The 136,595-nt window shown below is 51.2% G+C and overlaps 8 protein-coding genes and 1 long non-coding RNA gene across 22 annotated transcripts; 5 read left to right on the top strand and 4 right to left on the bottom strand.

Moving 5' to 3' along the window:
• Nucleotides 1–20,152: 20,152 nt before the first annotated feature.
• On the bottom strand, nt 20,153–39,146 carry TAFA3 (TAFA chemokine like family member 3). Of its 3 annotated transcripts, none has more exons than XM_064733274.1 (6): nt 38,835–39,146; nt 29,326–29,410; nt 28,958–29,076; nt 23,830–23,979; nt 22,749–22,873; nt 20,153–21,411 (listed from the first exon to the last, which is right to left on the bottom strand). In XM_064733274.1, exons 3-6 carry the CDS (start codon nt 29,073–29,075, stop codon nt 21,400–21,402), a joined length of 405 nt encoding a protein of 134 aa, XP_064589344.1. In that variant the 5' UTR covers nt 29,076; nt 29,326–29,410; nt 38,835–39,146; the 3' UTR covers nt 20,153–21,399. The 3 variants fall into 3 exon arrangements, with proteins under 3 accessions (XP_064589344.1, XP_064589345.1, XP_064589342.1); XM_064733275.1 differs by lacking the exon at nt 38,835–39,146 and adding an exon at nt 33,492–33,627 and having other exon boundaries at nt 22,764–22,873; XM_064733272.1 differs by lacking the exon at nt 38,835–39,146 and adding an exon at nt 33,492–33,627.
• On the top strand, nt 34,349–38,122 carry LOC135458242 (uncharacterized). The gene is made up of 3 exons (XR_010442879.1): nt 34,349–34,961; nt 35,495–35,840; nt 36,456–38,122. It is a non-coding gene; the product is annotated as an uncharacterized LOC135458242 (long non-coding RNA).
• A 72-nt stretch (nt 39,147–39,218) lies between the features above and the next one.
• PPM1J (protein phosphatase, Mg2+/Mn2+ dependent 1J) lies at nt 39,219–48,029 on the top strand. 2 transcript variants are annotated; one of them, XM_064733271.1, is made up of 10 exons: nt 39,219–39,532; nt 40,799–40,925; nt 41,369–41,692; nt 42,125–42,237; nt 43,808–43,892; nt 45,256–45,374; nt 45,549–45,612; nt 45,780–45,887; nt 46,041–46,192; nt 46,391–48,029. In XM_064733271.1, exons 1-10 carry the CDS (start codon nt 39,273–39,275, stop codon nt 46,515–46,517), a joined length of 1,479 nt encoding a protein of 492 aa, XP_064589341.1. In that variant the 5' UTR covers nt 39,219–39,272; the 3' UTR covers nt 46,518–48,029. The 2 variants fall into 2 exon arrangements, with proteins under 2 accessions (XP_064589341.1, XP_064589340.1); XM_064733270.1 differs by having other exon boundaries at nt 39,254–39,532; nt 46,440–48,029.
• Nucleotides 48,030–49,342: 1,313 nt separating this feature from the next.
• RHOC (ras homolog family member C) lies at nt 49,343–57,795 on the top strand. Its single transcript, XM_064733014.1, has 6 exons — nt 49,343–49,454; nt 50,705–50,969; nt 55,919–56,076; nt 56,329–56,449; nt 56,739–56,869; nt 57,009–57,795. The coding sequence occupies exons 2-6, from the start codon at nt 50,948–50,950 to the stop codon at nt 57,180–57,182; spliced, it is 606 nt and encodes a 201-aa protein (XP_064589084.1). The 5' UTR covers nt 49,343–49,454; nt 50,705–50,947; the 3' UTR covers nt 57,183–57,795.
• A 369-nt stretch (nt 57,796–58,164) lies between these two features.
• Nucleotides 58,165–64,974, bottom strand: MOV10 (Mov10 RNA helicase). 3 transcript variants are annotated; one of them, XM_064733030.1, is made up of 22 exons: nt 64,565–64,974; nt 63,746–63,839; nt 63,517–63,650; nt 63,196–63,434; nt 62,876–63,116; nt 62,567–62,689; nt 62,325–62,478; nt 62,083–62,237; nt 61,786–61,962; nt 61,551–61,698; nt 61,299–61,460; nt 61,101–61,204; nt 60,772–60,869; nt 60,557–60,676; nt 60,366–60,468; nt 60,042–60,165; nt 59,772–59,963; nt 59,553–59,627; nt 59,316–59,441; nt 59,048–59,136; nt 58,801–58,922; nt 58,165–58,644 (listed from the first exon to the last, which is right to left on the bottom strand). In XM_064733030.1, the coding sequence occupies exons 1-21, from the start codon at nt 64,696–64,698 to the stop codon at nt 58,808–58,810; spliced, it is 2,907 nt and encodes a 968-aa protein (XP_064589100.1). In that variant the 5' UTR covers nt 64,699–64,974; the 3' UTR covers nt 58,165–58,644; nt 58,801–58,807. The 3 variants fall into 3 exon arrangements, with proteins under 3 accessions (XP_064589100.1, XP_064589101.1, XP_064589098.1); XM_064733031.1 differs by having other exon boundaries at nt 58,165–58,679; XM_064733028.1 differs by having other exon boundaries at nt 58,165–58,922.
• Nucleotides 64,975–66,251: 1,277 nt separating this feature from the next.
• On the bottom strand, nt 66,252–76,173 carry CAPZA1 (capping actin protein of muscle Z-line subunit alpha 1). Its single transcript, XM_064733305.1, has 10 exons — nt 76,070–76,173; nt 72,717–72,780; nt 72,413–72,464; nt 71,540–71,603; nt 70,004–70,210; nt 69,535–69,614; nt 69,031–69,109; nt 68,479–68,550; nt 67,829–67,891; nt 66,252–67,237 (listed from the first exon to the last, which is right to left on the bottom strand). The coding sequence occupies exons 1-10, from the start codon at nt 76,106–76,108 to the stop codon at nt 67,097–67,099; spliced, it is 861 nt and encodes a 286-aa protein (XP_064589375.1). The 5' UTR covers nt 76,109–76,173; the 3' UTR covers nt 66,252–67,096.
• Nucleotides 76,174–76,198: 25 nt separating this feature from the next.
• On the top strand, nt 76,199–97,789 carry ST7L (suppression of tumorigenicity 7 like). 9 transcript variants are annotated; one of them, XM_064733302.1, is made up of 17 exons: nt 76,215–76,231; nt 78,188–78,270; nt 79,198–79,357; nt 79,848–79,902; nt 80,429–80,544; nt 82,396–82,474; nt 82,927–83,081; nt 83,204–83,301; nt 83,718–83,832; nt 85,576–85,648; nt 86,275–86,377; nt 89,483–89,633; nt 89,773–89,865; nt 92,444–92,583; nt 93,165–93,267; nt 96,904–96,973; nt 97,204–97,462. In XM_064733302.1, exons 3-17 carry the CDS (start codon nt 79,351–79,353, stop codon nt 97,322–97,324), a joined length of 1,479 nt encoding a protein of 492 aa, XP_064589372.1. In that variant the 5' UTR covers nt 76,215–76,231; nt 78,188–78,270; nt 79,198–79,350; the 3' UTR covers nt 97,325–97,462. The 9 variants fall into 9 exon arrangements, with proteins under 9 accessions (XP_064589373.1, XP_064589372.1, XP_064589374.1 ...); XM_064733304.1 differs by lacking the exon at nt 76,215–76,231 and adding an exon at nt 76,466–76,556; XM_064733297.1 differs by lacking the exon at nt 76,215–76,231 and adding an exon at nt 76,589–76,605.
• Nucleotides 97,790–104,409: 6,620 nt separating this feature from the next.
• On the bottom strand, nt 104,410–119,845 carry WNT2B (Wnt family member 2B). The gene is made up of 5 exons (XM_064733172.1): nt 119,371–119,845; nt 108,454–108,674; nt 106,589–106,866; nt 105,964–106,228; nt 104,410–105,433 (listed from the first exon to the last, which is right to left on the bottom strand). The coding sequence occupies exons 1-5, from the start codon at nt 119,532–119,534 to the stop codon at nt 105,204–105,206; spliced, it is 1,158 nt and encodes a 385-aa protein (XP_064589242.1). The 5' UTR covers nt 119,535–119,845; the 3' UTR covers nt 104,410–105,203.
• A 7,103-nt stretch (nt 119,846–126,948) lies between these two features.
• Nucleotides 126,949–127,311, top strand: LOC135457955 (uncharacterized). Its single transcript, XM_064732808.1, has one exon. The coding sequence runs from the start codon at nt 126,949–126,951 to the stop codon at nt 127,309–127,311; it is 363 nt and encodes a 120-aa protein (XP_064588878.1).
• The last annotated feature ends 9,284 nt before the right edge of the window (nt 127,312–136,595 follow it).

Raw genomic sequence — 136,595 nt, forward strand, 5'->3', positions numbered from 1 at the left:
ATTGTGCCACAGTGAAATGAAGCCAGGAATGCGACATCAATTTTTCACTTTCATCTGCACTGGAGTGTCACCATGTTCATTTACAGAACCTATCTGCAGGACCATGCACTGTATGTAAAACAACTGATTGAGGTTGAGGGAGGGGTAAGAATTTGGTAACAAATTACAGCAGGAGATGGAAACAGAATGAGAAATGGTGTACCCAAGATATGGTTTGCCAAAGGCCAGGTCTAGAGCATCTGATGGAAAGGAGAAAGTTCAGTGCTGCTTCCTGAAGCTGGTGGCTCTGAACTTCTACCTGATCTTCTGTTGTCACCCCAGGAAGAGGCTTAATCAGCCCAGCTCCCTGGTGCTTCAAAAGCATCACCAGCAGAGAGACCTGAGCTGAGAGCAGGAACCTGAGCAGGGACCAAGGGCAGAGGGGGGAGCACCATCCTCTGGTCCCTCAGAGCTCTGGCTGCGCTCGGAGAAGGCTCTGCTCAAACTGCCTCCCACGGAGTGCCCATATTTGCCCTGAAGCCTGGCTTTTATAACGACATTTTTGTAAATTGATAAAGAAGACAGCTTTATCAGCATCCTATTCCAGCTCCTGCCAGGCTGGTTTTATCACCCAGCCAACTGCTCCTATTCATTCCTACCTGGATGCTGTAGCTGGTGTTTTGCGATTCATACTTTTGGTTTCCCTAAATTGGATTATTTCAATCTGAGGTCCTTTGGGCTGCTGCAGACTGTTTTGGCATAGTGCTGGGCTGCAGCTCAGTGTAACACAGAATTTTTGGCTGTGATCCCTGTTATGGGAAGTCTTCATCCACTTCCTTGCAGAGCAGATTGAGCTACAGCTGTACAGGGTGCTCTGCCCTCTTCACCCCACAGGAATTTCCCTCTTTCCTCTTATAATTCATGTGGTTTTGAGCCAGCCATGGGGCTGCAGACCTGGGGCATGTCCAAGTCATGTTCTTAACCCACCTTTAATCTTACTTGCAAAGAGGATGTCAGCAGGTTAAAACTAATTTTACCTTTCTGAGTGGAGTTGCTCTTAGTTCTGCTGTGTCAGTTCACCTCCCATTTTCCACACTGACAATGACCCCGTCCTGGGGCTGATTCTGGTGGGACTATGTCAACATCCCAGCCTTCATCCTGCCACTGTGTCACTCAGTAGATAGTATCCAAAAGGTTATTTTGTTGGCATATACTGCATTTACTGTACACAGTAAATAGACTTAAGTATTTGATTGAGAGAATCAAAATGTTTTTCCTTTGCATACTCCTTTAGAGGAGTTGATTTTTAGTTTGTCATTGGTAATTAAGGGGGAAATTACTGCTTCTAATTCCTCATTTTATTGTCCTATGGTGCAGATAAGTTTCTGTGGTATCAGGGAATTTGCTGTCTGTGCCAGGCACACACATGGGTGAGAGATGGTGTGGAGTTTGCTGGATAAAGAACCATTAAAAGTGACTCCAGGAGTCAATAAGCTCCCAGCTTCAGTTGTGTTATCAGTATTGATTCAGTTAAAAATTATTTATCTTAATTCCAGGCCTGCGGCTGCTGTTGGTTTAACCCTTTGGAGAAGGCATGTTATGAATGAAGGCATCTGCCCGGCTTCCAGGCTGTGAGAGGTTTTCTTATGACGGAATTTCTTAGGGATTTTCTGCTGTGCTGACCCAGGTGCTCTGCCTTGCTAACTGGCTGGAGGCTGAGGCGAGTGGCAGAGTGGCTGGCACTCGCTGGGATGCGAGCATTGATCCCTCTCTGTGGGGCTGGCAGGGACCAGAGCACCCTCATCCCCTTCCAGGGGGTGTCCATGACTGCACTGGTTTCTCCTAAGACATTCATGCCATTTCTTGGCTTGACTGTGCCCCTTCAGTCCCCTTAACCTCCCCTACACCTTCCTCCTTCTTTGACTCTTCAGTATTAAACACTAGTTTCCTGTTTATTCTCAAGGAAAAACATTCTTTAACTCCTAATAGCTTTCCTAAAGCCATAACCTGCCTTGTCTGCTGTTTAATAGGGAATCAATATTGTTGTAATACAATGAAATTTACATTGATTTGTCTCATTTTAACTGGCAGCTAAACCAATAAGGTATTAGTCCATGCGCTCCTGCCAGGAGGCCCAGCTGGCTTCTTCAAGACCAATGTCTTTGCTAATAATTAATTACAAAAATCTGGCATAAAGTTTGCAAAGCCGGTTAGGCACAATTACTACTTGCAGCACTTTTTAAAATTAATGCAAAAGTGGAACCTGTCAGATTGAGATGTCTTTTAGATGTGCTCACGCTGGCAGGTGCAGGCTGGACAAGGACACCCACCTTGCCAAATCATCATAGAATCCCGAATAGTTTGGGTTGGAAACAACATTAAGGCTCATCTCCTTCCAGTTCCCCTATTACGGGCAGGGACAACTTCCACTATCCCAGCTTGCTCCAAGGCCTGTCCTCCAACCTGGCCTTGGAAACTTCTGGGGATCCAGGGGCAGCCACAGCTGCTCTGGGCACCCTGGGCCAAGGCCTCACACTCAGAGCTGTGTGGAGCCATCAGCGGGTTCCCAGCATCCTGATGATCTTACACTTACACTGACTTTCACTGCAACCGTCTAATTGCCTAATTTCAGCTCTCTGGTGCACACCCTGTTCTTTCACTAAAAATGTGGTTTTAGGATGGACTGCCTGCTCTGGGCACGGGGAGGCCTGTGTGAGCAGTGGCGCTCCTCTGCCAGTCTCAGCCCCGCTCTGTCCCTGCCACAGCACAGGCAGCAAAGTGTGGGCTGGAGATCTGAGCCTGAGGTGTCCGTGCCATGCTCTGAATACCTAATTAGCCAAACAGCTTCTGTAATTACAGCAGCACAGCCTGCTGCAGGAGCATTCCCTAACTGGCAGCTTCGGGGAGCCCAGTGCACATCCCTGGTGCAGGAGGGACCTGAGATCAGCCCTGGAGTGACACAGGCAGGGGGAAAGGGCAGGGCTCCTGTTGCTTTTGTTTCAAGAGCCAGTGTGGATCAGTCAACAAGAAATCAGAAGGTAAAATGGATTTCAGGCCAAGGGAAAAGGATGTTTGTCTCTGACTCAGGGGACGGGGAGAGCCATTTCTCATTCTAGCAAAGCAGTGATTAACTCAGAGACAGGAGGGACTACTCCTCTGAGGCAGGAATGCTCCCAGCTGCAGTTTACATGGGATCTACGGTAATTCTGTTGTATTAATATAATTACCAGACAATCCATTTCAATAACATAATCACAACCCATATTTCATTCCTCAATTAGAATTCTGATGAGAACAATTTCCAAGCCATAACCTCCTCACAAACCCGCCACTAAAAAGAGAACAATCCAGTAATTTGTCTCTCTGTGTTAAGCCAATTAGTCAGTGGCCACAGAGCAGAAGGGATTTTTTCTTACTGGGTACTCATCAGCAGTGAAACAGAAGTTTCAGGGGAAGAACATGTCTCTTCAGAGGCCTATTTTTAAGACTGAACCATTTCTGCGGTCTCTCAATTCTGTCTTGGCTATCCTTTTCAATTTAGCTGTGAGGTTTTCCACTGTTTTTCCTGCTTCACCTTCCTGCCCTTCAGCAATGTTTTCATGCTGATGATGGCACCAGGCTTGGCCAGCTCCTGCTTCTGCACCCAGTGGAGGGAAGGGTAAGGGTGAGAGACAGCTGAGCTCAGAAAGGACTGAGACACCTGAACTCAAAACGTTTGGACTCTCCCTGTCTCAGAGCTTGATCTGTTCCCAGCTATAATGCAACAGCCTCCAGAGCCTGCACTACCTCCTGCTCCAGATCTGCTTCAGACGTCAGCTCTCTATGTCCTAAATTTAAACAAATTACATTTCCACCTGTCCAGGAGATCACAACAACATGCATGGGATGAATCCTGCTTACCTCAGCACTGGAATTAAGGAGCAGAAATGTGATTGTTTGCCACAGGAAAGCAGTTCAGAAAGCTACATATTACATATTGTCATGTTATACATGATGGCTTTGCATTGCAGTCCTTGGAGATTGTAATGAATAAAATCTTGACAACATTTTCTCCTGCATTAATCATTTTAAGCTGATCCTACAGGATACAAGGGCAAATTAAATTCTATTTGCAATTTCATGCATGATGCCCGGCACGGCCGGTGCCTGAGCCAGCAGTTTTTCAGTAAGACAAGCGTGTAAGCTGCAATTATGCAGTTACTTTCTCCCATGTGCCAACTTTCTTATTACTGACAAATTTATAAATGAAAATGTATGAATGGTATTAAACTCACCTTCAAGGAAGGAGCAAATGAAAATGAATGGTTTATAAGACTATATTTGAAGAAAAACACTACTTTTAATGGTTAAAATGATAAAGGGAACATGTGTGCCTTCACAGACTGCAGGGACCAGGAGGTTCTGATTCCCACCTGGTGGCACCAGCAGCCAGTCTCACACCTGGGAGTAAGCAGAGGCACAGCTGGCTCCATGGGATGGTTGTACCCTGCCCTGAGGTGCTCCCACCAGAAGTGCAGGGTGAGACACCCTGTTCCCAAGCAGGGCTGCACAGGCAGCTCTGAGGCAGCACAGGGATGGCTCTTCAGCCAGGTGGGATTTTCCAGACAATTCTGGCCCCTTGTAGTGATTCCAGCATGCTGCCTTCTTCCTTTTTAAACTTCCTTTTGGTCCCTTCCCCAAAGGACTGATCCTGTACCGTGAGCCCATGGCTGCTTCCAAAACAAGAATGCCCTGTTCCAGGGAGAAAGGCCCCAGGGGTGCAGGAGGCTCCCGAGGGGTGGGATCATCCCTCAGTGTCCAAGAACCAGGGCTCATGCCTACCGTAGCAATGGGTGAACCTTCCCAACACACACAACCTGCTGGGGCCTCAAAATGAGCCAAATGATTACTGAGAAAAAGCTCTTGCTCATCCCCTTCTTGTTTTGGTAGCATTATGAGGCAGAGATGAGACAGCCCAAACAGTTTCCTTTTAATTCCAATAGGTTCATTCTCCTCTCGTCTCGTGGGGCAGTCACACATCCACCAGAACCAGGGGTAGAGGTGTGACTCCATTTGGAGGCTTTTAGGATACTTTTTTCTGATTTTTGGATATTCTTCCTGTCAAGAAAGCTGCAGCAGTAAGCCCAGAGCTGCTGTTGAGCAGAGGAGGAAGGTCTTTCGTCTAAACAGAAAATAAGCAGGGAAAGAGCTTGGCTTAACAACTCTGAGCAAACTGCAAATTATTCTGTTTAAAATAAATCAGTCTGTTGGAAATTTCCAATTGGACAGTTTGGTTTTGAGCATTGGTGAATCAAAAGCTGCTTGTCCTTGGTGGCTGGAGGCAGTGGAGTGTCAGAAGCAATTCCCAGGCTCTGTGGGGTCCCCGGGCTGGGCTGGTTATTTGCCTGGTGGCTTTAACAAGAGCTCACTCAGGCTTATCTGTGATTATTGGGTCTTTAGGCTAGTCATGGTGAAAATGAAATAACAGCACAGCAGAGGCAGACTGAGCTCCCTTTGCTCAGCAGACCCAGAGCCCCCTCCCTGCTGGGCCACCAGGGCACTGAATGGTCCATTTAACACTGGAACCGAAGCCAAACAGGAAGAAATTTATTCATGGCATTTTTGCAGCTTTTGTTCGGGATCTGCAGGGGGGGCGTTCAGTGTAAATGTGCCTGGCTAGGCTTTTCCTAACCCTTGGTTTTCCTTGAATGAGGGAAAAGGAAAAACAGCTGCAGACAGACTGTGTGGCTTCTGGCGTCCTGTAAAAACCAGGAGTAAATTCCTGGAAAAAATTTCCCTTGAAATGTGACACAAGAGCAGACAGTGGAACAAACATTCTCCTCCTTGGCTCATGGGCTGTAGCACAGCACTATTAGTGGCACAGGGTTCACACCTCCCCTGACCTGGCAGGGCTTTGGGAACTGATCCTGCAGGTTAGTGTGTGCTCCATTCAGAGAGAGTTCCCTTAGAGTCTCCTGTCCTCCCAGCTCTTGTTCTCACTACACCACTGAGGATTATTTTCCTCATTTTTCCCCCTTTTTGTTAATTTTCTCCTGAATTCTCCAATGTGTTTAGAGCACAATTGCATTTGCAGCATTTCTGCCCCATCCCTGGAAGGGTTCAAGGCCAGGCTGGATGGAGTTTGGGGCAACCTGGTCTAGTGGGAGGTGTCCCTGACCATGGCAGGGATGGGACAAGATGAGCTTTAAGGTCCCTTCCAACCCAATCCACTTTGTGATTCTGTGACTGCTCTTCCCTTGCTCTTCCACGTCTGACCAGGCTGCCCGAGGCTTGCCTGAAGGCTCCTCAGAAAATCCCAGGAAAGAGCTTTTGTACCAATTTATTTCACTGCTGATTTAGGCTTAGGAATGTGTATTGTCACCTCGGTTGTTACACATCCTTTATGGCTTGGCAATGCAGCTGCCTCCCCTGGCAACACAGAGCAGCAAAGGTGAAGAGCCTGGGAGGGTGAGGCAGCTAAAGGCTTAGAAAGTGACATTCTTCAGAAGAGGTCTAGAATTAGCATTTCCTCCAGGGAAAGGGGCAGCATCCCTGCTCCAACCAGCACAGCAGGGAAATAGGAATGGTCATAATGCACTGGTGGTTAAAAGTATCCTGATGGACCAAATTTTTGCCCTTATGTAAACAAGTCAATTTCAGAACAAGGTTAGGGTGTTCAGCCCTGCGGAGTGGCAGCCAGCTGGTGTTTGAAGCTCTGTACATTTGCATTATAAAGGATCAGATTCAGATGCAAATTATATACCTTGTTTCAACAGAAGTTTTAAGCAAGTGAAAATTTTCCTTTGAAGAGCTGATTCCTGTGATAACAGACCTGTACCACCCTTGTGAGGGGCTCACTCCCTTGGCAGAGCAGGGGCAGCAGAGCTGGTGGGGTGTGAACAAAACCAAAATCTCTTGCCAAGAGCCACAGCAAGGTAGGAACTGGCACTTTGCTGCATGGAGTTCACCTGGCACTGCTGGGCGCAGACTGTGTGAAAGCCTCCAGTTTTTGACAGCCTTTTTGAAAACCTGTAAAAGTCCAGTGCTGCCCTCATCTGCTTGAGGGACAGAGAAAACTCACTGTCATCATCCCAGGACTTGCACGGTGATTCCCAGCTACATAATTTTACTGGGCCTGTCCATGCCCATCACCTGTTGGGGTGGCTCACAGGTGTGCTCAGGAGGAGGCTGAGGGCAGGGGGACCGCAGCCCTGCAGTCACCCCTCATCCCTCCCCCTGGGCAGCATGCAATGGAGCAGACTCTCCCCAGGTGGAAGAGAGGGAAAAAATGAATGTGCATGCTGTGGAGCTGGGAATAAATGCCTTTGCTGCCAAGCAGTTCTCTGGATCTGGGGGCGCACAGAGCTGTAACCCCGGCTGGGCTCTGCGGTGCCCCCGTGCCCCTGGGCTGCTCCCCTGCGCTGTGCCCTCGCGCTCAGCCCTGCTCTCAGCCCAGAGCCCTGGGCAGCCCTGCCAGCTTGCCCGGGGCAGCTGCTGGCACAGGACAGGTGCGGGCGCTCCCACAGGTGTGCCTGTGTCTGTGGAGGTCCAGAGCTGCTCCTGTGCCACCCCTGCAACAAGAGCCTTTTCTGTGTCTATGGGGAGATGAAGAGGTGGTTTCCACCCTGGGAGCCACAATCTGTCACGTTCGTATTTTTGTTGTCTCCTCGGAACATATTTAGAGGATTAGAGAAAACCCACATCATACTAGGGCTTTAAAGGTTATTAAGGGAGAAATGCATTTTTCAGCACCTGCTGCCTGAAAAGTGTGCAGCCAAGTGTTTTAAATACCCTAGTGCTATTATTCATAGAAAACACTTTTCTTTCCCTTTTTTTTTTTTTACAGTACAGCTGTAGTCATCATTCAGCCTTATAACTATAATGGATGGTTGCTAGAAGCTTTCCAAACAAGGCAGCACAATAAGATACAGACAGTTAACCCACATCAATTCTCTAAGGAAATTTCATGTTGGGCCCTTTAATTCGCTCCTTTTGAAATTATTCTGATCAGTCAGTGCATAGGGCACTGCCGTAGGGAAAATATTGAACATGGAACAAAGTGGAATGAGGTTTGAAATAATAAAAATAAAGAAAAAGCACAGAGAAGAGATTCAGGTACACTTCCAAAATTCTAATGAACTCATTTGCAGAGCTAAAAATTTCTCTGAGACTCCAGCTGATTCAAAGAGAAATGTACTTAATTTAAAACAACTCACTTCAGGGAGCTCTGTACTGGGATGAAATGTATTGAATAATTGATCAGCCAGGGAATAAGAAATAGGGGGGGGGGGAGGGAAAGAAAGAAAAAGGCAAGAAAGGTGCCTGGGTGGTGTGTGACCTGGAAATGAAAGACACCTCTACCTGGGGCTTGGGTGACACACTGAAGGGGTGACAGGGTTCCCAGAGCCACCACACTGTCCCCAAGGCTTGGTGGCACCAGCCAAACCAGGGACACACCCCTGCACCACTCCAGCTCTTTACCTCATCCCAAAACTGGAATAACACAAGTTTTATTACATTTCTTTCCAGTTCCAAAGTCACATAGAGACCCTTCATCCTGTGTGGCCTCTGCTGTGGGATTGGTTTCCTTTCTGCTTCATTGGGTGTTTTACAAATAGTTCAAAATAAAAAAAATATACTTCATCCTTTCTCCTCAGCAGCTCTAAGGGCAAATTACGATGGAGCTGATATGAAAACACACACATTGATAATTTTTGTGCAGTGGCTTGGATTTGGATGTAAAATGGAAATACACATTTAGTGCTTGGCCATGGCACTGCTGTGCATGCAAACAGCAATTAAAACCTGCAGCCAAATGCCATAAATCCACCAGTGACAGAATAAATGCTGTTAAAGATGGAAAATTAAAAGGAACTGCAGTTCATTTGCATTTTGTAAGAGTAATTTTGTTCAGGCTACAGTTGTTCTGAATGAAATGCAACTTCTAAGTAAAGTTTCACTGCACTGAGGCCAGTGTGTGAGTGCAAGAGGCTTCAAACACTGATGGGCTGCTCTGGAGACAATTCCTGAAACACCAATTATTTTTTGTCCAACAATATGTGGCATCATTCAACAAGTGAGCTAAACCCTTGGGGTGTAAAGCACACATTAAAATACAGGACTGAAGTCAAAGTGACGAATTAAAAGAGATTATTTCAGTAAGTATGAATGTGAATTTTTGGTCCTTTTCCTTTCCTTTGGCTTTTGCACTGTGCTCCCTCCCAGCGCCAAAGGCATCCCTTGGAAAAATTACTGATTATATGGAAGTGGATTAACAGGAGGCAGGCAGCACAAATGAAAGCAGTTAACTGCTTATTGCACTTCCCTTTGCCTGGTCCCTGGTGATTTTCTCACCAATGAATAATTCAACAGCCACTGACACATGAGTAACAGCTCCTGATTTGCATTGAGCATCATTCATTAGGAAGAGGGTGAAAACCTCATCTATCTGCCAGCTAACTCCTCATCTCTGGGAGTGTCCAAGGCCAGGCTGGACAGGGCTTGGAGAAACCTGGGCTGTGGGAATTGTCTCTGCCCATGGCAGGGAGGTACAACTGGGTGAGCTTTACAAGAAAGCCCTTCTATTGCAAGCCATTCCATGATTTGATGATAATGCTGGTTCAGGTTTTTGTCCAGGACCTGGCGGCACAACGTGAACTTCAGTGGGCAGGAGGGGAGCACCATGCCCTGATCCCAGGCACTCCCCACCCCACAGAGAGAATTCTGGGACTGTCACCCCATTCAGTGCTGGCCACATGTGGCCTCCAGCCTCCATCACCATGGCAGGGATGGGAGCCTGCCTCTCCAAATCCGCCTTATTTCCAGCATCAGCCTTTTGGTGTATTAAATCGCTGAGTGCTATGCAGAGCTGATAATCAGATTTACTGATGGAGCTTCTCTGTCTCAGAGGCTCAACTAATCCCTTTTAATCCTTTTCTTAAACTCTTTCTTACAAGTGCTTACAACAGACTTCATCTTTCAGCTTTGCATCTAATTTTCGTTTCCAAATGTGTTTTTTTTTCAAGCAAGCATGTAGCTCTACTTGTTATTTCTAAATGGCTGAAGTGGAACATATTATACTTGCTCTACAATTATTCCACTGCTCTCCCAGCTCATGAACCATCCTGAAAAATGCATCCAAACATACCAAAGGGGCTCTGAGAGTTGTGGACGTGGAGTCTGGCAGCAGCTTTGCCGTCCTAAAGGGTATGCGCCAGCATCTGCCCAACATGGGGCTGAGGCATGTCCAAGCTCCAGGCTGACAGAAGAGAGGTTTTTAAGTCAGGGATCATTTTTTGGAGAGATTGGTGGTTTGTGGTGTGTGATATGCTGTCAGGATTGAAGCTTGGCAATCCTGTGGCTTCTTTTGTTCCTTTCCATAGCTGGCAATAATCTCTCAAATGGAAAAACTTGCATTTTTAACCTGTGAATATTGGTGAGATCAAGTCGAGCAAAGGCAAGGGAAGGAACAGCCTCCTGCCTTCCCACCAGCAGCAGGTGCTCCTCAGGCCTGAGCAATGACCTTTATGAGTAAGGTTTAGATTGGCTATAAGGGAAAATTTATTTGCTGGAAGGGTGGTCAAGCCTTGAAACAGGCTGACCAGGGAAGTGGTGGAACAACCATTCCTGAAAATGTTCAAATACCATGTGGATGTGATGTTGAGGGACACGGTTTAGTGGTGTACCTGGCAGAGCTGGGTTAATGCTGTACTCAATGACCCTAGAGGACTTTTCCAACCTTAATGATTCCATGATTCTAAGTTAAAGGTGATTTAGAAACTAGTGGACAAAAAGAAATCACTCATTTCCTTTTTTTTTTTTTTCTTCTTTTTTTGAGTAGATGCTACAATCATTTCAACAAGCAATGAGATTGTTCTCCTGTGAACACCTCCTCACTGCATTCCAGCTCCAGTGCCCAGGCACCTTTTGGGATGCTGCAAATTATATAAAAGCCCAGCCTGAGTCACACCAATTAATCTCTGCATCCGCAGCCCCACTCACTCCTTCTCTTGCCTCTCCTACATGTGGGCTTCCAATCAACCAGCTGAGCCTGTTCCCATAGAAACTGAGTAGCACATCACCACAGAGTCAGGCTGCTGGGCTTTTTAAGTTCTCATCAGAGCTTTATTCCCCCTTCAGAAGCCCAAGCTGTTCACTGTGACCAGGGACAGCCACTCTGCCTCGGCTGCCAGCAGAAAATGGGACTCAGCAGCAATGACCCCATGCCAGCACCCAGCAAACTCAGGAGATGAAGTTTGCTGCCAATATTTGCATCACAACAATCAATTCCAGCTGCAGATGAGGCAAGAAAGAGAGGATAGAGGAGAGGGTAAAACTAGGGATGTCTTTTGGCCTATTGGCACTAATACTGGTTTATTTACCAGTAGGTTAAAAACTGTTATAATCATCTGCTATGAAGATCTTTAAGTCCTTTCCAAGCCATGGTTCTAAAACTGGCAAAATTGCACATGCTCTTCCATCTCTGCCTGTTCCATAACTGTGTCCAATGGCTGTGCAGGCATGGGCTGCATGCCAGCTCCTGGATCAGCAGGAAGATTGGGGCAGTCAAGTCTTTCTGCATCCCACCACTTCCAGAGCATCCCCCAAGGGCTTGAACCAGGCAGGCTTGGGCAGCAGCAGCAGCAGCAGCTTCCTAGTGTTTCTCAGCTGGGGCTTTGGAAAGGGGAGGCAATGACCACTCACCAAGCCCTTTACACAGGGAAATTGAGTTCAGGCCCGCAGTTAGGGTGACAAGTTCTTGTGGGTATAAAGGTCTTTGAGAAATGCTTCTGAAAAAGTGCTGTCCCTGGGTTCCAGGGGATGCCTCCACATAAAGCCAGGCAGAGTCACCCAAAAAAATCCCACTCCACTGGGGAGAGGAGCAAGAAACCAGCAAGTCTCAGAGCTGCATCTGATAGGAAACCTTAGATCTTCTGCCTGGAGTTTTGGTTTTCTATCTAAAGCTGCTAATATAAATATTTACTGGCAATTTTCCCCATTCTATTAGCAGCAGCACTTTGTGCAGGCTGAGTTTCTTAAGGAAATACTTTAAAAATCTACATATTCAAATAATCTCCAATTTTTTTTCCCTCAGGAGTAGAACTCTTGCACATATGGCTTTGCTTATACAACTAGTTTGATTAGATTTTATATTTCCATCTGTAATTTATGGTAAATTGCCTACAGATTCATTAAAAAAACCCATCCTTTAAATATGTTCTGAATAATCTCTTCCATGTATTTTATATATAGAACAAAAGTGAGGTGATTCTGTATTCTAAAGGGACACCTACTGATAAGAACATGTTGCATTTGTAGCAGTTTAAATGCAGGATATGGAAAATGTCTATCTTGTTGGGATTTTAAATCCCCACTAAAATGCACTTCAAAGAATCAATCAGTACTGAGTCAATGTACAAGAATTGCTTTAATAAATCTAGAGGTGTCAGACTCTAAGTGAATTGCACATTAAATAAAATCTGATTCTTCATTGAATGTATTGATTATTATCATTAAGAGCAGATCTGCTACTGTTGGCAAGCAGGAGGCTGACAGGATGACAGCAGCACTGCTGAGCTCCAGAGAAAGGATGTTTTGTGTGCAACCTGGGAAGCACCACAGAATCTCAGAATAGTTCAGGTTGGAAGGGGCCTGAAAACTCAGCTGGTTCCATCCCCTGCCCTGGGCAGGGACACCTTCCTCTAGACCACGTTGCTCCAAGCCCCAGCCAACCTGATCTGGTCTGAAGTCAACTCCATGCACATCTTGCCAGCTCAGGGAGAGCCCAGGGGCAGAGCAGGAGCTCACCCTGGGATGGGGACTCTGGGGATAGAGGGGATGGCTCACACCTCTGCTCCTGACACGGCACCATGCCCTGCACTGACCCAAACCACTGACACATCACTGTGTCAAGTTCTTAGTTCATTGCTTGCACACAGGTAATGATTGTAAAATAAAATGTTCAATCCACTGCCCCTGCATTTTCTATAACTCCTTTAACCAGTTCAGGACCAATATTCCATAAATATATATTCTCCCCAAAAGGCCATTTTCCAAGTATGGGTTTGATGTAAAACAAACTATTACAATATCTGATTTACAAGGCATGTGAAGTTTCTAACTGAAAAAAAAGAAGGATGATGTATTTCTCAGGTGTCTTGCTGATTTATTTGCCATGTGGCAATTGATTAGTCATGTCAGCAACTTCATAAGTAACACAATTAATTCTGAAGTTATCCTCAAGTTATCCAAGTCCTGTGTCACTGATGAATGTGTGATGAGTCTATGTTGCCTCTGAACTTGACTGACTCGAAATAAGTCACCAAGCTGAGTTGTAAATCACAAGAGATGGATCTGAGTACATTGCTGAGTCACAAGCAGGTTTTAGATCACACACATCCCGATTTACGGGCTGGTGAGGTGGCCTCTGCTCTGTCTCATGGTTTGGGAGTAAATGCCACGGTGTAAATCTGGGATGCCAGTATCAAACAGCATCTTCCTTGGGGACTCCCAAGGTGGAACAGCACCCAGGCACAGCTGCGCTGCTCCTGTCACACCCAGCAGGACTCTGGAACCAGCACTGATGCTCCTGTCACACCCAGCAGCACTCTGGAACCAGCACTGATGCTCCTGTCACACCCAGCAGTACTCTGGAACCAGCACCATGCTCCTGTCACACCCAACAGCACTGGGAACCAGCACCATGCTCCTGTCACACCCAGCAGCACTCTGGAACCAGCACTGATGCTCCTGTCACGCCCAGCAGTACTCTGGAACCAGCACTGATGCTCCTGTTACGCCCAGCAGTACTCTGGAACCAGCACCATGCTCCTGTCACACCCAGCAGCACTCTGGAACCAGCACTGATGCTCCTGTCACACCCAGCAGCACTCTGGAACCAGCACTGATGCTCCTGTTACGCCCAACAGCACTCTGGAACCAGCACTGATGCTCCTGTCACACCCAGCAGCACTCTGGAACCAGCACCATGCTCCTGTCACGCCCAGCAGTACTCTGGAACCAGCACCATGCTCCTGTCACACCCAGCAGCACTCTGGAACCAGCACTGATGCTCCTGTCACACCCAGCAGCACTCTGGAACCAGCACCATGCTCCTGTCACACCCAACAGCACTGGGAACCAGCACTGATGCTCCTGTCACACCCAGCAGCACTCTGGAACCAGCACTGATGCTCCTGTCACGCCCAGCAGTACTCTGGAACCAGCACCATGCTCCTGTCACACCCAGCAGCACTCTGGAACCAGCACCATGCTCCTGTCACACCCAGCAGCACTCTGGAACCAGCAGTGACCTCTTCCTGCAGAGGGAGAGCTCCAGATGTGCCTCATGTTCCCCTTCTCCCTCTCCCCCCGAGGTACCCACAGTAAGCCTGACTGGTGCTGGCAGATATTGCAGGCTATTAATTAAGATGTCATTTATAGGCCCACTGGGTGACCTTAATTAAACTATAAAATGGCAAACACTAATAAGGAAGATCATATTGCTGTGGGGGGTGAATCAAACACATTAACCTCCTGGCGAGGAATTCTTTCTTCATCTGACAGGCATAAGAGACCTCGCAGCTTAATGCAAGGTGTCCTCAGGGTCACTGCTGGGCCGTGCATGGCACAGCTCCTCCTCACAGCTGTGGTTCCTCCTGTGGAGCACAGCTTGGTGCATAACCCCTGCAGACTCCACACTGGCACAGGGACCTTTCCTCAGAGCGTCAGACACTGCTCTCCAGGAGCATCAAGATGGGGCTCCTTTCTCCTTGCCCTTCTCTTTTTGGGGCTCTTCTCCCTTTTCTATTTATTACCACAGACTGAGGTGGAGATCACCAGAAACTCTGAGGCTGCACATGAAGCTCTTCTGTTTGTTTTCCTTCCTGTGCATCGCTCCAATGCTGCCACACTAAACACTCATTTCATATTCCCAGGAGGTGAGGGAGATGCCATGAGAGACACATTTACATCTGTAAACTGCAATCAAAGCTAATTAAACCAAACACAAATACTGATTAATAGAAGAGGGAACCTGATGTCAAGTCCCGTGGCTCCATCCCAAATAACAGAGGCTTCTCTTTTAAGACACAGATTTGCTTGTTCCCTTTAATTCCCAACATCTGGTGGCACATCTCCAGCTCCTGGCTCCATGGCAGCTGTACTGCATTTGGAAGTGATACAGGGAAAACCATCTGACAGCCAGAGCTCAGCCTGAAATGCAGCTTCCCTTTAAAAACTCACCACTGGGACACTATAATATGACATAAGCTCCATCCTTGTGCTCATTTTGCACCAGGCCACTAGTTTAATTTTATTTCATTAAAGCTGAATTTATTCCAGCAAAGCAGTTAAAATATTAATTAATAGCCTTGCTGCATTTAAGAGTCCTGGATTCTTTGCTCCAGGCATCAGCTTTCCAGATGAGGTCTCAAATGGAAGTAGGTGCTAGCAGGAGAGATGAAGGTGCAGAAACAGCTCACACTGGAGTGAGTGGCCACAGCAGCTCCTGCACAGTTTTCACAACTCAGAGAAAAAAGCCCTTACAGAACTGAGTATCCACAATATTTATTTTGCTGTTAATGAACATGGTCTCAGCCCCTGTAATAATCACAGGATTCCCAGTGTATTTAAGTATTATTGTATTTAAATAATTGATTGACTTAGAGCTCACTAATATGAATACATCCAGGAGTGTTTAATCGGATCATTACTTAATCCTGTCTCCGTGCACTCTATCATGTTACCAATAAATCAATTTTGCTTCTCTCTGCCTGTAAGATCTCACTCCTGAAGACTCAGAGGCCCAGGCTGGGCTGGGAGCACTGCAGAGAAGGTGACACAAGGGAGGTGGCCAGTCCTGCTCCACAGGACTCCAGGGGCAGCTGGCTCCTGGCACACACGGGGAAGCTGAGAGCAGAGAAAAGCACACCATTAGAAGGAAACGGAGCATGTGCTAATTTGTCTGTGTTTCCAGTTAGCACGCATTTATTAGGATGTCTGACTTGCTCATATCCAGGTCAGCCTGGTAATATATTAACCTCTGGTGCCACAGACGTGCACAGGAAAAAATCAAACCACAATTCACAGGGATTTTACACGCTGCCCAAGGCACTTCCTGACCATGCCCAGCACTGGCAGCTGGAGGTACTGCTGGTTGCCACCACAGCATCCATCACCCTGACGAGGAAGAGATGCTGAGGCTCCTGACTGTGGGGCTCTGGGCCAAACAGCAGAGGATTGGACCCCTGTGAGCCTGGGGACAGGGGACTGAGATGCCCATGAGTCAGAGAAGAGGGGATTGAAACTGTCCTGTCATGGGGAGGAGGGGATTGGGACCCCTGTGAGACAGGGACCAGGGCACTGGGAGCGCTGTGAAAGGGGAAGCAAGACGATCAGGAAGCAGGGGATGCTGAATGGGTCAGGAGAGCCAGTGCTAGATCACAGACCGAATGCTCCTGCAAATGTCAACAAAACCATACACATATTTTCATTTCTACCTATTTGACCTATGAACTAACTGCAAAATTTCTCTCTAATCCCTAGTAGATGAGCATCAGAGCAGACCTAGGGTCCAGGCTAATCCCTTTATTATGAAGCAATGCTACGGAAATCAAATACCAGCAGTAAGTCAGGAGATTAACAAGCTGGGAAATGCACAAATTAAATTGCATCCTCCCTCTCTGCTCTGGCCCAGCCAATGGCTCTTTTTCTGCTGTGGCCACTGCAGCTGCCCCAGCAGGAAAATAAGGCCAGAAATCCCTTTATAAAAATGAGCCTCTATTTAATCCCTCATCCAGGTAGCAAGCAGAGTCTGCCCAGGATGAACCCATGTCCGTGCAGCCCCTCATGGTGGGGTTCTAGGGGATGTCCTGTGCAGGGCCAGCAGCTGGACACAATGACCCTTGTGGTTCCCTTCCAGCTCAGGATATTCTGTGATCCCAGGGATCCTCCTGGGGCGTGGCAGGAGTCAGGCTGCCAGCTCTGCCCTGACCCAGCAGCTCGGAGCATCTGCCTTTATTGCACAGGACCATCTAAATGAATATTTTATTCATTCCCTTAAGAACATCTTCACAAATGCACAGTTGAATAAAACATGAGGATGCATTTTTGGAAGAGCCATCTAATGCTTCCAATGGCCCCATCACAGTGTATTAACCAGAGAAAAGACTGTGCTGTTGTATTTTTATTTTAGTGATTCTGATGGAGTCCCATGGCATGCAAGGCAGTGGGGAAGGTGGCCACGGCCCCATCTCCCAATGGCCACATGTCCCCACGTCCTGGTGGTGGGGCTATGACTGCTGTTGGCTTCTGTCCTGAGCATGGGAGGGATGGGGCAGCATGTCTGGGTGCTGAAGCCACTTGGTTCACATCCCCAAAACAGGGATATATCTACTTGCAAACAAGCCAGACCGGGGAAAAAATAAAGCAGTGTTCTTAGTGAAAGGTATTGGCAAAGTAGAAAAAAAACCTGACCCTTGTGCTCACGTTCAAATACACTAATGCCAGAACAGCCACAGGCACCTGCCACCTCTGAATCCTGTAAGCTGGATGAGACAGGTTCTGCTTCTCATCTGATAAACCAGTTCCAGGTTTCTCCATTCCTGAGCAGAGCACAGGAGATGCACAGGGATGTTTTTGCATGGCTGAGGTGATTCTAACAAAAATCTTTCTACTTCTGGAAAAGACTATTCTTTTCTTGTTTGAATTCATTGAAAAGCAGCAATTAAGCCAATGGGCAGAGAGGAGCAAGCAGAGCCATGGCAGGAGAGTGGAGGGGCCAGGGGTTATAGGGAATGGGAGCCAAGGCCGAGAGGAGGAAATTTAGCACAGTTAAAGAAAACGTTCCTCCAGCCCTAAATTGGACTTGCACTCACCAGTGCAAGGGGCCACTGATGGTAGGTTCCCTGTGGGATGCCACAGGAGCAGCACTTGCAAAAGTCACAAGGGTGGCACTGGTTAGAGCAGCAAAGCATCAGGGAAAGGGAAACAGCTTTGGGGGAAGAACACAGACCAGGTGTGGCCTGAATGCACCACGGCTGGGTGAAGGAAAGGGCACCAAAGATGTGACCCTTGGAGGCATCCCCTGCTCCCACAGTGACACAGAGTTCACCGTCCAGGAAAGTACAGCAACCTCAACGTGGACAAGGTGAGGTCCCTGTGAACGTCCTCCCTTGGAAAGCTCCTGTTCTGGAATAGCTTAGCATCACTGCTGACAGGTAGCGCTGATTTATAAAGCAGAAATAAATGAGCCTGCTCTGCAATTTCACCTAATTTTGTCTCCCATTTCAATTTGCCATCTTTCAGCATAATGCTGGGTGGTTAATTATGTTTCCATCTTATTTCTTTGATAATACTGCACCTTGTACTGCTCAAAGGGTTTCATTTTACCTTTCATTTTACCTCCTAGCACAGCTCTACATTTAGTCAGCTTGTAATTTGGGGGTATTTTATGCATTATGCTTTTAGTATTTGTAGGTAAAATGGAATCCTTGTTTTTTAATTCACTCTCTAATAATTCTCCACCAAATCTTAATACAAAAGACTTTTTTTTCCCCTGAAGACTAATTGAATGGGGTGTAATTATAATACCCAGGGAGATGATATTGAAAGTACGTTAACTGTGACAGTTTCCTCTGACTAATCACCCCTTGGGCAACTTCAAATCTTGTCTGTGCAAGCTCCCAGTCAGATACTGCACAGATGTGCCAAGACAGAACTCGGTACAAGACCTTCCCACCAAGATGGGGACTTGGGCAGGGTGGATCTGGGACCCTGGCACGAGAGCTTGGGGTGTCCAAGCTGCTGATACAGCTGCAGGGGTTGATTTGTGTTATCTTATTGCAGGGGTTCTATAGAGTTGTCTCCTTACCACAAAAGTTTCATACCTTCTTGGTGTTTTCTTGTGGGCATCTCCTCAGAGCACTGACTCTCTCTCCTTCACAAAGCAGCCAACTGACTCCAGCTCCCTTCTTAACCAGCCACCCCAATCTTTTATAGCACTCTTCTTCTCACTGGTTAGAGCTGTGGCCTCTGTTAAAGTCAGGCCTGTTCCTAATCTTTGATAATGGGTCCAGCTGCAACTGCTTAGGGGTAAGAGCACTTTCTATACTATCTTTATTTTCTTATATTCCGTCCCCCTGCAGATTTGTCCTTCAGGGACCAGCAGTGTGGTCACATGGAGAGAGAAGGGATCAGGGTGTCTGCTGGGGACCATGCAGGTGGCATTGTCCCACTGAGGCGGTGAAGAGACAGGGCACAAAGTCCTTGTCTCAGCCCAGAGATGTTCCCATCACTACCACCCTCCTCCTTGGTTTATTGCTCCTGCTAGGATGTTTGTCTGCTTGGCCAGAGGAAAGCACTGAAAATACAGTGAGTGGAAGGAGGGCAGAGGGCCAGAAGCTGTGGCAGCAGCATCCTTCCCTGGCTGCTCAGGAGTCAGAGGTAACAGCAGCAGTCCTGCAGGCTGCAGTGTTCTCCTTGGAAACACATTTACCTGCCAGGAGAGGAGCAGTAATTTGCAGTATTTGTGTACTCTGATGGTGTGATAGCAGCGAGGTCAGCACTCAGCAGAGACACCAAGGGGCTATTTCCTCACTAAACTGTGGGCTGCAGTAAGTGAAAAATAAGCTTCAAGGGTGCCTATTATGCAGACAATAAAATGTTTTTATATCAGTGTAGGTGTCAAGCTCAACACTTGCGCAGAGTGGATCCTTCACATTATGAGCCAGCTATGAAAATGCTCAGCCAAGCAGGGAAGTTCCCATCTACAGCCTGGTGTTTCCTACTGGAAATAACAGATTCTCACTCTGCATCCAACAGCCTAGGTTCTCAGACGGCACAGGACTCCAGCAGGGAACCTTTGAAATCCCAATCTGGCCTTTGGCAGGGGGAGCATCTTCGGGGGCACGGCGCTGCAGCAGTGGGAGCTGCCACACAAAGGGGAAGCAACAGGATAAGAGGAGCTCTCAGCAAAGCATCCTGTAGAAATTAATGCACTTTTCCTTAGGATCACTATGAGCTACTCAACCTTTGCTGGCCACAACAGGCTTTCAGCTCTCCTCCAAAGCCATCATTGAACAAGCTGGTTGGGACTGGAATGGCTGGGGCAGAGTCCCCAGCCCCTTCACCTCAGATTCAGCAGCATGAGAAGCACTCCCAGAGATTCCCTTTGGTGAAAAGTGAAAAGATCATCTGCAGAGATTAAAATGATTTTATTATTTCACAGTCTGGTATTTACATCACATCTGGAGAGAGTATTACATACCCCATTACAAAAATGTCTCAATAACAAGTCCTGCGGTGGCAGCCAGGGCAGGAGGCAGCAAAGACAGCAGGGACCCCCTCACTGCCATGGTCCACACCATCTCCAGCCCCTCCTGCACCAGCACATCCCCTGCAGGGTCCCAGAGCAGGGCTGGGGGTGCTGGTCCCACAGCCCCAGGGTCCCCAGCACCTCTGACACCGGGGGCACAGAGCTCACGTTGTCCCCCACCTTGAGTTGCCACACCACAGGAAATGGTGTGTCCTGGAGAAGGTCATGAGCTCAGGGCCAGAAGGTGGTACATTTTTCTTTATTTTGGATTACTACAACAAAATCTAGCTTGGTCAGAGGCCCTTTCTGATGCACCAGACACCCCAGAGCTGCAGACAGAGAGGTCGCCTCACACAAATCTGAAATTCAATTGCAAACACAAGCAGAAACTCAGTGCCTGGGATTTGCATGGTGGAAAACACTAAATTTGCAACCCGAATAATGCAATTACTGAGGAAGGAGAAACCAGCAGCATGCACCATGGAGACATCTCACCATCCCTGGGAGCCAACAGGGTGTCAGACACCCTCTGACTACGCTGCCACGTCTGCTGCCTGTGGTCATGGTGGTGGGGCAGGGAAAGGCCAGACTCTCAGTGACCCAGGATCAGGCTGGAGCTCAGCAGCTGCTCCGAGGAACCCCAGGGCTAGGAGCCACACGGGGAAGGGTTTCACATAACCACTGATTTCCTGATTCCAATGCAACCTGGATTCAGCATCTTGGGGGGAAAGGCGACTCACAGCAATGATTTCAGCTATTCAGATTAAAGCCCACTTTGGGGGCCTGCTGCCTGTCTGTCTCTGCATTGCCAACAGCTCTTACATAGTGGGAGTATTTTATTTAGGAGGGTTAGAAAACGAGCCCATTTCTTGGAAGATTAACGTGTCCCCAGAAAAGGAGGAAACCGTGGAGTGACGGGATGCTGGCACTGCGCTGGGACCCCTCCTGCAGCCTCCAGGGAAGCTGGGGCGCAGAGGATGCTCTGATCCAGCAGCTGCCACAGTCCTGCTGGCGGGTGCAGCCTGGCAGCCCTGCAGCATCCCCCATCTGCAGGGCCACATCCTGCTGCCCACGGGAGCACCAGACCCACGGCAAGGCTGCTCAGCCCGTGCCACACTGCACAGGGGCTATCGAGTGACCTGTGGAGGAGAGGAGAAATCATCCAGTGCATCCAGCTGATTCCCCATCCATGAATTATCAGCAAACAGCCTCAAGAGGTGCAAATAAGATTGGCCCTTTACTTTCATTTAATGGAGTGGCCATTCCAAATGTCACCTTAAGGATGGTTTGTGATTTTTGTGCTCTGACTGCAGCTCCCACTGAGGTGTGCCTGCACAGGGGACTGAGATGCAAATCCAGCCCTTTGGCACCATTCCAAAGTCACTAAAGTCATCCAAAGTTACCAGAAGTCCTTTTGAAAACACAGGTCTGTGTTCCCAAACTGCTGCCTCCCTAAGGAGGGGCACAGCACCCAAAAGGAGGTTGGCCATGGAGGGGTCTGCTGGATGAGGCAGGAGAGCACAAGCTCCCAAGTCCTGCTCCCATTCCAGATGGGAATGGTCCCAGTGAGAATTCAAGACAGCAAAGTCAGAGCAGAGGCTTTGTGCTACGTCAGTTGCTGGGGGAAACCAACCAAACAACACTAAGAGGGGAAAAAGACAACCAGCTAAATGTAATGCTGTAGGTACTGGTCAGTGATGGATGCTCAGGACTGGAGAACCTTTTTGGGTGTCCATAAAAACACTTCAGCATGAAAGTGCTTTCTGTGCACAAAAATAATAGCAGCAATGAAAAAAATCCTGACATTGCTTAATACGATAATTTTGTGGTGGGGGATGTGGGGTGAGGAAAACGAAAGCATAAGGAATAATTACACTCAATAGTATGAACAATGATTACAAAATTATGCAACTGATTAACCATGGCATATATGTAATTACTAATGAGTTTGATAAAATTTTAATTACACCTTGTTCTTTGGGGTATTCAGCAAGCCATGAAAATAATAATCGTGTAGTGCTCTGTCACAAATGATTGCCTCAGACAGGGAATAGGGACAGATTCAGGGCTGTGCCACCGGGTTGGGAAGGGCAACCTGTGGCCCCGGAGCAGTGGGTAGTGCTGGGGAGCAACCTGGACACCCTGGGAGCCCTGGGATGTTACACAGACACACCTAGGATGTCTGTTCAGGGGCTGAGCCATCTAACACCAAGCCTTCCAGCAAGAATGATCAACTGGAAAAGCTCTGTGATGCACGCAGGGTTGTGGCATGCCTGCCAGCCCCTCCAGCACCAGTGACAAGTGCACAGCCCAGACCCTCTGCTCTGCCCCACTGAGTCCTTATCAGTGTGTGCCCTGAAGAAGCTGGAGCTCTCTCCTTCCCCCAGAGCTATGGGTGCTCTCCTGGGTGTTGCTTGCTTGCCCCAGGCTGGGGAAGGCACACCTGGGTACCCCCCATCACCTGGCAGGGATGTACCTTGGTCGTCTTCACCTTGTTGCCACTGCTGCAGCTCCATCCCGACAGGTCAGGCAGCACTTTGCATTCCTCCCCGTCCAGACACGGCTCCATCTGGCACCACCACTTCTGCAGCACGATGGAGGCTGGGGAGAGGAGGGGATCAGCAGCCAGGCTGCAGCACAGGGCATGGAGGACCAGCTCTGCCCACCTTTGGGTGACACCAGCCCCTCTCTCCAGCACAGCGCACATTGAGGAGCCCTGGGCAAGGAGCTGCTCCTCACCTGCCTGGCCTCACCTGGCCCAGCTGCTCCACCTGCCTCCAGAACACCCTCTTTTCTCTCACTACCCAAGGAAAAAAAAGCCCAGTGTCCTCACTCCCAGGGAGAGCAGTGCTGTTCAAGAACCCGTTTCAGGCTCCACTTACAGAGCAAAGGGATTGTCTCCTACCACTCTGCTCTATTAGGGTCTTGTGATTCATGGCTCCAGTCTGGGCAACCAGAGTGGGCTCTCTTATATTTGGGAACAATATGACCTGAGCAGCTGGGGACAACAAGAGCCTTCCCTAACAATTCATTCTGGCATTACTTGTTGTTGCACAGAACTGCAGTCACAGGCCACTGGTTGTCATGCAAATCAATACCATGCTGGCAGGGGCTGGTGGTGCTCCTGATGGCTCCTTGGTCATGGCACATAATGGCATTCAATAAAACATACAGGTTGTATGCCTGGTGCTCCTCACAGGCAAAGGTGTTGCATGGCTGGAATCATATCCCTGCTTCCAACAGTGGCAGCAGGGTGAGGAGATGTGCAGGGCTCAGTGCTGCAGACCTGACCCCAGCACAGTGATGCTGGAACCCCCGTCACTCCCCCACAGCACATAGCCCAGGGCTGCACTGAGTGGAGTATCACAGCCACACCAGCCCAGTGAGTGTCCAATGAGAGAGTGCCCCAAAATGTGCCCCCTTCCCCATTGCTCTGCTGCAGGATCCCAGGGAAGGTCTCCTCTGCTAATGCGAGGGACATGGAGACCCCGCACCTGTTTAACCCATGAAGATGAGGTCAGGGATTGAAAAGGAAGGGTTGCACCGTGGGTACTCACCGTCCACGCAGGAGGGAGCTGCCCGTGTTGTCCCTGCCACCTGCCCTGGGAAGCAGGAGCACTTCACCGTCTGGGAGCGCTCCTCGATCTTGTTCTTGTTGCAGCACCGGTGAGCTGCAATCACCTCGCACGTGCCGGGCTCCACGTGCACTGCAGGAGAAACAGCCCGTGGGACCCAGGGAGCTCAGGCCATCCCCTGCCCGCTGCCCTGGGCAGCACCCAGAGAGCTCAGAGAGCTCAGGCCATCCCCTGCCCGCTGCCCTGGGCAGCGCTGCTGCTGTGAGCTGTGACCAAGGCACAGGAGAGCCCGGTATGTGCAGCGACGTCCCGGCTCTGGAATCACCCCTGGGCCTGCTGGTGACGTACAGCTGGTGTCTGGGCACAGCATCTTACCAGCCCTCGGGTAAGGAAAAGTGCTGGTACCTGCTCCACACCTCTCGTATCTCAGCTCTTGCTCCTAATAGCCCTCACACCCATCGTACCCTCCAAAATGCATCCCCTCTTGCCACGGCTGAGCCAAGAGCTTTATTGAAACTAACGAGCACATTAGCTAATTGCAGCTGATAATGAGATGCACTTTGCTACAAGAGGGGATGGTGCATTGTGGTGCTTTTGGCTTCAAGCAGAGCACCATCCCTTCCGACCACAGCTACAGTCAGTGCCTCCACCTTGCCATCACCCACCCTCTCCCTGGAGGAGGATCAGGTTTCCACCCTGCAGCGGCAGAGAAATGTCATGGTGTTCATCAGCAATTCAAGCTGCTCTGCTGCTCCCCCTCCCAGTGCCATTAAAATATTAAGGAAAATAGAAAAGTACCGTGTTGGCTGATCACCTCTGGGATCAGAGTTTAGAGCTGGTCAGCATCTCAAATCAGTGCTCCAGCTGGGTAATGGCCCACACAAGCACAATACAAATCAGCCAAAAACGGCTGATAGATTTCATTCCCACGACCCCAGAGATGACTGCAGGTCCTGCTTAATGAGCACTGGGGCAGTAGTGCAGAGCCACACATGGGCACGTCCTGCGTCCTGTGGGTCACTGGGGACAATCTTTTATTCCCTAGCAAACAGGAGCCAAGCTGGGTAGAGGACAGGGAAGCTGTATTCCTGCAGTGTGGCATCCCAAAATGTATGCAGGTAAGCAGGCATCATTCCTGGTTGCTCCATGCCCTCGGCTCAGAACACTTCCCACCTCACACAGGCAGGACGGGCTACACAATCACCATGACTCCAGTTTACTCCATTTAGTGCTATTTCATGGTCATTTTCTTTTAATGAACCCTTACTTTCATTTCTGTCCATAATAATTACACCATTATTATATGGAATATTTTGTAATAATATCTCTGGCCACAAATTTTATCTTCTCTTTGAAATGCCATAGTAATTTAGCTTTCATAATAAATTCTATTCTTTTTGTATACAGAAATGGTAGACTTCGGTGAAAGTGAAAAGGAAAGCAACTCTTTGCAGAATGAACATGACTGTTTTGCCCTTCTTTATGCTTCATGGTATTTTTCAAATAATCTGAGGAGGAAGTAGAGATCCTTGGCTTGGGCTGCCTATGAGCCCACATTCCTCTCACACTGTGGTCCAAGACCACAAGGAGTCACTCTTTCACCCCGTGCACCTCACCAGGGAATTTTACACCCTCAAGTCTCAGTGTTCCCACGTAGTTAGGGGTTTGACTCATTTTCAGAAAAGCTTCATTAGCAGAGCTCCTCCCGGGAGGGCTGCCCAGGCAACCCCTCTGCTCCCTTGCAGTCCTGCTCTCCGGCTGCTCATTTCCAGCTAATTTTAAAAGGTTCAGCCGAGGGAGAGCCAGGCAGAACTGAGAAATCGGTCATTACAACCATGCAATAGCAGTTTGCTAACGTGTCAAAGCCCTTTTAATTTGCTCGGAAAGGTGCAGCTCAGAGATAAAGAGAAATTTGACTCCCTCTGCCTTAACGGCAGCTGAGTGTGGGGTTTGCAGTGCCCAGAGTCCTTGCCCAGGCAGAGCTGCCTGTGTGGGGCAGGTACCCCATTGCCCTGGCACAGCCCCCTTGGGACACACCCGGCTCCACAGCCCCTGGCACAGCCCCACTGCTTGGCACAGCCCCCCAGCCTCTGGCACAGCCCACTTGGGGCACACACAGCCCCACAGCAAGGGCCCTACTGATGGCAGAGCTGAAGAAGCAGCACGCAGCATCGGGACTCATCCCGCTCTCAGGGATTTGCCTGAAGGTCTTAGAACTGTAGAATCAGAGCCTGGCTAGGGTTGGAAAGGACCTTAACAATCATCTTATTCCACGCCCTGCCATGGGCAGAGACACCTTCCACCAGGCTAGGTTACTGCAAGCCCCATCCAGCCCAGCCTTGAACACTTCCAGGAATGTGTTCAAGGGCAGTCTGAGCCAGGGCCTCACCACCCTCACAGGGAAGAATTTCTTCTGAACGTCTAACCAAAACCTGTCTCCTTCCAGTTTAAACCATTCCCCATTGCATTTTCTTCTGACCATCTGGCACCCTGCCCTGCCCTAGGACATGATGCCATTGGAAATTTGTCCCCTCCAGGAGTCAACCCCAGCCCTGGCAGCAGGACACTGCATCTCCTTCCCAGGCCATGCATTTGAACCCATGGGGAGTCAGGTAGGGGCCATCCCAGCTGCCAAAATGCACCTCAGCTCCTACACACCACCTGTTTTCCCAGCCCTGCCACTCGGGGTTTTCATGTCCCATGCCTGGGAAGTGAGAGCAGAGAGGCTGAGCCCACGTGCAGTGTGAGCAGCGGGCCTCAGAGGTCCTGCAGCTGCTTCTCCTTTTGCTGAGCAGCAGGAAACTTGGAACAAAATGCGTATCAGATGGATGGTGTGTTTAACACAGACAGCAGGAAACCCCCCGAGAGCCTGGGATAAGTTCCAGAGCTTCTGGCATGCTTCTCCCTCCCATTTAACTGGTATTTCCCCACTGGAATCCGTTTTTAAAAGACACAGCTTATCTCATGGAACCATGAAGAATTGTAAGAGCAAACAGCTTTTGAATCCTGCATGCAAAAATAAAATGAAAATGCTGTCCTACTCTGATTGACCTTTAAATGAGCAGCAGAACATGGGGTTTTTATGGCATAACCCAAAATGACACATTTTGAGTATCTCAGGGAGCGTGGGCACAACCCCACATGTTCAGTGTAAAATACTGCTTGCTGGTGGAGAGCTACAAAATGAAGAGAAGCTGGATGCATGTAAGTGTCAGGCAATGCCAAGAGAACCTCATTTCCCAAAAGAAAAAATCCCAGCTGACTTAAACACCTTTTTCCTTCTGCTTCAGGTTGAGTGATGAGCACAAAGGCAAAGACAGCTCTTTGATTATCAGCTTTAGAAGGTGCTGGGGCCGCCTTTGTGGGAGTTGGATCCAGACATTCCAGCCTTGCTCATCATGAAGCCTCACCATGTTACACAGGGGATTAAACTGCTGGTGAATCATTCTTCACCAAGGAGTCTCTTATTCTGTTCCCAAACGACGTGCTTGATTCATGTGGCTCCTTAAATCCAACCACATTCTGCAGGAAGCAGCACTTTGCTTGGACAAAGCAGCATCTCCATGCGCTGGGTGGGCACAAGGGATCTCAGGCACGTGGTATGATTTGTGTGCAGGGCTAGGAGTTGGACTTAATGATCCTTGTGGATCTCTTCCAACTTGAGATATTCTGTAATTCTATTATCAGACCTGGTTGCCACAGTCAGACGTGTCCCTGGACAGCAAACAAAGGGTTTGTATGTGGACTCTCTCTTCAAGAAATTTTTAAGTTTGAGGTCACAATTCCTCTGCTACTGATAATTTTTGGGTGGTTTTATCTGTAAATAAACACAATTCAAAGAAGCAGCTCCCTACAAAGTAATACCATGGAGGAGCAGGGCTCTCTGGCACTGGGAGTGGGCAGGTTGAGTGAGCATTTAAGCTGCCAGCAGTGCCCATATCCCTGGCAGACCTGATTCAGTGCCAAAAAAGTCATCCCAGAAAAAAAGTGAAGAGTTTTCTCCCAGTTAGAATCACAGAATAGTTTAGGTTGGAAAGAAGCATAAAGCTCATCTTGCTCCACTGCCTGCCACCACCAGAGCCACCTTCCACTAGCCCAGGCTGCTCAGAGCCCTGTCCATCCTGAACTTGGGCACTTCCAAGGATGGGGCATCCAGGGTTAGGAGGAGGGAAGGGCAGGTAGCTGCTGCCTGACTGGGTGAGGGAGGCACTCTGGAAGATGTGTTTTGGTTTTAAGCAATGCGGGTGGGGATTACAGGATTAGAACTGCTTTAACTGTCAGGCAAAAATGACAGAAATAGGACAGGGTTAGGTGTGGGGTCAATCAAGAGCGTGAATGGTTTCAAATTAACCCCTAAATGCCCTTTCCAAGCAGAGGCATATCAAGCAGACAGCAGGTGCCCTGGGATCTGAGTGTTTGCCTGTGCTGCCAGGTGCACAGCTCCACCAGTAACACCAGTAACACCAGTATCCACCTCCTCATACTTCCTCCCAGTGTGCTCCAAGGAGCTGTACAGATGTACAAATGGGTCATTATATGTGTCTCAGATTTTGCTACAGACACGAAGAAATTCCTTCTTTAGCTCCTTAGACCATCCCAGCTCACCAAGCCACTGGTTTTAAATGCCCCACAATGAGTATTCACAACTTCTAGCTCCAAGCAGCAGCTGCTATGGCTGCAGGTTCCCACCCATCTTGAAGAAGCAGTCCTGGCAGTTTCCTGCACATGTGGACACTCCAAACACCAATCCAACAGCTGTCACAGTGGCACTGTGTTGTGCCTCTTGGTGTCCATTTGCTGGATGCTGCCCCACACATTTGGCATGCTCATCCTTGCTGCCCAGACCCCAGGAAAAGGGATGGAAACTGAGCTCCTTGAGGCTGTCAGCATTTGGTCCCCAGAGATGCCCACCTGCTCCAGGTGTGCACCACAGCCTGGAACTCCTCCTTCCCCACCAAGAAATGGGAGACAGAACTTCACCAAGCAGCTCATCCCCACGTAACCCCCACCTCAGGCATCCCATGAAGACCCCAAAGTACTGCCATTGTCATGGGGACCCAGATGACAGCACGAGCATGTGGCACATGCAGCAAGGGTCTCACTCCCCTACCTGAATGGCTTCTGTGCTGATGCGTGGAGGCCAGCGTCAGTCGTCCCCACAGCGTGGTGAGGCAGAGGCTGAGCACGAAAACCCATTTGCTCAGGCTCTGTATATCTCTCTCACTCATCCTACCGAAAACAAGAAGAGATTTGTGGAGGAAGAGGGCCTGAGGAGGGCTGGGAGGTGCAGATCCACTCACCGGTATGACTCCTGAACGTTGTGAGCACTGGGGTATCTGGCTGTGGGGACATGGCCCTGGGAGATGAAGGGATTCACCCACCACCCTCAGATGACCTTAGACTTCATCTGCAGCATAGGCCATCTCAGCAGGACAGAAAGAGATCCCACCAGCAGTAGTACAGGTGAGGGATGGTTACCTTTTACTGGTGATTCACGGTCACATCTGTGCATCTGCCAACCTCAGGTGGGTGAGGTCTTTGCAAGGAGCAGACATCAGCACATCTGAAAGGAGAAAGAAGGACCTGGGCAGTGATACCTGCCATCAGCATGAGCCACTGTGTCCCTGGGAGTGGCTGGGGACACCTGGGAATTTCACCAGCCCCACTTCAGGACACACACTCTCAGGTGCATGAGCACGTGTCCATCACACCACTGAAACTTCTCCAGGGGCTCAGCCCATAGCCCTGCTCACCCATTTGAACAGCACGACCTGCAGAGCTGCTCCTGATTTTTACTGCTGAGAGCACAAAATCAGGTCCTTTATAGTAGGTCATTAAAGCAGATGACAAACACTAAATGCACAGGCAGTGTGTGTGGGAAGAGCCAGAGCAGATCAGCAGCGAGTCATTTCAGGTTCTGCCTTGTCTGTGCGTGGGTACGTGCTGTGACTGTCCTTGTGTCGCTGAGGTCCCTTGCAGCGATGCCCAAGGCTTGGCACTTGTAAAGCACTTGCTGACAAACAGGAGGATGGGCTGATCCCGCTGGATGTCCTGGGGCCAGCACCCACAGGAGGCAGGAATTGCAGCAGACTACCAGTCGGATACACAGAGCCTATGGCAGTGCCAGGACCTGCAGTCTGTTCTCCCAGGCATCACCTTCCTCTGGGGCTGCTACTCCTGCCAGCACAGACACCAAATTCCTGCAACCACACATTCAAAACTGCATCAGCTACCCCTGGACACACTGAGAATCTCTCTTGGCATCACACTGGCACCACTCCCACTCCATGCAGCACATGCTGGGAAGAAGCCAAGTCTTACACCATCTGAAGCCCCTAGAGAAAAATGTAAATCCCAAAAGGTTTTGTATTTTACTGCTGGGTTCTTTATATATGTTCTCTTCCCTATTTACAGCCACTCAGATGGGAACAGCTCTGGCACTCCGCAGGCAGCAGCACCAACAGCCATGTCACTGCTTGGCAGCTGCCAGGTGGCATGGTGACCTCCTAGCCTCCACTGTCACCTGCTGGGGTCTCACCATGTCCAGCAAACAACTATGTCCCCCATAAAATTTTAGTGCTGGATCATAACTTACTAACAAGACACCACAAAGACAAGTGGCGATGACACTGAGGCTGGGCAGTGCTGCCAGGACCAGCAGCAGGTGCCAGGGGTGCCCCTGCCCTGTGCCAACCTTGCACTCACAGTCCCCTCCATGGGCAGTGCACTGGACAAACCCACACCTCTCTGAGAAGAAATCTTCAATTTTCAACCATGTTTGAAATTTCTATCTGCTCCGGACCATGAGACAGTGAAACCACTGACTCCTCTAATGAAGAGGTGATGCTTCTTCACACACAATATGCTGACATTTTTAATCAAAATGAAGTGATTTGAAGTGGTAAAAAGGACATTTCTTGTTTGGAAGCATTTAAAAATGAATTTTCCTGTTTTAAACTGGCATTTCAAAATGAAAAATGCTTCATTCCGAATTGGTGATTTAAAGTGATATTTTGCACTTTGATTCTCCCATCTGGAAAACAAAAATCAGAAAATGTCATCAAAAGTGTTGACATTTGCGCAGGAAGAAACCAAAGGTAGATTGACAAAACCACATATTTTATGCTAAAAGATAATTTAGAGGTAAGGAAATGCTTATAATTAATGCTGTGGGATGGTCAGCTGGACCAGGAACAGATTGAAGAGTGTCTGGCAGCATCCCACATGCTGTCCTGACTCCATCCCTGCCCACTGCTCCAGCCCCTCCATTGCCAGGAAGAATCCAGTGTGGCTCAATGTGCAAGAAAACCATTGCTCCTCAAGGTGATGTGGTGGGACTCTAGACTCTCTCCTGTAAACCCATATTTAGGTGATGTCTGATGTTCTGGCACAATATGCTCTGCATGAAGCTTCTCAGAGGGAGATCATACAACAGCTGGTGCTGCTGGAGTCCCTTTGGAGACATGACAGCCCACTGCGTAAATATGGATGTCAGCTCAAAGCATGCACTATTTGCTCAATGGCAAAGCAAACAGCTCTCTCAGAGCTGCTCAGTCCTTCACCTGAATCCAGAGGCAGTGAGTGCCACAGCACTGCACCCAGCAGGGAGTGGGGCACACACAGCAGGAGCTGTGTCCCAGCTGTCTTGGCCCATGATGGGGCACAGCTGGCAGCCCAGATGTGAGGACAGCAGACACAATGCTACTGCAATTTTTGCAACAGCGAGTTCCCAGTGCCAACACACGTCCCATGCACCTTCCAGCAGAGCAGCCAGGTCCCCATCAGGAGACCCTGGTTTCCTGGCTGCTGCTGCAGCTCCTGCTCCATGCAGGGAGCACAGCCCAGTGCCTGGGCACCAGGCCTGAGCCCCACAGCACACACCAGAGTCCTTCTGGAGGAGCCCATCCCCAGCTCATGCCCATGGGACCCTCCAGGCTATGTGAGTTTCCAGGAGACATTCCTAAACCTCTCAGCTGGACCAAAATCCAAGCACTCCACTGGCCACTCCACCCCACAGGGGACAGCAACACGTTCCCAGTGCAAAGTATATTCAGCTCAGAAAGGCTGAGCTGTTTGCTATAGCCAAGGAAGCATAAATAAATTACAGTGTTATCAATAATGCAATCCACACTGTCCATGCCACACTCCGAAGAGAAACCACTGAGCTGAGCAGGAGCCACGCTGGGGGCCAGGAGAGTACAAGGGGAGCAGGAGGACATGGTGCATCCCAGTGCTCCATGCTGGCACAGGCACTCAGAGCTCCCACTCATGCCCAAACTCCCATTAGAAAACACAGCTCTGCAGAAACTGCTGTTTTGACAGTTATCAACCTCCAATGTCGTGAGATTACAACTACAAATGTTTGGTCTGACTTGAGATTTTTCAGCCTGGAATGTCAGTGAAATGAAGAGTGGTGTTCTGGCATGTCAAAACATTTAATTTTGATTGAAGATCTTGGTATTCTCTATTCTGTTATGTGCTGTTTGGAAATTTGTGGATTTTTTCACCAACATTTTTTAGCTGCTTTTGCCTTTTGGGTCTGAGCTGGGACCTGAAAGAACTATCAAATTCCCCAGCCTCTTGGACTGTCAATCTCAGTTGCAACCAGAGTGTCAAGAGTTGATGGCTCCTCTGTGAGGGCCACGTCCCTCCCTGTAGGCACATGTGGGCATGGGCCATCATCCATGGGAGCTTCATCGAGGTTCTCCAGCACAGACACAACACAGGACCAGCTCCCTGCTGCCCTCGCAGACAACGACCACTCTGCCTGTAACAGGAGCTATGGACGTTTTCCTCCTGCTCCATTAAAGCCCCATGTGGAACTGTGCCCCTCCAGCCAGGGTCCAGTGCCCCACGGTGCTAGTGAGGCGAATGAGCAGCCCCCCAAGCCCTCTGCAGCAAAAGGGATGGCTGATGAGCAGGAGGAGGAGATTGCTGCTTCCCTGCCTTGGCACCCACAGCATGGACAAATTCACGACTCCAGAATGGGACTGGTGCAGCTCATGCTCTCCTGCGAGCCCCTGAGCCTCTGCTCGTGGTGATGGGGCCATCTGACCCATCCTGTGCCCCTCGAGCCACCCCACGAGGCAGCTGGCTCTCAGTGCCACTGCCCTTCCGGAGCAACGGAGCATCCTTGGCTGCAGAATCTGGGATCTCTCCGGCAGCGCTTTGGCTCCCAGAAAGGCGGGTAGCTTCACAGCTCGGGCAAAACAGCATCCGTGACGAGCCCACTCCCCGAGCTGGGGCCGGACCGGGCCCCGCCGGCTCCGAATCCCCCCTCAGCCCGCAGGGACGGCGGCCGCCGCTGCTGTCGGAGCCACTGGTAACGGGGCGCAGGGCAGAGCCGGTCCCGTTAAACTCACTGCAGGGGCCCTCCCGAACCCCGCTCCGGCCCCGGGGAGCCCCGGCGGGGGATCGGGACACGCGGGGACCGGGCAGCGACGCACGGCGGCCGGGCGGAGCCGGGAGGGCCGGACCCCACGGCGGAGCCCTGGACCGGCATCCCGGTGCCAGCGGCACGCCGATCCCGGCGGCTCCCCGGCCCCGACGGGACTCAGCGTCCCCTCGGAGCGGCGCTCGGCACCGCGGCGGGAGCGGCCCCGGGGCCGCTGTCTCGTTCCCCCCGCCAAACTTTCCGCACGTACCTGCCGGTGGCCTCGGGGCGGGCGGGGGCCGACGCTGCCCATGGCCGGGGGCCGCTCCGCTCCGCTCTGCCCGGTCAGCGCCGCCTCCGCGGGCCGCAGCCGCCGGGGGCCGCGGGCATCGCCGGGCGGCGGCGGCGGCGGCGCGGGGCTGGGCGGGGGCGGCGGGCGCGGAGCCGAGCGGAGCCCGGCGGAGCCGGTGCCGGCGGGAAGGGGCGCAGCGCCGCCTGCTGCTGCTGCTGCTGCTGCTGCTGCCGCCCGGGGACCGGCCCGCGATCCCGGGCTGGCACCGGCACCGGCTGCGCACCGAGCCGCTCGCCGCCGCCCCCGCCCGCCAGGGCGCTGCCCCGCCCCGGTCAGCCCCGGCGCCCGTCAAGGCTGTCAGGGAGAACAGAGAGAATTAACGGGAAAAATTATTTACACACACAACCACTTTCCATCCCCCCCGCCCCCCAAAAAACAAAGAGGGGGGTGATGGCCCCCGTGAGCTCCGAGGGATATGGAACGGTCCAGGGATGGACAGATGGAGAGACAGCCTGATAACTGGCCCTGGCATTCTCCTTCTCAAAAGATGAGCCTGGTCAGAGCTAATTTACCCAAAACCTAATTTTCCCTGCCAAAAAAGGTGTGATGGATCCGCGAGCACAGAGGGGTGCTAGATGGTGTGGGGATAGACAGACAGACAGATGGACTCACTCCTGCAGCCCTCTTCTCCTCAAAATGTGAGCCTGTCTTTTGTGTCAAACCATCAGAACTCAGCTTTCCTGGAACAGCCTGGATCGGGCTCTGCAGGAGACAGTCCCTGACACAGGGGATTCCAACACCTGGGACCACAACACCAGCCTGGGCCAGTTCTTTCCCCAAGGCAGCTCCATGTTTGTCCAGAAACTCTCTCCTGGCGCCCCCAGGGCACAGCTTGCATGGCTCCGCCCGCAACGGGCGGCAACAGGCTTTAAAGCACCAACAAACAGCAAGGGCAAAGGTTGAATTTTCACAGTTCCTGCCAAGAGTTAGACCTGCAACCTCAGCACAGCTGAGATGAGAGGCTGAAGTTCCAGGCACTCATTTTTGGTGCTTTGCTCAAAGCTATTTGCACATCGATGAAAGCCTTTGGTTTCTGAAGACAGCTCACTGCTTACACCTGGACCTTCCACCCCACACTCAGCTGGAAGCGTGGAATCATTTCCAAAGCCAAGCTGAGTTACAGGTGCGCAGCAGCTCTTCAGACAACTCACACGTGGGCAGTTTGCAAATCCCCCAGCCATTTGCTTTCCATGGGATCCCAAAGCCTTTGTGCATGCCCCCTCCCTTGGCCAGAAGCCAGCCCTTGGAAAGGGCACTGCGGCGGGTCCCTGCCCAGCGCCCCGTGGGCACCACTGGCAGCTCCTCAGGGCACCAGACAGAGGGCAAGGCAGAGGTCCTGAGGGGACTCACCAGCTCCTGGGGCACCCACGACCCCCAAAGTGCACACAGGTATCCAGGGGAGAGTACCCCAGCCCCTGACAAGATTAGGTTGCTTTGCTATTTTGCCCTAGGAAACTGAGTTCCTTTTCCCCCTTTATAGAGTCAATATTGCCATATGTTAAATTCCAATTAGTTAGACTTGGTTACTCAAAAGAAAAAGGAAAAGCTCTACAAGATTAACCTGAACCCCAGTAATAAGATATTAAGGAAATACAAGCATCTCATTCTTCAGATCAGAGGGTTTTCATAATAATGACAAAAATCAATATGAAACTAAATTAAATCTGCTGTTTATATTCATCAGGTAATTTGATCGAGAGCCTGCCAATGCAGGTCTCTAGTGCTGCGATAAGTAAATACAAACACGCTACTTTCAGATCACAAAGTTTTAGTGGAACAATCAAGAGCAAATTAAATCAGAGTTATTTTCCACACCAGCCAAATTCCAATTAAATTAGGCCAGATTATTTAATAAGGAAGTGTACAAAACTCTAGCTCTTTATTGATGTATGATACAGAAATATAAACTTGTTGCTTTCCAGATCACAGCATTTAAATGCAGGGGAGGAATTAAGACTTCAGTAAAACTGGTTTAATTTCAATTCAGCTGGAAGTGAACACAGAAATTCCTTCTCACCATCATCCTGACTTCTTATTGAGTGTCCAGCCCAGCCTTCAGCCTGCTCTCTTCCCTGGCTGTGACTCCTCAAGGAGCCCAGCACTTTACTGGGTGAGGGCACCCAAGTTTCCAGTATCCATAACAAGCCAAGTTTGGAAAGGAACTGCCCAAGAAAACCCTAGCAACACTTCCTGATGTATCCTTAGTGATAAATCCTGCTCCCATGTAAGAAATTTGCTACATGCCTGGAATCCTTCTGTACCTTCCAGGTGAGCAATCAGCTTTTTTTTCTTTTTCAGGATGAAACCACATGGATTGGGGCTTGGGCTACAAGAAGGGTTAGGGGCAAATGGTCATGCAAAGGCAGATGCACATGTTAGAAGGCTTCTAATGCTCAGTGCAATCACCTTATCTGCAGCTGATAATAGGCAGAAGGGTACAAATTATTTTATTAAAGCTGGAAAAAGCAGAACTCCTGACATTTTATTCCTGGGGAAGATTTATCACACCCTGTTTTCAGTGGATCACTGAATTATGATCTTAATTCAGTTTAAGTTTATTTATTTCCTTCATCTGACGAGGCCCCCGTGCCTCCAGGCTGTCTCAGCACCGAGTACCAGCATCTGAGGATTTTGTTCCCTTTTCAAAAGGTTTTGCTGACAACAGGGGATTTCAGTGCAGATTCCCAGCCTGCCAAAACAGCAGTCCAGGGATAGGATCTCTGGGCACTGCTGCAAAAGCAGGGAGAGGTCCTGCTCCCTGCATCCTCTGGAATGTGGGTCTGAGCATCCAAATTAAAAAGTAAGTTCCCCAAAGGCTCCATAAATTCCAGCGAGTGTTACTGTAATACATCTATTCTTCTCCTTCTGTATTTCTACTGTCAGGTAATATTAAATGAGACCAGGAGGCTCCTGAAGACTTTGAGAGCAGAATTGTGAATGAAGATCCCTTGAGAGATATGAAAATTGTATGGAAGATTTTGAAGCTGCAGAGGGGGAAAAGCCAAGTGACCCAAGGAGGTTAATGTGCCCCCTTCCTCCCTCCCCTTTGCAGCAGGGAATGGGTAAAACCCTCTGAGAATCTGCACCAAATCCAGGTCATCTGCTCTGCAAAACAATGATGTGCTCACCTGCAGAGAGGTCACAGAGATACCCAGAGCAGCAATGCTCCAAAGGCTTCTCTGCACTCCAGCAGAAACAGACAGGGAATAAAGATGTGTGCTTGCAATCAAATTATCCCTTCAAAGAAATAACAATAAATGCTGAACTTCCCAATTACAGGGGACATACAAACCTTGGAAACCATTAAGAACCACTTCTTCTGTTGATGAATTATCCAGAGTGCACAGAGTTATTTGCTGAGCTTCACTGTACTATGCTAATTATAAATTAATATATTACTCATTACACAGTCAGGCTCTACAGTCAACTAATGCAGTGCTGCAAAGAACCTGTTTTAAAACATCCTCTGGTACTTTTATGATCTAGATGTTTAATTTAGTTCTGTTCTGGCTTAAATGCAACCAACATGTCATTCTTTCACAAAGAAATATCTCTGGCTCCATCCTACCTCCTCTGGGGCTCAGCAGCATAGATGAAAGAGGAAACTTAGAAAGGCTTTTTTGATGCTAAGCAGTTACATGAGAAATTAACTAAAATAGCATAATTTAAGACCAATTCCTGTGTTACTGATTTTAAAATCACTGTTTATCATGGCAGCATGCTGGAGTGCTCCACATGAAGCTGTGTCCAGGGAAGGTGAGGACCTGACACCCCCATGCTCAGGGGTAACTTTGGGTGAGATGGGGAGACAGGAAAGCATGAATATCCCAGGCAGGACCCCCAGAGGGATGGGGAGAGCGAAGGGCAGAGCTGCTGGCACCTGAAGTGGCTGTTTATTGGCATTAGTCTGACTCAGCCTACAACATCTGCATCCCCAGGCCTTGTGCCAGGCAACCTTGTGAAGAGGAACATCAGCCTGCAGATAAGGAGAAAACTTTACATGAATCTGTCTGGCAGGATGAATAGGGGGAAATGGAGCCCTCTTCCTTGGAAAACAGTCTTTAACATGGCATTGTTTCAGGGAGCATTCCTGCAGAAATGTGTTTATTTGTCAGACCATTCTTTCCATGCTGTGCTCAACATAACGGAAACAACAAATACCGAGCAGGGTCACAGAAGTCAGTCTGGAAACTGCCAATTCATTCTTTCCAAGGAAAGCATCTTGGTGACTCAGCAGTACGGGGCAGATTGGCAGTCCCACAGCAGAGAGACACATTCCCTGGAGAATCCAGTGATTTTCAGCCTTAATAACACCGTGATTTTGCACTCAGAATATCTAAGAGCACCCCATGCATGACCAGCAGCTGGACAGGGATGCTGTGAGGGGAAGGCATCAGGAGCTGAGGAGAGGACCCATGAATGCTGGAGAGGAGCTAGAAGGGTGTTGGCCTCAGGCTGGAAGGGTTGGTTTGGAAGGAACCTTAAAGATCCAGAAGGGTGCTTAACGCCCCCAGAAGGGACCTTAAAGATAACCTAGTTCCTATCCCCACTGTGGGCAGGGATGCTGCCCACTAGACCAGGTCCTGAAGGGTACTGAAAAAGCTTTAAAGAGTACTGAAGACCTTAAATCTTGGGATTAGAAGGTGGAAATGCAGGTACCACTGAGTCACTTCTGTGCTGTGATCCTAATAATCTGGTACAGTTTGAAGATCTCTGGTTGAAGATGACTAAAGCCTGGAGGGCTTCTCAGTGCTGCTTCTGTTTGTAACTTACAATGCAAAAACCCCGTGCTGACAGGAATCAGTGGTTCTTCTGTGAAACTGAGGCACTGGGGCGCACGAATTTTAAGAAACAGCCTCAATTTTCCTTTACAGTAGGCAAGCATTTTTTTTAATGGGTTTTTTTGCTGTCACAGGAGGCAGGGAGGTGCTAAGGTCAGGCTGGGCGAGCGATGGTGTTTAAGCTGGCGACTCTTCCCCTCCCAGCCAGGGAGGGTGTGTTGTTCTGCATCAGCTAAATCCGCATCCTGCTCACGCTGGAGCGCAGCATCCTGGGTGAAAGGGAGGGAGAGGTTCAGCTCTCAGCGCTCTCACGGTGCGTCCCTGCTGCTCCGCAGGCTGCGGGTTATTAATAGCTCGGGACGGCCGCGCGTGGGCTGAGGAGCGCGACACGGGGGACAGAGCGCCTGGTGCTGGACGGGAATGTTGTCCCGGAATAGGTGGCTCCGCTGGAATCTCGAGACGATCCAGTTAGGAAACTCACCTGTGGGCAGAACGCGTGGCCATGGCCAGCCCGTCTCCGCGCAGCCCCACCTCCAGCCGGGAAAAGACTTTCCCAGAGCATTTCCTGGCCGGGATGGCTCGTGTCCCCGGGGCTCCCGGCTGGGTGCCGGTCCCTCGCCGGGAAAGCTCGACTTCCATCTCCACCGGGCTGCGGGATAACGGCGGGGGGTTCATTACCCGGGAGGGCTCATTCCCCGCCGGCAGCGGGATAACGGCGGGGAGTTCTTTACCCAGGAGGGCTCGTTCCCCGCCGGCTGCGGGAGATGCGCGTACCCGCTGCGGCTGAGCTGCCGCGCCTGCTTCCCCCCCCGTGCCGCGGCGGGGGGGAGGCGGGGCGGGGCGGCGGGCTCGGCTCGGCTCGGCTCGGCCCGGCTCCACTCGGCTCGGCTCGGCTCCGCTCGGCTCGGCCCGGCGCGGGATGCTGCTGCGGGTGCGCGCTGCCGTGGCGCAGCTGGCGGCGGGGCTGGGCGCGGGGCCGGGCGCGCAGCCCCCCGCAGAAGGCCGGGGCGGCGGGGCCGGGGCCGGGCGCGGATCGCCGCCGCCAGCCGCGTTCTGCCGGCCGGCCTTCCTGCAGCTGACTCCCGAGGAGCTGCGCCGCGCCGACGACCACACGGGGCGGGCGGTGCAGAGCCCCCGCGACGGGCGCCGCCGGCTGCCCTGGAGCACGGGATACGCAGAGTGAGCGGGGCCGGGAGCGGCGTGCGCGGCCCGGGAGGGCGGGAGGGATGGCACCGCTCGGCACGGAAGCCCGGGCGCGAAAGTGGGTCGCGGCGGGCGGTGAGCTGCGGCTGTCCCTCTTCAGCAGCAGCAGCGGCAGCAGCGAGGAGCGGGCGCTGTGGGTGCCCGTGATGGCAGCGCGTCAGCCCGGAGCTGCGCTCTCACCGATCCCCGAGGGGTTTGGGTTCTTCTGTTCGTTTTGTTTTCTGCGCTTTGTGCACAACACCCGCTGTCACCGATGGGTACCGAGGGCGAGGAAGCTGCGGCGCCTCTGGCAGGACTCGTGGGGAGCAGGGAGCTGGGGATTTCTTGGGAGTCAGGCTCCTTGAGACTTTCCCTTCAAGGACCTGACTGTCGTCTTCTTTCACCTGTCTGTCACTTCTTTCACTCACTAAAAACTGCGAGTTTCAGCCCTAACTGGGGGGGAAGGTCAGACTTTGAAGGCTTTTGCTGCTTATTGCTGTCAGCCCACTCCCGCAATTCCATCCTCAAGCTGATCTTCCCGAAATCCTAGAGAGCTTTATGGGATATTGATTTTCCCTTGGAGATAGTGGGGTAGGAGCACCCAGAGTGAAAAGGTCTCTTTTTTGGTGTCCCAAGAGTTCTTTCTGCAAACCACTAGGGAAGTCTGCCTGAAGAAAAATCACCCTGCTGTGTTTACATCTTCTTCCTGTGAGCAGGTTCTGCAATCTAGACCTGAAATCTGCTGTGTCAACTCAGGCTGGGAAAAGTCACTGTGAATCTTTTTGCAAAATTTCTGCCGGTTTTATCACCATCACCTTCTCCCCTCCTTCCCTGAGCCCCCTGCTCCCCCTAAGAGGTGATGGGATGTGGGCGAGGCTGTGATTCTCTCTCTGTGTCCCAGGGGTGTATATCTGAGGCTGGTACAGGCTTTGGGGCAGTTATTCTGCCTGGGGCAGTCCAGGGACCTTCAGCAAACCCAGTTTGTTTCTGGTCACCTCCCCTGGTAGGTGTGTGGACAACTGCTCCCCCCTGGACCCAGCTGTGGGTGAGACTCAGTGCTGCTCCTGGCCCCAGATCAGCCCACACAACTGGTCTGAGGCACCTGGGACAGGACAGGAGCACCTGTGCAGGGCATCCCTGCATCTCTGGGGGCACGGGGACATGAGTGGAGGGTTGGGGTGGGGAGAAGAGGTGCTGGGGGATGGCATTTGCTGGAGCAGGATGTGAAAGAAAGGGTCTTTACACCTTTTTTCCTCCTGGCAGGGTGATAAACGCAGGGAAGAGCCAGCACAATGAGGACCAGGCGTGCTGTGAGGTGGTGTTTGTGGAGCAGAGGCCCAGCCCGAGGGGCTGCCTGTCATCCAGGGAAGGCAGCCGGGAGCTGGATGGGGTGAGAGCCTGGTGCTTCACAAGCAGGGCCACGACCGGGAAGGTGCCCAGCAGCAGGGCATGAGATGGGGCACGTGGCCATGTGTGCACACTGGGGACTCCCTTGGTTCGTGGCCCTTCTCCTCCCATGCTCCATCCCTGTGTGACTACACCAGGGCTGGCCCAGGCAGAGCCGTGGCCCCCGTGCCCCAGTGGGCTGCAGAGGTGGCTGCTGTGCTGGAACCGTGCTGCCTCCGAGGGCACAAGGCGTCTGACACAGGGCTGGGCTCCAGCCAGGGCTTAGCTGTGTCCAGGCACCCTTGGTCAGCTGCCCACACTGCTCCTGCCTGCACTGAGACCTGTGAGACTCGTCTCACTGTCCTCAGCTGCTGGCCAGCTGCTCTCAATTCCCCATGCCATCTCCTTCCTTGCAGGCTCATTTAGCTTTCCGTCCTCTCCCGGCAGGGCAGGAAAGGTTTTTATTTCCACTACTGGGCGTTGTTTGATGGCCATGCAGGCAGCGGTGCTGCTGTCATGGCATCGGAGAGGCTCCACCTGCACATCTGTGAGCAGCTCCGGGAGCTCGTGGAGATCCTGCAGGACCCCTCCCCACCTCCCATCTGCCTCCCACATGACACACAGAGCGGTTCTGCAGACACAAACCAGATGTCCAATGCAGAGGACTGTGGGGAGGTCCCCAGCGATGCTGTGCCACGGTTTCACCTGGAGAAAGCAGTGTCCCATGAGAGCCTGGTGATCGGTGCCATCGAGAATGCCTTCAAGCACATGGTGAGGATCCTCTGCCTGTAGCATCATCTAGAGCACCCCCTGAGAGCCCCTCTTTGCTGTCTGTGTCTGCATCAACTTGACCCCACTGGTAAAAGGCAGCTCTGGGGACTGCAGGGAGGGCTCCAAGCATGGTGGTGTCAGAGAGGGCTCTGTGCTGCTCTGCATTTTGAGCTTTCAGAATGCAGAGGCTTTGGGCTCGGGGCCTGTGTGGTGCAGAAGGCTCCCCTACACTTTGTCCCAGGAGGCCCAGCTGCTCCCCTCCTGTCTGGCTCTTCCCTGCCCCAGTGAAGCCACATCCCTGGCTGCCCCACAAGCCCCACAAGCCCCACAAGCCCTGCAGCCTCTCCGTGGCAGTGTGGGGAAAGGTGCCCTGGCTGGAGCTGTGCTATCAGGTGCTCTCTGGGGCTGCCCTCACCCTCTGTGTCTCCCCAGGACGAGCAGATCGAGCGGGAGCGCGCGTCCCAGCACCTGCCTGGGGGCTGCTGTGCCCTGGCTGCCATCTACCTCATGGGCAAGTTCTACGTGGCCAACGCTGGTGACAGCAGGTACAGCCCCGCAGGGCAGCCCCCAGCTCTGCCCAGGAGAGTGGGGTGGTGCCGGAGGGATGCTGGTGAGGAGCACCCCGCTCCATCCCTGTCCAGGGGAGGGTGGAGGTGGCAGAACTGGGCAGAGTCATCCCCCGCCTGCTCCATGCCCTGGGGACAGTGTGCTCTGCTGTGATCTCTGTGCTTGCCAGGTACATGGACAGGGCTGTAGAATTGCCTCCCAAAATCTGGGATGTGCTCCCTTCTTTCCATCTTCTCTGCTACCTGGATGGCTCTGGGCACCCTGGCCCCTGCTGCTGGCACTGGCCTGGGCTGCAGCTTGGAGAGTGAAAATTGCACTCAGCAAAGCTTTCAAAAATGTGCAAGAAGTCATTTTAGAGTACACTTCATACCAATGACCTGTTTCAGGAGCAGGACACAAATCTGTGTGCAGTGGGAGCTTGGAGCACAAGCACTTTAATTGCTGTGTGTATTTCCAGGGTGGGCTACTCTAACTGCCCCTGAGTGTGCCCACAGCCCCAAGGAATGGCAAAAGGTCCACCTGACACTAAAGGTGACACTGCAGGTGAAGCTGGTTTGAACTGCCCTGTATTTATCATTGGATCAGAGAATGGTTTGGGTAGGAAAAGACCTTAAAGCTCATCTTGTTGCACCCCCTGCCATTTCAGACATCTCCCACTAGAGCAGCTTGTCCCAAGCCCTGTCTGACCTGGCCTTGAACGTTTCCAAGAATGGGGCAGCTACAGTTGCTCTGGGTATTTACTACAGGTTACCTTGTCCTCAGCAATGTCAGACCAGCAAATACAGGCTCTGGTCAATTTTCTGAGGCTGGGTGTGCTTCCAGCTCTGGGACAGAGAAGGAGGAGAGCCCTCGTTCTGGGTGCAGGCCCCCCTCCGTGGCAGCAGCAGCCAGGCACCAGCCATGCAGGATGTCAGCATGCACAGGGTGCTGAGGCTGTGGCTGTGCCTCTGGGGAACAGCCTGTGCTGCCTTCCCAGGTGTCAGACACTGCCAGAGCTGAGCCCAGCCTGGCCCTGCATCATTGCAGGAGACTCACAGCCACCAGATCAGTGTTGGGGATCCTTGGGCCTACCATGACATCCAGAGACATCTCATAATCAGACCTTTATGTTTTCTTGAGACATCAAACTGTAAGAGCAGACCCAGCAGCAAGTGGCAGTGCTGGTGTGGGGTGAGCACGTGTAGCTCTCCTGCTGCAGGCAGTTTCTGCCCCTGCTGTGTGCAGCTCCCCTCTGAAGGCAGCCTTCGTGCTGCTCCTTTTCTAACCATATTCTGTCCTTGGATTTGGTCTGTTTCATTCCTCTCTGCCCCATGTTTCTCTCCCATTTCCCCTTCCTCCCTGCCCCTCTCCTGCACAGGAGGGGGAGATGCCATGCCCTGCCCAGGGGCAGCAGTGAATCCAGGAAGCAGCCCCCACCTCAGGCTGGGAAAGGGGGGCAGCAGAGGGGAAGGGGTTGCACCATCCTGGGAATCAGCCCTGGAGAGCCAGGCTCAGCTCCTCAGCCAAGTCTCCTTCTGTCTAATCTCATCCTTCCATGTTTCATTGCAGGGCCATTATCATCCGTAATGGGGAAATCATTCCAATGTCCAGGGAGTTTACTCCAGAGACAGAGAGGCAGAGGCTGCAGTTTTTAGTAAGAAAGACCTTTCTTCTAACCTCATTCCTGCTGAAACACCTCCTGGCCTCTTCCCAGTCCCTTGTGCTGCCTGCTGGACTGCTGCCATGGTGGGGTCTGCACCCGAGGGCAGCCCCATGGCGGGGACCTGCTGCTGGTACTTGTCCATCCCAGGCTGCTTCCTGGGATGGGAAGAGGCCCTGGGATGCAGGGAGCTGGCATGGGGGCATCTTGTGGCTGGCAGAGCCCTGGTTTGCTGTGTCAGAGGAGCTGCAGTGCTCCTGCCCAGTCCTACTTTCTTCCCTGGCTGCTCCCTGGAGAGTCACAGCTGATGTGCGCCAAGGTTTCTGTCTTTGGCCCTGACAGCTCCCCGTCCTTCTCCTGGATGAACCCGCTGGTGCCACCCAGGGAGACTCTTTAAGGTTATAAAGACCTCTCTGAGGGCAGCACAGGGGAGGAGCAGTTTGTGTTGGAGAAGGTCTTGCTGGATGAAATTTCCTGGCTTGCAATGTACTTGGAAAAACATTGAGGCATTTTTTTCTGGAATCTATTTTTGAATGACCGAGAGGAGGGAACTGCTGTGATCAGAATCCTCCCCAGCTGGCTGCGAGGGACAGGGCACAGCCTGGGGACAGGCACAGGCTGCTCTGCCACGTGATGCTGAGGCTGCGGTCAGGGCTCCCCCAGAATGGGCTGGAGTCTCCATGCCTCTGCCCCCACCCCCTGCCATCCCATCTTCCCAAGGGATCTCCTCTTCTCGTCCTGCTTTTCTTTCCCCTTCAGCATTTTCCAGCACTCCCTGTTCCTGGTCCCCTCCACACTGTGCTCCATGAGCTGCCCTGGGTAGGGCTCTGTGCTGCTGCTTGTCCCTTGTCATGGTCACAGCTGGGACTCTGTTTCAGAAAAGACCCATCACTCTTTTCCTGGGGTGAGTGCCATGCCCTGCACTGAGCTTGGGATCCTGGGAGCTTTGCAGCTATGACGACTTCTGGGCAAATTCCAGCTTCTCCTGGAATTTGCTGGGGTTTGATTGTTTGATCACTTTTTTTTCCCCAAACTCTCTATGCAAAAGCTTCACCTTCTTGCTGAGTGCTGGCATGGCTGTCCTCAGCTCCAGTTTTCCCTCTGGCTTAGCACAGGTGGGTGGTTTGAAGCTGCTTTACCAGCACCCATTCAAGTGGCTCCAGAGCAGCTGAGATTATCCCACCACGGGATGTTGTAGCCAAAGTCCCGGCGGATGGTGGATCCTGCTCTGGGCAGGGCTGGATCCGCAGACCCTGCTCTGGGCAGGGCTGGATCCACAGACCCTGATCTGGGCAGGGCTGGATCCACAGCTCCTGCTCTCCCAGCCCTGTGGCTGAGCCAACACTCCTTCCTGCAGGCACTGCTGAGGCCCGAGCTGCTGGGGAAGGAGTTCACCCACCTGGAGTTCCCTCGCAGGATCCAGCCCAAGGAGCTGGGGAAGAAGATGCTCTACAGGGACCAGAACATGAATGGCTGGTAAGCCCCAAGCCACCAGTGGCACTGGGGTCCTGCTGTGGTGGCTGCTCATCTCTGGCATCCCATCCCATGGGCTGGGGGCTCTGCTACACTGGGCACCCAGGAGCCAGGTGGTCAGAGGAGGTGCTGGAAGCTTCACCTGCTGACACCTCGTCTCTGGCTTATTTTAACCAGGGCTTACAAAAAGATAGAAGAGGATGACCTGAAGTTTCCACTTATCTTTGGGGAAGGCAAAAAGGTAAAGTACTGTGGCAGAAGCTTGGCAGGGGTTGTTTGCTGCCTGCTCTCACTGTTTTGGGGGATTTCAGCCCATTTTTGGTAGTGCTGTCATCATCAATTCTCCGCTGGGAATGTAACTGGAAATAAAGCTGCCTAAAGTTCTCTTTTGATTCCACCCTTCTGCAGGCTCGGATGATGGCCACGATTGGGGTCACGAGAGGCCTGGGAGACCACGACCTCAAGGTGTTCAGCTCCAACATCCACATCAAGCCTTTCCTGTCCTGCTTCCCAGAGGTAAGCCTGGCTGCCAGCAGCTTCCCACCCAGGGGCCCCTGCAATGGCCAGAGCCCTGTGGCAGGCCCAGATCCACGAGATCTGGCCCAGGGCAGCAGGAGCCCCCTCTGCCCCTCTGCCTCTCACCCTCGTGCCTTGCCCTGTTCCTGCCAGGTCAGAGTTTATGACCTCACGCAGTACGAGCACTGCCCTGACGATGTCCTGGTGCTGGGCACCGACGGGCTCTGGGATGTCACCAACGACGAGGAGGTGGCGGGTGTGGTGATGGAGGTGCTGACCAGCTATGAGCCCAACGACCCGTGCAGGTGAGCTGCATGTGGGCCGGGGGCCGGGCATGCCGTGCACTCCACCACCTCCCCTTGGCCTGGCTCCTTGGAGCAGTGCTGTGGCCACGCATCCCTCTGGGCTCCACGGAGTGCATTGCTCCCCTGCATGTGCATATCTGAGCCTGCATCTCTCCATGGCACCCCTTCCTTCACCTCTGGCTTGTCCCTCCTTGCCAGGGTGCTGCGTCAGGGGTCAGTGCTGAGCCGTGCTCTGCTGTGCCTCCAGGTACACCATGGTGGCCCAGGAGCTGGTGGTGCGCTCACGGGGGGTGCTGAAGGAGCGTGGCTGGCGCCTGGCCAATGACAAGCTGGGCTCTGGTGATGACATCTCTGTTTTTGTGATCCCCCTGGGTGGCCCCGGCAACTACACGTGATGCTGAGTGAGCCTGGGGCAGCTCACCTTGCCTGCATGGAGACACCGTGCAGTGGGACACTGAGGCTGCCTCAGGGCCACATCTCCTCTGAGCACTTGTTTTTGAGCCAGCTGCAAGAAGAGCAAGAAACCTGGAGCGTCAATCTGTGCTCCTGTCGAGAGCATCCCCCTCCCCGGCTTGCATCCCAGTCCCAGGCGGAGACGGAGAGGCCTTGGATAGAGTGTGAACACTGGGGTTGAGGGGTGTTTTTATGCTGCTACTTTCTCAATGCTGTGAAAAGCCTGAAGGCTCCTTGGCTCCTCAGCATGTCCTTTGCCTCTTGCCATGGCTGTGCTGGCTGCAGCCCTGTGTGAGAGCCATGGGGCTGCTGGGGCACTCATACCTGCTGCAGTCACCCCCTGTCTCCTGCCCTGGGATGCTCTGGCCAGTGACACTGAAGCTGCTGCTGCAGGTGGGAGCTGGGGCTCAGGTGGGATGTGACTGGGAGTAAAGCCCCACAGGCAGCTGGGCAGTGCTAAGCCTGGCACAAGTCCAGTTGTGGCCCCACAATGGCCATCCCAACCTTGTATTCTCAATTTTTAGCCCCTCACACCTTCACTCTGTCGTGGACTTTGCCTCAGTATCCAGACAGGGAGACTGGAGCAGGGACCAAGCTCTGCTGTGCACCCAGAGCCCTGAGCAGGGACAAGCAATTGCACCAGCACTGGCTGTGCCACAGGTTCTACCCCTGTCCTCTCTTGGCTTGGGTCACTGCAGTGCTTCTGGAGCCAATTATTTATTAACTGCAGAGCTGAGCTGGAAAATGTCTGAATCCTTTCGTGGTGTGGGGAGCCTGTGAATGCATGTGTATATTTTGGAGTGGTTCTGAGTTAGCAGCCTCACACAGAGCAGCCCTATTCAGGTGAGCTTAACAGCTTAACTGCACTGGATCTGCTTTGCCCTGGGCTGGGAACCCACAGTAAAAGCAGCTTGGTGTGACCAGGGCAGGAAAGACAGCTCCCATGTTTTCCTTAATGGTCTCAGAACTGGTGCAGAGGGGAGCTGAGCAGTTGGTGTCTGCACTGGATTTTTGCATCACACACATCTCTAACCTGGAGCATCCATTTCCCAGACCTCTGCAGAGTCCTGAACTGTGAGGGATTGTCCCATCCTGGCCCTGTGGGGATGGGGAGAGCTGGGCCATGGTCCCTTGTTTGGGAAAGGCTCTGTGGCACCATCCTGTCACTGGGTGCAGCCAGCTCTTGTCAAGTGTCACCTCTAGTGAATGTTGTGTGTGTCCTGTAACCAGCGAGATGTAAATAAACTGGGTGCACACAATGGAAAGTGAAAGTTACACACGAGATATGGACCTGTTGGCACCCATGCTGCAGGGAGTGGTGCTCGGGCCGGGAGCCTGTCCTTGTGTAGCACTGTGTGTTTAAATAAAGATTTTGCCACTCGCAGTCCTACTTCAAAGTCTTTCTTTGCAGAGCTCCTGCAAAGACGACTTACCGAAAAGCCAATTAGCTCTGATTAATGTATGTAGGCAGGCAAACAGGCAGAGCCATGTGTGCGCTGTCCATCTGCCCCTGGCGCTGCTCAGAGCCCATGCAGCGTCCATCCAGTGGGCAGCGGGAGGCACTGGTGCGCTGCCAGTGTCAGCACAGAGCTCAGGGGACCCGGAGCCCTGGGTCTGCTGGGAGGCAGCAGAATGGCCAGTCCTGCAGGAACAGGAGCACCACACGCGGAATAGGAGGGAGAAAAGGGCCGATGGCTGTCCTGGCTGCGGGGGAGGCAGTGGGGCAGGCTGAGGAATGTCACTGTCCCTCCCCGGCAGTTCAAGCAGCAGCTGCTTCTGCCCCGAGGGCGGGCTGCCTGCTGGAAACATCCCCACGTCCCCCCGACGGGCACCCCTGATGCTCCCTTCACACTGCTTGCCCAGCCCTGTTCCCCCGGCACATTCCTTTTCATGCTGGTGGCTGAGAACTGGCTCTGCTTTTCCAGGTCACTGCCCGGCTGTTGGATAAGACTGGGAGGCAGTGGCTGCTGCATTTAAAGCTTCCTCTGTGGTTCCCTTTTTTACTAAGGAAACATTTCCTTTGGAACCAACTCCTGGCCTGGGGCTTGATAAATATAGAAAAATAGTCTGCAAGCCCTTAAAATAGCAGTGGTTTATGAGCCTGGGTCCGGGCCAGGCTCCTGGGGCTGCCTTTCCCTGGCGGAGGGACGGGAGCCGTGCCCTGCAGCTGGATGTCGGGGGGAGCAGCCGCCTGGGGTCCCGCGGTGGGCACGGGGAGCCGGGGCACACCGGGGTCACCCTCGTGCGGGCACAGCCGGGCACAGCCCCGCTCTGCCGGCGCCCCGGGAGGGGACCCTGGGGACAAGGCGTGTCCCTCGCCACCTGTGTCTGTCGCGGTGGGCAGCGGGCTCTGCTGCCGGCATTACCTGGCACGGGGGGTTGAGGGCAGCAGCTCAGCCCCCCCGGCAGCTGGGGCCGCCCCCTCCCCGCTCGGCCTGGGGAACCTGAACCGGTAAAACGCGCTCGGGGCGGGGGGAACACCGGGGGGCTCCGGGTCCCGGAGCCGGGCAGGGGCAGTGCTGGAAAGGGCTCGGCTCGGCTAGGCTCGGCTCAGCACCGCAGGGCTCGGCACAGCCCATCATGGCACGGTCCATCACGGCACGGCCCCGCTCGGCTCGGCACATCCCATCACGGCACGGCCCATCACGGCAGGGCCCATCACGGCTCGGCACAGCCCATCAAGGGACGGGACGGCCCCGCTCGGCTCGGCACGGCCCCGCTCCGCCCTCGGCGGGCGGCCCCGGCCGGGGCGGTGCCCGGAGCCGCGCGGGGACGGAGCCGGAGCGGGACGGGGCAGCGGCGGAGAGAGGTGCGGTTCTGGGGGAGCCGAGCGGGGAGGGGGCGGCTGGGGAGGGGGACACTGGTGCCGTGGGGGGTGCTGGTAAGGAGTGGGGCCGGAGCGGGGGTCTGGCGGAACGGAGGTCTGGGTTACCGGTTGTGATGGGGTCTGAGTTACTGGCGGAGTCTGGAGAAACAGGGCTTTGTGCTGACCGGCGGGCTTGGGGGAGCTGGGATCAGGGTGTACTCGTGGGGTTTGGAGGGATTGAGATCTGGAGTTACCGGTGGGATGTGGGGTTACCGATTCTGGTGAGGTGTGGGCTCAGAGGGGGGGCCGGTGCAGGGGTGGGGGGCCCGGCAAGGCGCTGGGTGGGGGTGCGGCGGGACCGGGTGGGGCGGGGGTCCCTCGGCGTGGCGAGGGATGGGTCAGCTGTGCCTCAGTCAGGGCGCGTTGTCATTCCTTGAGGGTGGCCTTGGGCTGTGGGTCCCAACTTGCAGTTGTCTCCCAGGCAGTGTCTGACCTGGGGTGAGAGCCTGGGGGCTGCTGCCCCATCCCACATCCCTCTCCACAATCCCACTCCAGCAGTGTCCCCATGTACAGCCTTGCCCATGCATGGGCCATTCTGTGTTTTCTTCAGAAAGAGGGAAAAAGTTCCCTTTCCCTACTGCTGAGCTCATTCTTAAACATTTATATTAGGGGGGTTTGTGGGGAGGGGAAATAATTGTGTAATGTCTTAGGAGCAGGGGAGCATTCCAAAAGCATGACTGCGTGGCCTTTTCCAGTGCTAGCAGTCTGGCAGCCAAGCCTCTCAGTGGCCGCCAGCCTCCCTAAACCCAGCCCAGCCTCTCACAGCCCCGGGAGAACAGAACGGGATCCCTGGGCTGCATCTGCATGAGGGGCTGGGACCCAAACCCAGCCCAGGAGAGTGGGAGTGGGATCCCTGTGTGATGCCTGGGCTGCATCCTCCTGGGGCAGTGGCAGCAGGGGCCTGGCTGAGCCCCCAGGCTGACATCCCTGGGAAAGGGTTCCAGGGGAAGCTGGAGACTGGAGCTGGACGGTTGCCTGGCTGTGTGTCATGGGGACCAGTTGCATTTTGTCTCTATTTTGCCAAGTGCTTTTGGTGTCCAAACAGTTTCCGTTTATGTCCAGCTCCTCCTCAGCTCAGGTAGAGGCTGCAAAGGATTTTGTAGATTTTCCCTTGCATCCAGGCTCCTGACAGCTACAGCTTCTCTGGGTAAATGTATAAGTGGAAAATAAGCCAAGTCCCTGTCTTCCAACAGGTTCTCAGGAGCGTTTACCCAGGCTCAGCTCCCACCTTGCCGTTTGCACGGGAGAGGTGTGCTGACATGAAAAGAAGGAGTTGTGTTAGCAAATGCTGATCGGCGCTGGGGCAGGCAGGTGTTGCCCAGGCACAGGCATCTGCTGAGATTGTGCCGTGTCATTTGGAGCTTTCAGCAAGACACTCGGCTACCGTGAGGCTGGGAAGGCTGTCACTGCTGCAGGAGGTAAAATAAGAACATGGCATGATGTCCTTTGGAAAAGGAGGTAAGGGCAGGCAGCTTTTTTCTCAGTGTTCAAACACTTGTGGTTTGAGTTTTGTTTAGGCTTTCAAATTCTGCTGTTCCAAGTTCCTTTCTCTGTTTTGCTTGTGGATGTTTTTTGTGGGATTTAGCAATGAAAACGAGCCAGCCTGGTCACTCTGCTCCGGGTCTGAGTCTGGACAGTTGCCCTTTATCACTGGAGTGTGTGTTAAGCCCAGCCTGCCTGGCTGTGCCCAAAGAATATGTCCAAAAAAATGGGTGAGGTCAAAACTTGAGCACTGGGCTGAGCTCCTATTTTGACAATCACTTGTTTGGATATAGCAGGTCTATATCTACAGCAGGTCTATATCCAGGAGCTCACGCTCTGCCCTGCCCATTGCACTTCTCCTTAGCATCTCTGTTTGCTTCCAGCCCTTTTTGGAAATTTTTTCTGCCTTTCAACCTTAATGATTGCATGATTCTGTTGTAGGAGTCCCTCTGGTGCTTGCAGTGGCTGGGACACTTGTCCTGTACTACCTTGGCCATGGCTTAGGTGTCTCAGCAAATGAAATTCCCCACAGTGGGCATTCCCGTGGGGCTTTAATTTGGAAGTTTACTTGTTTTATCATTGTACCAGTGAGTCCAAGCTGCTAAAAGCATTTCTGCAGTGGAGCTGCCCCGCAGCCCTGGGGGTATCCTGTGGGGTGTCCCTGCCAAGGGGCTGCTCCCAACACAGCTCTCTCCCCCCAGCCCTGCCCAGAATTCAGAGCCGTGCCTCTGGCCAGGGCTGTGATCCCTGGTGTGACCGGTCTGACCAGGGCGGGGCCCTCAGCACTGCTTGGCAATTTCTGCTTTAGAACAAAACCCCTCTCTTACCTCTAGGAAGTCGAGTCTGGCCAAGGAGGTTCATTGAAAGATTTCTGTCCCTGGTAGGAGCCCTTCAAAGCATTCACATCTTTCTCTGCTATTCCTGGTTCCCCTTAGCAGACACTGGGTGATGGACACATCCTGCTGCCAGAGGAATTCCCTATATCCTGCTCAGCAGGAACTGCACATTTTGAGGCACAAAGCTAGGAGAGACCAGCAACACAAGGACTGCCCTGCAGCCTGGCTGATTTTATGGCGATGCCTTTAGAGCAGTTGCTTGGAAAGCAGAGCAGAGCAATCTGGGGTCGTGTTGCAGCTTTTTGGTGAGCTGAAGGAGATGCCTGCTCAGGATTTGGCTGGTGCTGGCAGTGGTGGCACAGATTAAACCCACTGCTGTCCCTGTGGGGGCCCAGCGTGAGTGCACAGCAGGTGCAGGGGTGGGCATGGGAGCCCTGTGGGCTTGGCAGTGGAAAATGCTGGCACACAGCTGCTGCTCCCTTTTGTTTTCTCCATGGATGAGCAGGAGGCATCTCCAGCGGGGCCCTGCGGGTGCTGCTCACACCCAGGAGCTGCCAGTGTGGGTTGCCAGCGTGCTTGGGCAGTGCTGGCTGTGTTTTGGGGTGCTTGGCTCCCCCCTGCCTTGCTGCCCACGCTGGGGGATCAGTCCTGCACACGGGGGCCTTGCTGTGTCAGGTTGAGCTTCTCATCCACCAGCACTCCCAAGTCCTTCCTCTCAGGGCTGCTCCCACTTAATTCTTCTGCATTTGTACTTGGGATTGTCCTGTTTGTCTTCATGAAGTTGTCTTCATGTTTTCCACTCTTTTTATCTGCTCATAATCTGGCAACAGTGCAACCAGAATCCTCATCCCAGGGTCTAGCCTCATCCTGCTGGGCAACAGGAGCATCCCCTGGCAAAGAAGCTCATCTCTCCTGGAACAGAGAGCTGCTGGCATCTGGTACTGGTGCTGTGCCAGCCGCTGGGTCCAGGGCAGGACTGGGGCACCCAGCCGACCCCTCAGGCTCACAGCCCTTCAGCCTCCTTACCCTGCTCGCCTCTGCACACCAGCTCTGCATTAGTAATGGGCTATTTCTGGATGGCTCTCCTGAGTAATGGAATGAATTGTGCTGAGATTTTGGGTGGGGACAGCCTCTGCCCTCTGAGTCACCACTGGGCACCGCGCCGGGTCAGGGCTGGAGCCGTGGGAAGGAGCCCTGGGCGGGGGACAGTGCTCAGCCTGGGGCAGGAGCAGGACCCCTCTCAGGGCAGCCCTGGGGCAGGAGCAGGGCTATCCCAGGGCAGCACTGGGGCAGGAGCAGGGCCATCCCAGGGCAGCCCTGGGGCAGGAGCAGGGCCCCTCTCAGGGCAGCACTGGGGCAGGAGCAGGGCCATCCCAGGGCAGCCCTGGGGCAGGAGCAGGGCCCCTCTCAGGGCAGCCCTGGGGCAGGAGCAGGGCTATCCCAGGGCAGCACTGGGGCAGGAGCAGGGCCCCTCTCAGGGCAGCACTGGGGCAGGAGCAGGGCTATCCCAGGGCAGCACTGGGGCAGGAGCAGAGCCCTTCTCAGGGCAGCACTGGGGCAGGGGCAGGGCCATCCCAGGGCAGCACTGGGTCAGCTGCTGTGCCAGTCTCAGGGCAGCACGGGGACAGGAGCAGGGCCCCTCTGGCTGGCTTTGGTTCCAGCCCAGTGCCTGCAGACTGGGCACAGACAGATCCTGGTGTCCATCTGCCTGTTTGTGTCCTTGGGCATCTCCTGCTCCTCACGCTGCAGATGCTGTCACCTGCCTGTGCTGTGGGTTAGATACTGGCACGGCCCAAACTGCCTTTGCTCTTGGAGATAGGGAGTCACAAAGCAGCATATCATGTTTTGCTGTGGGCAAAGAAGCTTTGTGTCCAAGTAAACAGGCTTTTTTCTCCCTGAGCTCTGTTTTCTGTGCTGTGGACATGCTGCTGGAGAGAGGACGAGCCTTTGGTCAGACAAGAAGGATGGTTTGCAACAAGGGTTGGACTTGTACATCTTTGGGCCTTTATGATTCCATGGGACTGTAGGTTTGCCTGGCCCAGCTGGGCAGGCTGGAGCAGCAGGGCATGAGGAGTAGGGACAGGAGCTGTTCCCCCCCTATTCTCAGCACTTGCTTCCCTAAAGGTGCCCCTGGTTCCTAAAAGGGACCCTTTGGAGCACCTTTTTCTTTTTTTCTCTGACTTCAGTGTTGCACAAATGTGCTCACCTTCCTGTAGACATGCTGCTCCAGTGGGATGTGTGCCTGACACCAAGGATCCCAGCTGAGGAATGTCCCTTCTCCCGGATGCAGCCCTTGATTCTCACTCTTCTCACCTTACAAGTACCAGCTTTCTATTTTTATTAGCAGCTCCAGAGCACTCAGCAGCCATGACCCATTCCTGCCTCAGCTTGTGAGCCAAAATGCTTGGAACCTACAAAGATCCATGGCTACAGCAGGGTCTGGTCTGGGATGGGTGAAAACTCTCTCTCTTTTGCCCGAACCATCGGGCAGTGTGAGTTGTGAAACTGGGGTGGTTCCCCGGGCTTTGTGTGACAGGGGTGACCTGCCAGGCACACGGATGAGACAAGCAGGTCTGCAGCCTGCCTTTGGAATGCCAGTCAGCCCTTCAGGCTCATTTCCTAATCCTTTCCTTGCAGCTAATTGTGATGCAGCCAGAGTCCTGCTTTACCCTTTTCCTCCCTCTTCTGTTGGCACTGGGTGAGGGTGGGATCCCTGGGCCAGGCAGAGATTCCTGGCCTTTGGTGAGGCTCAGTGTGAGAGCCCTGCTTAAGGGCTTGTGATGTTCTGGCCTTCCCAAGGTGATGCTGGAGTGATCCAGCCCGATCCACTCCCAGGGCTTGCAGCTCAGTGCCTCAGCATTGCTGTGTGTGTGTTCTTCCCATGGGCTCCCAGCATGAATGGCTCCTTCCCACCCTGCTGCCTGGGCAGAGGGTTTGGAGAGGGATAGGGCTGAGGGGGAAAGCATGGAACATCCCTGCCTTCAGGAGAGGGTTCTTGGTCACCTGTAATTTCCCCAGGGCAGTGTGAATTTTCAGGGGTTAAACCCTGACATGTCAATCTGTGTCATTCCCAGGATCTCTGCAGGGACAGGGAGCTGGTGATGTGCTGAAGGTGTGTGAGGAGTAGGACAGGCTCTTTGGACTGGGAATCTGGGGATGGAAAAGAGGTTTTGGTCACAAGGTTGGGAGGGATGTGATCCCACTATGGCTGATTTTCTCATGCCTCGTTCAGATGCTGTGCCAGGCATTTTGTGGCATTGTCCTGGCTGGTTCTCAGGCTCAGCTGTAAACCCCTTTTGAAAGTGAGGGATGCAAAGGCATAGTTTTCCTTGCAGAACTGCGTCCTTTTCCCGTGGGGCAGAAAGCTGCCTGCTTTGTGTGGGGTTTCAGCTCTGTTTGCTGAGTGTGACTGGCAGCCTCTCCCACTGCCAGTGCCAGTTCGGCTCTCTTGGTTCCATGGCAAAGGCTCCTTTTTCAGACAGGCTGGGACAGGGCCAGCCTGTGCTGGGTGCCAGGCACAGAGGTCCTGCTTGCCCAGACCTCCAGGAGCTTGGCTTGGTGTGTTCCAGCTGCTAATCAGGTTATTTAGGGTCTGGTGAGCATGCTGGGGTGAAATCCGAAGCACAGTTTCTGCCCTGAAGAATTTATAATTTAAAATAAACCCAGCATGTGCATGGAACTCTGAGATTGTCTAAAATCCTGGTTGCCTGGGTGGTAGCACAGCAAACCCAGGGAGGGTTGGATGTCTGGGGCAGGCAGAGAGGTTTGTCACCTCCCACAAGTCCCTGTGTGCAGCCACCAGCACTGACCACAGCTGGGGTGGCTCTGCCAGCCACAGCAGCAGAGCTGGGTGTGGATGGTTCCAGTCAGGCCAGTTCTGGTGGTGCCCATGAGTGGAGTGTGTGGAGCTGGAGGGGTGTCTGGCAGAGCGCTGGGACCCTCTGTCCTGTCAGTCACTGCCACTCACAGTGGGATGTGCCCAGGTGCTTGTGCCTGTATCTCCCAGGCTGTTGTGCACAGGAGTTTGGGGGCCAGGAGCACGAAGTGCCCGTGCTGCTCTGTCCTGCTCACCTGCTCGTGTCCCCACAGCGATGGCAGCCATCAGGAAGAAGCTGGTGATCGTGGGAGATGGTGCCTGCGGGAAGACATGTCTGCTGATCGTGTTCAGCAAAGACCAGTTCCCCGAGGTCTACGTGCCCACGGTGTTTGAAAACTACATTGCTGACATAGAGGTGGATGGCAAGCAGGTAAGGGTCATTGCCATTCCTGTCCCCCTGGCTCCGTGTACCCTGCTGGCAGTGCCACTGCCCAGTGCTGCTGCTGGCGTTGCTCTGTGTGCTCGGATGCAGCTGCAGCGCACAGAGGAGCCCATGGCTCCGGCATTTCTGGGTCACCCTGAGCCTGGCCCAGCTTGAGGAAGAGCACAGCTCTACCTGAGGAAGACAAATCTGTGACTCGTGACCTGCAGAGCCCCTGAGCCGTGTCCTTGTCCCCTGTAGGTTGAGCTGGCCCTGTGGGACACGGCAGGACAGGAGGACTATGACAGGCTGCGGCCCCTCTCGTACCCGGACACAGACGTCATCCTCATGTGCTTCTCCATCGACAGCCCTGATAGCCTCGGTAGGGACGGGGGGCCCCCGGGACTCGGTGCTGCTACTGAACCCCCTGGGGTCTGGGAAGCACCCAAGCTGCCCCTCGAGGATGCCAGAGCCTTCCCTTCATCCCCCGGCCTTGTGTGCACTGCAGGGAAATGCTGGCAGCCTGCAGACTGGGCAGAGGTGGTGGGAGAGGGGGTTCTGTGGGGCGAGCTCTCCCTGCTCCAACGGGAAAAGCTTGGGGCTGGTTTCTGTGAGGAGGCTGTGGGGCAGCAGCCCCTCAGCTCATAGGATTCCACGTGTGCCTGTTGTAGAGAACATCCCTGAGAAGTGGACGCCGGAGGTGAAGCACTTCTGCCCCAACGTGCCCATCATCCTGGTGGGGAACAAGAAGGACCTGCGCAACGACGAGCACACGCGGCGAGAGCTGGCCAAGATGAAGCAGGTGGGGACAGCCCCGGGTCCCCAAACCAGCAAACCACTTCTGCCCACACCAGATCCTGGCTGGAAGGGCTGCACGCCCCAAGGGCAGTCGCTGTTGTGTTCTGGCAGTGTTTCCAAACCCTGTTTTTATTGCTTCCTAGGAGCCGGTGAAGCCAGAGGAGGGGAGGGACATGGCCAACAGGATCAACGCCTTTGGCTACCTCGAGTGCTCGGCCAAGACGAAGGAGGGGGTGCGGGAGGTGTTTGAGATGGCCACCCGAGCTGGGCTGCAGGTGCGCAAGAACAAGAAGCGCCGAGGCTGCCCGCTGCTGTGAGCAGCCCCGCTGGCAGCAGCACTGCCTGCCCTGCCCGGGGCACTGCTGGCACCCAGCCCCAGCCGCACCTCGTGGTGCCACCACCTGCCCTGCACCCTTTGCACCAGAGTGCCACCCGTGCTCACAGGGGTCCCTGTGACACTCCAGGGCCATGAGGGGCCAGTGCCTTCAGCACCTGCTGCTCTCCGCGGGCCGGTGCTCGTGTTGCTCCCCGTGTTGCCCCGTTCTGTACTGAGCTCCCTGGTTTTGCCCTTCCCACGGGCATTGCTGGGGTGTTCCCTCTTTCCCCAGCTCTGGGCAGGTGCCACAGAAGCAGGAGGTGCCGGTCACAGCTCACGTGTGGGGTGTGCCAGGCCCGTGGTGTGCTGTGCCTGCTCTGCTGGGCGTGCAGGCAGCACACAGCCGTGTTACAGACCTGCCCGGGCAGTTTCAGCCCTGTCTGCGCAGAGCTGGGCCCAGCTGCTGCCAGCAGCTCAGCTCTCCTCCTGGGACTGTGCCCAGCTCTGCCGGCACCGCCGCCTCCGAGTCTGCCTCGGCCGCGGGCTTGGCAGCACTAAACCAACTGCATAATTGGGAGAATAAATGCAAACTGGTATTTTAGTAATTGTAACTTGGCTTGTGTGGCGTTCTTGTGGCTCTCCTTTGTGCCTCTCAGTGCTCCAGGCTCCTGCCCAGGCTCAGGGCTGTGTGCTGCAGGGTGGGGACTTGCCTGGCCCCAGCCCCTGTTGCTTCAGCTGCTGGTGGAGGATCAGGGCTCACTGCCCTGTACTTGCAAAACAGCCAGGAAGCAGTTTACATGAGAAGGGGCAGGCAGGAGCTTCCCAGCTGTACCCAGTCCCTGGGTGCTGGGCACTGCCATCACTGCTGGAGCCATCCTTCCTCTGGAGCAGCTCAGGGCAGGGCTGCAGTGAGCCTGATGCTGCTCTGAAGCCCTGTCTGTGTAAGCAAGGCCCACCTAGGACTCAACAGTACACTGCTTTTCTTTAAACATTTATTTGAGGGAAATAGAGTGTCTGCACGGCCATGCCAGCTCTCAGGCCAGGCAGCTGCCCAGAGGAGAGCTGAGCCAACCCGTCCCAGACCAGGTCCCTGCCTTCCCCAGTCACCCATCACAGCAGCAGTCAGCTCCCCTGTGCACCCAGTGATGCTCTTTGGAGGCCAGAGCCTCCAGGCTTAAGCCTTTCACTGAATGGTGAGATCAGTCACAGAGAATAGTTTTGCCACAGCCATGTAAAAAATTATTAAAATGGAGAGTTGCCCCAGTCTGGTGCTGGTGTGGGCTTCGTGGCTGGCAGCAAAGGCTGGCAACACCTTCTGCTCCTGTGACTTCAGCCCCATCTCCACAGGGATGCATGGAGCACCCCAGGACTGGGACAGAAAAAGCAGGAGCTGCTGCAGGCTTGGGACAGGCTGAGGGGGATGCACCTTCATGGGGCTTCTCCTCCCTTCCCAGGTGCATTTCCTGCAGAGAAACCTCATGGCAGAGCTGGCTCCTGACTTTGAGATGGAGACAGGCAAGGCCTAAGCAAAAACTGATTTAAGTCCTGCTGCATTTGGGGCAGGAGAAGCCTCCCAGTGCCCCAGCTGTTACCCTGGCCATGCCGCCAGCTCTGCTCACCTGGGTGCTAAACTCTGAGCTGCAGTGCCTGCAGGTCGTTGGCGAGTCTGTCCTCAGCTGTGCCCTCCTCCTCGAAGGGGTATCCGGTGTAGCCCCCCTGTTCCTTGCAGTACCTGAGGAACCTGCAGGTGCAGAGCGAGGGGAGCGTGGGCACGAGGTGGCAGCGGCCCTGCTGCTCTGTGGCAGTGGGCACGGCCTGGCACCACGTGCTGGCAGCAGGACGGGGCAGGGGCCAGGAGCAGCTCACCTGAGCCAGTGGTGGTCCTTGCTGAGCACAGTAGGATTGCCCACCACGATCAACAGAGCCTTGGCCCTGGTGATGGCCACGTTAAGCCTCTGAAGAGGACAAGCAAGAGGGCGTTACCTGCTGCAACACCTCTCATGGTCCCGCAGCCCCAGCGGGGTGCAGGCAGCTCTGGTGGCATGAGCAGCCAGAGCAGCTCTACCTGCCCGTGAGAACCACAGGGCAGAGGGGGATGCCAAGGGAGAGCGGTCTGCTCGGGGCCGGGCGGTACCTTGGGGTTCTTGAGGAAGCCCAGCCTGAAGGTCTGGTCGAACTGGATGTACGTGCTGCAGCTGCGCACCGTGGAGATGAGGATCACCGGCCGCTCCTGGCCCTGGAACTCTTCCACAGAGCCCACCTGGGGCAGGGACAACACGTGAGGGCCGGGAGCACCCCTGGGCTGGGGCTGTCAGGGCTCCTTCCTCCTGTGGCATGGTGTGCTCCTCTCTCCTCCATGCCCAGGACCTACCTTCAGCTGGCTGATGTCCGGCAGCTCCTGCAGATCGGGATCCAGGCAGGTGATGGCTTTCCGGATCTTCTCTACCTGAGTGGAGGCATGAGGCAAAATCCAGCCTGCACAGGGCCATCCTTGTGCCAGCCCTGTCCCAGCCCATCCATCCCAGTGCTCCCTGTCCCTTGGGAGGTCTCTGCTCTGCCTCTGCCCTGCCTGCAGAGCTGTGTCCCTCACCTGCTTCCTGTAGGGAGAGATGATGCCGATCTCCTTGGGGGACACACTGGGGCAGCTTCCCCTGCCCCGGCTCTGCAGCAGCTTCCTGAGGTAGTGGACCAGGACCTCAATTTCAGCCGTGTTGAAGAATGAGGGACTCTTGGCCTCTCTCTGGTCTTCCCCACAAACCCCATGGAAGATGATGGGGAAGCCCTAGGGATGGAGAACATTTGGCTCTGCTCTGCCTGTGCCTCGGGGAACCCCCTGGTCCGTCCCTCCTGCGCCCCTCACTTTTTTAGGAAGCTCCTCCCAGGTACAAAACAGATTCCGGATGTCAAGCCCGTTGCTCCTGCACACCTTCAGCTCGTTGTCATAGAAAAGCTCGTTGGGGATCCTGAGAATGGCCTCGTGGGACCTGGGAGAGGCAGGACCATGCCAGGGTGGGTGCCATGTGGGTCCAGAGCCCTCTTGGGCACCGTGCACCCAGGACAGCAGGTGCCCTCCCATCTCCCACACCAGCTGGGCACTCTGAGGCTCTGGGGGACAGATCCTGGAGCGCCACGGTCACCAATCCCTGCCGGGCTCGACCCCTTCCTGCACTATCCCTGTCCCCACCTGTAGTTCCAGAGCAGTTTGGTGATGAACCGTGGGTCATATCCTCCACTCGACTTCTGGTACAAGGGGTTGTGCAGCATCAGCCTCTCCAGCAGCGAGGTGCCTGTGCCCAGTGATATCCTGTGGCTCCCCACAAGGCCACTCAGCCCCCGTGGGGCGCCGGCAGCACTCCCACTCCTCCCCCTACTCACCCAGACCATACTGGATTGCCAGTGGCGAGGTCAGGACAGGGCCCAGCTGCTTGGGGTCTCCTGCCAGCACCAGCTGCCCCCCGTTGGGGTTGTTCTCCTCATCCATGGGAGCCAGGAGCCCTGGGGACAGGGAGAACTCAGCAGGGAACGGGAGGACCCCAGGCCATGCAGAGAAGCTGGCCCTTGGGGCATCAGAGCAGGCGGGCACTGCTCACCCGCGATGGCGACGATGCTCTCCGGCTCTACCGCGTGGCCACACTCGTCGATGAACACGTGGGAGAAAAACCCAGGGGCGAAATTGGCTGACACCAGCCTGGAGGAGAGACGCAATGAGGCTGTTCTCAGCCTCCTGCCCCACCTGGCCGTCCTTCCCCTCCTACCCTTCACCCTCATCCTCCCACAGAGAAGGGATTTCCCCACTGCTGCCTGTCCTCCTCCAACCCCTCCCAGCTGAGTCCCAGAGGGTCTGCTTCCACAGCCTGGCTGCAAAGCAGCCCTGGGTCCACCTGCCACGGATGCTGGGGACAATCCCAGCTCCTCTGACCTTCCTGCTGTCACCAGTGTGGTGATGATAATCCGGTAGTGGCTCAGTCTCTTCTTGCTTGGGTACACGTAGCTGCTCTGCTCATCATCCCAGTTGCAGCAGGGCTGGAGCACAGGCATTGGGTGAGGTCTCATTATCCTGGGGGATGTCAGCCCAGATGTGCTGTCAGGATTTCAGGGTGGAGGGGCAGGGACCTACCCTGATATCAGTGGGCACTTCCCTGTAGCTCCTGGAGCTGGCAATGAGCCTGTAGACATGCTGAGGGGCGATGTCCTTGATGATGCACTGGCACAGCAGGTCTGCAGCACTGTTGGAGGGGGCACAGGCCAAGATATGGGCATCCTTGAAGCATGTCCACACCTGGATGGGAAGAGGAGGTGACAGCATTGAGCCCCACGGATAAGAATGGGCAGCAATGCTCAGGGCTGGATTTGGGCACCGGCCACCCACCTGCTTGATGGCCTCCACCATAGTGACCGTCTTGCCAGTGCCAGGGGGGCCAAAGATGAGGTATGGGGCTGGCCGGGACACCCCCGTCACAATGTGGGTCACAGCTTTGCACTGCTCCTCGTTGGTCTCCAGCTTGCGGTTAAACCACCTGTGGGAGCAGAGGCTGCGCTGCCCGAGCCCCATGGCCTCCATCCCCTCGGCCCTCAGAGCCTCCACCTGCAGAACTGGGACTCACCGCGGCTGGAAGGGCCCTGAGAAGAGGGACTTGTGGCAGGAGGCGGAGGGGAACAGGAGGCTGGACAAGCCCGGGCGCACGGCCAGCACTACAGCCCGGTGCTGCACCTGCAGTGGCAGCCGGCTGAAGGTGAAGGTCACATCGAACTTCAGGTTCTTCACAAACTTCTTCTGCAGCCTGGGAAGGAATGGTGTGAGCAGGGCACGGGGCACTGTCCCATGCCCTCCTGGCCCTTTCCAACCCACTCCTGGCCTTTGGCATCTCTGAGAAAGGCTGCTGGGACCAGACACCACTCACTTGGAGGAGAAGCCCAGCCTGACCCTGTCCAGCTCCACGCTGTGCACGTAGCCCTTGTAGCGGATGAGCGGGGAGTGGTCCCGCTCGCTGCTCAGGTGGGCAAACAGGTGGTCCCCTCTCAGCAAGGATGGGCGGTTCTCGGCCACGCCAGGCACCTGTGCCAAAGGGCCAGTGTGATGCCAGGCACACTGGGAGTGCCAGTGTTGTGCCAGCACCCCTCCCGTCCCTCAGCTCCCACGCACATCGAGAACCAGCAGTGCCCTCTCCTGCACCATGGTCACGTCCTGCATGTCGTAGCGACGGATATCCACCTCCATCTGAATCTCCTCCAGGTGCAGCAGCAGCTGGAATTTCTGGTAGTAGTTCTCAGCCTGCAGAGGTGCTTCCAGCAGCGAGCTGAGGGCAGCAGCAATGTCATTGCGTCCCAGGGACAGCTTGGCACTCAAGGAGCACCTCAGCATTGCTCTCAGCCCTTGGCACTCACCGCATGGCAGCCCAGCTGGAGCTGGCACTGGTGTTGGGTCCGAGCAGGATCGTGTTCTTGAGGCTCTTTGGGTACTGGTAGGTGCCCAGAGGGATTTCCCTCTCCAGTTCGTTTTTCAGGGAGCTGGTGGAGGGGACAGTAGTGCCTCAGGGACTACGTGGTGTCCCCAGCCCCACTGTCACCAGCCATGGAGTAGGGTTGAAGCACTGTCCTGTGGTGCCAGGCAGTCAAGGAGCTGAACCTTGTCCTGGCTGGAGAAGAGGCTGGGCCCCTCTGCTCAGGATGGCAGCAGGTGAGCTCATCACATACCTGTCAGGGGGGATGCCATCCTCAGTGATGACTGTGACATGGTGCTGGAGGCTGGCCTCGTAGGGCTGGAAAGGTGCTGAGGGCCCCAGGTCCTTGGCCAGCTGGCTCTCAGCAACGGCAGCGACATAGCGGGAGATGCTGAACGACACGTCTGGCTCCTTGGTGAACTCGAAGGACACCACAGCACTGAAGTGCCCATTGCAGGTGGTGAGGCACCGCGCCTGGATGGGGTACATCCCACCTGCGGGTGAAGGGTGAGGCTGGGTCCTGCATCCTCTGTGTGGGGCAGGGCACGGGGCAGGGGACGGGATGGACCCTACCTGGGTGTAGCAGCAGGGACTGGCCCTGCACTGCCCCTTGCTCATCGGTGAAGGAGAGCTCCCGTGCCTGCTGCTGTGCCTGGAACCGCTGCAGTGTCACCACCTCTGTGCCACGGTTCTGCACCAGGACAGCGACTGTCTGGGGCTCGCCCGGCACCACCGGGAAGCGAATATTGCCGTTGCCCTGGTCATAGTCTGAGGTGATCTCCACCCCGTGCTTCCCACGAATGAGCTCAGCCCTGTGGGGAGGGAGGGTCAGGCTTTCCCAGCCGGGCTGGGGGATCCAAGGGACATGCCAAGGTGGGGTGCTGCTGGTCATACCACTGCTTGGCATAGCGCTGGGGCATTTGTGGAGTGGAGCTGAGCTGCTGTCCTGAGGCAGACGCGGCCACGGATGTCTGTGCATTGCTCCTGGCTCGCCGGTACTGGTCTGCCACCACCACATGTCTCTTCACCTGCAAGGAGCAGCCAGAATCAGCGTGGTCCTGGGACTCTGCAGGGGGCTCCTGAGGGGCCAGTCCTGGTGGGCACTGCCCCAGCACGAACTCACCTTGAATTTCACCAGATCTCCGCGCACCTGAACCTGATGGGTTGTCCTCAGCGCAAACAACATGCAGGAAAAATTGGGCGTCCTTGCCTCAGTCCTGCGGAGACAAGGGAGAGGGCTTGTGTGGGAGAGTGTGACTCGGCTGCCACAGGCACAGGCAGCTGGGGTGAGGCAGGTGGGAAGATGAAGCAGGACACTGAGGCTGCAGCGAGGGGGTTCTCAGCAGGTCCCCTCTGCTCCAGCAGAGGAAGAAAGGCTTCCCACCGGCCTGTGCAAATCTTACATCCCTGCCGGCTGCTCCAGCTGTGCCGTTGCTGTCCCAGCTATGCCACAGCCATTCCAGCTGTCCCACTGCATCACTGCCTGGTCCTGACAGCCACGCAGCCCCTGCCCATGCAGTGCTCAGGAGCTGAGCTGGCACAGGTGGTGGCTCTGCTAAGGCACGGCCACCGTGCTCCCAGCAGCGATGACTCCCCAGGTACCTCCTCGCAGTCCCACCGGTGCACCGAGCCCTGGCTTTGCCAATGATTAACAGCGGTGACATTGCACAAGGGCCAGTGGGATTGGTGCCAGCAGGGTGAGGTGGGGAGTATGGTGGGCAGTGGGTGTCCAAGGCCATCTCCAGGCAGCTGCTGGGGGCCCATGGAGCTGGGGATCACCCCAGCAGGGCTTTGTCGAGACAGATGAGCTTGGAGACCCCAGTGATGCTGCTGGGGACCAGTGACGCCGGCCAGGCACTGGGGATGCTGGCCCGGGGGTTGGGAGATCCTGGCCCGGGTCTGTCCCAGGTGATGTCGCCCGGGTCTGGCCGAGGGCTCTCACCTGCCACGGAACTCCTGGTTGTAGATGGTCCGCAGCGTTTCCCGCAGGCTCGTCTGCTCCCGGCCCGTGTCCTGCAGGAACTGCACGAACTGACACCCCCAGAGACTGGCCTCCGCCACGCTGAACCGCGGCATGGTCGAGCCGAGCCGAGCCGAGCCGAGCCGAGCCGAGCCGAGCCGAGCCGAGCCGAGCCGAGATGGTGCCAGGAGTGCCAGGTTAAGCCGGGCTGGGCTGGGCTGGGCTGGGCTGAGCCAGGGCGGGTCGCGCGCGGAGAAACGAAAGCGAAAGAGGCCGTGGGGCCGCGGGCCCGCCCGGCTGGGGCGGATCGGGGCTGGCAGGGGACAGCCCGGGGCAGCAGCCGGGGGGAGAAGGGCCCGAGGCAGGCACGGCACCAGGCAGGCTGCAGGGTGATTAGCTGAAGATTTGGAGAAGGACAGAGAGATAGAAACGCTCCTAAGGCTGGAGCACTGGCGGTGAACTGCTCCCAGCGTGCCCAAGGAGCAGGAGCCTAGCCTTGAGGCAGATAAAAGCTATGTTGTGTGCAGAGCCTTATCTCGCGCCCTGCTTCGGCTTCACATTCTTGGAATTGCCGCAGCGATTTCCTGGATGGTCCAGGGCCGCAGCCCACAGCACCTGAGGCCCACACAACCCCTCATCTCCCCTGGGTGCTGCACAGGCAGGAGCCGCTTAAAACTGCCCGTGAGCAGCTCCTGCAGAGCTGCGCAAACCCTCCGAAAAGCCCTGCTTTTAGCATACAACCAGGATGTGTAGGATACAACCAGGAGTGTCTGAAGTAGGCTAAAGTAAGACACTGAGAGTGAGTGGAATGACCTCCTTGCTGCCTTTTTCCCAGGGTGAGGAGCTGCAATAAAGCTCTGTGATGGTTTCTATTTTAGTTTGGAAGCTCAGCCCTCCAGTTCCCATGTCTGTATACCAGGGCATTTGGACTGATACCATCCCTGCCTTAGTCATGGAACTGTTAAGATTGGAAAAGACCTTTGAGATCATTAAAGTCCAACCATCAACCCAGCACTACCACTGCGATCACCACTAAAGCAGGTCCTCAAGTACCACATTCACATTTTTGAACACTTTCCGGGATGGTAACGCCATTTCCTAGACTTCAGGAATTAAAAGGAATGAGACCATGAAAGAACAGACACAAATTGCTTTAAACAAAGACTGGTGTATTTGCACTAGACTAGTTGATACAGAGGATGCCTGAGGGATGAATTGTCAGTCTCAGCAGCAAATACAAATATATTTTAATTAGTTAGAACTCACAAAGGATAAGCACTTATTTTGTGGTGTTACTGTGCAAAACCTGAAGCATAATGCACAGGCAACCCCACCCCTCTCTTCCCAACCCTTTCTCCTTTGTGTATTTAAAAACAAGAAGACATGAGCCAGTTTAAAAACCAGAACCTGCAAGGCGCCCAGTGATAACCAAGTGCAAACAAAGCAAAGGGAGTTCACCGAAGGAGGTTCACTTTGTAGCGAATCTGTGTTCCAAGATCTGAGAAAGGCGTATGTCTATCTCTTCATCCTCCCCTTCAGAGAAACTGTTGTGACTGCTAGGTTTGATGTTAGAGGGGGAAAATAATAATGCAGAGCAAGCATGTAGAAGAGATTCGTTCCAAAATCCCCTCTAAGCATGACAATAAACTATCCACAACTGAGACAAATGGAAAGGATTTTTTCTTTCACTTTGGTGCAAGTTTATTTATTTTGTACACTATCCATCCATACACCTGCGATACAAATCTATGAACCTGCCACAAAGCATTAAAGCACAACATACCTATTATTTTGTAGACATTTGCATTTTTAATCACCATCCAGCCCTTGTGGATCAGCAGTGACTCATCTTGTAGTTCTGTAAAAATGCAGATGTCTGGTAACCGTACGTACACGAGAAAGGGGAGAAGAAAAATGTTCACTTTTAGGGAACATGGCTCAAATGTTCAGATTAAAAAAAAAGTTACGTCCCCGGAAGAGCTGGGTCAGTAGGGAATTCTGTAAAGGATCCTGTAAACTCATTTTCTACAGCAAAATCTAAGCCTGCAGGCATCTGCTTTGTGGAGGTTGGGAATAAGGATACACGAGGACTCACTGTCTTGCACTTACTGTGTCTTGCAGCGCCGTGAGCTCTTGGCAGGTTTGACAAACTTACTGGATACCTGGAGTGCTGGATACAGGTGAAGGGAACGTTCTGTACCCTCTCCTGGGGTAATAATAGGGCTTTTCCAGCTAGGAAGTTTTCCAGCCAGTGACTGAAAACAGCTATACTTCTGAGCCATGAATGGCTGAATTTAAATGACCTATTAAATGCAGCTACAACAGGAAGTTTATGTGGCAGGAAACACAAAACACAAAGACAACTATTTGTTCCACGGTTCCCTCTCAGGCTAGAAAACCTGGTAACTTTGAAAGCCCTAAAAATGCTGCTCTGGTTTAAAAACCATCTACTTGGCATAGGACCGTATTTGTTTTTTTGCACACAACTGTTTCATACACCTCCTTGTTTCTGCATTAAGCATTCTGCATTTCTTTGCCAATCTTGTAGCTGAGGATTTTGTTCCAGTCAATCTTGGTGCGGGTGACGGGCAGCTGCCGGCGTAAGGCTTTGAAAGTGGTGTCTGACATAGTCTGGTAGTTTTCACTGATTGCTGTCTGCAAGGGCAAGCACATTTGGTGAGGGCACACATAAAACACTATGAGAACGCTCAACTTAGTGTTAAAGCCACAAACTCCTTTCTGTAAGGTGTAAGGCCCACTATTAACTAAATTAATAAGGCAGTCATCAGTGTGTGCGCAAGTCAAAGGCTTTTTATTCACCTTCCCTGTAATGTAGCAGCATCTCCTTAGGTCTTTCACTGACTTATCTCTTTCCAGTCTCCTGGCACAGAGGCTGGGACAATGCAAAAGCTGTTGCACAAGTTTCCTCCTCAGAATTTTTAACTGTCACAGAGGAAAATACATTGACTCACCCACTCCTCCCTCCCATGCTTGTTCCAGGAATCATTTGTAACCCTTAAAAAAAAATGTACAGTAAACCTGATAGTTAATTACAACACACCTTTGTAACTTTACAGCTTTATAACTATATGTTTTAAACAAATACTGTTACCCTTTTCTAAGCAATTCTTACAGGCAATACCAGATTCAGCTAGGAACAGAACGAGAGGTCACTTTTCCATGTTTCTATTAACTGCAAATAGAGACTGATATGATTCTGTTTTATTTAACTACTACTGATCTTACCTGGTACTCATTTTCTGCATTTTCTATGATCTTAATAAATTCCTTAGCAGTTTGGACATCACTCTACAAAGGAAAAAAAAAGTTTGCATGTTTAAGAGCAACTTACATAACTTACATAAGCTACACAATAGATTTATTCTCAAATGATAGGCTGAGTATAGATAAAGTAGGTAACATTATCAGCTTGTGCCTTGTGGCTGTAGCTGGTTCCTTTCACTTACTGCATACTAGGTAGAGCTTGTGCTCCAAACTGGAACAGAGCTGCACCCTAGTGAGCAAAAAGGAAGTGGACCTTCATAGTAAAATGAGTCACTTTGCAGCTGTTGCTCCCTCTACCAAACTAGAGGAATTCTTAATTTGCCTTAGCATATGTCTCTTACTGTTTCTTTCCCTTGGACAGAGATAGAAAAGCATATTCTGTCCTTTTTAACCCTAACTACTAAGAGAAGCTTTCCAATAGAGACTTTCTAATAAGACTGAATTTTAAGCAGTTGGGAATCTGGGATTCCTACATGACTCTAAACAGCACAGTGACTGTTCACCCAAAAATTACTTTAAAGTCAAGAGAATGAAGTCATAGCAGCATGCTTTGTGAGCTGTTAAAGGAGTGAAAACAGTTGCTTATCATAAAGATCTTTTAGCATACTTACTGACACCTGTACAGAGTCCTGAATGTCTTTGTGACTAACCAACTGGACATTGCCATCTTCATAGTAATGGACCTGGACAAAAAGACACAATGCAGGTTTCATTATGACCACTCCCTCCAGAATTCCTGAGTCCCCCAAATGCTACTAAAATGGCACAACAGAGCATTGTGCCAGTCTTCTCTGCTTACATGGGGACTAAAAGCAGGATGGATTTTCTAAAAGGTTTCATTCTTTGTCAAGACTGTTCAAGATTATGTTAGTCAGTAAATGCCTAGAGCTAAGAGCAATTACAAAAGACTCAAGGTAGAGATTTTAGCCCTATAAAGTGAAGCAAAGTAGACGTCTATAGGGTAATGCCACATAATAAACCACAGGCCAGATCTGAAACTATTACTAGAATACTAGATTTAGGAATTACTTTCTTGAATTGTTTATTTAATAACATCCTGACTTGAGAAGGACATCTCTGCTGCATTTCAGCATCTCACTCTGGGATAAATGCATTTGTGTAAGACAAGCACAATGCAGTTACTGCCAGGAAAAATAACTCACCTGGATTTTGAGCACTGCAGCCACTTGAGCTGTTGGTGGTGTGATGGTAAACTTCCATTCTGATCTCCAACGCCCGTTCCTAGAAGCAATCAAAGCATGAAAAAACTATTTCCAAGAAACTCTAACAGCAAATGAATGAAATTAATGACCAAGTTGTTTCTGATGTTGTCTTATCACCAATACCACATGGGATTTAGTGCTTTAGATGGCATGGAGTTAAATTTCTGCAGCCCAGCTGAATACAATGCAGCTTCAGTACAAAGAAGCTCCAGAGATGTAAAGGAGTATCTATCCAGCTCTGATAATGCCTTTTCCTCTGGAGAGGTCACAGGAAGAGTTTTGCTAAGTGCCAAGGGGGCTGCAAGGAAAACACACTACAGAAGGAAAAGAACTTCTTGGGAAGCCCGAAACTCCCTGTCCTTCAGACTGTGTCAGAGCTAGAGGATGGGTTGGTTTGAGGAACCAGGCAAAGGAAGAAAACACACTATGTTGAAATAGTCTTACCAGAAGTTTTTGGGCTGAAACTGGTGGCTCTCAATACAGGCAATAATTGTCTGCTGTCCATCTATAGATTTACCATAAACCTGTATTTAGAAAAAGAGTTAAAAAGGCCCAAGAGCTAAGGAAAGCCATTTTTAGTCTCTGTTCTTGGCAGCAGGGTGCAGGCTGCAGTGGTGGTACCTCACTGGGAACATGCACCACGAGTTACATTGTCCAACACCTCCCCTGGCAGGCATCTTATTATGGGTAGGTTTGAAGGTGCTTGGCAGTCATGCCTATGAAAAAGGTCTAATTCACCTTTACCTCTGTGTGCATGCCAAGATAGTTGCACCCTCTTTGGAAATGTCATTCCAAAGTTAGCCAAAATGCTAGTGAGGATGGAGAATTCCAACAGCTCTGCCCAGCACAGTCTGCTCTGGGACTGAGTGACTCAGAGCAATACACTTTCAGGGAAACAAGATGGATACTCAACAGTGCAGAAGCCATTGGGGTAATGATCTTTGACGTAGGCTCTCAATGCACTGTCACAGGCATCTCTCCATTGTTTTAAAGCCGATTCTGTGTCCTCGGGCTGGGGATCACTTGCTTCTTTCCTTAAGTGGTCAAACTTAAAAGAAAGCTTGTTTCTTGGGTCTAAAAATCTGCCATTGCCCAGATCACCATGTTCTGTGATTAAGACCTGGAATAGAAGTTGAAATGATGATACATTTAGGCTGATATAGATATATTATTTTGCATTTTTCCCTACTTGCATATCAGTGTTACATTAGGTACTTTCATTGAGCTATAAAGTCACATAGGAAAATCAAGAATTTATGATATTAATACTTTAAATTAGTAGTTGTTGTGAGCCTAAAGGTAACTCTGCTCTCCACAGTAATACTGCACTCACATTTCTGTCCCAGAAAAGACCGAACTATAATAATGTATATATTTGGCTTAAAATTGGGTATCCATTCAATAGAAGCAGGTTGCTTTGCCTTTAAAGTTATTTTAGCTGTATTCCTTCTTCGTTTCTAAAGGAAACAGAGACGTTTACTCTGAAATCTACCACTTATTGCCATGCTCCATGTTTTGCAATAGCTCTACTTCTAGGCAAGAAGGGTACATAGATGTGACTACTTCTAAAATATACCAACTAAAGCAGACCACAAAGCAGCCTTGCACATTCTCTTCTTTTTTATTTTTCACCTTAATTCTCTGGTTTCCCAGATATTGACTTTATTGGGGTGGGTTTTTGGGTTTTTTTTTGTTTTTTTGCAGGTCTGTAACTTTCTCATCAAAGCTATTTCAATGAACAGCCCCCTTAATATATGCCTCCCATACTCCCATACACATATCTGGGACACTAGAAAAGCTGGGTCAGAGCTTGGCTCAGAGAACAGAGCAGATGGTCAGGCAGCTTTCTGGCTTCTCTACGACTTGCTGTTTGTTCTAAAAAAAAAGAATTAAAAAAAACCCTGAAATAACTTGTTTTGCTGGCATAGACTGGATAGTATTAGGTATAATCACTATACCAAATCAATGATTTGGTATAAATAAAGATAAGTTTGTTTTTTAGGGTAGCTGGGAATGGATTAGGATTGCAGAAAATAAACCAAACAAACTATTAAGAATCTATTATCAATTGTCAGTAGGAACTGTAAGCAAGTAGCAACATAAGGATTTTTAAGTGAGCTTTAAATAGACAGTAATCTTTAATCACTCATACTCTTAAGTAAAATTCCAGTGACTTCAGCGTGGAGCTTTAAGGAACAATGAATTGGATTTGCTAAGTAGTACAACACAGAACTTAAAGAGAATATCTTGGTTATGCTTTGTTCTTATCAAAGTAAGTTTGTCATATTGATATGTGGGGGAAGGAGGAGGAGTGGTACCTTGTGAGCAGAATGAGTGAGTCAGCTGATGGTGATGTTGGCTTGTGAGCCAACATCCTGATGAAACAACATTTTTATTGCTTTTTCAGAGTGCAGGAATACAACCTGGAGCGTACAAAGTTTCCTCTTACCTGATCCTCGTACCCTTCTATCTTCACTGGGGTGAACTGATCCATGTTGTACTGTGCAAATGCGCTGTGGAGCACCAAAGGAACATGAACTTTAGCTGCACGTGCACATTTATTCTGCCTCAAGGATTATATTGCAGCAAACGTCAACTTAATTGGGCAAACAATACACACAAGCACTGTTAAAGGATTTTCCAATACCTTTCACTCTAGATAGCTATAAACCCCAGGTCTAAAAGCATGTTTGTTTAGGGATGGCCAGGAAAATACAGAGTTCAAAAGTAGAACAGGAGATAGCCTGCGGAAATGTGAGCAAGCCAAGGCAAAACAAGAACACCCCAGCTACAATTTAGACAGCAGCAAGGTAAATAAATGAGTAGACGAATATTTACAACAATTTTCTTATGCAAAGACTTGCTGACTGACATGTCACCTAGCTTGAAATATATCTTAGCATCAAAAAGCCTGTATGTGTAATCTGTAAGCACCTTCCAATGAAGCTGTGGAAGTAAACAACAAATTTTTATTGAGGGCAGTTCCTTTTCTAAACTTAGGCTATGGATTAATCAGTATTTCAGGCTTCACTAACTTTATAAATCAGATGATTCAACATGATCAGACATTGCTGCTGCTGCAGAGTTAAACTTTTTGGCAGAATGCCTTCCTGTCAGTTTTATACAGCACAAATTCCCATTTAGGGTTTTTAAAAAGAATCATCCACACCTTTCATTATGTATTTTGTTAGGTGGGCTAAGGAATTACATAAGATTGCTCTGAATGCAGCAAATAGTTTTCTTTGTCACGGAATGATGGGTACAAGAAAACAGAAGGATCTCTGATGGTAATTTGACTTGTGTTTGGAATCTCAGTACTTACTGTGCTGCTCCTTCCCTGAGAAGATTGTCATTGTTAAGCAATAACCGGACATCTGGAGAAGAAAGGGTCCAGGTGTGTTACTGGATTTTTTATCAAATGCTTCACTTTATGCACTTTATTTTCAACTGTACACGTGCAAACATTAAAAGATGAAATGATTTCATTAGGCAGAAATAGCCCAGAACTGCATGCTTTCCCAGGCCACTTAACCTTAAAAGCAGTATGGTGTGACACAGCCTTAGATTCTTATAATAGATAAAACATGAAGAAAACACCACAGATCATTTTTTCCTTAATTGCTTACCATTGAATACTTCATTAAACTCTCCAGGGGGAGCATGAGTGATGAATTTTGCAGCTATACGCACCTACAATGAAGTAGAAAAGTAATTAAAGACAAAAGATAACTTACTGAGTTCACACATATTGAAGCAATTCACCAACAAAACCACCTCTGAAGGGACAGAAGGTGGCAGATTTAGGGAGAAATCTAGGCATGCATTATCAAGTTAGAAATAGTCTTGTAAGACTGATCAAAGCACGGCTGGACAGGGCTTGGAGCAACCTGGTCTAGTGGAAAGTGCCCTTGCCCATGGCAAAGGGTGGAACTGGATGATCTTCAAGGTCCTTTTCAACCCAAACCATTCTGAGTTTCTATGAAGGCATGTGATGATGAAGGAAGGCATTAATAACTGAGAAAGCCAAATTTCAATGTCCAGAAACTCCGAACCTGGAAAAGAAAAACCCTGTCTCTTCTAAAAGTGTAATAAAACTGCAATGTGTTCCAAAATCCAATATACATGTCTTGCACAGTTAGAATTTAGGTGGTCCAAGTATTGGTTCTGTTGGAATTGGTAAGAGTTTATGGTTTTCATTATAAAACCTTTTATAGCTTTTGCAGGACCAAAGGGAATAGAAAGATCTTGGAAGAAATGAAAAAGGAAATGCCACAAAATTAAACCTCTCCCTTAGAGTAATAAAAACGTCCCATTTCCTCTGACAGCTAACATTTCCAGCTAACAAAGCTGACCAATGAGCCTCTCTGGTCTAACAAGACATTTATTGAAAGTGACTAAAGAATTGTTCATTAGAACCCTGATTACTTTCTACTTTTCATTCTGAGCAGCAAAACAAAGAATTGTGTTTATATATGTAACTGCTTCACCTGAGTTATCACCAGAGCTGGAAATAACTCACTTCTCTCAACAGTCTTCTCTGTTTTAATTAGAAATTGTTTGTATTGTTTGTCACATAATTATTTTAAGGAAGCCATGAAAAGAAATAAATACCTTTCCAAACAAAAGGTAATTGCCTTATTCCAACAGGATCAAGTAACAACTCTGCCTTAACTGGACTGAGCTTCAGATAAAAATAGACTGTCTTCCAAATTAGCAATGATTTTGAAAAACAGATATATATTATTTGTGCCTGAAGAAATTAAGCAATACAAAGAAAACATTAAAAAGACGGTATCTTGTGTAGTTGATCAATAAAATAGAAAACATTTCGGTCAAACTATTGAAATCAGGAGTGCAGGAAACAGGCTGGGGAGAGATTAATTTGAAATGTCAAGCACTTGAATGGTTGTTGGTTTTTGGAGAGGGTTGATTGGAGGGCGGTGTCAGGATGCTCCTCTGCAGAAACACCAAAATAGGACTTTCTGCAATCTGCCCCATTTCCTGGCCCCCGGGGCCATTTCAGGTGTCATTTCAACTCTGCAGCATCAACTTCCTGCTTCTAAAATGGGGAAAGTGTCTGAGGGGAAGGGAAGCTGCTCAGCCGTGAGTTTAAACTGGCACAACAGCAGCAGAATGAGCTTGAGCAAAATGGGAGATTTCAGAGGAACTTACAAGAAAATCACAGAATCACAGACTGGTTGGGTTGGAAGGGACCTTAAAGCTCCTCCAGTGTCCCCCCTGCCATGGCAGGGACAGCTCCCACTGTCCCAGGTGCTCCCAGCCCCAGTGCCCAGCCTGGCCTTGGGCACTGACAGGGGTCCAGGGCCTGCCCACCCTGCCAGGGAAGAATTCCCAATTCCCCATCTCCCATCCATCCCTGCCCTCTGGCAGTGGGAGCCATTCCGTGTGTCTGTCCCCCCTGTCACTCCAGGCCTTGTCCCCAGTCCCTCCCCAGCTCTCTTGGAGCCTCTTTAAGTGCTGGAAGACGATCTAAAATCTCCCTGGAGCGTTCTCTTCTCTGGACTGGACACCCCCAGCTTTCCCAGCCTGTCTGCGAAATTAATCTCTTACCTAAAAAACGCCCAAAGAGAATAAAGGAGTGAAGCTTGGAGGATGGAAGGAATTAATTTTGTTGTTCAACTGACGTTTTTGGGTTTTTTCTTTACTTTAAAGTACCGCTAAACTCAAAAAATTAACATATATAAAGTTCTCGTCTCATCTGAATAGTCACATGCTACAGAAAATCCTTGCTGCATGTTTCTCTTTCAGATCCTCCCTTGAGGTTATCCTTCTCTGCCTGTGTGAGCCATGGAGTTAGTTGAAACTGAATGTTCTAAAGGCCTATATCAATTCTGCTCTGGAATACTTATTTCAAACAGCATCACCTAAAATACTAACAGATGAACTGCACCTCTAAAGCTCTGCTTGTTTCACAAATGATGTCACTGAAATGAAGCTGAAATTGCAGTTTAAAGGAAAAATGAAAGCAACAGCCGGACTTGTAGGATCCTTGCAGATCCATGAGCCTGAACAACTCCTCCAGAATGTTAAGAAATGAAGCAAGCAATAAGTGTAACACTTCTGTGATGTAAGGAAGAGTAACAGTGCATTTTTAAACTACTGCGTGCAGACAACAGTGTGTTACCAAGCAGAGAACTTGCAGTATGTAACTTTCTCCACATTCCTACACAAGAAGAACAAACTGCTCATTTCCCCCTTTCCTAAAATAATTATGGCTCTATTTACTCTTAGTCCTTTCCATCCAGCTTAATTCTCAGGATCTACATCGCAGTTCCTGTCAGCATCTGGAGTGAGCAGAAAATGCAACAGCACACTCGGAGGGTGTTTAAGAAGTGAAGAGATTGCAAAGCACCTTACAGACACGCTGGTTACTTTGCTGATTTGGGGAAACCAGCATAGAAACACATTTTCACAAAATTATTTTGGTTGGGAAAGATCACCAAGCGATCCAGCTGTGACTGTCTCCCACGCTGTCAACAAGATCAGAGCACTGGGTGCCACGAGTCCTTCCTTGATCAGGGATAGGGACTCCACCACCTCACTGGGCAACCCCTTCCAATGTCTAATTGCCCTTTCTGTTAAGAAGCTCCGGCAGATGTCCAACCTCCACCTCCCCTGGTTTAGGTTGAGACTATAACCATTTTCATGCAAAACGACTGGCCGAGACCCATCAGCTGCACCGAGGCAATAAGGAAATCGAAAGGCAATGAGGAAATGGGAAGGCAATGAGGAATTCGGAAAGCAATGAGGAATTTGGAAGGAAAAGTGCTGGTAAGCAACAGCCGGTCCTTCAGCCGGGCGGCGGCGGCCCGGTGGTCTCAGGAGCCCACCCACCCCGAAGCACTCGCAGGCCGGCACACCGGAACCAGGTGAGCTCGCCCGCTGCTCCCCACCCAGTGCCCTCCCGGGGGCAGCAACACAAACCCACGGCGGAGAGGCGGCCACCCCCTCCCTTTACCTTCTCCTCATCCGACACCCGCTCCTCCAGGTCCGCCATCTTGGCAGCTGTGCGCCCGGCCCCACGGAGTGCATGCCGGGAGTGCTGGGCGGCGGACCGAACGCGCTGGCGGGGCCATCTTAACTGCGGGCAGAGGCCGCGTGGCCGCCATCGTAGAAACGGGTGGGTTCTCCCGGTACCGGAAAACAGAACCGCCGCCTCCCGGAGCGCTTGTGGGTCCCGGTCATCGTGTGGGATATGCTCGGGAGAAGCAGCGGTGATGGACTAGACGAACAGGCTGCCCACGCGAGCCCCGCCCTGGTCGTCCCGGCGTGCCCCGTGGGCTGAGACGGCCGGGAGCCGTAGACCGGAAGCGCGGCTGCCGCCATATTAGCTGTGGGCAGACGCCGTGCTGGCACCATCCCAGGAACGGGCACGTTTCTCGCTACCGGGAGCACGGCGGCGGCGGACCTGCCACGCCCCGGAGCCTCCGGGCATCCCAGCTGGGGTGTGGAGGATGATCAGTCCGCGTTTCCCCCTGGAGCAGCAGGGAGGGGGTCGGTGAGCGGGCTCCCCGCGCTGGCGGAGCCCCGCCCCGGTGCTGTCCCGCCCCTGTCCCGGCGTGCCCCGCCGGCGGTGATGGCGGAGGGCAGCGGCGGCGGTGCGAGCGGCCGGGGGCCGCCGTGCCCCGGGGCGGCCTCGGCGTTCCGGCGCTGGGAGCAGCTGCGGCGGCGGGCTGCGACACCCTGGGCCCGCGGGCTCCTGGCCGCGGCTGCCGGGCTCGGGCTCCTGTACGCGGTGCTGCGGGTGCCGGTGCGGCTCCGGGACGGCCTGGCGGCCGGTGAGGGCGGCAGGGGGGAGCGGCGCGCCGGGGGGAGGCGGACCCTGCCCGTGGAGTCCCCAGCTGTGTCCTGGCTGTGACGGTGGTCCAGCGGCACCGGGCAGGGACTGTCCCGCTGTGCGGGACTGTGCGGCTCCGCACCTGCCGTGCGCGCGTCTGGGACCCGCTCGGGAGGAACGTTGCGGGGCTGGAGTCTGTCCAGAGAAAGAAACGGGTCTGGAGCCTCAGGAGCGGCTGAGGGAGCTGGGAAGGGGCTCAGCCTGGAGAAAAGGAGGCTCAGGGGGACCTTGTGACTCTGCACAGCTCCTGACAGGAGGGGACAGCCCCAGGTCCGGCTGTGCTCCAGGGAGCAGGACAGGACCGCCAGCTGTGCCAGGGGAAGTTCAGGTTGGACATCTGGGGGAGTTTCTTAATGGCAAGATTGGTCAGGCTTTGGAATTGGCTGCCCAGGGAGATGATGGAGTCCCCACCCATCATGGTACCCAGGGAAGAACAGGACCTGGCACTCAGTGATCTGGTCTTGTTGGCAAGGTGGAAATTGGTCACTGGTTGGACTCAATAAGGTCATTTCCAAACTAATTGATATTCTGGTTCTGTGAGTGTGTCCCAGCCGTGCCTACAGGCAGGTCGTGCATCCCACCTTCGGTCAGTGGCACACCGAGCTTGTCCCCAAACCCCAGGGTTAGGGACACGGCCGAGGACTGGGCGGTCCTGGGGCAGCTGAAAGCAGCCAAGGCACTGCCCCGGTGCTGCTGCGTGCTCCCACCTGGGGCTCTGTCAGGCTGGAGCCCTGCCCTGTCTCTGTCCAGCCTGCGCTGGTGGCAGGTGACTGGCTGATGTGCAGTGTGAGTCCAGACCATGGCCAGAGCACCACTGGATAACTGCGTTCTCTGCATTGTGCTCTCAATAGCAGGAGGGAGAACGTGGAAAACGTTTGTTAGCACTGTATATAAACCTGTATTAGAACAGAATGATTTTGTCTTAAAATGAAATAATATATTAAATTGGCTTCTTGTGGTCCACCAGCCACTGTATGGGTGAAACTGTAAGATGCTCTGTCTAGAAATGTGCAGGGATTTTTTTTTTTTTTTTTTTGTTGGGATATAAAAATTGGCTGTCACAGGTAGATCCAAACAAAATAATACGTGGTAAGGGTTCCCCTAAAAGTAAAGCATTATAAAGCTGCTAGGGCTGTAGTGTACTATGTATTTGCATGATATTGGGCATTCTTTAATAGACAAGCTATTTATCTTTTTCAATTCTACTTATTAAGTCTTTGGTTTTGTTTCTCTTAACAGTGACCGTGTTCTTAAGCACTTTGACTCCAAAATTCTACTTTGCCCTGACAGTAACTTCATCTTTTATATCTGGACTGATATTTGTAAGTAGCCACTTCTTTTTTTTTAAACAACTTTAGCACCTCTCAGATGACTTTATGAGGGGTAGAGGGAGTGAATATCAGACTCTAGAGGGTGCCTTTGTGCTGGGAAGGAACTTCTCTGATGTATCGTTGCAGCGCTTTCGCTGTGTTGTGTGTTGGGGCTGTATGAGTCTGAGAAGATAACTTGTGTGGAATTCTGGAATGATTTACCTGCCCTGCACAGCTCCAGCTGCTCCCTGCTTCCTGTCACTGCTCACCAGAGAGAGCAGACAGGCTCAGGATCCACGCTGGTCCAGGGCTGACAGTTTGCTGTAGTCCTTGAGGGATTGTGATATGTACGTATTTTAATAGCTTCAAAAAGAGATAGTAATATTTTTGGCCCAGAATTTCTGCTAAGTGACTGTAATTGCTGTTAACTTAGTCTTGTCTCTTTGTTAGACTTGCTCTGGTTAGCAGAACATCTCAGTTTAATGGGCCATTTTATCCTTTAGTCTTTTAGATTATTTTTGTGAAATGAAAAAAATACACCTGTGTTGAATACTACAAATTTGGTACTGCAGGTAGGGCTGCAGCTTGAAATATCCTCACCAGAAAAGAAGATATAATGTTTTTTTGCCTCTGTTCACAGTTTCCCTATACAGGTACTTCTGAAAGGGTTTTGGAGTTACCCTAATGACTCTGGGAGGGAGCAACATAACACTTGACTAAAATATTGCTGTTTTTTTCCAATCTCTTTCATGTTTATGTGAGTGATCCTGCATGACAAGGCAGGCCAAACTAGATCATTGGTGTTACTCTGTGTGGAGATAAGTTCCACCCCTGATCATTGGCAGGGGGATGGACTCGCTGTGAACGCTCTTTGTCCCTCCTGTTTGCTGGGAAGCTGTCACTTAAGGAGCTTTCTGGTGCCTTTTTCTCCTGTGACAGGTGTTTGAGTGGTGGCACTTCCGAAAATATGGCACATCTTTCATCGAGCAGGTTTCTGTGAGCCACCTGAGGCCCCTCATCGGGGGTGCAGAGGGCAGCCCCCCAGCCCCAGCAGCCTTCTCGGCCGGGGAGAATGAGAGCAGCCGGCAGAACATGCCAGGTGATTCCTGATGTGTCCCAGGAGCTTTCCCTAAGCTTTGAGGGGGCTTTTAATAGCTTTAAAGCGCTTGTACTTAGGCTTTCACAAAGCCTACATCTTACAAGGTGTTTTGTTAGTAGTGCTAAAAATAAACTAAATAATAATGTTTTTTCACTCTAAACCATTCATTGTTAAAGATATGATTTAGAAAATGTTATACATTTAGCTAAAACTGTTTCAATAACATTGGTTTTTTACTGTTCTAAAGATAAATATTGCATGAGTGTACATGAATTGCTTAATCTTTTTGCTCTGTGCTTTTGTACCCCAGCAATGTTGGGGAGCAAAAATATTTATGGAATAGCAGAAGTTTATGAAGATGATGATTGCCTAATAATAAAATTAAAGCAGGTTTTGAAAACACAACTGATTTGCATTACTGCATTTTAATGTCAAGGTAGTATTTCCTGTGCTTTTAATTTAAAAAATACTTTATTTTGTTATTCCTCAGAGTGCAAAGTGTGGCGAAATCCTCTCAATCTTTTCAGAGGGGCAGAGTATAGCAGGTATTAATTTTCTTGCTTTCCACTGCATATTTTTAAATTTAATCAGGGGCATGCACATGACTTCTTCACAGAGCTTGCACTGGTAATGTCAGGAGACAGCTGGAGACCTGCGAGATTATAGGGGTGATTGATACCAATCCTGTGTTTTAAAGGCACCAAGCCAAGCTTTGGCAGTTTCAATGTTAAGAACAAAAATATTACTGTAACATCAGGGCTTTCTGAGAGTAAAGCAGGAAAAAAACCCCTTTATTCAGAGGTTGAGACAGTGATTATCAATCTAAATTCTCTTTTATTAAACTATATTGTAAGTCTCCTAGTGTTACTTCATGGGAGAAGCTGCTTTCTAGGAAGCCAGTTCCCAAGTTGTTTAGAACTTTACAGGTTATTGAACAGTAGCACTTGAAACTTTCTGTTAGAAGCTTTAGTCTTTTATTACAGATTTTCTGCACTAGGCACAGCAGATATCGCCTTGATATCAGCATTGCTAATTGCTATGAATGCCTCTTACTGAAGTGTGTTCTTTTAGGTACATGTGGGTGACTGGGAAGGAGCCTCTTACTTACTATGACATGAATTTGTCTGCTCAAGATCATCAGACCTTTTTCACATGTGACACAGATGCCCTTCGGCCTTCAGACACAGGTACTGATGTGTGTGTAAGGTGTGGAAATCTTGGACAGGGTCAAGGGTGTGTTTTTAGTGAACTTGAAAGTAATGCAAGTTTTTGTCAAATATTTCATGAAACTACAACCTTTCTCAACTAACAAAGAGGTTTAATAGATGTTGGGGATCATAGAGTGGTTTGGGTTGGGAGGGGTCTTAAGGCCCATCCAGTTCCACCCCCTGCCATGGGCAAGGACACCTTCCACTAGACCAGGCTGCTCCAAGCCCCTTGAAATTTAGTGTTTAGTGAAATTTAGTGGAAAGATGTTGTTTTACATTGTGCATTCTCTACAACTTTAGTGCTGTCACAGTCCTGATATTTTTTTAAGATCTCACACATTTCAAATAATTAACACAATATTGCAAACCTCAACAGCCAAAATGTGGTCTCATTTAAACCTTAGTAATGAATAGTGCAGTCTCCAGATTTTTTTCCTTGTGTTCCACATGTTCAGTGCAGAAAATGTTCTTTACCTGGTTATTGTCAGAGTGGGTGTGAATTATTGTCAATTTGTCACATTCCAGAGGTGTTCCTTGTCAGCTGGCTGTGACATGTTTGATATGAAAGATGTGTTTTTATTTCACAAAAGGGAGTGAATTGTCTCGCTTGCTGAGCCAAGACTAATATTTTGTTTCCGAAAGAAAACTCAAATATTTTTCCACGTTATTCTTGCTGGACAGCAGGAGGTTTTGTTCCAAAAGAAACATGTATAGATTCTTCAGTTTTCTTATCGTCCTTGAGATAGGCCAGATATAGAACTCCATGAATGTAAGGTTTTGGAGTTCTTTCAGGACTGGTTTTTAGTGTGAAAGTTAATAATCCTGCATAGAAAATGGTAGCTCTGAATGTGTTGTTTTCCTTGAAGCTGGTTTTCAGTTTGTGTTTTCCAGTTTTACCGAATGGAAGCATGGTAGGAAGGGTTTAGAGTCATTGCACTGAAATAATTTTGAATTCAAGTTGTAGTTCAAAGGACACTTCTGAATGGATTTCACCCTTTTTACTTGTTCCCAAACCAAATAAGCTGATAAATGTATATCTTGAATTGGCTTCACCTTGTGATGCCACTCAAATGTGCTTTGTAAATTTAAAAATAAACTGTTAACCCTTCATGATCTGACAGTTGTCGAAAAATAATCATGGAACAGAATCCCAGAATATTTTCGGCTGGAGGGGACCTTAAAGCTCACCCAGCTCCACCCCCTGCCTTGGCAGGGACACCTACCACTATCCCAGGTGCTCCAAGCCCCATTGTCCAGTCTGGCCTTGGGCACTTCCAGGGATCCAGGGGCAGCCACAGCTGCTTAATATTTTAGTATAAAACTCTACCTGTGCAAGACACCACTTACTCCATCACTGTTTCCTTTGAAGTTCTGTTTGAAAGCTTAAATTAAAGTTCCTTGCAGGTCTGTGCAAGAACCTGTGTTTAACAATTGCTTCTGCCAAGCTTTCAACAAGTCTTGGGAAACGTTTCCAAAAATCTGTAGCAATTTAGAAATTGTACATCTGCCTGGTTATGTAAGCTGCGTCTGTGCTCCGTGTAGGAGTTCTGAAATGGTCAGTGAGGAATCTTCCTGGTGGTGTTGCTTTCTTAAACTAAATTTGGGCTGTAATGAGCTGTTGCAAGAATTTGGTGCTTATGGTAGGAACAGGCTGAAATTCAAACACATGTTTGTTCTTCCTTATAACGATCATACAGCAAACAGGAATTTTCAGACTGGAAGGGCATGTTAATTAGGGCTGGCTCCATGCAGCCAGTGTTGCCTCTGCTGGCTCCCAGGTCTTTCACAGGTGTCCATGTCCCTCACACCCTTTCTGCGTGTTTTCCACAGTTATGCAGAAAGCGTGGCGAGAGAGGAACCCGCAGGCCCGCATTAAAGCAGCGTATCAAGCTCTGGAGTTGAACAATGAGTAAGTTTGTACATTCGGTTGCTGTATTTCTGGTGTGAAGGACTGAGTGGAAGGATACTGAGCACACTATCAGTTTCTTCATCTAATAATTCCCTTACAGCAAAGTTCTGAATGCTTGAGGGGGACTCTTCAGACTGGGACTTGCACATGGGGCTGTAAATTGCCCTGGAATATTGAACTCTTCTACTAAAAACATCTTTTGTGCAGCTTTTTTTCTTAAATCGCTGTGTTAGTGGCAATAACAAATGAGAAATCATTTTCAGTTATGGAGCAGTCCTAATTGGATATAAGATCATGTATTTCAGGGATGGTATCATGGTACAACTGTATTTGGAATTCACAGATGCCACTCCTGTAAAGGAATTAAAAATACTCTGTAGCATAAACCAAAGAATTTCACCCTTAGCTGTGATACGCTTTGCTATGTTGTCTTGTTATTTCTCTTATTTCAGTTGTGCTACTGCATATGTCCTCCTGGCTGAGGAAGAAGCAACAACTATTGTGGATGCTGAGAAATATTTCAAGCAGGCTCTGAAAGCAGGAGAAATGATTTACAAAAAATCTCAGAATTGCCATTCCCAGAGCCCCCAGCATGAAGCACAGCTGAGTAAGGACTTTGAATCACATGAACTCCTGGGTTTGTGTGAGCAGAAATGTAAAAATAAAGTTATAATCAGGAGAGGCGAAGATTGAAACTGATAGACTAATTCTTTTTGTCTTTGTAATCAGGAAGAGATACCAATGTATTGGTGTATGTGAAAAGGAGACTAGCTATGTGTGCCAGGAAACTTGGCAGAATACGAGAAGCAGTAAAAATGATGAGAGATGTAAGTAAAAGTAAAAAAAACTAACTGAGTTAAAAATTGTTTTCAATCACATTGTTCTAATTGATGGGTTTAAGTTCATTTCTAGGCATCATAATTAATCTCATTGAATTATTTTCCCATGGGTTCGCACACGATTGAATGGGGCATTCTGTAACCTGGTGTTGTAGGAGATGTCCCCGTCCTTCTTCTATGGCAGGGGGCTGGAATGAGATGAGCTTTGATTGTTTCCGACCCAAACCATTCTGTGATTTTATGAAATGATGCAGTTCTTTTCACACTGCTTCCATGCCAGTCTCTAACACTCTGAGACAAAAGGACGTGAAAAAGCCCTAGATTATTGTACTGATTTCTCTTAAGTATTTCAATTATTCAACTGTAATTCTACATGTAATTTCTTTCTCTTTACTGATTTGCAGTTGATGAAAGAGTTTCCACTTCTCAGTATGCTGAATATCCATGAAAACCTCCTAGAGGCCCTTCTGGAGTTACAGGCTTATGCAGATGTCCAGGCAGTTTTAGCCAAGTATGATGGTAAGTGATGCCTGTTGGAAATGTATGTGTTTTTGAATAAGAGAATAAGTGAGATGGGCAGGGGATGTCTGTCCACAGGCAGGAGTGACCATGACCTCAGCAAGGTGAGCAGACTCCCTTCAGTAACAAATAGGTGCTTGTGGAGTGCAGGTCAAGTTCTCCTTTTGACTGCTGAGGTCAAATTTAGGCAAACTAAATTGCATATGAATTACTTTCTGTGTTTTTAAGTTACTGCTAATCTGTAAAGAAATCCTTGCTTCAATTCAAGTATTATTTTAATTAATCTCTTCTACATCCCTGGATATGCCTAAATTCATCAGCCTTTTTCAGCCAGCACATAGCCCTGTAAGTAATTGATGTAAATAAGCTGGAAAAGGTCATTTTCCTTTTTGTCATCTTCCAGGCTTGGCCTTGTGCTTCTGTAATACTGAGGTTGTTTGTCAGAGATTAGCAGTGTGCAAACATGCTGCTGCTGGAGATTAGTGGTGTGCATCAAATGGTGTTGCTTGCTTTCACTTTCTGTCTTGATTAGTAGGTTTCAGATATTGTGCAAGTCTAAATAGAAGTTAATAAAGTATATACTTATTTTTTATTGCCCTCAGTTTTGCCACCTGGATAGTGCTCGCTTCATGAGTGTACAAAAGGCTGCTGTCAAAGCAGGGCCTTAAATCACCTTTGGAATGGAGGGGACATAGCAGTATTTTATGACAGTTATTGTCAGAAGTTGTTGAGTTCTCTCTTATGCCAATTCTTTATCACCTCAGGGAATCAAAAGTATGATATTTTTGCCCAAATCCTGTGCCACTTGTACATGGCCAGCCTAGCACCCTGCTCCCATTCCTTGATCCTCTTCTGGGTGGATTCTTTTTAGTTTATGAAAACCATTTGCACTTTGCCCAGTGATTCTTTCTGTTAACACCAGGAATTGTGACACTTTCTTAAGAAAGCAGCATTGCTGATTTTTTTCTGAGCATCTGGAAAAATGAGTACAAGCTTCAAACTCCCTGCAGCACCCCTGTGTTTGGCTTGACACAACAGCCAGGCTTGTAGTAAGTGATGGACAGGCCCAGGATGGGATTTACAAAAAAAAGCAAGAACCATCTGACTATACACAACATGGTACTTGGGAATTAGACCCCAGACTTTGTCTGCTTTTAAAGTAAACTTGCACTGTGGAGTGCTAACCTTCTAATCTGTAATTGTCAGCTCAGACTTGGCTTCAGATATGCTACAAAGCTACAAGTAACAGAATTTTCCCCCATGGAACTGCAAGAGAACGGAAATCGCGTTTTTGTTAAAATTCATCTACCTGTCTGTCATGTAATTTTTTGCAGTCAGCTTCTGGTCAGTCTCTCAGTATTGTACAAAACTGTGTTAATGTACAGTTGCAAAATTAAGTAAAGATCAGAAGGTTGCTTTAGATCTTTGTGGGTTAATGCAGGAAGTACATTCTGTTCTTGAGTGTATTTATATGCATATTTCTCCTTGGATTCTGTTTCAGTGTGTTGGTTTAGAAACAAAAGGTGACTCTCACCTAAATACAACTTTGAGTTTTCAATCTGAGATTGACTGGTGACTGTCAGAAAAAAGAAATTCAAAGTTTCTAATCACAGCTGAAATGTTCCAGATGTCAAATTCATTGTCTCCCATACCCAAGGAAAAATCTTTAACTCAAGGGATGTGGGTTTAAAATGTTTGTATTGCCTTGGAATCTTACAGCTTAATTATTTTATTTTATCACAGATATCAGTCTTCCCAAATCAGCAGCAATATGTTACACAGCAGCTCTGCTAAAAGCCAGAGCTGTTTCAGAAAGGTAAGCAAGGACATGTGTGAAAACAATGGTTTGTTCCTGTATCTTGGGTTTGATGTAAAATATGAAGGAAAATGGTCTCAATCCTTTATGTTTTAAAATTACTTTTAATCTGTAAAGAAATCTTTGCTTTGATTATTTAAATTATTTAGTCTTTAGGATTATTTAAATTTTTTAGTCTTTTTTAAATGCCTCGTTATGCCTAAAACTACTTTTAAGCATCCATGATGTTAGTACAGGGAAGGATGTTTTTCACAAGCCTGTGTGTTGGCCAAGTGCTTTTGTGTAAATTCTATTTTCAGTGTTTTGCTTGGGATTTGTGTTTTGGATATTTGTGGTAGTTGATGCTGGCATTTCACTGTGGTCTGATCCCAGCCCCACCTCCCTGTAGGTGATGCTGGAACAGGGAGCTGAAAGTCAGGATCAGCATGAATTTTCACGTGTCATATGTCATGGGTAGCAGTCAAGATACCTGACTTAACAGGAACATTTTTCTCCTAGAGGGGTTTGTTTATCTTTCTTGATAAATCAGCCAATTTTTAATGAACTCTTAAGCTTGCAGTGCAAATAAACACCTGGTTAGCTTTTATTATTTATTACTTTTGTTCAAGGTGGGTTTTTCCCTTCAGGTTCTCCCCAGAAACTGCCTCCAGGAGAGGACTTAGTACAGCAGAAATTAATGCTGTGGAAGCAATTCACAGAGCTGTGGAATTTAACCCTCATGTTCCAAAGGTAAGAGTATTTTATTTCCTACTGGACCACTTGTAATGTATTCTGAAAATTTCTGTATTATAATGTAACTTTATTATTGGAGCCTTTCTAGCCCCATATTTTCTTGAATTTGGTTATAACTCCCACTATGGAGTTGTTAAAAACATTAGTATTTATATAATAAATATTTTGTGGCCAGATTTTTTTTTAAATAATAGTTCAAACAGGGTTTTTTGCACAAAAATTTAAACTTCAAATTTCCTAACTCATTGGAAATTCCAATAATATGTATTCCTGAAGGCCCTTTACTCTCAATAAGGGTGAACATTAATAAATATAAATGTAGATATTTAAAGTCATAAAATAATCACAGAATGGTTTGTGTTGGAAGGGACCTTAAAGATATCTCATTCCAGGACCGTGCTTCCAAGTCCAGAAAGCCAAATTAAGTTCTCCAAACAATAATCACTCTAGTATTCCAAACCCTTTCATTCTGCTGGGCTTCCAACCATGGCTCCATGGTTATTGAGAGATCTGCAGACACTTATTTTCTTCATCCACGTGTAAACAAGATTAGGAGTCTGTATCACCACAGGCTGTAATTTAATGTCTGGGATCAAAACACAGATTGCACAGAACATTGGGTGAAAATAAAGTCTTGCATTGCTTTTGACTGTACCAGGGATGCTAGCAGTATGAACCTTGAAGCAGGAGGCTGGCTCAGTGCAGGGTCTAATCCTCTGCAAATGATGATGGAGCCCCAGTGGCTGCTGCTGGGGAGGCTGGAATGATCCGGCCGCTCCGTTCTGTCTGCCTGTCCAATCCAATAGAATGTGCACAGAGGAAGCTAATTGCTGGGAGAAATTGCTGCTTCTTTGCATGACTGATCAAGAGCGTAGCAAGTTCATTTCAGACAGTCTCAGACAGATTTTTCTTTAGCCTCTGCCTTTAGGGGCAGAAGATTATAATGCATTATCATTATCTAAAAGTTCTTTTGTTTTGGGTGTCCTCCATTTGCTTCTGGAGCCTCATATACCTTTTTAAAGAAGTCAGAGATCGTTTCAAACAGGCTGTTGTTAAAATATGATCTGTAGTTCTGCAGACACATGCAGAAACTGATTCCAGGTTTCAGTAACTTGATTTTCTCTTCTAATTGTACATCTATCCATTCTTCATGGATTTTTTATTACAACATTGCCTTGAGGCACCAATTGGTTACATGACAGAGCAGAATTTTACTGGTGCAGGCTGTTTAGAGCTCTGAAATGTTTATGGTCAGAGCAAACAAGTGAATAAGGGCAGAGAAGTGAAGCAGCTTGCCTAGTGGATCACAGAGGGAGAAGAAAATCTGATCTTTGAATTTCTACTCTGTTCTATCCCACTGACTAAAAAGGAGTGTGTAAAGCAGGAAATTCCTCTGTTCACACATTGGATGAAAGTGATTGTCTTTGTTCAGAACACTTTGCATGAGGAAAATAAATTGTTTCTCTTTGTCCTGCTTTTACAAGATTTGGGCTTGTTTGGAAAGTTAGAACCAACTAGAAAAGTGGTCCTCTTAAGCCATTTCAAATTAGAAATCTGTAACTGCATTGTGGTACTTTATGAAACAGTCTTTTGCAGTCATCTTCTGAATATCTTAGAGATTTTTATTGTGTATAAAGACTTCAGACTTTCAGTTCAGTACTGAAACACCTTCAGTACTGACACCTTCCCTGATTTATGCATAAACATGGATGTGAAAACCTGCCAGACTGGAATTCTTCTGTTTATGTGGTAACATGGGCTCAGGGCGAGCCAAAGCCTGGAGCTGAGCATTGGTGTGTTGTGGCAATACTTTCAGTGGAGCTTCACCACCACTGCTGGGTTTATATTCCCAGTTAGCATAATGGAAAAGTGGGCACTGTGGAGAGCATGAGGATTGGGTCAGGGGTCAGATATTTGAGACCATTTTCCCACAGCAGTGCTGTGTGAGTGATCCTTTACTGTGTTAAAAAAAAAAAATGAAGAGGATTAGAGAGGATTAGCAAGAATATTACCCTCTGGAGTGCAGGCCCAAGGCACTGAGAGAAGAACCTAGCCAGGCAGCAAATGTGCTTTATTTGGCTGGGGCACAACCCCTCCTACATTCCTTGAAGAGTCTGAATGGGAAAAGTTAAGTCCTCAAACTGGATTAGTAAATAATCTCATAGTTTATGGCATCTGCTGAAATAAATCGGTGAGTTAGCTGCATTCTTACACTTTGGGGGACGCTCCAAGGAATTGCCAGCTACGTTGATCAAAGATGTGGGTTAACTTTGGCTGTTATTGAATGAGACACTATATGGTAGGAGAGGACAGCTCACAGGTAAATACTAGAGCTGAAACTGTCATTTCATTCTTGTAAAAAGCAGTCATCTGTTTTTAAAAGCTAAGTTCAAATGAATACCTGACTTTTTTAGTGTAACATGAGAAAATGTGATATATTAAAAAAGTGCATGTTCTGTGTTGCAAAGAAATAGGAAATGATTAATCTTTTTGTTCTTTGACCCCTCTGAGCATCCTATTTTCTGCTGATGGAGGAAGAGGGCTGAAATTGAAAAAATCTGAAGTCAAAGATACTTTGTGGTAGCCCAGTAAGGCCACATGAAAGATTTTCCTGGGTTTGGTTTATTATTCTTCTTTTGGTTAGCACGCTGACACTTTCAGGTTTGCTGTTCATACTTCAGAGCTAACAAGTCCTCAACCACCTACATTGAAACTTTCAGTGATGAAGTAATGAGCAAAGATACTGCTGGTTTGGGGTTTTTTATCAGCCTAAATTTGTCCCTCATTGGTGTAGCACCTGCAGCATTGTACTTAATGTTTGTCCCACAAGAATGTATTTTTGTCTTATTGAAGCTGTATGGTTTTTCTTGATTTTTTTTTTTTTTTGGTGTGTGTGAAAGCCTAATTTAAGAGTCACATACACAGGGAGTGTGCTTTGCTGCTTTTCATTTCTCACTTAGTGCAGCCTGGCTGCTGTGTGACAGAAGCTGGCCCTGGCCCCTTGTGCGCCCAGTTACGCCTAAAATGATCAATTATGTTTCACCAATCAAAGGTTTTGGACCATTCCATGTAAGCAGGTGTACTGTCCATTTTTCCTTTCAGTATTTACTAGAAATGAAGAGCCTAGTGCTGCCTCCAGAGCACATTCTGAAGCGAGGGGACAGTGAGGCAGTAGCATATGCTTTTTTTCACCTCCAGCACTGGAAGAGGATAGAAGGGGCTCTCAATCTGCTGCACTGCACATGGGAAGGCAGTAAGTATCTCCTGTTATTCTTTTCTGTACAGTAGACTAGTCTCTCTGCCTTTACCCCCCTCAGACATGATTGGTTCTCTTTGTGAGAAGCTGGTTGCCTAATTGGATTCAGATCTAATATCACTCACCCTTTTTGCAGCATTTAGGATGATTCCATACCCATTAGAGAAAGGACATCTTTTCTATCCCTACCCGAGCTGCACAGAAACAGCAGACAGAGAACTGTTGCCAAGTAAGTGGTTTCTAAGCAGTAATGATAATAAAACACAGGCTAAGAACGTGTTCAGTTTGTGGTATTTTGTATTTACCTTACTGTGACTTTTTTAGTTTGAGCTTCCTGTGAAGGGGATTCAGCTATTTGTTGATGTCCCTCCCAGCAGATCCTGAAGCACTTGACTTGTGTGTGTGGTAAATGTCAGCTAGATGCAGTAATAACCTAAGTCCTTCAGAGATTAAATCTGTGTGTGGTACATTCAGACTGAGTCTGGCCAACCTTGAGAATAACTAAGTTGACCATTTGTTAAAAATTGCTTTTAAAAGAATTCATGGATTTGATTGTAGCAAGGAGTCAATCCATGGTTCCAGTCCTGCACTGGGTATCCAGTAAAACCTGTCTGTGATGTTACAGAGAATCTTTGGGTAACATGTAGCTTCATAGAAGATGTATTGCTTTCTCTCATTAATTTGGTGGTCTGTATTGACCTGCTGGCTGCCTCCTGGAACTTTTTCTACATGTATTTCTATGGATTTATACTGACATTTGATACTGAAAAATCTTTTCTAGCTGCTCTTTGCTTCAACGTTACTTTATGCAGTGATGGGCTTACATGTTTTTTTTCTACAAATAGACTATATCATTACTGCCTGTAGTCAGGATATTTAGGAAAATAACATTAATTTAGATTAGAATTGAGCTGTTAATTATACATCTTAATTGAATTCCTTTGGGGTTGAACTTCTATATCTTGAAGAAACACAATTCCCCTGGGACTGGAAAGGGCTACTGCAAAAGCACCAGCAGCCCTTCAGAGACCACAGCTGTGGAAAGGAAAACTGCACAGACGTGTTTCTATTTAAAAGCCTGAAGTTATATTTAAAATGTGTAATTTAAATTTGCCCCCAGACTGCTTTAAATTACTCATTTCTCACTTATGCAGGATATTGCACAAGGAATTCCTTGGTTAGCAACTAACCCTAAATTGTAGACTTCCCAGCATAATTAAACACCAACACATGCAGATATTTCAACAGGATCACTCACGCATTCCTGTTTTGTTTTAAATATAGAGCTACCTATAAATAAAATAATCATAACACTTTTATTGGAGTACTTCTTCGAGAAATCTTGACACTTAATTTTTAAAAAAATTATCTATTTAAAATAATGTTGACCAAACCATTGATTCAAAAAACCTGGATTGGTCTGATGAGTAACGCTTCTCAAATGTCTGTGAATGAATAGAATTAGCTTTAGTTGTCTTTACCTATCTTGAATTTGATTTTAATTTCCCAACGTAGGAAAAGCTACTGCAAAAAGAATTAATTGCTATTTTTTAAGCACTTTACTAAATTTTATTGCTCCATGTTTTAGAAATGAGGTGAGTTTCTATATAATATAAATCTCTGGGTACCATTAACATCTCTGATGGATGTTAGACCTGGATCTCCAAATAGTCTATGTAATTGTGCCTCAAAATCATATGATTAAAACCAAAACAAACCCTGAGCACTTTGCCATTAATGAATTGCAAGAGCACAAGACACTTTTGCTGGGTTTACTCTCCTAATGGTGCTTTAGTATGTTAGCATTCAGAAGCAGTAACTGGGAAGGTAAAGTGTCTCTTTCCTCCACAGACTTCAGTTTAAGAAAGAATACAATTGTATTTTCTCATTTTACAAAAAAAGGCTCATTTATAATTTGAGGTTTGTGTTAGATTTTAAAAACAGCTTGTCAAGAAGGGCAGTCCTTTTATGATTACTTATGTCTATAGAAACTATTTTTTCTTCATTTAAAAATTTTCTGAAATCATTAGATAGAAATCAGAGCTGGAGGTATCCAGAGCCAGTAATTGCAAATTCAGCCAGCAGGTCCTCAGCGAGTGACCAGTAGTAGTGTTGTGAGTGCTGAAAGCTCCACATGCCACCCTTAGCCTGGCTAATCACCTGCTTTGGATTCTGTTACCAGAAATTGGAAATTGCAAGGAGCTGCTATGTACAGAATTTATAACCCCGTCCTGGCACTGTTTTCTTTGAGGTCTGCTCTGTCAGCTGCTCTGAACAGATTTACTGTAGTCCACAACCAGAAGTCTTCAAGAAGTACTAGGAAATAAATGTGTATGCAGCATGCTGGTTGTTTTGTACTTGCTCAGCTTCTTATGGGGTGTGGAGATGTGTTGTTCTTTCCAGGTAACAGGATTAGAGCTCTAGAGAGTTGAAAACACCTGAACTGTTTATTTGGTTCAGGTAATTTTGACAACTTGTGAACTTTACTGGTGTTTCCTCTGTCCTGTTAGAAAAGTAGGTACTAAAAACTGAGCCTGATTAAATACTTCAAAAATAAAGCCCATGCGAGTGAAAAAGAAGCCTGGGAAGAGAATATTAATAATGAGAACAAATATGTGAAGACTCTTCATAATGAAAACAAGCATGTGATGTAGGGGAAAAATTTTTAAGAAGTTAAGTGCTGGAACCTAAGATGTGCAGCAGGAGTCTTTCCTTCTGAAAGTTCAGAAATGAGTTACAAGGCTATAAATAATTCAGAAAGCAGTTCTTGATTATCAAATGTCAACATCTTCATTTCTTCCTTTCAGCATTTCACGAAGTCTCTGTCTACCCCCAGAAGGAACTTCCCTTTTTCATCCATTTCACAGCAGGCCTGTGTTCCTTTTCAGCCATGCTGGCCCTACTTACCCACCAGTTCCCTGAGCTGATGGTCATTTTTGCAAAAGCTGTAAGTACTGTGTTATCACGGGGCTTGCTAAGGTATCTTGTGGGTTTTTGGGAATTTTGAGGTCCAGGGCAAAGTAGCCTCTAGTCAATCTCATGCTTGTGGAGCATAAATTATTTTATCTGCTTTTATAAGAATCTTGGTAGTGACAAACACATGTTGAAATTTGGACAAAATGTCTACTTTGGCAAGTGATTAACTATTACTGTTACATACCATGGCTTTGATTTGCTCTGTCATGGTTAGAGAGCAGCATTTCAGCACCAGAGAAATTTTTCCACAGAGCACTGTGGAAAAGTTATCCTTGTGGAAGTGCACAACTACAGTGGGAGAGCCTCAAAAATTAATTTGTTGAGTGGAGATTAAGAGCAGAATGAGTAAAAGACTCAGCTGCAGGAAACAGGTCTCTTGTGAGCATTGAAAAGCCATAGCATGATGTAAGTGGAATGGATGAGAACAGGTAAAGTAACTGGTGACTTCAAACCAGATTCAGAACTGAGTTTAGCTGTTACTTAACTTTTCAGGAGCTCAGTCAGTGGTTGTATATCTATTCTTAGGGTTTCTTTCCCTTACTTATTTGCTAGCATCTGCTGTCTGTAACCTCGTCATGTTTCCCTGGATTCTGGAAGCTGAGGAGCAAAGTGAATAGGCAGCTTCCAGTTCCAGCTTCTCAAACTTCTCCAAGCAGTAAGTTTGGCCTTTACTGAACTGTGGATCTCGTGCAGTAGAGCAGAGTAGCAAATAAAGAGCTCTGAACTCTTAAGGGAATCATTTATTCTGGCTTTGCTAGTCAAAATAGAGGGTAAAAGACATTTGCATCCTGGCTGGTTTAATGCAACAGGTAATGGAGACCCAGGAGGAAAACCTTTGTTTTTTGAAAATACTTTGTTCCTAGGAGTGTTGGCTTTACTGGTGAGCCCAGTCTGGTGTCCAAGTCATGCAGGTTGGAGAGTGGGGCCTCATTTCCACACAGTGGTGTTGATCTTTATGCTGGAAAACGTAGTTGGACATGCCAGTGACAAATTTCAGTGCTGCTCATAATTGGCTGGGTTCATAGTAACTAGGGGCTAACTATTTGTTTGATTAATTCTGTAAGGGCTGCATTAGCAAAGTTGTATGATTTCCAAAGAGATACAAGGTCAAATGTTATGCTAACAGAGAATTGCTTGGTGAAGTTCTCTCTGCTGGGTTTCTTGAACTTGTAAGAAACAATGATACTCAACATCAAAGTAACATTTTTGTTTTTATTGCTCGCAAACAGGGGTCCTACAACTTAGATGACTTTAAAGGTCCCTTCCAACCCAAACCATTCTGTGATTCTATTTCCGTTAGTAGATATCTTCAATAGTTTTACTACAGATAATGCTTTGATGACTGCTAACGCTTTATACATACTCTCTTGTCTTCTGGAGGTCTGTAGTAGTAGCATCTGTTTGAATTTTCATACCAAAAATGGAAGATTATCTTCTATTTAATGATACCAGCCTTTCCACTCAAGTGTACTCTAATAAAGCAATTATTATTTGTTATATTGAGCATTATATCTTCAAGTAATTCCAGTACTTCAGGCTTTTAAAATTATTTTTTCCTATGTATTTCATTGCTTCAAGTATTTTTAATCTTACTGTTCTTTAACTTACTAAATACAATAACTTGAGATAATAAAGTTCTAGCTGGTATTTCTGGAGTGCTTTGGCTGTAGATAAAAGCAATGCAAAATGTATTTCCAGCTCTTGAATTTCCAAGAAATCTAGAACACAGTTTTAGGAATGGCAATTGGAAAGTATTGTGTATATGGAATCTTTCACTGTAAATCTCCAAGCAGTGACTCCTTAGATTACATTTCAGTTACTTCTTAATCAAACTCTTTTTCCAGCAGTTGAATCCACAGCAAGCTGAATGCCTCAGAAGGGGTTTAAGAAGTTGAATACCTTTCTATGGACTTGAAAAGTCTGAGTTTACATATTTTCATTTGTTAGTGCTTGAGTTTGTTTCCTCCATAATAAATCACAGGGTAAACCTTGGCAAATTGCTAAAAATATTCCAAGTGGCCAAAAATCACAAGGAAGCGTTTAGTAGTTCCAATGTACACAGTGTGATGGCGCGGCGGCCGCGGCGCTGGGAGCCGGCGCCGCGGGGATTTCTGCTGTGCTGCGGCCCCGGGGCTCTGCAGGTGCCGGGGACTGCTGCTGGCACAGCCTTGGGCATTTGCTGATGCACTCGGAGCCGTGAGCGTGCCCAGAGCAGCCGTGGCTGCCGAATCCCTGCAGTGTCCAAGGCCAGCTTGGGGGGGCTTGCAGCAGCCTCAGATGGTGGAAGGTGCCCCTGCCCTTGACAAGGTGGTGGAATTAGGTGATCTTTAAGGGCCCTTTGAACCCAAACTGTTCTGTGATTCCGTGATAACTGTGTGAGTTGGTGCTGCTGAGGACAGTGGGACAGGCAGTGGCAGAAGATCCACAGGGGCTGTAGGACCAGCAGGTGCCCCCTGGCCCTCCCTGTTTATTTCACTCAGATTTCTGATCTCTTGGAGAATCACTGTTCTTGATCATCAGACAGCTCTGTTTCTGAAGTAGCTGCAGTAAGTGACAGAAGGTAGGAAGGTATGCAAATGACGATAATCTGAACTGTCTGAAGAAGCTGAAAAATGCTGCTAGATAAAACAGCTTATGTCAAAATTGCAGACAAAAGGGTCTGATTGTTTTTTCATTCAGTATGAATTTTTATTTTTTAATAATTACATAGATGGAGGACTAGGTGGACGTATATCATCTTGCAAAAGTGAGGGTGCGCAGTTCCTTCTGTAATACAAACACACCAAGAAGAACACCAGTGACACAGAGTGATAGCAGGCACTGTAAACAGATCTCAAAAGTTCCTGAAAACAATGAACTTACCTTCACAGAGTCACAGAATGGTTTGGTGGGAAGGGACCTTAAAGCCCATCCAGTTCCACCTCCTTCCACTACCCCAGGGTGCTCCAAGCTCCATCCAGCCTGGCCTTGGGCACTTCCAGGCATGGGGCAGCCACAGCTTCTCTGGACAATTCCAAGCAGATCAATCCCATTTTTTACATCAGAACTTTATGTTACTGGAATAGACCAGTGTAAATTATTATTAAAATACTGAAAAAATAGTGCAGCAATGTTCCTGCTGTATCCTACTGAAAACAACTTTATTTTTCAGGGAATTGGACAAAATCCTAAGACAGTCCCTGTTCCAAAGTGGTTTTATATGGATTGCTTGATACTTTCACAACAAAGAAAGAAGTCATGGGATTTAAATTAAAAATTGGCTAATTTTTGTGATTGCAAGATTAGGAGAAAACATTCTTCATTCTGGCTGTTCCCTAGCTCCCTGTTGGAGGATTCCTTGCCATTTTGTCTGTGGCAGCCGTCTAGGGACAGAAAATAGGGCAAAGCAGAGCCGCGTCTGGCAAGTCCTGCTTTATGTGACACTCTGCTTTACTTTAAGAACAAATCCCCCTACCACTTTCCCCAAAGCTCATTAAGTGAGACTGGAGAATTAACTTTTTAGCCAGCTGCTGAACTTTTCATATTTATAAACACTTGAGTCTTTTGCTTATCTAAGAGAAAATGTGTATAGTTTGGAGATGTGCACTTCCCTGCCAATGTGTAATGAGTGGTTCTACACTTGGTAGGGAAAAAAAGCCTGAAGTTTCCTGTCAGAGCTGAGTGTCGATGCCAAGGGCAAAGGTTTCTTGCCTTGCTAATCTACATCTTAACTCATGCACTTAATGTGAAGGTGCCACACGCTAACAGGCAGGGAAGAAGCCCACTGCAAGGAAAAGCACCTACACTGCTGTGAATGTTATGTTTTAAAAGCCTTTTTAATGTAATATTTGAGGTTATGATAGAAGCCAGGAGGGCCAAAGTAAAACTTTCAAAGTAAATGAGTCGTGTTGTTGCTAACTCACGAATTGAGGGTTTGCACAAGGATAACCCGAGTGCCAGCAGAATATCTGGGGGATGGGTTGAGAAGGTGCAGGGGAGTTTGCATGATTTGTTTTAGCCTAATCTTACTTCTGGAACTGTTTAGATGGCTTCTAGAATATGGATCTCATCTGGAAGCACAGACTGGTCTTGGTGGATGGGCTGTTCCATTTGGGTCAGTGACTTGTAAATAATCTATGCCTGAATATTGAAAAAATTTGGTGATCTCTAAGGTCCCTTCCAACCTAAAGAGTTCTGTGATTCTCTGAAAATCCGCTGTCCTGTGCTCTCTGGTGTGCTGAGCCCTGAAGGCACAGTGCTGAGCAGCTGGCAGAGTGGAGCAATGCCATCCTAACCCTGTGTTTGTGCCCAGGTGCTGCGGCTGCTGTGGCCAGTGAGTGCTCCCAGTGTTCTGGCCTCCAGCTGAAGGGACTGCGCCCGGGGTGAGTGCACGAGCCTGGGCTGGGCCTTCCAGAGGCTGCTGCTGCTTCTGTGTCTGCATTAATGTCTGATGTTTGCAACACGCCTGTTTCATGGCATCAGCAGCGAAGGGGTTGGAATTGTGTTGCCCTGAGGGCAAGACGCAGGATGGTTTTTGCTCATACCTAGAGTCTGCAGAAGGAAGTTGGTTTGGAAACTGAGCTGATTTATGGTTGTGTTCTGTTACTTCCAGTGCTTTGGGACTCTTCTTCCACCCTTCATCTTCACTCTGGAACACATTGAGGACCTGCTGCTGTCCAGCCCCGGCATCAGCTGACTGGTGTGACTGGCGTGTATTTTCCATGATAGTTTGATTTTATTCTTATGAGCCTCACTTGGTGGTTGGCTGAACCCCAGCTGTGGGAGCCAAGGAAGAAATCTGGGCTCTTCAAACTGATATCCTTGACCGGCTTCCATGCTCATGGTGCTTAACATATGAATTTCTCCTTTGGCCTTAATCTGTAATCATCTAAGAAAATAGTTCTTGTTGAGCAATAGTTTATTGCTCTCTAAATCAGTTGGACAACTGGAAGCTCATACTTCCTCTGTAAGAAAGGAGAATACACAAACTGAGCAGGTGTTTGGAGTACTGATGCTTCCTTCTCAGCTGCAGATGCACCAGATACTTGGCTTAGATTTAATTTCATAAGCCTTTTTCAAAATATTTGTTAACAGCAAAGTATGGTTCTGCTTTCTTTATTAAAAGGTTGCTACTTAACACATCGAATTTGTTGACTTCTTAAGTGTCTGTTAAATATAGATTACAATGTGCAAACAAAGATTTGTTTCTTCTCTATCGTATGAGCTTGCATTACTCAAGGAGATGGTAAACATCTATTTCACATTACTTCTTTAGATTTAATTTGCATCTTTTATTCTTCAACACAAGGCATTTTGAAAGACAGGATGGCTTCTGAAACTGCCCAAAGTGTTGTGGTATCTGCAGGGGAGTCTGTTGGGAGACCTGAACATTCAAGTTCTGTTAGTCCAAAGTAGTTTCAGTGTTGTTATGAAGACTTGAAGAGAATGGAGATGTGGAAAACTCTTCAAAGGATTTGCTTCACATGCAGAGCAGCCCTGAGGGTTTGTTTACTGCAGAGGTGAAAAAATGGCTGTGGCAGCCGCGTGGTTTGAGGTAATTGGCGTGACTTCCATTTCTGCTCTCCCATTAGAGCAAAAGAAGAATTAATTACTTTTCTTTTTGCTTATTTTCAAATCCTTCTTTACCTTTTAAACCAAGTTCTGTGAAGTAGAAAGTCACCTCTGCATCTCATGTAAATGTAGTTTATTTAGAACTCTGAAGGGAAACATACTTGCTTAGGTGGAAATGCCATTGTTTGCTCTCCACTGGATATATCTGTTGACTGGACTTAAATCCAGGTTAACTGTTTGAATTCATCAAGGAATCAAAAGGGAGGCCCTACAGAAAGATACTACCAGTGTTTTTAGAGTTACCTAACAACTAGAATGTAATTTTCCCAACTTTTTTTTCTGTTGGTCACTGGGGCTGTTTCTCACCTTGGAATCACTGTGGTGATTAATAGGCCTGTTGTGTTCATGTGATTTCACTTCATGGTCTGCAGGGGCCCATAAGGTAACCAGCCTAATGCTTTTTAAAGTTGAACCTTTTCCAGCAGTTGTGTGGGGTTATAAATGAAGCTCTGCCTCCCATGTATCATCCCAAGAGCTGCTTTCTCTCACTGTCCTCCCTTGACATAACAGTAACAGAAAGGGGATGGGCTTGTTCTGAAAGGAGAGCTGGCAGCAGGCTGTGTAATGAAAATCTTCCTGTCTCTAGAAGTGCCAGCAATCCTAGGAAGCAGTGCTGTCTATGCAGGATTGTCCATGGTTTTGGGAAGTGTTCCTTTGCCACTTGGGAGCAGACACCTGACCCATACCTCAGTGATACCATATCAATTGTGTGTGTGTATATACGCATATGCATCTGTATGTATATATACATTCAAAATTACGATTATTACTCAGGACAAGATGAATATTGATGTAACTTCTTTGAAACAAGGACTGTGGTGACTTTACAGCCATTGGGATGGCAATAGCTTTTCCACAAGGCTTTATGTGGCAGAGGTGAGGCAGTTCAGTCTAATAAATATTTCAGGGTAACAAGGTCTGTTCATTGCAGCCCTAGTTCGTGTGGGTTATAAATCACATCAGAATTCTGGGGAGTAATCTCTGACAGGTATTTACCATGCTGAGAGTCCTTCATTTTTAAAATTTGGAATAGATGCCTGTTAGTAGCTTTTATGCATGTATGTCTGTGGCAGAAGGACTTTTCATGCTTTCAGACACCTTGGTCACTGAGGTTATGGGGACAAATTCATATGGAGATGGCCCTGGGGTGGTTCTCCATCCAGATTTGTCACAGGCCAGTTCCCTTCCTGCATCTCTCCAGCACTGCCTAGGCAGGTTTATTCCCTGCTCCTCATCCTGGAATTGTTGTGAGGGTGCCAAGCCTCATAGATCCATGACTCTGAGCAAGGCAGGGTGTAAAGGTCATAGTTGAGACCATTAATAACAAGGTGCAAACGGCTGGTTTATATGTAATGTGAAGCTTTTTACTTATTTCATTTTTGCACTTTGGGGGCTCTGTTTGCTTATGGAGCGCTTGGTGTCTGGTACCTATTTAGCCTGAGAGCAGGCAATTGGGTTCCTTCAGGCCTTCAGAGGAATGCAGAAAATTGTTCTCTGGTGTTGTAATTCTGCTGGGATAACTGGAGCTTATTTGTCTCACTGCTTATTAAATGCATACTTGTCTAGAGGTCCTCTTTTTTTTTTTTTTTCTTTTTTTCCTGGGAAACATTGGGTGAATCCCAAGGACCACAAGTGAGAGGAAGATTCCAGGAGGAGGGGGAGAGGGAAGTGCCTGCACCTCTCCACAAGCTGCATCATCCACTCCAGTGCCAGCAGAATGAAGAGGTTAAATATGAGAGCAGACTCCCTTAGGGAAAGGAGATGTATGTATGGGGCTCGGCCAGACATAAATTACTCTTGCCCTTCCCCCTGCTCAGAGGGAGACAGTGAGGGGAGCAGCACCTCCCAAGCACTGATGTTTGGGGTGTTTGTGTGGGAGCCAGTGAGGCTGCGCTGAGGTGTCAGAATGGGCCCAGCTGTGCAGGCCAGGAGCACGTGTGAGCTGTGCTGTGCTCTGGCACAGGGCACCGTGGGGTTCATGGAATCATGGACTAGCTGAAGGCACCTGCAGAGGTCAAGTCCAGCTGCTGGCCGTGCTCAGGACAGCCGTGATCCCCCTGTGCCTGAAGAGCACTGTGCAAAGGCTCCTGGAGCTCTGGCAGCCGAGGGGCCATGACCATTCCCTGGCAAGCCAGTTCAGTGCCCGACCACCCTCTGGGGAAAGAACCTTTTCCTGATAGCCCATCTGAACCTCTTCTCCACCAGATTCTGAGCAGTGCCTAGCTTGCCCTGTTTTGCTGTTAAGAGGGACAGACTCCTCTTGTCTGCATTTCATTAGGATGGCTGTAGAGGTGATGTGTGAGCTGTTGTCACCTGCTTTTGGGAAAAATATCTACAGATCAGTCAGGATGACAGTAGCAATCACAGTGGGCTTCTGTGCTCAGTGTCCTGTGCTCCGAATTCACCCATCTTACAGTAAAGGTGGATAAAGAGTAAAGGCAGCTTCGTTTCCAGCTCTGTCTCCTGGCTGCCTCCTCCCTGTCTGGAGCCTCCTTGGCAGGGTGTGCTCTGCACGCCCCAGCCCTTACTGGAGGGACAAGGCTGTGATCAGGAATGCTGCTCATGTGCTTGGAATTTTCCTCATTTCCAGCCTCGACTGCTGTTTTGTGCTCTTTGGTGGGATCTTCAGTGAGTCTGGTCATTGGGGAGAGCGAGATAACACGCCCTTGCTGACGGCATCACTGAGGGTGCATCCACCACGATGAGCGTGTTCCTCCACTGGGATCTTCCTCCTTTGGTTCTTTCTGGCCAGCAGCATTCTCCTTTTACTCTGGATGCTTTGGGTTGTGCAATCACGGTGCGGCCTCATCGGCCGGACCCTTCTCTTAACAGCCTCTTGATTTCTTTGCTAATTTGGCTGTGGGCTTTCATCAGTTATAAAACAGAGTGACACAGTATGTGACTATTGCATTCTCCTGCCTTGACTCACTGGCTGTGATTGCAGAGCAGTGACCCCCCTGCTGCTAGCTGGAGCAGCCCTCTGTGACTCTGCTTCAGGAATATGGGATGTGAAAGCTTGCACAGACCTTGACAGGCTGTGTGAATGTTAGGCCAAATGCCGCAGTAAATCTGCCCCGGAGGGCTGGGTCTGTTACGGCAGGTTTGTAATCCCCCATGGATTACACTGGTCACAGGTACCTGAGCAAAGCCTTCTGTGCCTTTAGGGACTCAATGGAGAACAGAAAAGGCCTGTGGGGAGATAAGGGGGTGTTGGGATTGGGATGTAGCTTGGCCACGAGGTCACCTGCATCGCTGAGCTCTAGAATTTATGGATCTTGCCGTTACCTCCATCCCAAAAAATGGTGGTGTCACCTGGGCTAAGGCCTGTTCTCACCCACATGGAGAAAATCAGAATCATAGAGTCTCCTGGACTATGGAAGAGACCCAGAAGGAACATTTGGATGTCAAGTCCAATTCCTGGCCCTGCACATGATTCCATGTTTCCAATGCCTTCTGCCTCCTCCTGTGTGTCCTGTCCAGCTGCTTCAGAGAAGGTAATATATTCAGAAGCTCATAAGGAATTAATTCTGCACCTTGTCCTTCAGTGCAGCCATGCTTTTGACTGAAAGATAATTAGAAGATGAACTTGCCTGAAAGGCTCCCTCCACATTTTAGGCAGATTACTTCAGAGGGGTTTGTGAGAGGGGCTGAGTGTTCCCTGATGAGACTGTAGCCTTCAGAGAGATGGAAAGCAGTTGCTTGCCAAGGGTGAGTGTGCTCAGGGGGGCTTCTGTGGGGCTCATCTGCAGCAGGGCACTGACCAGTCTGAGTTTCCTTCAGCCCACAGTGGGACCTTCTCTTGTACAAGCACTGGGAGTTTGCTCTGGCTAACTGGTGTATTTCTGTTCCAGTTCTGTGGTTTTCTGCTAATTGCTTGTTAATAAATGAGTGTAGCCTTGCATAGTCCTTAGCAGAAGAAACTGTCACTTCTTCTGTCAGGTGTACTGGAGCTCAGTGGGCTGTGCCATGACTGCTCCAGGTACTTCTGTAGCACTTGCACTTGAGCCAAGTATTTTTACTCCTCTTATTTACTGCTGTGACAGAGGAATGCAGCTGCACAGGTGGACCTGGCAGGACTAGGGAGGTTTCCTGTCTTGGCTGTGGTTACTCTACAGAGCACTGGAGGCATCCAATTTCAGCATCACCGTGATGAAGCCAGAAAGAGGAGAAGCCAATAAACCAAAGGCAACCTGTCCTCAGGAGTTTCCCTCTTTGTTTTAAAATATGAACCTCTGCATTCAAGAGGGGGATATATTTAGGCAGCAGCCATTGATTAAGGTGTCATTCATCAAGCTGGCCCCCAGATCTCCAACAGACACCCCCCGGGGTCCTCTGCAGAAGAAGAAGTGTTTGTTGACGGCTGACCCCGGGTCCCCAGGCACTGGGTCCCTCCCAGCCCAGGGAGTGTGTCCTGCTCTGGGAGGGAGGCTTGGATTGATGGCTGAGGGGCAGCATTTTTTTCAAGTCTGTCGTAAATTGAGAGGAGGTGGAGCAGTAATGAAGATAAATGAGAGACTCTTCCCGGCTGATGAGCCTGTGCTGACGGATGCTGCACTGGCTCGGGATGCCTTGGGCCTGCCTCAGACCTCCTGCTCACCTGCCAGCATTCCTCAGTACAGCCAGGATGGGAAAACTGTCTCCCTGAAATTCGGGGGGTCTTGGAAGGGCCTGGGGGGAGACCAGAAGTGTCCTGGGTGAACACCAGCTCCAGTGCAAGAGCAGGGAAGGTGCTGCACAACCCTCTTGTGCTGTCAGGGAATTGGTTTAATTCTGTAAAAAGCAGTTTAGGCAGTGGGAAGGTGGGATTCCTGTAATTCTCTCAAGATCTCCAATAAAATGTCACCTTTTGGCTTGGCTGTGGCTTTGCAGCAGCTCTGCTGAAGGTCCTTTTTCTGCATTAGCACTCTCAGGGGTTTGGCGTGGAGGAAGGTGCTTAATTCAGCCCATGCCAGGCTCTTTTAATTCTTTGAGCAGCTCCCCCATCAAAACTGGTTTTAAAGTGGATTTCTCTCTCCACTTAAACTATTATTTCCTAGGGCCATTGAGTAAGATCCCTGTTCAGAAATGCTTTTGGTGGAGTAGCTGGTGGGTGGCTTAGGACCAGAATAATCTTCTTTGCCTTAATCCCATCCTGTTCCTTTGACCTTCCTTCAGACTTTGCTTTGTAGCCTGCTCAGCTCCCTTGCCCACACTTCTCACTGCTTCCAGAGAAAGCCCCAGCTCCTCAGAGACCTCTGACGTGGCCTCTGGCTGCCATAAAGCAGACCCCAGCAAAATGCAGGTGAATGGCCCTGTTGACTTGGCCTCTCTTATTGTTACAAGTTTGGGACTTCCATGAAAACTTCCTCTGTGTGGAACACCCTTGCCCATCAGCACAATGCTGAGCAGTATTAGGAAAATTAACCCCATTTTTCTGGCTCAGGGAGGAGGCACAGCGTGCCTGGGGCAATGTGCAGCCTGGCTCTGGTGGGGGAACTGCAATAGCACTCTCAGCCTCATGGATTGCAATGGTTAAGATAATTTTTCTTTTTTACCTGGGTCAGTTTCGTTTCCAGGTTCAACTGTTATACATTCCATTTGTTTGTGTGGATCAGGACCTTTTGACCAGACTCTATAAAATATTTGTATGCTAAGTAAAGCATTTTTGTAATATCTGCTTGCTCAAATTGGTGGAGAAAAGAGGAAATTTGTAGAGATGAGAGGTGGATCCCTGTAACTTACCTACCAGCAACTCTGCAGCTGCCTTCCCCTCCTCTGATCAGCTTCAATTTTAGTTGATTATGTTTTGAGTGTTTGGAGGTTTTTTAATGGGAAAGAGTTGTAAGTTTATCTAGCATCCCCTGTTGACCCTGTGCTGTAGAACCATGGAATGGTTTGAGTGGTACAGGACTGTAAAACCTTTCTTGTTCCACCCCCTGCCATGGGCAGGGACAGCTTCCACTTGACCAGGTTGGTCCGAGCCCTGTCCAACCTGGCCTTGAACACTTTTGGGGATGGGGCACCTGAAGTGTGATCCTGCTGAGAAAGGGTTCCCTGGAGCTTTGGATGCTCAGCTCCGTAGGAAGCTTTGGGACAGCAGGAGCTGCAAATAGCAGGGAAGAGAAACACTGTGGGCTGGTTCCTGTTCTGGGGATGTGCTCAGCTGAGTGAGTAGGAATTCAAAAAGCAGAGGACATAATTTTCTGGTACAGGTTTATAATGAATTTTGACTTAAAATAATAAGCAGTATACACAACATACACATGACAGTTGTACAGAGATGCTGTTGTATGGTTGACTTCAGAACCTACCAGTAAGTTCACAGGTTTCATTTGCTCTCTCAAGCCCCGTGTGTCCACCAGCATCTAGAGGTGGCCTTTGTCTCTGTGCAGTCCTTCAGAGTTCAGTTCCAGGTTACAGCTCCACTTGTTCCCTGTGCTGGGGACACAAGCCTTGTGCAGAGGTGGCTTTTGCTCAGTGGGGTTAGTGATGTGTCAGGTCTGCTCCAGGGAAACACAGGTATCATGGAACTGTCTTACGAATTCACAACACCCTTCCTCTGGCCTTGCAAAAAAGAAAAAGCAAGAATGCTTTTGCAAGAGTGGATTATTCTGAACTAGTGTTTTTCGCTGGTGAAGCTTTACTGTAACAGATTCTCTGGGGAGGTGCAGGATTCCTCAGCCATCTCGTCCCGACGGTCAGTCCTCCGAGTCTCTGTTGGTCGCACCATCCCTTTGCCAAGAGAACCTTTGCAGGTTCACAGTTTAAGCAAGGATCGCAGCCTCCTGCTAGGTCAGGGATTAGTTTTGCTGAGCACATCGAAGGGCCCACAGTACCTCCTGGGAACCGTAGTCCTTTCCTTAGTGCTTTGGAGAATTAATTAAATAAAAGCCATGCAGTTGAACTACAGCTCCCAGAACATCGTGGCCCTCAGGGCACAGGGGTTTAAAAAAAATTGCAAGGGGGGTGGCAGTGGCTTCTTCCCTCAGTGCTCCCGTCTCATCAGGTCTGGTCCAACCACTCGGCCCGTTTGGGGGCCTTGCACGTGTGCACGTCCACAGTGTCCTCGCACTCCTTGCAGCGCACAGCGCAGCACCAGTGGAACTTGCACTCGCACTTGGTGACGCGGGTGACGCGCGTGGTGTCGTAGCCGCGGCCGCAGCACATCACCTCGCAGCCGTCCGTGCCGCGGGACGCCTTGCTGCACACGCGGCCCGCCGTGCCCAGGGAGCCTGCGGGGGAACGGAGCGGGTCAGGGTGTTCACCTCCCTGTGTGCCAGCATTTCCCTGCCCGCCCATCCCAGGGTGCCCAGGGAGCCTGCGGGGAAACGGAGCGGGTCAGGGTGGTCACATCCCTGTGTCCCTGCACTTCCCTGCCCGCCCCGCCGTGCCCAGGGAGCCTGGGGTGGGAACACAGCATGCCAGGCTGCTCATCTCCCCGGGTCCCTGCTCTCATCCCAGCCTCGGGCTGTGTTCAGAGGAGCAGCTTATGTGTGGAACAGGCTCTGTTGGCTGCTCAAAGGAGCTTTGTGCTGCAGAAGATGGGCTCTTCTGTGATGACCAGAAGCCTGAGGGGTTTTGGACAAATGCAGTCCTGCCTGTGCAGGTGTGGGGTGCTGTGGGGACTCTTGGGTCTGGGTAACCCCCTCTCCAAAGATGGGTTGAGTGGAGGAGCTGAGCCCCCAGGCTGGGCTAGCTGGGAGATGCTGGCCTGTTGGGAAGGGAGGAAGAGATGCTTTTGGGTAACGACTCCAGGTTTTACCTGCTGACTTGTCCATCACGCAGTAATCAGGTGAGTTCTCAAAATACACCAGATCTGTTTTTGTGGGCTTCCTGAAGTTCTTGTTGGCCACGGTGAAGCCAGTGCCATCCTGATTCATCGTCACCTGGATGGCCCCGTTGTATTTCTTCCTCAGGTAATCCCCTGTTTTTCGAAAATCTGACATTGCCAGCCAACAAGTCCTTAGTGTGCAGGAGCCGCTGACGCCGTGGCATTTGCACTCCAGCTTCAGGAAGCGCTTCACAGCCTGTGGGAAGAGAGATGGGTGAGGACCAGTGGTCACCCTGGGCACAGATACTGCAGCAGTGTCCACTCATTGCTGGTGCAGCTTACCAGCCCCTGGCTGTGTGGGATGGGGCTCCTGATGGGAGACAGAGGCTGTGTATGGGGATCACCAATGCCAGCAGCAGCAAGGACACAGGAGGCAAAGGTGAGCGAGGTCCTGCCATTCCCTAGGGCAAGGCAGGGCAGCATCCAGCCTTATCCACAGCAGGAGCTGCCCTCCAAAGATGCCCAAGGTCCCGTTTCTCTGGCCAAGCTGTTTTGGCTGCCCAGTCCCCTCGGGAAGGTCCCAGAGCTCTGGGCTCTGCTGCAGGGCTGCACTCACCATCCTCCCGCAGCGGTTGTTGTGCAGGTTCATCAGCGCCCGGGCATCCTTCACCTTTTTCTCCTTGGCATCCACAAAGGCCTTGGCAAAGCGGATGCCGTAGTTGATGTTGTCGCTGCAGCCGCCCCAGTCGAACTCCCCACGCTCGTCCTTGGAGCGGCCCCTCTTGAGCGGGTCACAGCTGCACACCTTGAGGTCCCCCTGGCTGCACGCCCGCGTGATGGCATAGACCACCCCGGCCGAGGAGATGGCGTACACGAAGGCGGCCTCCCTGCTGCCTGCCAGGGGAGAGAGACAGGAACGGGGAGTGAGCGTGCCAGGCTGTGCCAGGTGTGCCTGCAGCCCATGAGGAACCGGGCCTTGGGGAACGAGACAGGAATGGGGAGTGAGCGTGCCAGGCTGTGCCAAGAGCCTGCAGCCCATGAGGAACCGGGCCTTGGGGAGCGACACCATCCCGTGTGTGGATAAGCCCAGCCCAGCCATCTCTGCTGACCACAGTGTCCGGCCCTGGCTGGCCTGGAGCCCTTCAGGCTGACTGCAGTGCTCAGGGCACATGCCCACGGTGGTGAGAGCAGCCAGCACCTCGGGCCAGGGCGGCTGCCCTCCCTCCCTACCCTCCCTGCCTCCCTCGGGCCGGGCGCGGCTCCTCCCGCACAGCACAGCTTGCTGCTGCTATTCTGTGTCTCTGGTTCAAGTTCGCAGCTGGTTTTATAATGCTGTAAAAGAAGCTGCAAATCAAAACCATGTTAGTCTTCATTTCGAGAGCCTTTGAAAGCAACTTCAAAGGCAGCAGAGCTCTCTTTGGGCCTCGCAGGATGGGGCTGTGGCGAGGAGCTTTCATCATTCCCCATCCTTTGCCAGGACAGGATGCGAGCAGGAGAAAAGGTGCTGTGATGGGAACAGAGAGGCTGAGCAGCAGGCTGCAGCACGGCGGGGTGAAAGCTTCATTCAGCATTCCAGTCCCCTTCCTCCAGTTGGGTCAGGCATCTGGCTTGTGGCTCTGCTGCTTGTCCACCCCACGGGCAGCTGCTCCATCCCCCCGCCAGCAAGGGGCAAGCCCCCCACTCACTGGCTCCTTCTGTGGCACTCACATGTCCTCCATACGAGCTGTGAGTGCAAAGACTCTTCCAGCCGCTTTTGATTTGCAGGCCACATGGCTGGATGCTCCCAGCACGTCATGGGATGCAGCAGCATCTGTCCTGCAGCGCTGCTGCCTGTGCTGGGGCTTGTGCTGGCTCCCAGGGCCTGTTTGCTCCCAGAGCACTGCCGGGGCAGCTGGAGCCCATGGTGCTGCTCCTGCTCTGGAACCGCCCCACCCTGTCCCCATCGTGCCTTTCCTCTCTGTTCCTTGGGTACCTTTCCGGGGTGCATCCCTGCTTGTGTTGTATCTGTCTCTCACCTGGAGGGGGAAGTTCTCTCCCAGTCCTTTGTGCAGGGCTGGCACCTGCCCCGCAGCCATGGTCCTCCTCCACCTCAGAGCCTGGAGCAGGGACTGGAGCTGCATCTGTGCCTTGCCTCCCTTGCCATGCGAGGGAACAGCCAGTTCCCACGTGAATTGCTGAGTCCTGGCCAACCCCGCTCTCCAAATATTTATATATCCCATTACTGTTTACATATGCGCCTGTTCTCCGGAGGTGTCTCCTCCTTCCCCCTTCTCCCCCAGTGCTCCCCCTGCTCCATCTCATCTGGTGCAGCTATTCCAAACGCACTGCTCCGCTCCCATTACGACTTGATTAATTTACAAGGAAAGGCAAAGCTCTCCTCAGGGAGTAATCCAAGCCACCGGGCATGGCAGCCCAGGGGGAGGAGAGACTCTCAGGAAGGGAAGTCCCAGGGTGGTGGGAAGGGGACAGGGCAGGACCTACTTCTCAGCATGACCCGGCCGAAGACGGTGTGGTCGCGGTCCAGGGTGCTGCAGTTCCAGCGGTGGTGCCGGAATTGGTGCTGGCACTCTCGAATCCACTCCTTGGCTCCCTCCCCGACCGACTGCATGATGTCAGGGTACCTCTGGCAGAGCTGCCGCTGCTTGTTCACCAGCCCGGGGATGTTGTCACAGATCACCCTCGCGCCCAGTGCCCCGATGTACCTGCGGGAGAGAAGGGTGCCACGTTACTGCCCTGCCTGCACAGGGCAGTCCCAGCATCACTGAATGCCCTCAGTGGAATGGGACCCACAAGGATCATCCAGTCCAACTCCTGGTCCTGCACGGGACACCCCCAAAATCCCACCCTGTGACTGAGAGCATTGGCTAAACGCTTCTTGAGCTCTGGCAGCCTTAGGGCCACGACCACTGCACCGGGGAGCCCCTTCAGTGCCCCACCACCTTCTGGAAGAACCTTGTCCTGATATCCAGGCTAAACCTCCCCTGACACAGCTCCAGGCATTGCCTTGGTTCCTGTCCCTGGTCACCGAGAGCAGAGATCAGAGCTGCCCCTCCACTACCCCAATGAGTCTTTTTGTTTAATAAAGTAATCCCAAGATGCATGAGCCAGGGGCAAGCAGAGCTTTTCTCAGTGTGTGCATCACTGCAGGAAGGAGCAGGGAGTCCGTGGAGCCCATCTCCCCCCGCAGACAGCCAGCTCTGGGTGCTGTGAGTCATGGATGCCTCCCATAAGCCTGGCCTGTGTCAGCTCCTGGGGCAGCAGCAGAGAACTTGCTGATGTGCAAAATCTCCCTCCCAGCCTCTTCCCAACATGCCAGCCCCGTGCTGTCGCCCAGCCCTGCTGAGCACAGCAGGATGGAGCCCAGCTGAGCCCAGGGGGGCTCCTGCAGCCTCTGCCCTTTCTCCTGCCTGCATTTGTCAGGAATGTCCATGGCACAGACACCTGCGGATGCGCAGGTGAGGGAGGAAGAGGAGCAGGCTGCACCCGTTGGTGCTGCGCTCCTCACACACAGTTGTCCCCCAGCTGTCGATTTCTCTCTGTGCATCTCCTGGACATTCAGTCTTGTGCCCTGAAGCTCCATAACTGGCAGAACTCTGCTGTGGCTCCCACCTTGCCTGCATCCCACCTGTGTCCCGCAGCTGTGGGGAGAGAGCAGGACTCGGAGCAGACAGACAGACAGACAGACAGACAGACAAGGCACAAAGAGCCGCCTGCCGGAGCCTGGCTGAGCCCATGGGCAGCTTTCCACAGCCACGGGGGAGGGACCTGAGCTCTGCCCCGCACTCTCCCCATCCCGACAATGGCAGCAATGTGGAATTTTCCATCCCGGTCGGCTCCTGCCTGCACCACCCGCTCACCCCTCTGGCTGCTTGTGCTTGAGGATGATTTCTGCTGCAGAGCGCAGAGCTGGGATTCTGGCTGGAAGGGATGAGGTTTGGGTGATATTCAGATTTTTTCTAACCCTCAGACTGGAAGCAAAAACCTTCCTTCAATAATAATAAAAAGCAATAAGCTTGGACAATATTTCATTGTCTGTCTCTGGACATGTTCTCTCAGTTCTATCCACCCCAGAGAGAGCTCCCAGGCTCAGGAAAGCCCTGCAAGCACAGAAAGCAATGGGATCTGCTCCCTCTTTTAAAATATTTTGTTTAAATGCTGGCAGAAGCACAAGGTCATCCCGGGCTGGAGCTGAGGATAATAAACCCAGCTCCCCATGGCTTTGCAAAGCCAGACTCCAAGGGGCAGTGAGCTTTATTGTCACAAGCATGCTCACCAGCCTCTCATCCTGAGGCAGAGCAACAGGGGAGTGGCAGAAGCTGTTTGGGAAAGAAAAGCCAACAGGAGCTCCTCAAGCACTGCTGACTGGGGATGCTTCAGTGCCTTGCTCGTGCCAGGCTGAGAGCAGCCCCTTCCTTCCCATGGGGACAGGGCAGAGGAGCATGCCACCAGCTGGATGGTGGCACGGTGACATCGAGTGGGACTGCAGAATTCTTTCCCCAGGGCATGGTCAGCTCCCCAGCCCTGAATTCATCCTGCCCAGCAGGGATGGGGATGGCTGGCTTACCCCTGCCTGTGCTGGCAAGGCAGTGATGAGATGCTGGGAGGCAGCAGGCTGCACGATAGAAGTTCAGAAGTGGCCAAGCTCCTCTTTGCTGGAGAAAAGTGATGCTGAGAAAGGTAAAATGTTCTGTGATGGGCCCCTCACCAGGGACCTTGTGGGGCTGGAGCACTGGTCTCCAGTCCCAGCTGAGGGCTGAGAGTGGGCTGGGACACAGCAGCTGCCTCCCGGACCGGAGAGTGATGGATAAAGCACTCACACCATCCCCTGGGAGACCGAGATCAAGGGAAACCCTCCAGACAAGATAAACACCAGGCACTCCCTTTTTCACACTGGAAGCTAATTACTTCTCCTTAATTCTCCTGCCAAATACCCAGATCAGAGCAAACATTATCAGCAGGAGAAAGTGGAGGGAGAGCAGAGCACAGGGCACCAACTGCTGCAGTAGCAGCTCGCCATGTGCATCCCACAAGGGCCAGTGGTGCATCTCCCTTTGCCTGTGGCAGCACATTTACACAGCACCTACAGGCCTCCATCAGAGTTCATGTGCTGAAATCTAACACACAACCAAAGGGAAAATTCCTCCCATGACCTGGAAAGGCTGCGCTTGTCTCGGCAAAGACGAGAGCTTCCACTTGGTGAGAAATGCTCCAGTAGAGTTCAGTTACTCTGAAATGGAGCAAGACGAGGAACAGCAGAAAATTCTGCCAAGCAGAGTTTTGGGAGGGAAAAAACCCAAACATTTGTTTTGGACAGATGAAAGCATCCCTTCTAATTTTATTTCTCAAAATCTGTGACATTTTAAAAATACTGCAATGAGAAACACAATGGATGTTCCGAGAAGTCCCCAGCTGCCTTATCAGAACTTTGTTTTCAATCAAACGAAGCTGTGCTGGAAGTGGCACACTGCTGCAGTGCTGTACTCTGGGGTAATCTGCATTTTTGTAGTTGAAAATCCCACAAAACCCAAGCCCTGAGTTCAGAAAAGTCTGTGAGAGATAACTACTCCTCATGCTGGAGGCTACTCAGGCCTGGACTTCAGGGCTGGGAGGGGAGAGGCAGGAGCTGGACAGCCTGCCGTGAGAAGGAGCTGGGAGGCAGGGAAGGAGGGAGTGGAAAATTAAGTGCATGTGGGGATAACAATCCCCCACCCTGTCCAACAGGATTCCATATGCTGCTGCCTCCTGAGGGTGTGTGAAGCCCTGGCATCACCCTTTGCCAAGCGCAGAGCTGTTTGCCCAGCTTGGGTACAAAGGGGCTGGCACAACCCCTCTGACCACCCTGGGCTGCATGGTGCAATCAGGAGTGCTGCAGGGTCACCTCCTGCCCATCAGTGTGCCATTCCAAGCTTTTCCAAGTTGCATTTCCCATTTTCCCTGGATCTGGTGTGTGGGGCCGTGCTGCGGGACCTGCGCCATCCCTCCCGCTGTCCCTTCCCTGCTGCTCACAGGGCAGCAAAGGCAGCTGAGCATGGAGACCTTATCTTCCACGGCAGGTGCTTGTGTAGCCTGCGGGGTGAAGGCTCCTGTCCCTCCCTGCGAGCTGCAGGGCTGCATGCAGAGATGCAGCTGCATGCAGAGCCCATCCCAATCCGCGAGTGGAACAGGAGACTCCCGTCACATGCTGCCTCCAAGCTGTTGTTCTTGTGGAGAGTCTGCTGACTTTGGCTCTTGTAAACAAGGAGAAACCTAAATTGCTTCTAAGATAAACATGCAAATCAGAGGCAGACGCATCTCTTTAGCTGGTGGCGCGCAGGCTGGGCTAGCCCCTCCATGGCCGGCTCTGTGTCCGGCTCCTGTACTTCCCACACCAGCCCTCAGCTCCTTGTGCTGCCTCTGCCCCCTGCTCAGGTGACAGAATGCACAGCTCCTCCCCAGAGATCACTGGGAAGAGTCTCTTGGAAAACGGGGTTTTGAAATAAAGAAATCAATTTAATGGGAATTCATAAAATTACATGGAATCGGAAACTGTCCTGTCGCTCTTCCATAATACCAAGGTGCTCCTGCAAAGTGGGTGCCCTAATTCAATGAAATTTGTACTAGACACTGCTTTAGCTAAGACTTGATTTTTTGCCATTTCATAAGGCATTGGAAAACCTATTTGAACAAGATTTTAATAGGGAAATCTTTGGAATTGCCATTCTCAGATAAATCTACATTTTAGTGCTCTGAATTAAAACAGCTGCTTGAAATGTCATAAATTCCTATTGCGGGTTGCACCAATACCATTAAAGGCGCAGTTTTAAATTAGATTAATAGAAGCTAAGCTTAACTAAAACCACTGTCACAGCTTTACCCCCAGCTGCTCCCAGGGGTTCTGGACAGTCTCTGGGGTCTGCTGAGAGCTCTGAGGCTGAGAAGAGAACATGGTTTGGCTTCTTGGTGGCACCAGAGGCTGTTGGAGTCCATCCCCTGGGAAGAGTGATTCAGTTCCCCATTGCTCTGTAACTACCCTGGCTTCTGGTGTCCTCCCATCCCACTGGATCCTCATGAAATTGTATTTTGGAGGGAGGCTGGAAAGCCCTAGGCAGCTATTGGAGACAGCTTGTGCAGATAGGATCAAATCCAACATCCCTCTTTGCCTGCTAAAGAGCAAATTCCATCATGCCTGGCAGCATTTCACCTCCCCGAGTTCTTTGCATACTTCCAGGGATGCTGCACCTTCCTTCCTGTGCTCTCCCTGCCGTGGCAGACAATTTACAGCCAACTGCCAAGCACTTTGGGCTGCAAGGTGCTATAAACATCTGAGATATTATTTTAGTATTACAAACCCTGAGTATTTTATTAAGCCCCACTGGGAACAGGGCCATCCTGGCCTGCTGGAATTGTTAACGCCTTTGAGTGATTAATAGTCCTAATTTCCTCACTTACAGCCACTACTCTGCATGTTGAGAGCCTTAGTCTCACTTCAATAATTTTTAATATCATAATGCTGAGCCACTAGCAGTGCCACTCAGGGGACATTTTTTATTTTCTGCACCATCTTTCTCTTTCTTGTGCATCCCTCTTTTAAAGTTGTCTGCCTTCAGATCCTGCTCAGAGTGGCCTCTCTGTGGCTTTCCTGCACCCTGTGCAATCTTTGGGATGTAGTTTCTGTGGGGAGGACTGAAACTCTGAGCTCCTGGGGAGATGGAGCAGATGGGTGATGCAGTCTCTTGTCCCCTGGGCAGATGTGGGAGATTTTGCTGTTGGCATCTTGCATAACAGTAACCTGAAAACTGAGGTCTGAAAACTTTGGTCAGCACTAGGTTAAAGCTGTTCCTCAGGGACATTGTTGCTGGTGCATGAATACAAAATAATTTGCTCATTAAAATTATGCTTTACCCTTAAGAACCAATTTTTTTTTTTCTCCCCAAATCTCAAAGCCCTTTGCTAAAAGATGGGGAGGTAAGACAGCCTCAGGTGATAAAGCTGGATGTACAATCCTCTTTTCCATGGCATATCCTGTGTGTTGGGTGTGGGCTGCTCCAAGAAGAAGCTCTGATTCCATGGGCTCTGGCCCAGCACAGATCTCCTCATGGCACTGCGGAAATCACTTTTGGTAATAGCAAAAGCTAATGAGTTTGGAAGAGCAGAAGGATTTTTTTCTTTCTTCACTTCTTTCTGAGAAAGATTTCCCATAGGTGAAAGTGACCCTAATGAAAAATGGACTGAGCAGCACAGTTAGGATTATTATAACTGCTCAGAGTGACTGAGAGAACCCATCTGTTCCATCCACCCTAACCAAGAACACCAGGGCTGCTGCAAAGGCCACGGGGTTCATTCTCCGTCAGTCTGACATTACTTTAAAACTTATTTTTCACAGCATGGCTGCCTGGACAGCCGGAGCTGCGGAGCGCCTCGGGATAAAGACTTCCTGGTCACTGACCTCCTGCTTTTATTGCCATGCAGAGACTGCAACAGCAAACTGACAGCGCCGCAGATCGCCGTGTCCCCAGGGCTGCACGTCCTCTCCCCCTGGAGGTGGCAAGGTCAGCTCCTGGAGCTTTGTCCCTGCCCATGGCAAAGGGGCTGGAAATAGATGCTTTAAGGTCCCTTCCAACCATTCTGTGATTCCGTGATTCTGTGATTCTGTGATTCTGTATCATGCCTGCAGCCGTGCCAAGACTGAAAGGGTGATGAGCTGCTTGGCTCTGGTGGCAGAGGCTCCCGCAGGGCACAGGATGGGATCACAGCTGTGGACGCACAGAGGATGGACACACAGAATGGGATCACAGCTACAGACACACAGAATGGGATCACAGCTGTGGACACACAGAATGGGACCACAGCTACAGACACACAGAATGGGATCACAGCTGTGGACACACAGAATGGGACCACAGCTACCAACACGCACGATGGGATCACAGATACGGACACACAGAATGGGATCACAGCTACAGACACACAGAATGGGATCACAGCTGTGGACACACAGAATGGGACCACAGCTACCAACACGCACGATGGGATCACAGCTGTGGACACCCAGGATGGGATCACAGCTACAGCCCCTGGAGCCCCCACACAGCCTGCCAGACCCTGTGTGAGCAAAGCCCCCGGGCTGCTGTGGGTCTGCCCAGCTGAGGCTGGCACGGAGGGGAGGAGCAGCACCCGCAGAGGGTTGGTTACACGTGGGCTCTGCAGCTCCTCCATGCAGCTGTCTTTCCCTTGGCTTGATTTCAAACATTCCTATTGATGCTATTTCCCCTCCCACACACCTTAGTATGATGCCTGCTTAAATGAGCCTCTCTCTCCTGTATCCTGTATCCACACATACGTTGTGGCTCCGTTTTTCCATCACTCCTTGTGCCCATCCTGCAGCTGCGCACGGACAGCACTGGAGCCTCAGTGGGAATACAGGCAGATCCCGGAGGACAGCACCAGTGGGAGCACAGCCAGCAGCCCATCCTGGTGGGAATGTGTCCTTCTCCATCTGCACTGGGGGTCTCCTCACCAAACCCTTGGCCAGAGCCACATCCAGGGCTTCTCTGGGTATGTTTTCCATGCCCAGAAACACACTCCTCCTTCCCTGGCCAAGGAAGGGAGCTGGACCATGATGGCTGCCTGGCTCTGGACTGGTCATCCCTCAAAATCCTCATATGTGCATCACACCCCGGGATGCAGCAGCTCTCTTGGAGCCCCCGTATCCTGACAGCACCATTAGTAGCCCCATGTGGTTGCCAGGCTCCCACATGCTCTCCAACACACACCCAAACTTGCAATCCTCTTCCTTCCACAGATTTGTTTTATCTCTTTGGGAGCCTGATGCCTCCCATCTGTTCTAATGCCAAATGAAATTAAATATTTGTAGTTTCCAAGGGCTGTGGTTAGCAATAAACAAGTTAGCTAACAAGGATTTGGTGTGCTGGGGAGCTGGGGGGGTCTGTGTGGGTTGCAGGAGAGTGGGTGTGTGTGAGGGTGGGATGCAGGGGGGTACGCAGGGCTTTGTGTACATTTTTCTTTAACCAAACCTTTAATTTTAGAATGGCTTTCCACACCAGAACAGCTCGCCGGGCTCTCAATAGCGAGCAAACTCTACTTAGTTATTTACAACAAGTTTGTTTATTGCACAGTTTATGTTTATAAGCAACATTTGTCTAATCTCCCAAATCTTTCCCAAGGAATTTCGGGGGCCGCTTTCGGGGCCCGGCGGCTCTGGCGGCGCGGGGCACAGCCCTGCCAGCGCCATCCCCCAGACGATGCTGCTCTCCCTGCCAGTGCACGCAAGTGTAAACGGGATTTAGGGATTTTCCCGTTGCATTCCTTCCTAATTTCTGTCTGTGTTTCAGCTGGTATTTTGTTGCTAAGGAACACTTTGGAGTTTGGAAGCATTTGAGCGAGGGTGCTGCCCGCCACAGCCACCGCCACCCCGCTGTCACCGTTAGTCACAGAGCCTGGCCACAACCACACAGGCCAAAACCACACTGTCCCCAACCTGTCCCCTCCGCTGTGCTCCGAGCACGTGCACACACACACACAGCCACTCTTTTGGATGCCAAAGTTCACCAATTCCTGGCGTTTATGTGAAGCGGTTGGGCCATGCCTGACGTCACTGAAAATTAATAATTTGCAGTTGTTTAGAAGAAACATTTGGTTGATATTTCCTTTCCATGTACTGTGATCAGAGGAGACCAAATTTTCCTATAAAACTACTTAAAAACTTGACTCTGAAAATGAGAAGCATTTCCTCCAGTTCTCCAAGTTTATTGTGTGTGAATCCCTAGAAGAATTTGGCAATAATAATTAAAATAAGGAAGGATGATGCACCACCAAATGTATTTACTGTAATATCAGTGGTGCTAAAGATGTGCTTGGAAACCTATGCAAATCACTGAATAAGTTTTTTCCCAAACCACAGCTGGTTGAAACCATTTTCAGTAAACCACAATTTCATCTAAACACGCAATTTTATCAGGACTGACCCGTCCAGCACAACAGCACTCGGTGCAGTTTAGGCTTTTCTTAGGAATGCTCTGCTTTCCAGAAGAGAAAGCTCAATTGAAAGTGTGAACCGTAAGAGTTTAATATATTCCATTTCTAGTTGTTTTTGTTTTAAAGTCATGTATTTGAGGTACTTGGGACCGATACAGTTTGGTAACAACGGCCAGAGGCGCAGTGCCTGGCTGGGGCCGTGGGGCTGCCCGGCTCCCAGCACAGCTCCCCAGGCTCGGCTCGGCTCGGCTCGGCTCGGCTCGGCTCCTCTCCTCTCCTCTCCTCTCCTCTCCTCTCCTCTCCTCTCCTCTCCTCTCCTCTCCTCTCCTCTCCTCTCCTCTCCTCTCCTCTCCTCTCCTCTCCTCTCCTCTCCTCTCCTCTCCTCTCCTCTCCTCTCCTCTCCTCTCCTCTCCTCTCCTCTCCTCTCTCCTCTCCTCTCCTCTCCCTGAGCTGCCAGCCGGGATCAGCCTGCAAGCTGAGAACACAAACTGCTGCGGGAGCTAAATGCAGCTTCCCCCAAACAAGCCGCAGCTCCTGCGCTTTGAGCGAGGCCGGTTTTCCTCCCGCTCGCTGGGAAGCGCCACGCGCCCGCAGGGAGGGCAGGCGGCGGCGGCCGTGCTGGGGGCAGCGGGGTACGGCGCGGGCAATAGGTGGTTTTAACTCCCCTCCTAAAGAAGGAATTCCCACCCTGCAGCACGTGTGTTACCAGAACTGCCCAGCCCCGGGCAGATGATGCTGTGACTGCTCCATCCCTCCTTTTTTCCCAGCCATGTTATCCCTGCACCCACTCCTCAGCTCTAACGAACCTCTCTTTCTCCAGCCTCTGTGATAATGGAAATAATCCAACTTCTCCACTGTCCTTTCCTTCCCTCCTCAGCTTTTCACATTTGAGCAGCCTCACCTTGCCCACAGAAGCAATCCTGCCTTCACCTGCCCTGCTGGGTTGGGGCAGAGCTGGCTCTGGAAGCCAGGTCAGTGCTTGTATGAACCTGAGACTCCCCAACAGTGACTCATTTTCTCTCCCAGTGATTCCAGTTCCCCTCAGCTGACCAGGCTTCGGGAAAGTTCCTCTGGCATGGCTGTGAAAAGCCTTGCTCTTTCTACTTTCTGTTTGTCCCCCAAAGCATTTTCTGGTCTCTTGAAGAAGCTGCTTTTGTGCTCAGTTGCCGCCAGGTGCCCCAGCAGCCTGTCCCCTGAGCTCCCGCTCCCTCCGAGCCCCACAGCTTTCCCACCAGCCCCTCTCACCCTGGAATCGCTCTCCGAGGGATGCCAGCCCGGCCGGGGCCGCCACACGCCCAGACGTGCTCTCAAACACCGGGAATACTTGTGCTATCTGCATGGCTATTAAGTGCTCCCGGCCCCTTACAGAGCGCTCCACGGTAGCTGAGAATTTCCAGAAACTACCGTTTTCTACCAGTGGCCGATGGGTTGAATTTGATTAAATTTTGCCTCATCCACCGTGATCTGTTAATGATGATGAGATTGGCATGGAAAACATTGTTTTCCACAAGATTAGAGAGGACTTTTACAGGGTGGGGGACACTGAGAACTTTACTGCAGCCAACTATTTTTTTTCTCTAGTGTTGCTGAACTACTGAAACAGCACAGGGTCACTTGGAAAACTTCTCGATCCTTGTTTTCCTAATTACTGTCATTCTGAATAGATGAATTTTCATTGTTACACGAACCGGGGCAGGAGGGGACTAATTTCCAGAAGGTTTTTGTTATGGCGTCATTTCTGTCTCTTACAAAGCCTCATCTTATCTAAAGGAAGGGGGACATCAACTTTCTTCGCTTCCCAGGCGCAGAGTAAATAACTGCAGCCCGCGGGGATGGGAGCTCCGGCGGGGCCGGGGTGGATCAGCGGATCCGAGCCGCCGGCGCTTCCCCTGCCCGAACCGCACCGAGGGGCTCATCCTCCTGCTCCTGCTCGCCGTGTCCGGGGAGGGAAGGCTGTCAGGGGCGGCACAGCGCACGGGGTTCGGCCCCCGACAGACCCGGATGTCCCTGCGGCGAGTCCCATCCCCAGGGAGGGAGCGGCGGCGTTTTCGGGTGACGGCGCCCCGGAGAAGGACTCGGTACCGGCCCCGGGGCGGCCCCGCTCCGCTCCGGGAGCCCGGGACGCGGCCGGAGCCGCGCAGGTGGAGCCGCGGGGAGCCCGCACGGCCCGGCCGGTCCCGCCGGCTCCCACGGCCGCACGTCGGGCGCTGCGGGGCTCGCTGCGCTCCCGCCGGCGCTGCCGCGTCCCCTGGTCGGTCTTCCCCGTCCCCATCCCCATCCACGTCCCCGCCCTGTCCCCGTTCCCGGCCATTCCCGTTCTCGTCCCCATCTCCATCCCCGTCTCCATCTCCATCCCCGTCCCGCTCCCGCCCGCGGTGCCCGGGGACCGTCGGGGCGGCGGCGCCGCGGCCGGGACTCACTCACCACCACGAGGAGTCGGCGCGGGGCGTCAGGGCGAGCAGCAGGAGGACGAGGGGAAGGCAAAGCCGGGGGGCCGCGCCCGCCGTCCGAGGGAAGGCTCCGCACTCCGTACGCCCGGGGGCCACGGCAATCCCAGGAGACGCTTCCAGGCGGTTTGGGCTGAGCATATCTCTCCGGGGCGGGGTCCAGACGGAGAAACGACCGGGGAAGGGGGTCCTGCCCGCGCTCCCCTCGGGGCACTGCCCGTCACGGCCCCGCGGCGCGTCCGCCGGCTCCGCGCTGCTGAGCGAGCCCCGGCTGGGCCCCCGCGCCCGGGCTCATGCTGCCGCGGGGGGCGGCGGGCGCGGGTCCCTCCCCGCGGGGCCGGGGGCGCTCAGCGGGGCCCGCGCCCCCCGAGCGGCGCGGGGCGGGCGGCGGGGCCGGGCCGGGCCATGGAGGGCCTTGCGCGGAGGGCGAGGGCGCTCTGGGGATGGGAGCGCGGGGGCCGCGGCCAAATATTGCCGGCGCCCGCCGTGCTGCGGGCTCTCATTGGGCAGAGTCAGAGGCGCGGAGCCGCCGCTCCGGCCGGACCGACCCCCGCCTCCCCGAGGGCACGTCGGACAGCCCCCTCCGGGCTCCTGCCCCCGCGCCGCCCCGCACCGGGGCCGCTCCCACCACCGCGCCCGCGCCCGCGGGGATGCGCCGGGAGCCGCCGCTCGCGGCCGCCCCGTCGGGCCCCGCCCGGGGAAGGGGCTCAGCGGGATGCGGGATGGGGATGCGGGATGGGGATGGGTATGCAGGATGGGGATGCAGAATGGGGATGCAGAATGCGGGATGCGGGATGGGAATGCAGGATGCGGGATGGGGATGTGGGATGCGGGATGGGGATAGGGATGGGGATGGGGATGCAGGATGGGGATGCAGGATGCGGGATGCAGGATGCGGGATGTAGATGCGGGGGCCGGGGCAGGCTCCGCCAGCGCTGCCCCCGCCAGGTGTCACTGCTGGGTGGGAAACCGCGGGGGAGCCGCGCTCCGCTGGGCCCCGCGCCCGCCCGGGGCGGGCAGGGGCGGGCAGGAGCGGGCAGCGCACCGAGATCGCCCTGCCGGGAGCTGGCGAGGCGGCCGGGACGGTCCCCGCCATGGGGAGGAGGCGGTGCGGACCCCACGGGTGCCCGGGGACCCGCAGGCAACGGTCTGGGGACAGGGACACAGATACACTCCCCGGGATGGTGCTGGCCACAGCGAGAGCCGCCATCGAGTATCAGTGCCCAAGCTCAGACACAGCCCTTTGCCCTCCCTTCCCCTCGTGCCTCTGTCACCTGTGCCTGTGGGACGGGGAGGGCGCGTGGATGAGCTGCCCTGGGCTCTCAGCTTTCCTTCCTTCATCACCCTAAAACCGGTCACTGACAGCTGGTGAAAACCAGCCTTGCCTGGCAGTTCCCTCTTGCCTGTGCTCCTTCCACACCATGGAGGTGAGCAGGCATTTTGGTCACCTCTCATTGTCCACTTTAGCGATATACCTGATTAATTACTGCGATTGTAAACCCCATTATCCATCAAAGTCCTTTCCCCATTGCCAGAGCCCTCAGCTGCCCCCTCCCCATGAGCCAGCTCAGCTCATTCTGTTCTTTCCTTCCTATTCTCGTTGTTCAGATTAGAGAGAGACTTCCCCAGCCTGAGAGAAACAGGGGCTAGAAGCTCACACACGGTTATAATCCAATTATACTTCAGAAAACTGCAGTGACAGAAAGCTGGTGCTGGTGGGGTGCTGTCCTTTTGTCCGAGTGCCCACACAGAATATTGCATTACAGCTTATCCCCAGAGTGGTGGCACTGAAAAGGCTGATATTTATAGACTGTGGAAGGCTGTGAATTTGTTTAGAAGACCCATCACAGTGGGCAGAGTGCTGGATGCTCTGCTGTGGCCGTTTTGGGAGATTTTCTCTGTTACTGGGTTGTTTCTACACAAAGACAGGAGCCTGAGTGTCCTGCTCTCATGGGGAGGGAAAGGGAGGAGGTGGCAGGCATGATGTTCCTGTGAATGTGCAGGTCTTGGCTGTGGTGCTGGGCAGGCTGGGGCTGAAACTCAGGATGAGAACAAGGGGCTCAGTGCCAGCCCTGGGAGGGAGGGTGCTGCTGTCCGCAGGAGGGATCACAGCTGAATTCTGGTGTTGAAGTGAAATGCTCAGGCTGGGTGCTTTGCACCCAGGACTCTGAATTTCTCTGTCAGCCTGGTGGCTTATTTGGTGCTTGTGTCCATAAACCCCACCTGAGAGCCCATGGACTGCCCTGGGTTTGTTGGAGGCTCTCCCTGCACTGGGCAGTGAGGAGGCCAGGGCAGCTCTCAGTCCTCCGACGGGGCAGAGCCTCATGTTTGATCTTCCATTCAAATTAGCAGTGCTCAGGGTGACTGCGTGCTTCATCCACATGAGCTGTGGGGAGTAAATAAACAAGGCTCTGCTTTCAAAGGCTTTCACAACTCATTAACTTCAAAGGAACGGGCTCTCTATTTTCTCAGCAGGTCGGTTATTCCACAGACCTACTCTGGGTGCTGAAGGTGGTGGCTGGTCATGCCAGAGCGCTGGGGCAGCTGCTGCAGGGCCAGCGTCACACACAGAGCTGCGGCGAGGGGCACAGGAGCAGTCCATGGCCAGTGCCATGCCTAAGGAGGAGAGCAGGGTAAGTAAATGCATGGGCAAGACTGGTGTGTAGCATTCCCTGCTCCAAGAGCTGCTCCATGGTTTGCAAGCCATGGGTGGGCACCAGACCCCCCTTCCCTGCAGAAGGTGCCCCCTCTGTGCTGGAGATGGAGGCAGGGGTCTCGCTGCCCCTGCCTCTCCAGCTGTCTCTCCTGGGTGGGTTGCTGCTGTCACTGTGCAGGCACAGGTGCTGGGTGCCAGGGGAGGCGGCGCTGGGATTGCTGCTGTGCCTGGAGCTCACCTCTCACGTGGCAGCCCCAGGAATAACTCCGAGCCTTGCATAATCACGGCCAGGGGAGAAATCACTGTCCTGGGATAACCCTCAGTGCCAGGCTGGCTTGCCTCATGGGAAGCCCTTTTCCGAGGGAACAAAGACCTCTTATTGACATATTTATTGGGAGCTTATTTTGGGGTTGATAATGCAGCTCGACCAAGCTCCTGGACTTGTAGGGAAGGGGCTGGTGAGGGGCTGTGTGCTGCTGGGACTGCAGCCTCTGTCGAGCTCATTTCCTCCGCAGCCACAGCGCACAGGGGACACAGTGCTGGACATTGTCACTGCCCAGGGCCCTCTATGAGCTTTGCCTGATCCAGCAAAGGCGACTGGTGCCTCCAGCACTTGGCTGTGGTAGGAAGGCTGTGTTCTCTTATCCCCCAAAAGAACACAGCTCCCAAAGGCTGAGCAGTCCCCAGTTAGCCCCTGGCTGTCTCCTTGGGCCCTGAGAGGGTAAGAAAGCATTTTGGGTAGATACAAATAACCAGAGCATTGAGCTGACCCCTCGACATGGCCCCTACCTCCATAGAAACAGGAGCCAAACAAACAGGCACAGGCAGCCCTGTTAGCAGAGTGACAGCATGTGCTTAGTTAGTCTATCCCCTGCTCCCAGTGTTAATTGCCCTGTTCCTTCTCGGATTCATTGATGAATTGCTGTGTGGACATGCAGTGCCTAGCCTTGCAGCCATGTGGTGTGTGTAACCCCTTGGCCTCCGTTGCCATCTGGGCACAGACATTGTGGGGACTCTGTCCCTCCCACGTGTGCCCACTGGTTGGGGCTGAGCAGCCCTTGCCTGGCAGACAGGGGAACAGGATCAGGCTGTAGGTTCAAATGCAAGCAGGAGTAAAGGTCAAATAGTGACATTAAAACCCTGATGTCAGACCTGGATTTCCAGCCAGGAGCTTTTGTGCCTTCCCAAGGCCTTTGCCAGGTGCAGTAGAGGGAACAGGTTTCCCATCACAAGATCCATCCCAAACTGTGGCATCAGCTCAGACCTGGCTCCATCCCTCCCCTCCTTGCCCCCCAGACTGACAGGCTGGAGCAGCCCCATGTGCCCAAGCACCCAGGCTCAGATGGATCACCCCAAATCCAGCTCTGAGCACCAGGCTCAGATGGATCACCCCAAATCCAACTCTGAGCACCCAGGCTCAGATATATCACCCCAAATCCAGCTGTGCTAGCCATGGCAGTCGCCGAGGGCCAGAAATGGTTCAGTAACACCTAAAAATCCCCACGGCTCGCTGAGCAGCCCCGGTTTCCATCATCCCACAGAGGCCTCTGTGAGCGCTGCGTGCGGGAGAGCGCGGCCATCAATCTGCCCGGCCCGGCTGCCACCGGCACCCAGACGGGCTGACACTCCACAGGCCTGTGGAAAAACACGCCGTGACATCACGCAGAGACACCAGCCACTGATTGATCTCCCGGGTCACTGGCTGCTTTATTTATAACCGGGGAAGGGTTTGGGCTGGGTTTTTACAGGAGTGGAGCAGCACGGGCTGCCTGCTCCTCATCCCGGAGCTGCTCTGCCGCCCCTGGACACTCCTGAGCAGCCCAAATGGGGCTCAGGGGCACCAAAACCCAAACTAAACCAGCCCTGGAGCCCAGCTGGAGGGACTGATCCCACTGTGGCACCTTGTCTGGATTCCAGCTGTTTTCTTTGCTCCTGGAGTTTCTCCTTACCCTCCCCAGCAGACACAGCTCAGTTCCCCCCAAAACACAGCACATCAAACTTGAAATGTTTTGTGAAACTCTGTCAAGCTTTGGAGGAAAGGGAAGGTGGCCGCCAGGGCAAAAACATTCTATTTCTTCAATTTCAAAATAACATTTCCCATTTCCAAAGGCTATTTGTTCAGTGGTTTTTAACATTTTCTGCTTTATAACCATTTTCTGTGGGTTTTAACATTTTCACTCTGCTTTATAACGTGAACCAAAATTGCAGTTAAAATAATATATTTTGAGTTTATCAGTTTGAAGCATTTCAAGCCATCAATTTCTCTAGGTTTTATTTTACAGATAACCTGGAAAGCTTTGGGGTGGGTGATTCTGAATTGGAACAGAAACAGGTTTCAAAATGTTTTGCAAAGGCAGAACTTCATCCCTGTTGCCAAGTGGGAAGTGGCCAAGGGAGAAAAAAAGCCCTATCAGGTATATCTCCAGCATTGTTTCTAAGTGGAGAATTTTCCCTGTGATTAATGAAAATGGGGAAATTGGGCCAAATCCTTCACGTGCTTTGACCGCAGAGCTTGCACAAACACGCTGGCTGGGCTTTGGCTGGAGTGACCAGGTTTAATTAGCTCGCTCCTATCTAGGGATGCGGGCTGCTGCTGTCACTGCAGGGAGGGATTTATGTTTCCTTTTCCTCAGGAATATGATCAGTGTCTGAGTATTAAGAATAATCATTTCACTGATGTGAGGCAAATTTCTTATCCTACGCTGCTGATAGTGAGGAGGATGCTGTGAGCCAGGAACACGGCTCGGATGGGTGCCTGGCAGAGATGAGGAGTTAATGCTGCTGTCACGAGCCCACCCTCAGCTCCTGGGCACAGGGGTCACCTGCTCTGGGTGGAGGTGACCCACCTGGGCAACGGGGACCCAACTGGGCAAAGGGGACCCACTGTGCTTATGCAGCCTCATGTCAAGTCCTGGGGGCACATCTGAGCACCACAGTGCAGGAAAGTTGTAAAGCTGTTAGAGGCTGTCCAAATGAGGGACACGAGGATGGTGAAAGGCCTAAAGGAGCCATACACTGAGTGGCTGAGATTATTTGCTTTGTTCAGCTGAGTGAGGAGCAGCTCCTGGGCTGGTGGCATCACTGCACCAGCTCTCCTGGTCAAAGTTCCACAGGTGTTCTCTGCCCTTTGAAGAGGCAATGCTGTGCCTCCCCAAACCTGATCCGTCCTTGCTGCCTGCTCCCTGTTGGAGCCCAGTGTGGTCACTGAGTCCTGATGTTTTTCAATTTAGAATGGTGGGGGATTTGGAAGGAGAAAGAAAGTGCAATAAGTGAGGAAGTGTGGAGAGCCCAAGCATAACTCCAAACTAGGGCAGGAAATGCACCGCACATAGCTCTAACCTTATCATCCAGGATGGATTTTAAGTGCTTCTTCAGTGACTCATCATCCCTGAATGGGTTTGAAGGACTGTCTGCCAGAGAGGAAAGGCCAGAGAGCTCAGATCAGATAACAGGTTATTACAAAGCCCTCATGCTGCCCTGGGGCACCTGCCAGGGCAGCAGCCAGGGCTGAAGGTATAAAATATGGTCTCTCAGGTGTGGTTCAGGTGGTCAGGGGTAGAGAACACGGCCTCTTTCTCCTCTTACTGATCACAGAGTGGTTGGGTTGGACAGGACCTCAGGGATCGCCGTGTTCTGACCCCTGCCATGGGCAGGGACACTTCCTCTGGAACAGGGTGCTCCATGGCATGTCCAGACTGGCTTACAAGAATTCCAGGAATGGAGCAAGGTTCACACTCACTCCGGGCCCGTCTCATTCCATGGGCACTCGGTGCCTCTTGCCACCTTCAGAAATCTCTTGTGTGGCTCCTTGTACCCTGCCTCCCACAGTCAGGTGAGGATGGGGGAAAACACAGTCGGAAATACACATTACTGAGCAAAACCCACGGTAAAAAGCCCTCTCTGCATTGTGCCTTACATGAAAGGTACTGCTGTGGTTCAGAGGTTAACTTTCATCTTAAGCTCAGCTAGAAGCTGAAGAGTTTTAGCATTTTTTAAAATACCAGAAAACATAAAAAAAAGGATAAATTCTGATCTCTGCTATGTTGGTATTAATGGGGAGAAATTTAATGAAAGTATGTAGAAGCTTCTGATTTACTCTTGTGTGAGATTGGATAGAAATAGCCCAAAGAATCTCATTGCTGCTGCCCAGATTCAGCTGCACAGTGGAGAGCTATTAATGCTCTGTTTTCTTGCCTTTGGTCAATACATCTTGCAAGGCAGGAGGAAGCTGGATTATGTCTGTGAGTGTCCCAATGTCATGCTATGTTGGATAATGAACTGTGGATAAATTGGATCAGCTTTTCAGCTGCCAGCCTCTCAGAAATCCAGCAAGGAGTCAGGGCAGCAAGCTGTGCTTTCAGCCTTTGCTCTGATAACCTGTGTGCTGCTGTCAAGAGCTATTGTGGTGATTCCAGGCTGGAGCAGGTGAAAATCATTGTTAATCTGGAAAATGTACATCTCTCTTTAGCTTGGTGCTTCCCCGTACTTTAAAAATGTCTGGTCTGGTGCAAATCCACTTTTCAAGGAAATAGAGATGTAATGAGAGCGGCCCCTTGCTGAGCTGAATTCAGGCACTGCTTTTGATTGACCTGGTTATTCAGCTAATCCTGGTGGTGAGGAGTGTGGCTTGAGAAGCATCCAGCCTCTCTGGAGGAATGCAGAGACCCTGAGGTTGGACACCTAAAGGTTTGTGTTTCCATAGAAATGGAAGGTTTGATCCTTCCAAAAGAAGAATATTGAAAGGCCCCCCCTTGGCAGCAGGGCCCTCAGCCCTGGCAGTGGAGAAGGCTGGCCAGCTCCTCTCCTGCCCCTCTGCTGTGCTGATGGACGCCCCTTCCCTGCCCAGCGCCCTGCAGAGCGTGAGATGTGCCCTGCAGAGCCCCACGAGCGCTCAGCCCCATGAGCGCTCAGCCCCACGAGCGCTCAGCCCCACGAGCGCTCAGCCCCACGAGCTCTCAGCCCCACGAGCGCTCAGCCCCACGAGCGCTCAGCCCCACGAGCGCTGAGCCCCACGAGCGCTCAGCCCCACGAGCGCTGAGCCCCACGAGCGCTCAGCCCCACGAGCGCTCAGCCCCACGAGCGCTCAGCCCCACGAGCGCTCAGCCCCACGAGCGCTCAGCCCCACGAGCGCTGAGCCCCACGAGCGCTCAGCCCCACGAGCGCTCAGCCCCACGAGCGCTCAGCCCCACGAGCGCTCAGCCCCACGAGCGCTCAGCCCCACGAGCGCTCAGCCCCACGAGCGCTCAGCCCCACAAGCGCTGAGCCCCACGAGCTCTCAGCCCCACGAGCGCTCAGCCCCACGAGCGCTCAGCCCCACGAGCGCTCAGCCCCACGAGCGCTCAGCCCCACGAGAGCTCAGCCCCACGAGCGCTCAGCCCCACGAGCGCTCAGCCCCACGAGCGCTCAGCCCCACGAGAGCTCAGCCCCACGGGCACTCAGCCCCACGAGCACTCAGCCCCACGCCTTGTCCCGGCTTTGCCCAGCCCTGGGGGCTCCCGCTGGGGCAGGGGGCTGCCGTGGGCAGGGTGTCTGTATTTTCATTGGAGCTCCCGGGAGCGTAATCCCGTTAAGGGCTGAGCGTCTGATTCCGCTGTGCTGCGATATGGCTAATCCTGCCAGCGGGAGCGGCATTATCCCGGCCGGGCACCGCGGCCAGCCCCCGCCGGCAAACCCCAAACCGGGAACTGTGCGAGGCTGTGTGGGCTCCTTTGAACGCTGCCGAGCAGCCTGGGCCCCCGGGCACGGCGGGCACCCCGGCCGGAGCGCGGGCAAATCCCGCCTTTGATCCCTTTGTCCGCTCTTGGGGCTCTGCTGCTCAATAGATCACAGCCTGGGAGTTAATTTACTCATTATCTATACATTTGCCAGGATTTAAATGCCATTTTTGCTCACGTCCTCCCTTCATTTGTGTGATTTCCCCTTATTTCCAGGACTATTGCCCTCCTGCCGTGGCTGGGTATTGCATGCCCTGGTGGGGTTGGTGTCACTGCTGCCTGCCTTGGCTTCTTGCAGAGTTGAAAATGCTCTTTAAAAATAGAATTGCTACAGAAAAGGCCATTTTAGTTGCAAATATTTTTTGATAACATGTGGGTTTGCCTACATCTCCAATGAAAAAAGAAAAAATAATTCCAGTGCTGATGAATAAAAATACGTGGATAGAGCTGGTAATAAAATGGGTGGGTTCTTCTGGCAGCTGTGAGGGTGTGGAGATCCACAAGAAGTCCCCAGTGCTGGGGATACTGAAGGTTTCACTGTGAAGCAGCCTTGCAGTGGGTTCGTTTTGGCCATTTGATTAAATTTGGCCACAACCCTCCTGTTGAGCAGATGCTCCAGGAATGCCCATTTCATCACTTTCCACTATAACCTGAGACAGTGAATCTGGGGTTAAAAGCCTGAAGGGAAAGCTGATAAATGTGTATAATATAAACTATTGAAGACTAAAAAATTCTGAAAACACTGGAGAAAGTAAATACAATAAATTTGGGGCGACATTTCTCTTCCTATCTCAGGTTTTCCAGCCACAGCTTTCCAGCCCTGTGACAGCCCAGAGCTCCACATCCCCTCCAGACAGGGTGGGCTGGAGGAGACTGATGGGTGCCGTTGGCCGCTGCGTTGGTCTGTACGGGGTGTGTGGAGTCAGGGCTATGCGGAACACGGTGAGGGCTTTTTGTTTTCTCGCCTGGCTTTTTTTGATGGCCAATTGCCCCTTGGCTGTCGGGATCCTGCCCACTAACACCTGTGTGTGACCAGGGCTGTGGGCAGGCAGTGGGATGGCAGCGAGCACTGGGCTCACGGCCTCTGGTGCCCCTGGCAGTCACAGGGAGATGCTGTGACCGCTGTGAAGATGCTGAGATGCCTCCAGGGCCTGCCAGGTCACTGTGTGCATTCAGCATGGTCCTGTTTATCCAGCAGCGCCAGGGCCCTTTATGAGGGTGAGCTACACCACGTTTACTGGCTGCTGTGTGAGGCTGTCAGCCTGTGGGGCCCAGGCTGGGCTCCCAGGCCATGGCATGAGCATCCAAGTGACCCACGAGCACGCAGCCTCCCCCGGGGTCCCGCTCCTGGCTCCCCACCAACCTTCCTCCTGATAACTTTGCCTGAATGCTTTGCAAATCAGCCAGCAACCAATTTATCCCTGAAGTATTTTGGAGATGTCACTGTGGGAATGTTAATGAGCGTGATTCCCCGCTCCGGAGCTGGAGCATGTGCGGCCATGCAGGGGGCAATGCAGCCATGCAGCGGGCAATGCAGCCATGCAGCGGGCAGGGGGGCAGAGCTTTATTCATGTTGGGACATCCTGGCCCTCAGACCCTGCTTCCCCACGGCGCTGCTTGGCAAACCTGCGGAGAGATGGAGCCATGGGCTGGCCAGGATCTCACGCTCAAAACTTGTTGTTTTTGGACGGAGCTGCCAGGCGCCCTCTCCCCTCGTGGCACTGAGCACGGCTGTTTATTGGAGCCGACAGAAACACAAGCAGTTGTCGGCGCTGCCGCGGGAGTCGTGTCCCCAGCAGAGCAAGGAGCACGAGGGAGCTGATGACTAACACAGTGCTGAGTTTTATGTGCTCCCAGCTGAAGGGTCCCATATGTTCCCCTCGGCAGCCCAGGGCAGAGCTGCTCCTTTGGCCCCAGAGCAGGAAGCCTTGTTAGCTCCAAGGCCTGGCTCCCAGGAGCTGGGCAGGGAGCAGGGCCAGGACACACCTGAGCAGTGTCCCTCCTGCTGGGGCAGCCAGGGCCCTGCTGTGGCCTGTTGGGGCAGCCCAGAGCTTGGCAGCAATATGGGCACCGTGTGCGTTGGCAGCTCCAGGGCGAGTGCCACTGGTGAGCTCTGCGGGCAGCACTCAGCCAGACTGGAAAGATTTATGGAGATCAAAATGTCTCCAGTCTACCCTGGCTAACCTGAATCTGTTACTCTGCAAGAGTGTTGTGATCTAATTGGTGCCCTTCACTTGGAGCCATCTCTTGGAGCATTTTGGGAGGATCCAGGAGCAGGAGTAGTGGCATTTCCTCAGCAAGCTGCTGCGTCATTAAAACAGCCTGCTGGCTCACACAAACCATGCTTAGTAAATCTGTGTGCAGCTTTATTGCAAGAGGGATTAGGAGATCCTGGGGTGCAGTTAAACCCACATGAAGCACACATAGATCACATCCTCCCTGAGCACCCATGCTCCCGGTTGCTCATTGCCACATCTGCCCACGGTGCTGCCCACCTGGGTGCCTGGCCTTGGAGCTCCCGGGGGAAACACAGGCACTGTAAGGTGATCACACAATTCTGAATGGAGAAGCAGCTCGTAGGAAGGCCATTGCCTCTCACAAACAGCCTTCTGTGGCCAGTGAAGGCCCCCACACTCTGCTCGGTGGTCTTGCTCCCAGCACATCCGTACTGCCCTGTGCCAGACCTGGCAGCCTGTCACTCCTCGGGAAAGCACCTGGCAAGGCAGGCACAGCTACTCTGTGGTGCAAATGGCTGTTTCACCAGGGCTGGTGCAAATGGCTGTTTCAGCAGGCACATGGCACGTTCCTGAGTGCCTGACTCTGGGAATAACTCCCCGGTCTGGGAGAAGTTTGGCATCCCAGCTGCTGGGAAATAAAAGGCAGCTGTGGTGGTGGCTCTGTCTGTCCTGCACTGACTGACAGGCGGCTGTGCCCGGGCCGGTCAACTGCTCCCTGGGGAATTCTGACCTTGGGTACTTCTAAACTCGAGTGCAACCTGAGTCTGGAGCCGGCAGAAGCAGCAGGTGGTGAGGGTGAGGCTGGCAGCAGGACATGAGGCCGTTCCTGAAGCGATGCCCTTGATGCCCAGCATTTCCTGGATGCCACGAGCCTGGGAAGGACAGGCTGGCGTGTGAAGGGGCCGAGCTGCTGCCCTGGCTGCCCTCGAGTTGCTCCTGGAGGAGAGCTCCCCTCTGGGTGCTGCTTTCCCCAGCCCTGATCCCTGTTTGACCCCGGCCCTGCTTCCTGCAGAGCTGGTCCCGCTCCCAGGGCCGGGCTGCCAGCCTGGCCCTGGCTGGAATTCCCTCACAGTGTCTGCAGCCAGTTCCCATCTGCTCCTTCATTCATGTGATTAATCTGCCAAAGAAATTCCTGATGTAAACACAGCATTATCAGAATTTACTCCGGACTTGGCCCCTGGATTCCCTGCCAGCTTTTGCTGGAATTGCACTTCTGCTACAGCGACTCTTCAGTGCAAACAAACCAGCAGAAGGCAGGGCGGGAGGCCACGGGGTGGGCTGGGGAGGCAGGGATGCTGCAGGTCAGCGCCGGGAAAGGCTGCGGGTGCGATCCTACAGGGATCAGCTGTTTGCAGGGCAGCCAGGAGGCAGCGGAACGCCGCTGGAATGTCTCAGCGCTCCGGAGCACGCCACGAACAAGACCTGCAGCGAACGGGGCCGTGCTCCGCTCCCGGCCCGCGCAGGGCTCGCAGCAGCAGCAGCGGCAGCAGCAGCAGCGCTCCGTGCCCACGGGAGCCCCGAGGGACGGCCCCGCTCCGGGCACCCCGGCTCGAGCCCCGGACGGCACGGACGGCGCGGCCCGGGATCCCGGGGACAGCGGGGCAGCGCTGGCACCGCCGGCCCGGTGTCCTGCGGGGCCGGGACGGACGCACGGACCCCGCGGGGCGCTCCGGGGGCGTGGCGGGGCCAGGGACGGAGCCGCAGCGCTACCTGCTGGCTGCCGGCCCGGCTGGCACGGCTGGTACCGGGTGGCACCGGCCCGGCTGGGTGCAGGATGGTACCGGCCCGGCTGGCTGGCACGGCTGGTGCCGCCCCGCGGGGCCACTGTGCCGGGGGGACCCGCACCTGCAGGACATGCGCCGGTCGCAGCTCTGAGACCCCGGCCCTGCAGGGGATGGGGGATCCCAGTGAGCATCAGGAGGTGCGTGGGCGCCTCTCCACGCTTTCCCCCTTGTTGCCTTTCTGAGCTCTGGCCTGACAGCGTGATTTAGTGAGGGTGTTACAGGGAAGCCCCCAAAACGCTGCTTTTCTGCTGGAACAATTGCGTTTTGATGTGGGTTTGGAGACCAAGGGCTGTTGAGAGAACTAGAGATGCTGGCAAGAACCAGTGCCACACCAACTAGTAAAGTAAATTCCCAGCAAGGCAGGAGTGGGACTGAGGACTGTCTCTCAGGCACAGGTAAGGGCAAAACACTGCAACTTGTCCCCCTGCAGTCTCTGTGCCCAGGGTGCTGGGATCAGGATGCTCCAGGGTCAGAGGAAACCTCTCATTAAAGGTGTTTTTCAAATGAGACTATTTTCCCCCTAAAGCAACTGTGGAATATTTCAATGTATAAAGTAATTCTCCCAGCTATTTTGTCAAAAAGAAGTTTTTAATATAGATTATCTTCTAACTTTATGGAGATTTTATCTCTTATTTCATTCTGTGGAAGAAAAAGTCGCTTCCCACTTGCTCCCCTATGCAGCATCCCAGCTGGGATGGCTCTCCCACACCCAGCTCCTTCCTGCTGTCAGTGCCCTGTCCTCTGCATGAGCCCTGGTGGCTGTTTATGCAGGAGGGCACTGTGACCCTCCCTGGCTGCCTGAGTCTGGGGGAGATAACAACCTGCCCGTGCTCAGCCAGGGGGAAACTCCCTGCATCCAGCTGGGCCTCCATCCCTGCCTGCTCTGGGATTTCATCCTGGCCTTGCCCTCCCTCTCCTGCTGCTCTGAGAGGTGGGATGGGCTCACAGAGAGCCCCCAGATTTGGGTGCTGTGGCCAGCACTGCTCCATCCTCACTCCTGCTCGTCCCTTGCCCCCTGCCCACCGTCACAGGTGCCACTGCCCAAGGGAGGCTGGCAGGAGGAGGCTCAGGGCTCCTGTTCCTGCAGGGCTGTGGAGATGTGGGCCCAGGGCAGGATCCCAGGGCTGCTCCCACAACAGTCCGCAGCCATCACTCGCGCGCGTGAGCTCTGTGTTTGTTTTTGTAATCCCCCTTTTTTTTTTAATTGTGATTTTAGCGGTGGTGAAAGGTGCTGGATTGACAGGCCGTGGAGACGGAAGGGCCTCTGAACTCCACAGAAGTTTACATTTACAAAGGACACAGAGAATAAATAGAAGACAGTGTTTAGAGTCCTCTGTAGACACTTCAGACTTGCTTATAATTCTGCAGCAATTCCATCACCTCCAAAGTGATTGATGCTCTCTATAAAGTCTTGCCTTAAAACATTTTCCTATGTGTCAGGGGAAGAAGTTTATTACACTTTACTGAAAGGGCAGGATTTGTCTTGAGCTGAAGGCTGAGTCCTTCCCAGCCCTATCCTCAGGAGAAAAAATAATCAGAGTGCTGGAAAAAAGGAGCCTGACCCAAGGCAGACGTGTGGTTTGTGGTTAGCCAGGTCGAGTGCTGGGTGTGGGATGGAGCTCTCCCTGAGTGCTCCAAACAGGGCAGGAGTAACAGATTTTCATCAAACTGTTGTTTTCTAAAAGCTTACATTTTCTTTCAGTGGAAACATGAGACGGATCTGCTTTCGACAAAAAGAAAATAAATATTTTTTTAAATTAAATCACCAAACACATTGAGCCTGCTTTGGGTTAGAGCTGCTTGTGTTCTGATAAAAGTTGCACAGATCATAGGTCTAAATTTCATTCCATATTTCCAATGAAACAGTTATTTTGGCTTTTGCATGGAAAATTCATGGCAAGGTAATGCATTTCTCCCTGTGCCAGGGCATTCCCAGGGCTGTGGCACCATGGGGCTCTGTGGGGAGCTCAGGTGCCCTGATGCACTCACAGGAGCATCCCTGGGATCAGGGCTGGATCCCTCTGTGACATCCCTGGGATGGATCAAGGCTGGGTCCCTCTCTATCATCCCTGGGATCAGCTCTGGATGCTGCTGTGCAGCCACGGCCACTGTGCTGATTTATCACTGGACCCACTGCAAGGCATTATCTGTGTCTGCCTGCATTTAATCTCCGGTTTGATGTTTGAGGGAGAACCCGATGTCAGCTCAGTTAATTGGCTGCTAAAGACTCTGCTCCTTCCCTGCTTTCGTGCTAGATTCACCTTTTCTCCTTTCCTTTCTGCAATGCCCCCAGGTAAAAGACAAATGGCAACACATAAAAAATGACCCGAGTCCCTTAATTTGAACCAGAGGAGACAATAACAGTCTGGAGGCAGAGCTGGATTTATCTTTTCTCTCCGATGGAGGCCCCTCCTCCGGCGATGGCTGTGGGACGGTGTGAGCAGCATCTGAAGCAAATTGAGGGTAACCTTTCATTCCTCAGGGATCTTCCAGCAGGGTTTGCCGGTCCCAGGGACATCTGCAGCCCTCATGTTGGATTTTGGCAGCCTCTGAGCCCATTGTCAGCCAGTTCCATTGCATCCACTGGTAATGGATGGAGAGATGCCTGCCAAGCCGGCCCATGCATGCAGAGCCGCGAGGGGCTGGGGGCTGTGGGCACGGGGATGGCGACAGAGCCCGGGCAGCTCTTGGCTGAGGGCGCACGTTCAGGGCCTTTCCAGAGGCTGTTTACCCACCCCAGACTGCAGCGTTTTCCCTCTCTGCGCTGTTTTCCTGCCGGGCTGGGTGCGGGTGCCTGGCAGCCAGGCCCGGCTCAGGGAGGAGCTGGGAAGGAATCAGAGTCTCGCCCTGCCGCCTCATTCACAGGGAGTTCCTTCCTTCTCGTGTCCAACAGCATGGAAAAACCAGAATGATGCATATTGAACAGAGGAACGGGGGAATCTTGACCTCTGCCTTGTGAGCTGTTGCACCATCAGCTCAGCGAGGAGAAGCTGAGTGTCAGACTCATGATGCTTGCACTGCATTCAGTGTTTGTGGATTTTGCAATTACTTTGTCCAAGTTTTGAGGTGCTTGACTGTGCATCAGTCATGGCTTGGTTGCTGTTACAAACTCATTTTTATGTCCACACTGATTCTACACCAACCCACTGCCCTCCAGGCCATTCCCTTCCCTTCAGTTCTCCAGCTCATTTTCTTATTTATTATCAAAACCATAGTGACCAAGGAGTGTGATCAGGGCACTTTATAAAACCTTTAACGGCATAAACCACCTAAACAACCTTCAATATGTTTAGAGATGTCCTATCCCTTGTTTCCTGTTTTGAGGTTGTGCTGTGCAGCGCCAGGAGCTGGATTTGATGCCCTTGTGGGCTCCTTCCAGCTCAGCATGTTCTGTGATTCCATAACTCTGTGATTTGTCTTGCCTCAGGGGATGGAAAGACAGGTCAGTGAGGTGTCAGCCCCATCCCTGACCAGGGACACGGCCACATCTGCTGACACCCAGAGCCGTGGGTGCCCATCTTCGCAAATCCCAGCTGTGTCCCGCACTGAAGCCCTGATAAATCCCTGCTGCAATTTTCTTAGAAGATCCCTGCAGCCCTTGCTGCCTTTCAGGGATTGTTTGTTTGGTTTTAGCACAATATAAGCAAACTGGAGGTTGGAGGAAGCTGCAGTGCCCCCAGCAAAGTGCCTGACTCCTCTGGAGGAGTGTTTGCACACAAACAGCAACGACAAAGTAATGGCTCCATCCCCCGGGATGTGAAATGGGCACTGATAAATTTCATCCAGCACATCAGCAGCTTTTAATTTTCATCCTTTAAATCCAAGGGAAGGAAGGAAGGAAGGAAGGAAGGAAGGAAGGAAGGAAGGAAGGAAGGAAGGAAGGAAGGAAGGAAGGAAGGAAGGAAGGAAGGAAGGAAGGAAGGAAGGAAGGAAGGAAGGAAGGAAGGAAGGAAGGAAGGAAGGAAGGAAGGAAGGAAGGAAGGAAGGAAGGAAGGAAGGAAGGAAGGAAGGAAGGAAGGAAGGAAGGAAGGAAGGAAGGAAGGAAGGAAGGAAGGAAGGAGGAAGGAAGGAAGGAAGGAAGGAAGGAAGGAAGGAAGGAAGGAAGGAAGGAAGGAAGGAAGGAAGGAAGGAAGGAAGGAAGGAAGGAAGGAAGGAAGGAAGGAAGGAGAGGAAGGGAGGGAGGGAGGGAGGGAGGGAGGGAGGGAGGGAGGGAGGGAGGGAGGGAGGGAGGGAGGGAGGGAGGGAGGGAGGAGGGAGGGAGGGAGGGAGGGAGGGAGGAAGGGAGGAAGGAAGGGAGGAAGGAAGGAAGGAAGGAAGGAAGGAAGGAAGGAAGGAAGGAAGGAAGGAAGGAAGGAAGGAAGGAAGGAAGGAAGGAAGGAAGGAAGGAAGGAAGGAAGGAAGGAAGGAAGGAAGGAAGGAAGGAAGGAAGGAAGGAAGGAAGGAAGGAAGGAAGGAAGGAAGGAAGGAAGGAAGGAAGGAAGGAAGGAAGGAAGCTGGTAGAAGGCTCTGTGCTGGGGATTTTGGCTGCCAGCCTGGTACCAGCAGGGATTCAGACTGTCTGGTTCAGGATGAGCACAGCACCGTGCTGTGGGTTCTGTGGGTGCTGTGACAGTGCCAGAACATCAGCAGCAGGACAGGGCACTCCCTGTGTCACTTAGGGTAAGCAGAAAAACAAACAAGCCCAGGACAATGGCCAAAGCATCTTCTGGGGGACTTGCAGCTTCCAAACTTTATTTAAAAAATAAGGAAAAAAGTAAATTTTCTCTGTCAGAGCGCAGCTATCATCACGCAATGGCACTTAGGAATATTAT

Source organism: Zonotrichia leucophrys, chromosome 26, assembly GCF_028769735.1.
Source record: "Zonotrichia leucophrys gambelii isolate GWCS_2022_RI chromosome 26, RI_Zleu_2.0, whole genome shotgun sequence".
NCBI classification, from domain to species: domain Eukaryota; kingdom Metazoa; phylum Chordata; class Aves; order Passeriformes; family Passerellidae; genus Zonotrichia; species Zonotrichia leucophrys.

Coding starts and splice junctions, on each gene's coding strand:
- TAFA3 (XM_064733274.1), bottom strand. CDS start 29,075: ATGAGTGAGAGAGATATACAGAGCCTGAGCAAATGGGTTTTCGTGCTC. Junction 23,980..28,957: donor TCAGCACAGAAGCCATTCAG/GTAGGGGAGTGA, acceptor TTTCTCCTGCAG/TGCACGTGGAGCCCGGCACG. Junction 22,874..23,829: donor AGCTCCCTCCTGCGTGGACG/GTGAGTACCCAC, acceptor TCCTCTCCCCAG/CCTCCATCGTGCTGCAGAAG.
- PPM1J (XM_064733270.1), top strand. CDS start 39,273: ATGCTGCTGCGGGTGCGCGCTGCCGTGGCGCAGCTGGCGGCGGGGCTG. Junction 42,238..43,807: donor GCCAACGCTGGTGACAGCAG/GTACAGCCCCGC, acceptor GTTTCATTGCAG/GGCCATTATCATCCGTAATG. Junction 45,888..46,040: donor TCCTGTCCTGCTTCCCAGAG/GTAAGCCTGGCT, acceptor TGTTCCTGCCAG/GTCAGAGTTTATGACCTCAC.
- RHOC (XM_064733014.1), top strand. CDS start 50,948: ATGATGTCCTTTGGAAAAGGAG. Junction 56,450..56,738: donor CGACAGCCCTGATAGCCTCG/GTAGGGACGGGG, acceptor TGCCTGTTGTAG/AGAACATCCCTGAGAAGTGG. Junction 56,870..57,008: donor AGCTGGCCAAGATGAAGCAG/GTGGGGACAGCC, acceptor ATTGCTTCCTAG/GAGCCGGTGAAGCCAGAGGA.
- MOV10 (XM_064733030.1), bottom strand. CDS start 64,698: ATGCCGCGGTTCAGCGTGGCGGAGGCCAGTCTCTGGGGGTGTCAGTTC. Junction 62,479..62,566: donor TCCAGCTGGGCTGCCATGCG/GTGAGTGCCAAG, acceptor TGCTGCCCTCAG/CTCGCTGCTGGAAGCACCTC. Junction 59,442..59,552: donor CGGACATCAGCCAGCTGAAG/GTAGGTCCTGGG, acceptor TCCCTGCCCCAG/GTGGGCTCTGTGGAAGAGTT.
- CAPZA1 (XM_064733305.1), bottom strand. CDS start 76,108: ATGGCGGACCTGGAGGAGCGGGTGTCGGATGAGGAGAAG. Junction 69,110..69,534: donor TTTCAGCCCAAAAACTTCTG/GTAAGACTATTT, acceptor GATTGCTTCTAG/GAACGGGCGTTGGAGATCAG. Junction 68,551..69,030: donor CTGCAGTGCTCAAAATCCAG/GTGAGTTATTTT, acceptor CTTTTTGTCCAG/GTCCATTACTATGAAGATGG.
- ST7L (XM_064733295.1), top strand. CDS start 76,688: ATGGCGGAGGGCAGCGGCGGCGGTGCGAGCGGCCGGGGGCCGCCGTGC. Junction 89,634..89,772: donor GCACTGCACATGGGAAGGCA/GTAAGTATCTCC, acceptor CCCTTTTTGCAG/CATTTAGGATGATTCCATAC. Junction 89,866..92,443: donor AGACAGAGAACTGTTGCCAA/GTAAGTGGTTTC, acceptor TCTTCCTTTCAG/CATTTCACGAAGTCTCTGTC.
- WNT2B (XM_064733172.1), bottom strand. CDS start 119,534: ATGCTCAGCCCAAACCGCCTGGAAGCGTCTCCTGGGATTGCCGTGGCC. Junction 106,867..108,453: donor CGGCCGGGTCATGCTGAGAA/GTAGGTCCTGCC, acceptor CTCCCCTGGCAG/GCAGCAGGGAGGCCGCCTTC. Junction 105,434..105,963: donor CGTGATGGACAAGTCAGCAG/GTAAAACCTGGA, acceptor GTTCCCCCGCAG/GCTCCCTGGGCACGGCGGGC.
- LOC135457955 (XM_064732808.1), top strand. CDS start 126,949: ATGAGCGCTCAGCCCCACGAGCGCTCAGCCCCACGAGCGCTCAGCCCC.